Raw genomic sequence first — 143446 nt, forward strand, 5'->3', positions numbered from 1 at the left:
TGGTCTCGGGTAGTTCCATATGCGAATGTGCGCTGTTTATAACACCACCAAGGTGGTAAGTGTGAAAAATGATCACAAGTCACTTCTTTCAGTCCCGAGTCACTTTGAACGGTCACTGAAGGAGCCTGTTGTAAATGGAGGAACTGCCTGTATGTATGCGGCAGGCTCTTGTGCAAACCCGGAGAGCGCCAGCCGCTCCCTTCGCTGCTGAAGGCCCAGCTGCAGAGGCCCAGGAGGGCTGCTGCTCTCTTTCCGTCTCTTGGCAGAAGCCTGGCGTCAAGGTTAAAACGTTCCCGTCGCTTCCAGGAAGCGCTTTTGCGCTTCTTGCACCAGCAGCGCTGCGTAAAAAGCGCAAGAAAGGAGGCTCGCTCGCGCTTCGCTCCAGGCTCCACTCAGGTCCCTGTTATTATAGGGGAGTGGGGGGGGGGAATACTTTCTCCCCGGGAACGCTGATTGGGCAATACGCATAGCCTGAGAGGCGTGGTTTGGCTGCGTTGCGATGCCGGGGAGGAGCGCTAAGAAAAAAAAAAAAAAACCGGAGTCAGTGCGGGCGAGGTTTCTCCTTCCCTGCCTTCGCCTTCCCGTCGCTTCCCGGTGAGTTTCTTGCTGCACTTTTCCTCCTGGGCCGGGAAGCTTGGAGGGATATTGCCGGGATATTTAAGGAAGGACTCGGAGTAGCCTTTGGGGTGAGGCTTCTTGTGCTGGGCTGGGGATTCTGGGAGATGTAGTGGAAGCGGGCCGTGGGAAAGAAAGGAGTACTCAACGCTGCAGGGCTCCACGGCATGACTTGAGGGAAAACCCCGATCAAATCATTGCATATATTGGGGATCCAGTGATGCTTTCCAGGAAAATGGGATGCGGGAAGGGTGGTTCGGAAATGGGTATTTTCCGTCGGGTTAAAATGCCTTCTTTGGAGAGGTTAATAAAGTTAAACGTGGCATGTCCCACAGGTGCTTTTTTTCAGGAGGCACCTGGGCTTCCTTGTTTTTTCTTTTGAAGACGCTTCGCTTCTCATCCAAGCAGCTTCTTCAGCTCTGCCGGGACAGTGGGCAATGGAAGGGTTTATATTCCTTGCAGACAGCTGGTAGTCTGCCTCCTTTAAATCCTCCCATTCCCCACTGTCCTGGCAGAGCTGAAGAAGCTTCTTGGATGAGAAGAGAAGCGTCTTCAAAAGAAAGAAACAAGAAAGTCGAGTTGCCTCCTGAAAAAAAAGCACCTTTGGGACAACCATGACCTGGATGACTGAGAATCTCTACAGACTTTAATGTGGCATGAGCTTCATGGAATGAGCTTTGTGGCAAAGGATCTGGGCCTTTAGATGTATGTCAGTGGTGATTTAGAAAAGGACCGAAGGCAGAATATCAGCAGCAAAAGGAATGTTGGAATTAATCATGCACAGAGATTCTTCTCCCTTTATAGTCAAAGTGTGCTGGCTCTCTTTCTGTAATCAACTAATCCTGTTAATTCAATGAGATAAAACTAATAGCAATAGCACTTAGACTTATATACAATGCTTCACAGTCCTCTCTAAGTGGTTTACAGAGTCAGCATATCGCTCCCAACAATCTGGGTCCTAGTTTTACTGACCTTGGAAGGATGGAAGGCTGAATCAACCTTGAGCCTGGTGAGCCTGGAACTGCTGGCAGCCAGAAGTAGCCTGGATTAACCACTGCCCCATCCCGGCTCAATGGCAGTATGATACTCTGTACAGCCTGAGACAGCAATTGAAAGACCAGTATTGAATACATAAACTTGAAAAGATGGGAAATTACTGCTCTGAAAATATTTTTAAGACTGGAGCTGTATCCATGTATTCTTTGTGTGCACCTCTTAGTATTGTAGGAAGTTAGCACCCACCCCTCTCCTGGAAGAGTGAAATATTTTAGGAAATATGAAAAAGGCAGAATATTATATTTCCCTGGGATAAGCATGTTTTGAAGCAGCTCCCATCTTCCTGCCCCCAACCTTTGTCAATGGGCCATTAAGGCCTGGGCCAGTCTATTCTACATAACAAAGATCTACCTCCTTCAGGCAGAGCCATAGTAGGAATTGCCAAAGATCCAACAAGGATTAGCCCTCTACACAATAGCAGCAGAAACTCACCACATGTGACCTGGGAAGCACATGTGACCATCAGCCAGCAAGGCCCCCACCCCCTGGGAGTCTGACAACCAATCAGGGTACTCTTTTGGGGCCCCAAGAAATGCAGAGCCAGAGAGAGCATAAAAACCCGAGGATTTTCTGTATCTGCCCCTTTTCTGTTCAGGAACTCAAGCCATGTGATCCTGTCCACCATTAAACCATCTTTCCAAGCAGTCTCCATGTTTCCAGTGTCTGTTTCCCCACTTGGAGCAGAACCCAGAAGGATGTTTCTTCCAACATATACAAGGGTGCTTCTAAATTCTACATCTTAATTTTAAAAAAAAGTGCAAAGGAAAATGCAGCCGCCTATACGATCTTTATTGACAGGAATATCCCTGCATCTGACAAAAGCCCATTGGCATTCCAGCAAATAATGATGGTGAGGAAATGCAGCCTTGGACCTGGAAATTGACTTATCTGTTACCTGTCAAAGTAGAGAAAGCTACTTTGGAATGGTAGACAACATAATTAGAAGCAGGGTTAGAAGCAAGAAGTGGAGTAAACATTTATGGATTTGTTGTCTGGAAAATGAGTGTCTTATCAGCAGGCTATTTGTATCTATGCATAAAGTCTCTATAGGAGATCAGCTCACATTGAAGGAGACTTCAGCCTGTTTGATTCAATTTGATTTCTGAAGGCGACATGGAGTTCTTGGCAACCATATGGAAATAGTTTGCCACCAGCTTTTCTGGGGTATTTTTCAGTTCTAGGAGTTTAACCTATAAATTCCCCATTCAACATCCTTCCATCTAGTTACTGGCCAAGTTCCATAAAGGTCTTTTTTGACTTAACGAATGAAGGAAACATATGTGCCCCAGAATAATGTTGCAGGATCCAATCTGAGTCAGTCACTGAAACCAGAGGTTTAGTCTTCCGAGCTTTCGGACTTGTGCTGGAGCCCATCTTCAGGGAACTTCTCTTTAGCAGAGTGCATTTTTTTTGACTTCGCTCCCAAGCCCCAGACTAACTATCTGAACTATAAGAACAAGCTTTGGCTTCAAATTCTGGCATGTATGTTAAAGATGAGTAGCTGCTGTGGTTTTTCTTGTTTTTCTTGTCAATGGATTGATTCAACGATAGTATTTACAGCACAAAATGGAATGAAGATCCTAAACTGAGTTTATAATTTAAGGCGGTTAAGGAAGTTAATTCAGAATTGTTAATTAAAATTGCCAACGTTATTTCAAAAACTCCCTTCTGGGCATTTCATAACTCTTTGTTCTGCACTTTAACAACATGTCCTGGTCCTTCCCAAATCAATATCCAAGTGCCAAAATGTCTAGCTGCAATCTCTGTGCCAGATCATGTTGATCTGATTTCCATAAATCAGGGGTGTCAAACTCAAGGCCCGGGGGCTGGATCCAGCCTGCGGGGTGCTTAGATCTGGCCCGCAGGGTTGACCGCAGGGTCGCCCTGGAAACAACTAAGGACTGGCCTGTGGTGCTTCTGCCAGCAAAACTGGAGCTCGGGAGGCTGCAACGGTCTCCTGCAACCCTTTGCCAGAGAAAATGGAGCTCAGGAGCAAGGATGGGTTCTAATCACCTTTACTTCCGGTTTGCAACGGGAACGCACGTGCACATGCACAGATCATCCATGATGACATCTGGGCGGATAAGCGGAGCCTCCCGCCACTTTTACTACTGATTCGCAAGAACCGGGCCGAACTGGGAGCAACCGACCACTGCTCCGGAGGGCCACACACAAGCTCTGTTTTCGCTGGCAGAAGGTTGCAGAAGGCCGTCACAGCCTCCCAAGCTCCGTTTTCGCTGGCAGAGCACTCGGGCCATCACAGACACCCCTGACACAAGTGATGTCGAGCTGGCCATGCCCATCCTGGCCACGGCCCCCACGGCCACTGCTACACTGTGGTGTAGCAGTTACGGTGTATTAGTAGAACCGGGCAATGCAGATTCCAGTCCCCCTTAGCCATTGAAATTCCTTGGGTAACTAGGTCAATCAGCCAAACCTAGCTTATAGAGTGGTTGTAGGGAAAAATCAGAGAAGGGAGTGCTGTGTAATTTGTCTTGAGTTCCATGAGGAAAAACAAGATATAAAACGAAGAAAGAAAGCTGTTCAGTTAATGCTGTACCTTATGACCTGGATCAGGGGTCTCCAACCAATGGTGAAATTCATTTTTTTTAACTACCGGTTCTGTGGGCGTGGCTTGATGGCCATGATGTGGCTTGTTGGGCGTGGCAGGGGAAGTACAGCAAAATCTCCATTTCTACCCCAATCCAAAGGAAGGATACTGCAAAATCCCCATTCCCTCCCCACTCCAGGGGAAGGATCCTGCAAAATCCCCGTTCCCACCTGACTCTGAGGCCAGTCAGAGTGGTATTTGCCGGTTCTCCGAACTACTCAAAATTTCCACTACCGGTTTTCCAGAACCTGTCAGAACCTGCTGGATTTCACCCCTGTCTCCAACCCCCGATCCATGGACTACTTCATGCTGGAAACTGGGCCACACAAACAAGTGAAACCCCATCTGTGGGATGCAGACAGCATGGAAAACCAGGCCTCCTCCAGTCCGTGTGTTGGAAGAAACATCCTTCTGGGTTCTGCTCCAAGTGGGGAAACAGACACTGGAAACATGGAGACTGCTTGGAAAGATGGTTTAATGGTGGACAGGATCACATGGCTTGAGTTCCTGAACAGAAAAGGGGAGATACAGCGAGTTTTTCAGGTTTTATACTCTCTCTGGCTTTGAACTTCCTGGGGCCCAGAAAGAGTACTCTGATTGGTTGTCAGACTCCCAGGGGGTGGGGGTCTTGCTGGCTGATGGTCACATGTGCTTCCCAGGTCACATGTGGTGAGTCTCTGCTGCTATTGTGTAGAGCAGTGGTCCCCAACCCCCGGTCCGCGGACCGGTGCCGGGCCGTGGAGTACCTGGCACCGGGCCGCGCAGCGGCCGGGGGACATGAACGCTGCAGCGCAAAGGCTCCTGGGCCGTGCGCAATGGCCCGTGCGCAAAAGCTCCTGGGCCGTGCCCCCACCCCTGCGCGTGCTCAGCGGGCCGCGGCGATAAAAAGGTTGGTGACCACTGGTGTAGAGGGCTAATCTTATCTTTCGCAATTCCTACTATGGCTCTGCCTGAAGGAGGCAGATCTTTGTTATGTAGAATAGACTGGCCCAGGCCTTAATGGCCCATTGACAAAGGGTGGGGGGCAGGAAGGTGGGAGCTGCTTTGTCTGTAAAATATGCTTCTCATATTTCTGCCTTTTTCATATTTCCTAAAATATTTCACTCTTCCAGGAAAGAGGTGGGTGCTAACTTCCTACACGTGGAAAAACCTTTCTCCACAGAACTGGTCCCTGGCGCCCAAAAGGTTGAGGGCCTCTGGCCAAGATGAAAATTCACAGGGATTACTTCACTGTTTCTCTCTCTGTCAGAGATTAATGAGAACAATTAGCTGTATTGAAGCAATAATAAGAAAAGATTGATCAGAGGCAAAAGAAGTAATGGAAAAATCATAGTATTCTAGTTCAATGTTTTTCAATCTCAGCAACTTTAAGAGGTGTGGACTTCAATTCCTAGAATTCCACAGCCTTTAACTATAATGGAGCATATATATTTTTTTCCTGTTCTAGGCAAATACTATTTTTTTTTTTTTTGCCATAGCTCTTGAGTATCAGATGAGAATATATTAGTTTAAGCTGATTTCATCTCCTTTTTCTGTGTAGAATATGAGAGAGCTGCAGTTTCACAGTATTAATGTTGGTGTTAGAGGAGTTGATTATTACTAGTGTATTATTGTAATGTTTGTGGTGGGATAGACTTGCATTTTTGTGCTGATGAGATGACCTTTTTTTTTCCTGGTAGAGATAAGATGTGGCTGCTAATAATCGCAGTGAGCTTGTTCCAAGGCCTGGTAAATTCATCAGTACTTGAAGGAAGAAAAAGAGGCGTGGATCCAGAAGCATACATGAACGTTGTAAGTTGTTATTATTATCACTTCAATTTCAGACCGTTTCAGTTATTGGTACTGCATATTTATTTTGCGGCCAATCTTTTCATGAAGTTTGTTCTTCGCTGAAAATTTGGCCTTCAGAGGAAAAACATGACACCCTGCTCTTAAATAAATTTTCCCCAGTTGGGAGCAGTTTATAACACGTAAAGGAAAACAATACAATAAAATGCAGAATTTGTAAAGGGCATTAATGCTCAGTGCTCAGCTGAGTTCTTGTGAGATACATATCCCAAAAGGGCAAACATGGAGGAGAGGAAGAGGCAGAGCCAAATGAAACAAACAAAATGTTAAAAAGTTATGATATTTGTGTAGTTATTTACCAAACACATTTAAATTATATTAAAGTAACCAAAATATCTTTACAATCCCCCAGGCATGTCACAACTTTTGAGCGCCCGTAATGTTTGGAAGTTGAAAATTGAAATGTTTGAGCCGCCCTACTGCGAATGGTATTAAAAGGGCTATCAATCTGGAATTGTTATGTTGTCACAAACAATCCAAGTCCAGCCCTCCAGGAATTTCCTTGATTTTTCACTGTAAGCCGAAAGTCAATATGTTCACCATGGATATTATATCCACACGGAAGTCTGACCCCCTTAGAGCAGGACGATCAATCTTGACAATGTGATTGGATGCATACATGACTCCCATTATATCTGTCTTGTACAATAGATACATAGAGTGGCTTTTGGGCACTGCCCTCTCTGCAGTTGCTAAACATTAGCCAACTGTGAAGGTTGAACCATGATGATGGTTGCCAAAGCTATTGATCAAATATAGAAATGAATTGCTTCAGCTTTATTGCTTAGAGTTAGTTCAACAATCACGTGACGGTTTGTGATGGTAGCTGATTTGCATATTAATGGAACTTTTTAATGTTCCATTTAAAAAATACTTTGTGATTTCCCCCCATCCTTTTGTATATTGAACTTGCTATTTTATATGTTCTGAGATAAGTGAAATAAAATTTCTAGGCCTGTCTTTTCCAACCTCTAGGTATTTTGAGAAAGCAGAAAGAGGGAAATTAGCCCTAAAATATAAGGAAGTCAACTTCAAGCTTTCAAACAGAAAGGAAAGAATTTCTACTGGATTATATTTTATAATACATTTTTTTGAAACCAATAAAGGGTAAATCTGAAAAAAAAAACAAATCTGAAAGAAGTTCATAAGGTTCAAAAAAAAAAAATTGTTTATGTTTATCACTTGCTTTACAAAGGACAATTTTAGAAGAAAACCAAGAAAATAAATAAAGGATTATCTTCAGGGCGCAGACAGAAAGTTCAAGATGATGGGCATGATAATGTGGTTGAAGGTCCTTCCCAACATGCTCATAAAAACAGCCCAAGCTTTGTTCATTCTGTCACAGCCACCTTCTTGATCGGCAGAAACCCCTAAATTTAACTTCATGTCTTTTGCATTGACATCCTATAAATTGCCATCCTTAACCCTCCATAATCATTAAGGTTGATCACCAAAAAGTTATTTACTCCAATTGCTAAGCTTTAAAGAAAAGAAGCTTTTCAAGGAAGGAGCTAAAATCTTCCAGTACTAAAATAAGGCTGGGAGAAAGCATTAGACTCTGATACCTGGTTAGATTTTCTCCAGTTTGTGTGAAGGGTTGACTTCAGATTCCTGATTTTAATTCATATATACTTCGCCTTCCTATTCTATCAAGTATCAAAGTGGCTAACTTAAAAATTGAATTAAAATGACAGAATCTGTAGAGTTAATAATTGCTACTGAAATTAACAAAAGCCCTGCCTAAATAGTGCAGCTTTGGTCTAGTGGTTAAGACACCAATTTAGAAACCAGAAGACCGAGTTCCAGTCCTGATTTAGGCATGAAAGCTGGATGGATGACTTTGGGCCAGTCTCTTTCACTCAGCCCAACCCATTCACAGAGATGTTATTGTGGGGAAAATAGGATGAGAAGGGACTATAAAGGTACATTTGTTGCGTTGAGTTACTTATAAAAATAATAAAGGTGGGATAAAAATAAATAAAAAGCTTTTCAGGTTTCCTCAATGTTGAATGAATGAAGATCAGTGCCAGCGATTAGAGACTCACCTGCCAGAGAAACGACTATTGATACTTCTCTACATCTACATGTCTTAACATGTCTACATGTTTTGGGGGCAATATCTTAAACTGCTTGTTTAAGTCATTGTGGCGCAGTGGTTAGAATGCAGTACTACAGGCTACTTTTCCCTGCCAGATGCCTGCAATTTGGCAGTTCAAATCTCACCAGGCTCAAGGTTGACTCAACCTTCCACCATTCTGAGGTGGATAAAATGAGGAGCCAAATTGTTGGGGGCAAGATGCTGACTCTGTAAACCGCTTAGAGAGGGCTGTAAAGCACTGTAAAGCGGTATACCGTGTAAGTCTTAAGTGCTAAGTGCTATTGTAATCACTTGGCAAGCAGTCCAAATCTTTCAATATAAACATTTTTGTAGAGTAGCTATCACATTTGGCAGCAGTAGTTACTTTTGGATGCTTTTCAAGGGTGGCTCATGTTACGGTAATCCAGAAAATACGTTTGGATATATACATGGCTATCTATCATATCTGTGTTGATCAGTAACAATGGAATACTAATAGCTGTCAAGTTTGAATCACTTCTGAACCAGTTAACCACTTACTGCTATTCAACTTACCAAAGAACTAGAGGAGGAATGGGTGAGAAAGAATGCAAACGCTTCAAGAATAGACTGTGTGAACCGAGACATACCAAGGTCACTACTGCAGGTGCCAACAAAGGCAAAACAAAAGCCTTATTCATTATTACACAGTGTCATCATGATGGGTGGGAGGAAGGGAAATCCAACCATAGAGCATTGTGCTGGAAAAACCCTGAGGTTAACCCTGAATTAAACCTGGTTTTAATTCCTCAGTGCCAAAATGGTGTACTCAAAAGTTTCACCTTTGGAATTTTGAAGTTTCCAAGAGTGCCTGCTTTTTTGGGTGTCCGCTAGTTGGACCGTTGGCAATAGCACTCTATGTAAAGCACCATAATGCTTTACAGCACACTCTGGGTGGTTCACAATGGCAGTCTATTGCTCTCAACCTTCTGGGTCCTCATTTTACCGACCTTGGAAGGATGGAAGGCTGAGTCAACCTTGAGCCCTGTCAGGATCGAAACCCAGGCTTTGGGCAGAGTTGGCCTGCAATCCTGCATTCAAACCACTATACTACCAGTAGGTATATAGAGTGGCATTTGGGCCTTCTTTGGAGTTGCTAAACCATTGTTAAGCAACTGTGAACATTGAAGCAAGTGGATAGTTGCCCAAGCTACTTATCAGATACAGAGATGAGTTGCTTCAGCTTTATTGCTTTATTTTGGTTCGTTGGTCATCTGACAGTTACAGCAATAGCTGGTTTGCACATTAAGGGAACTTTTTTCATGTTTACCATAATATCTACATTGTGACTTTATTTCGTCCTTTGATATATAGAATTTGCTTTTTGAATGATTTGTGTTTAGGGAAGAGAAATAAAATATCTAGGCCAGCCTTTTTCAGCCTCTCTAGATATTTTGAGCCAACAAACTCTCCAAAATTCCTAGCTAGTGTTGCTAAAAGTTTGCAATACCAGGAATAGCAGTCCAAAACATCTTGAGAACATTAAATAGGTGAAGGCTGGCCTAGGCACTTTAGAATAACTTAATAATGAGCAGCACTATCTTTGATTTGTTTCTCTTTTAGAGTGAACTTATTTTATTCAGAGGATATCCCAGTGAGGAATATGAGGTGGTGACAGATGATGGATATTACCTAGGTATTAATAGAATTCCTTATGGGAAATTAAGTCAGAAAACCAAGGGTAAGTATATGTTTGTAAACAGATAATAGAGTATTATGAAAGTCTATAAATCATTTATAAATATTGTCTGTCCTTGTTAAAGTGATTGTTTCCTATTCCCAATATATTTTAATTTGTTTAATTACTCTGCTCAGTTCAATAAGGACATTAGTCCAAGAGACACTTGTGAACCATTGAAATGGAATGGCCAGAATTCTACTGATCTTTGTGCCTAATAGGAAAAAAAAACCCTGATAGAATGAAAAAAATTCACTCATCAAAGAGTCGGTTGCTGGAATTGGGTATGTCTAGTTTAACGAAAAGAAGGACTAGGGGTGACATGATAGCAGTGTTCCAAAAATCTCAGGGGCTGCCAGAAGGGGGAATCAAGCTATTCTCCAAAGTACCTGAGGGTAGAACAAGAAGCAATGGGTGGAAACTAATCAAGGAGAGAAGCAACCTAGAACTAAAGAGAAATTTCCTGACAACAATTAATCAGTGGAACGACTTGCCTCCAGAAGTTGTGAATGCTCCAACACTGGACGTTTTTAAGAAGAGATTGGATAGCCATTTGTCTGAAGTGGTGTAGGGCTTCCTGCCTAAGCAGGGTGTTAGACTAGAAGACCTCCAAGATCCCTTCCATCTCTGTTATTATATTCTGTTCTAGATAGTGAGATGGGTGGCCTATAAATGGGTGGCATATAAATTTAGTAAAAAAAATAATTCTACCGTACTATTGCTGCCATAATGCTTCAGATTGCAAGGTGTTTCAGCTTCTTAAAGGTATGGCAAATTAAATAAATGCAACCCAGCAGGAAATCTCAGTTCTTGTTTTTGAGGTTGGATATCTTCATCAGTGATGTCAAGCCTTGAGGCTAATTTGGCTTCTTGAGTTTTCCTGCTTCTCTGTACAATATAAAAAGGAGACCTACCCATCCCAATTCTTTTCTTTTCTATGAGATCATTTGCAACCATCTCGGCAGTTGATGGTTATCCGCTCCACTACTTTCTCTAAAAATTTAGTAACTGTAGGACATTGTAAAAACATGTGTTTTAAAGTATTGTCTTTATTACATCTCCAAGAAAATTCTGTCTCATAGGATCCTTCTTTTTTTTTTTAATTCTTCTGTAGCCCACCCTCCTCCTCCTTCCACCCTCAGGTTGACTGATTGATATGCTCAGCTGAATTATGTACCATGCTGAGCGGCTGAAGAACTGGCTCAGGTTCCCTTTAAACTTAGGTTGTTTTTGTTGGTGGTGATGTTTCCACCTGGTTTGTTATTCTGCCATCCCTACCCTCTTTTATCCTTGTCATTTTTATTATCATATTTTAAATTATTATTTAGCATATGCTGACAGCATGACAGAAGAGAAGTAAACAAATATACACAGTCCACATAATTGTATATAAAACTTCTATGGAGATTCGGCAGAGGTCTCATAACTGGATGTCCAATCCAGCTATCCAGGCATTGCTTCGTGCAGATCTTCTAGGAAACCAGAGAATACACGTTGTGTGCAGTCTTGCCTAATATGTTTAATACTTTGCATATTGGCCCCAGAATCACAAGGGGGATCTTTCCATCCCCACTGATATAGGGTAGAGCAAGGGTGTCAAACTTCCAGTGTCATGTTGCCGTCACGTGATGTTTCACGATGTTTTTTTTCCTTTGCGGAGCTGGGGTGGGCGTGGCCTGAATGTGATGCATCCAGCCCATGGGCCGCCAGTTTGACAACCCTGGGGTGCAGTCTCTTCTTCCAATATCACACCTAATTCTGTTCAGTTACAACCGGAGAGAACGAGGCAAGTCAAAATCAGGTGACTTGGTAGAGGGATCACAAATGGTCAAGCCACAAGAAGGTACCTTTGTTTTAAATTGGCAGCCCCCAACCTTTTGGGCACTGGGGACTGGTTCCTTGGATTTTCCGTGGAGCAGAGAGGACGTAGTTTCACATGCCTGCATCCCGCGAATAGCGCTTTGCGTATGTGCGTGGCCCAGTTTCTGCCATGCCGGGGACCAGTGTCATTCCACAAATCGAGGAATGGGGCCCCCTGTTTTAAATCATTTGTAAACCACCTAGAAATCCTGAGAGTCGGGCGGCATATAAATATGTGAACCTAATCACAAATTCATGAATTCTCCTCTTGGGAATCTCTTTGAAGAGATTACATTAGCATCAGTGTATTTATGCATCGAATCTGCTGTCGTTCAAAGAAAGGCATTTGTACACAAATCCACAAACGGCTGTGGAAAACTTTCTTGCCTTAGGAGAGGATGTTTTTTTTCCTGCTTCTAACTATGTGTAAAATGTTTCCCTTTCAGAACCAAGACCAGCGGTGTTTCTGCAACATGGCTTACTTGCTGATGGCAGTAACTGGGTGACTAACCTAGACTATAACAGCCTGGGCTTTGTGCTAGCTGATGCTGGTTTTGATGTTTGGTTAGGGAACAGCAGAGGAAACACTTGGTCCCGAAAACACATCAAGTATACCACAAAGGAAAAAGAATACTGGATGTTCAGGTAGACAAATTTACTAAACATTAGGACTTCTTTGGTTTTGCCCCTTTACCTATCCTTATGTGCCATGTGCCTGCTTTTTATAGCTTTATTAATGAAAGTGTATGTGTGCATATTATAGATGGTGGCAGTAAGAACTGCTAAACTGCTATTCTAAAGCAGAAGACCTAGCTAGAGCAATACACCTAGAGCAGACCTGGGCTTCTACAGCCCACCAGTCACACCTAGCCCTTTAATTGTCCCTGTCTGGCCAGTGGAGGCAGCCCTATTGGTTCTATACAGCTAGGAATAAGAGATAACACTTGATTATTGCCATTATATGATATTTATATAGTTCACGCTGTATGACAAACTGGTGCTAGTGCTGATATCTAAGGAGGACGACATATGATGGCCGATGCATATTGCTTGATTTGTATGGTGAATCACTGCTATATGGGTGAAACTTGACTATGACTTCTTCACCAAATCCATAATATGTAAACTGGCCCTTTTGCTTTCATAAAGAACATTGCCAATTACATTTTCGTCCTGGCACTTTCCCAAAGCTCACTTTGGCAATTTTAGGAGCTGAAGTGCAGAAATCTTAAAAGTTCTTGAGATTGAGAAACACTGGATTAAAAGACCTAGATTCCAGATGACTCCCAGCTATAAAAGATCAATGGATATTTTTCAGCCAGTTGCTGTTTCTTTGCGTAGATATCAAAGTTGTTGTAGTTTGGAAAAATGGGAAGAGTGAATGGCGTGTAGGCCACTTTGAGCTCCTGAAGGTGGAATATAAATCAAATAAATGAGAGTGCAAGTAAGTAAAGAGGGACACGTGCTTATATTCTTCTGGGTAGGTTGCAGGATCTTGAGAAGCAAACTATGGAATCATTGGAAGACTATACAAATAAAAATCACAGTGGCATAAAATTGGTCATGATTCTTGAAAGCTTTTTTGCAGAATGCAGAGAGGTTTCTCAGATACTCTTATTGCCGTTGCTAATCTTAGTTGCATTTTATAGTTGTTTCATCTTTAACTTAGTCTTTTAAAACAAGCCACATCTCCATTGTAAGTAAAGAAGCTAAACCAGAAGTGTCTTGATAGGTCAGTAAAGGACTCATGAACCCTAATATGACTTGAACCCTGGTATCTTTCCCTCATTGACTGGATAATATTTCAATGTATGGCAGCTTGGATAATATGGATCCTGCTTCTTTATGTTATGTGTAACTCTGATGGATTCCCCTCTCCTCTTTAGTTTTGATGAAATGGCTAAGTATGACATTCCGGCTTCAATAAACTTTGTCTTGAACAAAACTGGTCAAGAGCAACTCTTCTATGTTGGTCATTCTCAAGGCACCACCACAGGTAGGTTAACAAACTACTTTGCTAAAATTACACTGGTAATTTTAATAGCTATGTAGGTGAAGTTGAATGTCATAATGCTTATCTATAAAATAATAATTATCCCTAGTACAGGTAAATAATCTTCATCAGTATTCCTTAAATTGATGTTTTCCAGATGAGTTATGACTGCAGCTTGTGGAATGTGTAATCTGAAGGGTATTAGTTTAGGAAAGACATGTTTTAAATAATGGAAAGTATTTATGTATGAAAGCTTGAATGAAGACTTTAAATTTTGAAATGACTCTGGACTGAATTAAAGATGTCTTGGACCAAATGAATGCCCCAATTTCAGTGGAACTAAGGGATATATGCTTACAGGGGTCTCCAACCTTGGAACTTTAAGACTTGTGGACTTCAACTCCCAGAATTCCTCAGCCAGCAAAGCTGAGGTCCACAAGTCAAAGTTGCCAAGGTTGGAGACCCCAGGCATATAGTGTGTCTGCACAATATGTTAAATTCTCCTTGTGGTTTGTTGCCTGCCTTTTTTAAAAATGTCACACCCTATGTAATTAGCGGATGCCTGTGTAAAAAAAGAAATCAATTTTTTTTCATCATAGCAAAAGAGATTTTTATATCAAATTTCAGAGTGTTTAATCATTTTGAAAGCTGCTTTGGATTTATAAAGAAAAATGGATGAAAACATTCTTCAGGCACGGAGAAAGTCCCCTTTTGCTTTAATGATGCTAGCTATAAACACTAAAAATTATAAAAAATACAATTGCTTTTGTGGAATATGCAACAAATTGTTTTCCTACTGATTTTGTTCAGACGCCTAGTTTAAGATCTATTCATGTCTTTCATGTTTCTCCCTCCTCCAGGTTTCATAGCGTTTTCAACTTTTCCAGAGTTGGCAAAAAAGATAAACATATTTTTTGCATTGGCACCTGTTATGACTGCAACGTTTTCATCCGGTGCTTTGGTCAAACTTGGAGTGATTCCCGAATTGCTACTTAAAGTATGTGTTTTATTTAAAATATTTGCTTGAACCACAAAGTGCAGATGTTAGGTGATGTAGTACTACATTTCTTTTTGTACATACTTGAACAAAAGACCGACGTGCCTTTGAACAAAAGTCTTAACAAGGAACCGAGTTTTAAACAGACACCACCTGTGTGACTTGAGATGTTCTGGGGCATCATAGATGATGTCTGTCTATTCTGCTTCCTCCTCTTTTCCTTCCATAGCGGGGAAGAGGGAGGTTGACCCAAAGTCGCTTTTTAAAGATGTCCATTACCCCTTTCCCCAAAATTATTGAAAGCTGTCCAGCAGAGGTTTTGAAAGAAAAAACACCACCAAAACACCACATAGGGATTTATCAACAGATTAACAGAGTTGGAAGGGACCTTGTAGGTCATCTAATCCAACCCCCAGCCCAGGCAGGAGACCCTACACCATTTGACAAATCCAGTCTCTTTTTGAAAGCTTCCAGTGATGAAGCTCCCACAACTTCTGAAGGCAACTTCTGTTCCATTGGTTGATTGTTCTCACTGTCAGAAAATTTCTCCTTATTTCTAGGTTGAATCTCTCGATCAGTTTCCATCGGTTATTCCTTGTCTGGCCTTGGGGTGCCTTGGGAACTAGCCTGACCCCTTCCTCTCTGTGGCAGCCCCTCAAATATTGGAACACTGCTATCGTGTCTCCTCTGGTCCTTCTCTACACTAGACTAGCCATGCCCAATTCCTACAACCATTCATCATATGTTTTAGCCTCCAGTCCCCTAATCGAGTCTGAACATCTTTTTTATAATGTGGTGACTTACTTTCACCACACTATAAGAAGTTACTTTCTTGGCCTTGTTGCTTGCAGGGCCTTGTTGTGCAGAATCTTAAAATGAGTATAAAATGGGGAAAATCCTAATTTAAGAAACATGTGAACTATTATAGATTAGATTTCACTTTGGATGGATTAGTATTTGAGAAAAAAAAAAACGTTGAAAGCAGTTCTTCTGATTATCAGTCCCAGCTTACAGGTAGTCCTCAATTTACTGTCATTCTTTTACTATCTGTTTAAAGTTACAATGGCACTGAAAAAAGTGACTTATGTGTCAGGGTTCCAAATAACACCCCCAATGAAAGAAAACTCTGAGGCTTGAGTTTCCTCAAAGTTCCATTTTATTAGAGATGCCATATTGGCACATCTTGGAAAACCCAAATCTGAAAGCTTCCAGGTTTCCCCACCCAAAGGAAAGTTCAAGACCCTGCCCAACACCCACATGTCCATCACATGGTCCAATCAAAACACCGTCCCAACTGGAGATGCCTCCCAGCTCCAACTGTCCAGGTGCAGGGCAAGATGTCCTTGACTCTCTGAGAAAGGAATGTTATCATGACTATATATCACCCTGGCTCCATACAGTCCCCCCTCCCAGTTTCCCACAGTAGTAAATGTGACAGGCCTGAAGGCCCAGTGAAAAAGATGGCTTCCAGGTGTGACCATTTTTCACACTTGCCATCGTTGTAGCATCCCTCTGGTCACATGTTCAAAAATTCAGATGCTTGGCAACTGATTCATATTTATGACGGTTGCAGTGTCCTGAGGGCACTGCAACATCTAATATAACATCTGCAGGGTTTCTCTTAAAAACTGGCAAGAAAGGTTATAAAATGGGGCCAAAACTCACTTAACAACTGGTTCAATTGTGGTGGTAAGTTGTTCTTCTGGTGCAGACAAAAGCTTATAAGCCCTGCGTTAGGCTAATCAAAATCTTGCATAGATAAAATTTAAACAATGAAATGGTGTGACCTACTTTCACAGGACTTGTTCCACATTGCACACTCCGTGTTTCTGCATGTTGTTTTATTAAATACTAGTAGCTGGATACCCCTGCTTCGTTACAAAACTATGTGATTGGGCTTGATAAATTGACAGTTAACGCTTGAAAATTTATGTAGAAAGTGTAACTCCTTAGCATCAGCGCCTGTTAATATAAGGCAACTGGCAGTTGGAACAGAGTTCTTTTCAGGTGGGGAGGGGGAGTAGAACATCTAACTCCTTAGCATCAGAGCATGTTAATAATAAGAAATACTAATAATCTGATGGTCATTTCGAAAAATCCTTTCTTAGCGAGCACCTTAGATATCTATCTATCTATTCTTAGATAGATAGATGAATGGATCGATGGATGGATAGATAGATAGATAGATAGATAGATGATAGATAGATAGATAGATAGATAGATAGATAGATAGATAGATAGATAAACTTAACCTTAATCTTAACCTTAATCTAGGTTAAGTGGCATTCTCAGTAGTAACACCAGTCCTGTAATACAAAAGTTAATCTTTGCTGCCAATAGTTTAATTATTGAACATGCAAAATTTACTCTGAAGTACCATGAATTCAGTATTAAAACCATAGTGGGAAATGGACCAGAATGTATCAAATAAAGCAGAGTTTGATGATTTTGTAATTATAACATTTAGCATTTAAACAATGTCCTCCCAGTGCATTGGTTTGGCTCATTTTGCCAGTCGTAGATTGAGAACGAGAGATGTTCAGTTGCTCCAAGTTCTCTATTGAGTTGGTGCCTAGAAAATACTTGAATTGAGTGTTGTGTGTTTTACCTGTTCTTACTACTGTGAGGTTCTACTGCCAACTTTCTTGAAAAGATGAAGTACCCTCTCAGGTTGAAAAAAAATAGTAATTGCTGATCTTCTTGGCATGAGTCAAGAGCCTTGATAGCAGTTTCAGTTTCACTGAAGTAGCCACGAGGATCCTGCCCACATGGATTAATCTGCTGAAATTAATACAGAATACATTGCAGAAAATGTCCCGAGTGCCTCCGAAAGCTCTATTAAGAGTGAGCAATCATACGATCTATTGTATATTAAATCAAATGTAACATTTTCTCTGTGTCATGCTCTCAGTTCTTTTTTAGAATATGACTCCCTTCTAAGCCCTCCCCCCACCTCAAAATACAGATTGAATGTTGCAGGAAGACAACTTCTGATTAAATATTAGGAAAAACTTCCTAACTCTAGGAGCAGTTCAATCATGATATAACTGTCATAGTTATGATGCCATAGAATATATGAAATAAAAAGCATATTTTTAATTCTGGTTTTCCACATTGAAAGAAAATTAGTAGATGTCCTTAATTAACTTAAGTAGATGTACTTCTATCCCAAATGAGGGAGTTGACATTCCTTGAATCAGATATGTGGCATTTTTCTGCCTCTTAATGACTGGGTAGATTCATTGCAGGAAGATTCAGAATAGTTTATTTTGGTACAACATATTGGTACAAATGAATCCGTTCATTAAGATCTAGCAGAATATGTGAATGAAGCCATATCAGCTTACTCAACTACATTAAAATCACAATGGTAATGTGTTTAGCCTTTTAAAAAAAATTAATTGAAGTTTATCTTAATATAAAATTCAAATAGAAATAAAGATAATAGGAAAAATGAGAAGGGAAAAGGGGAAAGGTAACTGGAAAGGAAATAAAAGCAGTGACTTCCAACTTTTTTTATGTGCAGTAAAGTGCACATAAAATTAGAATGTCATTTTTTATTTCTACATAATTAGTAAATACTACCTATTTCTATAACAACAAATGAATTTAACGTTTTTTAAAAAATTAAATGTAAATTTAACAACAAACTCCAAAATCAAAATTTCATCCCCCCGACCACCACCATTTTGAACGCAAAATCCGGAAGCAGTCTCCCGAATGTAAACAAAACTGGATACGTTCTTTAATTAAAACAGTTAATTTTGTCTTCTCGGCAACTCCATCACCGTTTCCATCTATTTTTCCTTTGTAGGAATTGACACATCCTTTCATTTTTGCGCATACGGAATTTGCTGCAGTCAACATAGTTGATAAATGTTCATATTTTTTTTCAAGATTTATCCAGTAGTTCTAAAAGAAAACTTCTGGTTTCAGTTTTATGTTTGTTTTACGAATGTTCTGAATTAAAGGATAAACCTGCCTCCAATATTTCTTGCTTTATCCTAATTCTACCAAATATGATAAAAAGTACCTTCTTTCCAGCAGACATTTGAAATACCTTTATACATCTTGGTCAGATGTATAAAGATGTTGGGTACCATTGATACAGAATTAATTTCATTCTGTTCCTCCACATACAGTATTTTCTCACTGCTGTAGCATTGTGACCAAGGGTTTTTTTGGTCCACTGAATCATACAGTATGGATTTATTTTCCAAATTTAGCGTTGGTGTTTTGTAAATTTGGCAATAACATAGAACATAGAATAATAGGGTTGACAAAGACTTTAGAGCAAGGGTGTCAAACTCACGGCTCGTGGGCTGGATGCGTCACACGCTGGCCACTCCTGTTTTAGCAAAGGGGGAAAGTTGCAATACGTCACGTGACGACATGACGATGTGAGTTTGACACCCCTGCTTCAGAGGTTACTAGTCCAACCCTCTGCCCATGGCAGGAAATCTTAGATCACTCTGGATAAATGGCTGCATAGTCTCTTCTTGAACACCTTCAGTGATAGAGCATCCAAAATTTTGGGAGGCAAGCTTTTCCACTGATTAATTATTCTTACTTTCAGGAAATTTCTCCTTAGTTCTAGGGTGAATCTCTCTTGAATGATCTTCCACCCATTACTTATTGTCTAGCCCTATGATTCTATGTTAATCATATTTAGAAGCATCTTTATTTTCCAGCAAAGTGACCTATGTTATACTATTCTTATTTTGGCAGGAAATGTTTGGAACGAAGCAGTTTTTCCCCCAGAATGCTCTAATAAAATGGTTTGCTACCCACATCTGCAGCCGTATTTTACTTGATGATCTTTGTGGCAACTTTTTCTTTCTCCTGTGTGGATTTAATGAGAAAAACCTAAACATGGTAAGAGCGTGAATTAAAGAGCCTAAATGTGTAAACTCTGTTTTGAAAGGAAATGAATTAATCTGTAATTTTTTTTTTAAAAAAAATAACATTGTGCATGTTATCGGACAGGCAAATACTCTTCTCTAAGCTTATATCTCAGCTATTTGGTAATGAAAGACTGAGAATCATAGCCAGCTTAAGAATGGCAAGATGGTGTCTCTCAAATGCTAAAGATTCCCTGAAGTTGAACTGTTTTTCATTTGCCTAAATTAGTCTAGTTCAGGGGTGTCAAACTGGATTTCTTGGAGGGCCAGATCAGCATTCTAGTTATTCTCCACAGGTCGGCTGGAGGAGGGGGAGGGGGGAAGGAGATGGGACGGACGGCCTCCTGCAGCACCCTGCTGGCCAAAATGGGGTATGGGGAGGCGCAGCCCCCGCGTGCCCTGTTTTCGGCCTGGACAGCCTCCTGTAGCACCCTACCAGCCAAAACCCATTTTGGCCAGGAAGAGGCCGTCCAGGCCAAAAATTGAGGGGGGGGGGGCTGTGGCCCGTTTCTGCTAGCAGAGGCACTGTGGGCCAGTCCTTTGTTATTTCCAGGCCGGCCCCACGGCCAGATCTAAGCATTTAGCAGGCTGGATTTGGCCCGCTGGCCTTGAGTTTAACACCCCTGGTCTAGTTCATTCAAAAAATAGTCAGATCAGCCCTTCTTAGCTTTTCCGAGATTAGCCAGGGTCAATTGCATTTGGACATAATGGCCAAATGTTAAGTCCTGATGCACTTTTCCCTTTAAGATGAAATTTTTAAAAAGAAGTAATTGATATACTTGGTTATAGATTTAGCTAATCATTTCACTGTGGTTTTCAGAGCCGTGTAGAAGTATATTCAACACACTGCCCAGCTGGAACATCTGTCCAGAATATGCTTCACTGGAGTCAGGTAGAGTTGAAATCCCCAGTCTGATTGATTAATGCTTGCCACAATGGTGTCTAGGTTATTGGCTTGCATTTATGAGTCATGATTCTAATGTTAGTTTTTACTTTATTGCAATTCTGCATGTGCTGTTCTAGGAGTAAGACAGTGGTGGGTTCCTCCCGGTTAAGCCCGGTTCCGCCGAGCCGGTAGCAGTGACGATATGACATCACCGAAGCAGTACTGCCCCCCCCCCCGCATTATTCTTACCTTTTATTTGGCCCCACCCCCAATTTATTGCTGCCTCCTGAGTCCCAGCTAATCGGCTAGAGGGGAAAAAAAACTGTTTAAACTCTTGCCCCAAGGCTTCAAAGGGCCACCCTACAGCTGATCAAAAGAAGTATTAAAAGAAAACAAATGAGTAGACCGGTGCCTGCAAAAATACAGGAGTAGATCAATGCCTGCAAAAATACATGAATAGATCAGTGCCTGCAAAAATAAATGGGTAGACCAGTGCTTGCAAAAATACATGAGTAGATCAGTGCCTGCAAAAATAAATGGGTAGATCGGTACAGCTCTGCAAGCAGTTAAAAGCCTGGTAGACCAGTACCTCTGCTAAATCCTAAATAATTGTCACATGACCATCCAGTCACGCCCACAGAATATGCCATGCCCACAGAACAAGTAGTAAAAAATTTTAGAACCCACCCCTAGAGTAAGACCAGCTGAACTTTGGAAGTCTTACTTCTAAAGAAATTCCCTCAATAGAAGGTGGATGTTAAGATTACTCAGTGCCATTATTTGCACTAAATCCTTGATGTCTGCCAGTATGGGAAGACTTTGGAAAATATACACAGCTGTGTATTTCTCAATAATGGGCAGGTAAACAAGTGTTACAAAAAAATTGCTATATCTGATAGTTTGTTTTTTCTTCCAACATATAATAAATGCCACAGAGTAGAAAGGCAGTAAATTGAATGAATGGATGGATGGATGGATAGATCGATGGATGGATCGATGGAATATATATGTGTGTGTGTGTGTGTGTGTGTAAAAAGTTAAAATCTCGGGTGTTTTCCCTCATCATTAAAAGTCTGTTAATTGAAATAATTAAAATCCTGGCTAAAATCCCAGCTTAAAATCCTCCAAAATCCCAACAAAACACTTTGTAAGGTCTTTTGAGACTCTGGCTAAAATCCTAACCAACACTTTAAAAGTTTTCTTTTTGGCAACGTTTCGACAAGCTTCAACAATACTAGAACAGTGGTGAAAGAGGAACATCTTATTAAGAGAATAATTAGGAAGGCTATCGAAATTAAAAAGAGGCCGCAGAATATGAATAGATGAGATGACGCTTCTAGGTTATCAAGTATTTGGAGACCTGCACTGAGGGAAACTCGAGTTTTAACATCAGAGGATAGGCAGAGATCCCAACAGGCAATCAGTGGTGTTGTAATGCCTGCCAGAGTCCTTCCCTCTTTGCAGATGATAGCTAGCAGTAGGGAGAGAGAGAGAACCGAGCCAGAAAATAGGCTGAGATCTCAATAGGCAATCAGCGGTGTTGTGATGCCTACCAGAATCCTTCCTTCTTTGACAGTTAGTAATAGGGAACCAGAGAAAGCTGGGCCTTTAACATGCAGTCAGGCTGCAGCTAGGCTAATGAAGCAGGAGAAAAAACTGCTGCCCTCCAATCAGGACATAGAGTTGCAGGCTAACCAGCATATGTCAGCAGCAGCGAACATAGAAAAGCGACAACTCCGATCTCGCAACATACCCACAGCTAAACTGAAAGTAGGGGTCCGATGATGACAAGTTAAAGAGCTTGTCGAAACGTTGCCAAAAAGAAAACTTTTAAAGTGTTTGTTAGGATTTTAGCCAGTCTCAAAAGACCTTACAAAGTGTTTTGTTGGGATTTTGGAGGATTTTAAGATGGTATTTTAGCCAGGATTTCAATTAACAGACTTTTAATGACGCGAGAAAACACCCCAGATTTTAACTTTTTACATATACACACCTGCGAAAACTTGAGAAGACATAGATACATAGATACATAGATAGATAGATACATACATACATACATACATACATACATATTTTTGAAGGCATACACACCTTTAAAAGTAACTTTATTTTCAGGTTGTAAAGTCTGGGGAAAACAGAGCATTTGACTGGGGAAGCAAAAAAGAAAATATGGCTCATTATAACCAGGTAAGAATTTCCAAAGGGAGAGACATATTACACTGCAGTATTATCAGATAACCAGTATACAGGTCGTCCTCGACTTACGACCACAATTGAGCCCAGAATTTCTGATGTTAAACGAGACAGGTGTTAAGTGAATTTTGCCCCATTTTATGACATGTCTTGCCACTCTTGTTAAGTGAATTACCGTAGTTGTTAAATTTGTAACATGGTTGATAAGTAAATCTGGCTTCCCTATTGACTTTGCTCGTCAGAAGATCAGAAAAGGTGTCCATGTGACCCCAGGACACTGCAAATGGCATGAATATGAGTCAGCTGCAAAGTGTCTGAATTAAGATCACGTGACCATGGTGATGTTGTAACTTTGAATGGTCACTAAATGAACTCTTATAAATCGAGGACTACCTGTAATAATAATAATGATGATGATAATAATGATGATGATGATGATGCTTCCTCCTCCTCCTCCTCCTCCTCTTCCTCCTCCTCCTCTGCAAATACATAATTTTTCTTGTGAATGGCCTTATCCTAAGGCAGTGATGAGGTGTCCCCCACCTTTCCCATTTATAATTGTGCTTTCTGGGCAAAAAAAATATTCCCATTTGTATCTACTTAGAGAGTTAATCATCTGTGGAAACCTGTTTCAAATGAAGTGGCTAAAATGAGTGGCACTGATTTGTAATTGTAGAGAGAGGGGGGGAGGGGGAGGGAGAGAGAGAGAGACCCCCATGTATAGGACGCCCCCATGTTTCATGTAGAGTAAGAGTAAGTAAGCACACTACAAGCCATCACTGTGCAGAAGCCATCTTATTAGAGAGAGAGTAATATAAGAACAGGAAATGCATCACAGGAACAATAGATATGAACTCTATCATAGTTGTTTCCTGGATCACATGGCCACTCTAGGCAATGTATACAGGAAAAAACTACAATAGAGAGGAATGATAGAGCTGCATGTAAGGTAGAGAAGCTGGAGGATGGGGATGGGGCACGCCACCTCCTCTCTGCCTCCACCCTGCCTCCCCCCCTCCCCCCCGCGTATAAGATGCCCCTCCATTTTCAAGTAAATATTTTAAAGAAAAAGTAGCATATTATACACGGAAAAATACGGTAGGTTGTCCCAGATGACTTGTTGAACAGATCTACAGAACCTTGGCTTTCCAGTTGTTGCCAAACTACAACCTCAGCCAATTTGCTCAGTGGTGACATCAGGATGAGAATCTCTTTGGATTTTTTAACCATTATTTTTCCTTCTTTCTTAGCCAATACCACCTCCCTACAAAATGGAAAAGATGCTTGTCCCAACAGCTATATGGACGGGTGGCCAGGACTGGCTGGCAGACAAAAAGGACGCTGCTATATTAATGTCTATGATCCCAAACTTGATATACCACAAGGAGATCCCAGATTGGGAACATCTGGATTTCATCTGGGGCCTTGATGCCCCACAGCGCATGTTCAGAGATATGATTCAGATGATGCGGAAAGCTCAATATGCCCATTGATTACTTGAAGTTGTAGTCCCAAAACACTGATGCAGTGTGAAAAGAAGTCTTGCTTTTTACCTACGTATAGTATTATTCTGACACAAGCCTTCTAGCAATACCTTAAGAAACGGAAACTGCATTTGTCATATACTGTAAGTTTTTTTAAATTCATGCAGTTTTAATGGAAAGGCAAAAATAGGTAATGAATGATACCAAACGCCTTGCAGTGCTGCTCTTTTTAGACTATTCAGATAACTTTTGAAATGAGAGTTAGAGGAAAAAGACAATTTATTGAACCTTGCTAATGTCCATGATACCGAGGCTGTGAAAGCTATATAAAATGGCTGTCCATGTGTGATTATTTTATTTTGCTTATTTTGTTGGAACAAATCCCTTTCAAAGTGCACTTAAATAGTTTGGATAGGGAATCAATAAGGATAACTAGTAATAGTTTAAATTTTACATCTGTGAAATTTACGTTGACAGCTCATTCCAAAGTGCTCACTCCTTGTCTGCTTAAAATGTAAAAGAAGCACTTGGAAAGCAAGCACTTTGGTTCTTTAAACACAAACGATCCTGCAAAGTTTTTACAGAGTAGATTTCCTGCCTTAAAATCCTCCTGTGGATTTTGCAACACGTACTTAAAGGTGCACCTCTCCGTAATATGGAAAGAAGAAATATTTTTGTTTGTTTCAGTAGGAAAAGGCTTGCAGGGCAGGCTTCTTGAATTGTAGTCCTAGTTTTGGAAACAGATGCATGCTTTATATTTTCTGGGACATCTGGAAAACTTGGGTGTTTTCGAGGGAGTGGGCATTTTAAAGGCAATATCATGTGTAGAAGAGACTGTTCTCTTGGAAATAAATTCTTGATCTTTTATAATGAAATATGCTTCAACTGCCTTAATTGCTATCCTGAAAGTTTTGAATGTGTATTAGAATTAAATATCGAATGAAATGGGTTGCAGATCAGTGGAAGAACTTGTCTGCGGTGTTGGAAAGTGGCTTCATTGCAACAGAGCTTTTCACCAGCCTAAGAAGGCAATGCAGAACAACAAAGAGCAAAAATTGAACCCAGTGAAGATGGTTGTTTTCCTTAAACTGGTTGGAATGAGATTTCTTCTTCCCAAGAATGTTAATGTCTTGAATGCTAGAGGTATACAGACTCCATCAGATTCCATCCTCTGTCATATACATCTTACGGCTGTGTCACATGGGGCATTATGAAAATGTTAAAAGGAGGATTCAACATTAAGTCGCCTGAATATTTTGCCCTTAATTTTTCTGCTACATTTTAGAACTTTTGTCACTTTACAGGCCCATAAGGAGTGGTGAAAAGGAGAAATCAGTTTGGCAACTCTTTGCAATTTGTGTCCTAAAAATACTTCGACTTCTCTTCATTGATGGTGGGCTATAGAGAAATCGCCAGGACAATTGTTCTGATTTGTTTTTGTTTAATTCTATGAAATTCAGCAGCTAAAGAGATGAAGATTACAATTGGGAATGCTTGAAAGAAATCACATTTCCTTTGCAGTAGAGTACATCCAAAACAAGGAATTTTAATCTTATTATAGCAGATTTTATTCTACTTATAAAGTTTTTCCCAACCAGCTGTCCTTATGCGTGTCAGACTTCCATACCTTCTCTGTGGCAGCACCTGCCCTCTAGAATGACCTGCCCCCTGAGATACGCATGATATCAGACCTCTGGACTTTTCATCGGGCCCTGAAAACACACTTATTCCATCTAGCTGGGCTGGCTTGATCCCATCCTCTCAGTTTTTAATTGAATTCAGTTTTAATTGGGTTGTTTTAAACTGGGCCAAAATTATTTGTTTTTTAAATTGTTTTTTAAATTTTATATGCTATGTTTTATCTTGGCTGTACACTGCCCTGAGTCCTGCAGGAGAAGGGCGGTATAGAAATAAAATAAAATAAATATAAATAAATAAATAAATACCTACAATTCTTGGCCATATGAATTGCTAGCTGGAAGATTATGGGCACTGAACCTCAACTCATCTTCTGTAGAGGGTTCCATATGGAAAACTTGAATTGACCATACATTTGAAGACTTTTATCCGTTATGTTTAGATCTCCAGGACATGATACTGTCAAGTTTCTGACTGACGAACCCAACCAAAGTAAGCATGACCGAGACGATCCAATCTCTTAACGGAAAACTTAATATTGAGCACATCATTTCGGCACCGATGAGGGCAAAACCAGATCTGGCTATTTCCTGCGTAAACCCACCTAGTCAAAGTTCAGTTTCTGCCCCTCTACAATTAGAGCTGGTCACATTGTCCAACTTTCTGGGCTCCAGGAAGTTCAAAGCACAGAGAGTGCATAAAACCAAGGCATGCTCAGCATCTCCGCCTTTTCTGTTCAGGAACTCAAACCATGTGATCCTGTCCACCATTAAACCATCTTTCCAAGCAGTCTCCATGTTTCCAGTGTCTTTTTCCCCACTTGGAGCTGAACCCAGAAGGATATTTCTTCTAACAATTTGGTGACCCAGATGGGAATCCAAGCTAACCTAACCAATGGACCTGGCCCAGATAAGCCTCCCTTGCTAGCAGCAGACCCATTGAGTCTGTGGGTAAGTTTTTGTGGACCTTGGCCATTTGGAACTAGGTTTTAAAGGGGTTTTGAGTGTTGAGCTCAAAGGCTGCTTGGAAAGAAGGTGAGTACCTCTAAATTTTAATTTTAAAGCATGGAAAAGCATGGGAAATGTGTGTATGCTTGCATGTATGTGTGTGAGGGCCCTTCTCCCAATCACAGCTGGATCTTGCTTCCTCTGTGCATTTCCTAACCACAGAAAGACCAACAGTCTGGAGAGCATGGGGGTTTTGCCAGAGCACAGGACCTTCTGTTAGGGAAGGAGGAAGTGTGTGTGTGGATTCCAACCGGACAACAGTCTTATTTCACCTCTTTGAGCGACCTCTAGCCGCACCTCTGCCTATCGCTGGCTTCACCGAGCCGTTACCGGTAGGATAGAGAAAGTAAGGCGGGGGGGGGTCGCCGAACGTGGGACTTTGTGTTCAAAGGGAACGGAAGCAGAGCGGGTATTGAGTGAAAGTGAAAGGGTAATAAAAGGAAAAGAAAGTCTTTGGTGCCATTAAAGGGAGCAACTTTTTTTTTGATTTTTTTTTTATTTTTAAACAAAACTTAAAACAAAAAACAATTATCATCCATTACAATTACAGAAAGTGTATTGATCGGTTACAAATCTTTTGTGCTTAATCCTCTATCCAATATTTTCTTATTTAACAGTTTATTACATTATTATTTTTGTTGCAATATTTTCAGGATCAGACTCAATAAGATTAGCAAGAGTTAAAGGTTTAACTATATATTCTTTTATTTACAATAGGCATTCTATATTCACTGAATATTCACAGATAGAAGCAAGGGAAAGGATGTAGGTAGCTCCTTATATATACAATGGGTGGAGCTATATGTGGGAGTGGTGAATTATGAATACATTAAGAAGTGAAGAATAAGTTAACCCCTGATACCCTGTTTGTACACTATTTACACATTAGAGAATAAGGCATTTACATCTGACAAATCCCCCTCTAAATGCCGATTCGTTATACAGCACCAGTTACACTCAGATTCAGGACAATACAAAACATACAACTTAGAGGTTAAATATTTGTGCTGCTTAGAAGGTAAAGGCTTTGTCAATATATCAGCTAATTGTTCTGAAGTATCGCAATGCACTGCTTTAATAAATCCATCCTGAGATAATTGTCTCACATGTTTAAATTTTATATCTATATGTCTGGACCTTTGTCCAATGGCATCAGATCTAGATATTTCAATGGCTGCTTTATTGTCTTCATGCATAACAAAAGGTAAAGCAGGTTTTTTCCAAACATCTGAAATTAAATCATTAAACCATACAAGGTTATTTGCGGCTTTGGATAAACAAACATATTCCGCTTCAGTCGTTGAAGTGGCCACTAGTTCTTGTTTACCAGTGTACCAGTAAACTGGACAGTCATTTAAGAGAAATACATAACCAGATGTACTTTTTCTGCCTGAGATGTCTCCAGCCCAATCTGCATCTGCATAACACGTAAGCTTTGGTTCTTTATTATCATTAGGTTCTAACATTAAACAAAAGTCTAGTGTACTTTTTAGATATCTTAAAATTCTTTTAACAGCTTCCCAGTGATACATTGTTGGTTTGCTGACATGCCTGGATAATAAATTGAGTGGTAAAGCGATATCTGGTCTAGTCCAATTAGATATATAAAGGAGTGAACCTATGATTGATCTGTAAAATGTATTGTCCTTGAATTCGGGAGAAGATTCATCAGTATTTCTTAGAAAGTCAGTTTGCATGGGAGTATCACAAGGTTTGGCATTGTTTAAATTGCATTTATTTAAAAGTTCTATGATCTTATCTCTCTGGGTAAGTTTGAATCCCCTTTTAGTCTTATTAATTTGGACACCAAGGTATTTGTTTACCTTGCCTAAAGATTTCAACGAGAAATGCTCATTTAATTTAGTTACAAAAGTTTCTCTTCTCTCTTTATGTTTTCCTATGTATAAAATGTCATCCACATAAATCAATACAAATTCAATGTAATCATCACCCCTCTTGACAAAGAAACAATTATCAGCAGTGGTAGCGTTGAAGTCCATGGTCTTAAGTACCTTTACTAAACAATCATACCACCGTTTACCAGATTGTTTTAGCCCATATAAACTCTTGTTTAACAACCAAGTCTCATTTCTGTTTGTGTATTGACTGTGAGGTGCTCTTACGTATATTTCCTTATCTAGTTTTGCGTGTAAGTACGCAGTCTGTATGTCATATTGGAATACATCAAGATTGAGTGCTGATGCTACCACTAGAGCTGTTTTGACACTCTCTGTTCTTACAGTGGGGGAATACGTGTCAGTATAGTCCTCCGGATATTTTTGTGCATAACCCTGTGCAACTAATCTAGCTTTGTATAGAGTATTGCCTCCCTCTAAATTCTTAATTTTATATATCCACCTGGTACCAATAATTGTTTTATCTTTAGGTGCAATTGCAGGTGCAAATACATTTAATCCTTGTAAACTTTCCATCTCTTTCTTCATTGCTAATTCCCATTTTTCTTTTTCTTCGCGAGGAAGTTTTAGCACTTCCTCATATGTATTAGGTGTTGTTGGTTCACCATCCATATGCATTACATAATCCTTGTATTTATTTGGCATTTGATTTCTGGTGTTTCTAATGATTTTTTCGGGTTTACTATCGTTATCATGCATATATCTTGCTTCCTTTTTTGTTAGTGTGTCTGTCTTTATTTTGTGTTGGCTATTTGTCCAAGTCTTGGTTTTGTTTTTATATTTGTTGATATTTTGCTTTTCTATAGTCCCTTTCTCGTGAGATTTTGTATCTTTATATTTATTTGGGAATATTTCATTAAGATGTAATTTAGACCAGTTGGCTTGTTCATGGAACACAGCTGTTCTGGAGACTATAAATTTGTTATTACTATCAATGAATCTGTACCCTTTAGTGCCAGTCTCATATCCCATAAATCTGAGTCTTCTGGACACATTCTCTCCCTTTCTTCTTAATTGTTTAGGTATGTGTATGTCTGCTGTGACTCCAAATATATGCATGTGTGCTAATTTTGGTTTTCTATTATACATCACTTCATATGGTGTCTTATTTACAATGCTGGACCATGTTCTATTTTGTGTGTAATTTGAATAATGTAAGGCTTCTGACCAGAATTGTTTGCTTAAGCCAGCATCTTCCAATGTGCATCTAATCATGGTTTGTAATGTGGAATTTTTCCTCTCTGCAATCCCGTTTTGGAACGCAGAAAATGGACTAGATGTGTAATGTAACATTCCTTTGTCTTTTAACCATTGTGAGAATTCTTTAGACATGAATTCGCATCCTCTATCTGTCATAATTTGTTTTATTTTGATGTTGTGTTGTGTTTCTATGCGTTTGTAAAATTCTTTAAATTTTTGAAATGTTTCATCTTTGTGTTTTAATGTATAAACAAATCCATAGCGGCTATAATCGTCCACTATTGTCAGGAAGTAACGTTTTCTATAAGTGATTGATGGAGTTAATGGACCAACTAAGTCCATGTGTACTAAATCAAAAATTTTGTTAGTTGATCTAGTAGATTTTCTTGGCCTGGGACTAGTTTTTAGTTTTGTAGATTTACATACTGAGCATTCCAGATAATTTTCACAATTTTTTATTTTAACACCTTCTGCGTGTTCAGTCATTTTTTGTACTACAGGAAAACTGGCATGTCCTAACTTCCTATGTAAGATGTGAGCACACTCATCATGAATTGGTTTACCTATTTTTGGCTTTTTATCATTGTGTGCATCTGTGTGATCATGAGATATTTTACATTCATCATTGTCACTGTTGCTAACATTCTCATCATCTATTTCAATACAATCTTCCATATTTGAATCAATGTTATGTAACCATTTTTCTTTTGTTATCAGATAAGGTAGGCCTCCTTTAATCATCACAGTGCCTATATTTATTTTATTCTTTTCCAAAGTTGCCTTTCCTTTTGAAAAGACAATGTTAATGTCAGAATCTCTGCTTAGTTTTATGGCACTTAATATGTTATGAGGTATTTCAGGTATTAGTAATACCCCCTCTATTTTTCCTAGACCAGGCAAGGTTACATTTCCTCTACCTAATACTTGAACCTTTTCTTGGTTAGCTACCTTAATTACAAATTTATCTTCTGCAAATGAAGACAATATATTTTTGTTATTAGTGGTATGATTAGTTGCACACTTTGCTGTGTGTTAGTGTTGTCTTGTTTATTTAATCCATTCAGTGAACCAGATTTTCTATCCTTTGAATTGTCTCTGCCCCCTCTATTCTCTTTGTGATTTGGTGGGCTCCTATATCTATGCCTTTCTATGGAAGGCTGTCTATAATCGTATTTGTTTCTGTATTCTGATCTATATCTTTCTTTTAAAAATTTTGGGCAATCTCTTCTATTGTGTTCCCTGGATCCACAATTATGACATTTAAATGTTCCACTATATTTTTCTTGGAAAGCTACTTTCCTATATGGTTTGTGTTCTGTGTGATTGTTGGAACGATTCCTTCTTGAATTATCTTCTGTTATCAATTTGTTGGACAGACTTTCTATTGATAAATATCCTAGATTGATTGTGTCTAAATGTGACATAAAGTTGTCCCATGATGGATCAAGTGAGTTGATAATAACACTTTTCATTGTTTGGTCTGAAATCACCTCCCCCCTCAAATGCAGTTCAGCTCTTATTTTGTTCAAAGATATTAAATGCTCACTTATGGAAACCCCTGGTTTTATCCTAGACGAAAAGAAATCTTTAGATATTCTTGTGGTGGTAGCTACACTGTCACTGTGAAACAAATTAAACATGCATTGAATAATTTCTGAAACAGTCAAATTTGGCTTAATGCTGTGATACATTGCAGGAGACACACTAGATATTATTAAGAAAAAAGCTCTATGGTGTAAACAATCTATTTTTAGGGTCCAAGGTCTTTTTGGGGGACTAGTGATAAAAAACAGTAAGTTTTCCTTCATAAAGACAACCTGGAGCTGTTGATACCATTCTTGTAAATTAATGCCATCAACCCTTAGTTTTGGGAAGTCACTGGGTAAATTTCCGACATTGTTGGGTCCATTACTTACAACCTGAGGCAGTCCGTGGTCTCGTAAATGCAGAAAATTGCAAAACGGCGTGGGGATGCTCGCTACGAGTCTGCATGGTTTTCTCTCCAGTTCATGTCTTCCCGGACCGTCTGCGTAGTTTCGCGCATGCGCGTTGTCCATTTCTTCTTCGGTGTCGTCGTGGAAGGTTCTCCCCATTGCGGCTTGCTCGCTCTGCTCCTCTTCAGACGAGTCGGTCTCTGGTTCGACTTTGGGAGTCCTGACGACGGTGGCTGCTCTTCCTCTTCTATTGAGGGCGTTGGTGCTTGCTTCGGTCTGCGGCGTAGGGCGGTATCGGCAGGGCTCTCTGGGTTCGGGCGTCAGCGCTCTCGTAGTCAGGATGGGAGCGGGCAGGTCTTGAGGCATTGGCTTGCTCGCTCGTTTCTTCGACATCTTTTTAGTAATTCTTAGTTTTGGCCCAAATGCAGCAAAGAGCGTTTTCATTGCTGATTTTATTTGGTGTTTTGTTGAATCGTCCTCACTTTCTGGTTCTGATTCTTCTGAGGTGTTTGAATCTTCTTTTTCGTTTTCGTTGTCTGATAACGTTTTTCGCGCCAGAAATTTTGAATTGTGCTTGCTGATTGGCTCTGCTTCGCTCATCTTGGAGGCCTGTTGAAACCAAGATGGCTGCCATTCAAATTTTCGCGCGGGATCACCGTTTTTCTTCTTTGTAATGATTTTCTCCGCAATCATATCACTCACTATTTTTGGGTCTTTAGGCTTTTCATTAGTGATGTTTTTCTCTCTCGCTGCTCCGCTGTTCTTCAGCATATCTTGGAGGTTCGCGATGAGGCTTTCATCATTCTTCTGGCTTTTTAATAGTTTTAATATCTCTGACCTGAGTTCGTTATTCTCTATTTCGATTTCCTCCTGGTCATCAATTATTTCTTCGTCTTCAGTGGTGTATTCTTCGGACTCTCTCGAAATTGCGTTTGTGGATTCGTTGATTATTTCTTGTTCCGTTTCCATTTCTTTGCTGTAGGCCCTGGTGTTGGGCCTATCTTTCTTAGACATTTTTAAGTTTTTTATTGAGTCAATTAACCATCCTCTGCTACCAGCTTGTTGCAATATTTTCAGGATCAGACTCAATAAGATTAGCAAGAGTTAAAGGTTTAACTATATATTCTTTTATTTACAATAGGCATTCTATATTCACTGAATATTCACAGATAGAAGCAAGGGAAAGGATGTAGGTAGCTCCTTATATATACAATGGGTGGAGCTATATGTGGGAGTGGTGAATTATGAATACATTAAGAAGTGAAGAATAAGTTAACCCCTGATACCCTGTTTGTACACTATTTACACATTAGAGAATAAGGCATTTACATCTGACAATTTTCTTTTACCAATTATTTGACTTTAGCTTATTCTCCATAAGGGAAATAAATCCCTCTTTATATGTTTTATTATTTTATCCATTTCATGTTTCATATTTCATTTCCATGCTTTCTTGTCTAACCATTGATAAAATAAACCCCATATCAAATAATATTGTTTATTTTCTTGTTCCCTAATTTCAAATGTCAATTTACTCATTTCAGCACACTCCAAAATTTTCTTAATAACATCGTCATCCGTAGGTATCTTCTCTCCCGTTTTTAGCAAATACAATTCTAGCTGCCGTTAAAACATTCACAATTAATATCTCAATTCTCTCTTGTATGTTTCTGGTAAGATCCCTAATAAAAATATCTCTGGTTTAAAGTCAATGTGTTTCTTTGTCATTTTTTCCAGCCATGTGTGGATTTTAGTCCAATATCTTTTGGCTTCTGCACATGTCCACCACATATGGTAATATGAACCCGGAGTCTGATGACACTTCCAACATTTCTCCGATTTATTCTTGTACATTCTGGCTATTCTCGCCGGGAGTAAATGCCACCTGTAAAACATCTTATACAGGTTCTCCTTATATGCTGTTGACATTGTCATTTTATAATTCTGCAACCACAGTTTTTCCCACTTCTCTAAATCAATCCCATGACCAACATTTTTCCCCCATGCAATTATTGTTTCCTTAACTTGTTCTTCTGACAATTTTACTTCTAATAAGTAACCATAGTTTTTTAATTACATAGTCATTAGAACCTGTTAAAATTTTATCTAAATTCATCAAGTTACTATAAAAACCCTCCATTTTAGAATCTTTATCATATCTAGACTGTATTTGCATATATGAAAACCAATCCATTTCAATCTCTTGTTCTAGTTCTTGCTTCAACATAAGTTCACCCTTTTCATTTACTAATTCACCATATCTGACAATTTGTTCCTTTCTAAATGTTATTGAGTGTGAGACTGCTTCAATAGGAGATAACTAGACTGGAATTTTTAAGTAATGACATTGTTTGATCTTCTCCCAGTTTAATAACAAAGATTCTCGTATCATATGCCTTCTAAAACAACCCTGTATTTTTGTACTTTTATACCACATAAGGCGTGCCAGCCCAACAACAAATCATGTCCTTCTAAGCTCAACAATCTAATATTCCTTAATGTTATCCATTCTTTAATCCACACCAAATTACAAGCTTGATAATATAATTCCCAATCCGGCAAACCAAAACCTCCTCTTAATCTAACATCTTGCAACAGTTTTAATTTTATCCTTGCCTTTTTACCCTGCCATATATATTTTAACACAATTTTGTTTAAATCTTCAAAATATTTTTTCCCCCAACTTAATTGGAATTGTCTAAAGAGAGCAACTCTTGAGTATGTCTGTATAGACAGGGGAGGTGCTAGTACCCGTTGGAGGGGCAGCCAAGTCCTCCCGGATCTCTTTTTTTGATCTGAAAACCTAGCAGAATTCCCTAAAAGGAAGGTGGCCCGTACTTTATGAGGGAATCAAAGTCCTTCCCAGATTTTTTTTTCTGAAAACTGGATGAGGTTAGATAGCCCGGCTAAGCCAAATTGAGCCTTACATTTCAAGGATCATGGGAAGCTGTAGCTCGAGGGCAGAGGAAAATCCCCTGGAAGAGTTGATTGTGGCCTGGGATGCCAGGCAGACTCCAGTCTTAGCTGGCATGAGTAAAAGGAAAACCAGGAAATTGTGTAGAAAATGGGCACTGATAAAAGATGGCACCGGGAGACAAATTTGGCTAAATAAAGTTGCTTAAAAGAAAAGGAAAATGTATAAATAGGAATGTGGGGGTTTTTTGTTTGCTTTGTTTGTTTGTTTGTCTCTTTGTCTTCTATGCAACCATGTGGTATGTTTGTTAAGATTTGTGCCTTCCCTAATTTAACTGAGATTTATGGCGGGAATGATCAGTGTGTGTGTAAATCTCAGAGTTCTGCTTTCCTCTCTTTGTCCTCCTTGTTTTTATGTGTGTCTGTCTAAGTCTTTGTGCACCCTTGAGGTAATTGTAACTGTAAAATGTATCTGATCCCTAGAGACAAGAATTTTAAATTGTTAGGGAAAAAAAAGGTTGAAGCAATGAAAAATGGGAGAGAGAGAGAAAAAAAGAAAGAAAGAGCCTTTGCCCTGTGTTTGTCTGGCCAACAAAGACAGAGTAAGGAGACATTTTATTTGTTTTTTTTTCTCCTTCCCTCTCTGTATCTTAAAGTAACAACTCAAGTTTATGAGGAAACGTTTTAAGTTTGTTTACAAGGAAAAAAATGCAATCTTGCACTCACTGTATGTGTTTAAATGGTTTGACCTGTTCATTTCTTTCCCGAAGTATGTGAATCCAGTTTCTTTCTCATCTGTTGTGTCTCCATTTTGTTGAAACCGCCTTATCTGTTTAGTAACTGCAATACTGATGTGTTGTTCCTTTTCAAACTCTGCCTGCAAGCTATCTACCCCCCCTTATCTCTAATCCTGTTACAATGCCTTTCCTGGGAAGATTACCCACACAAGGGAGGAGGGGACCCTGTTCTAATGTCTTTCAGCCCTGCACAAATGACTCACACAAAGGGGATTTCCCACGACCCTTGAGCTACTGCTTCCCATGTTCCTTGGAATGTAAGGTTCACTTTGGCTGTAGCCGGGCGACACACTCCTACAGTTTTTTAGAAAAAAGGTTCTGGGAAGGACTTCGATTCCCTGACGAAAACGGGCCCCTTCCTATTTAGGGAATTCGTCTAGGTTTTCGGATCAAAAAAAGGATTCGGGAGGAGCTCACTGCCCCTACAGCTAGTACTAGCACTTCCCTCACTTCAATACACACATATACACTGCTTTCTTGGAATAAACCGGGGATTCCCTTTTCTACTTTTAATCCCCCTTTTACTTTTGCTTGGCTTTCACTCAGCTTCCATTCCTTTTAAACACAAATTTCTACATTTGGCAACTCCCCCTTGCTTTCTCTATCCTACAGCTCAGTGGAGCTAGCAGTAGGCAGAGGTACGGCTAGAGGTCACTCAAAGAGGTGAAATCAGACTGTTTTCCAGATGGAATCCCACACACACACTTCCTCCTTCCCTAACAGAAGGTCCTGTGCTCTGGCAAAACCCCCATGCTCTCGACTGTTGGTCTTTCTGCGGTTAGGAAATGCACAGAAGAAACAAAATCCAGCTGTGATTGGAAGAAGGGCCCTCACACACATACATGCAAGTATACACACATTTCCCATGCTTTAAAATTAAAATTTAGAGGTACTCACCTTCTTTCCAAGCAGCCTTTGAGCTCAACACTCAAAACCCCTTTAAAACCTAGTTTCAAAGACTCAATGGGTCTGCTGCTAGCAAGGGAGGCTTACCTGGGCCTGGTCCATTGGTTAGGTTAGCTTGGAGTCCCATCTGGGGTGCCAAATTGTAGGAAATATCCTTCTGGGTTCTGCTCCAAGCGGGAAAAAGACACTAGAAACATGGAGACTACTTGGAAAGATGGTTTAATGGTGGACAGGATCACATGGTTTGAGTTCCTGAACAGAAAAGTGCAAGATACAGCAATTCCCCGGGTTTTATGGTCTCTTTGGCTTTGAACTTCCTGGGGCCCAGAAAGAGTATCCTGATTGGTTGTCAGACTTCCAGGGGGTCGGGGTCTTAGTTAGCCTTGCTGGCTGATGTAATCTTCCCAGGTGCCATGTGGCGAGTCTCTGTTGCTAGATGGGTGCCATTGTGTTGCAGATGTCCTTTGACAAAGGCTTGGGTTTCTGCCTCTGGCCCCTTAACAAAGGGTGGGGGGGCAGGAAGGTGGGAGCTGCTTCGTCTTTAAAACATGCTTCTCCATTTCTCATCCAGGGAAACATAATATTCTGCCTTTTTAATATTTCCCAAAATATTTCATTCCTCTAGGAAAGGGGTGGGTGCTAACTTCCTACAGAACAAAGGTGGAGGGGGCTTCTAGAAGAAAATAGGATGCTGTGTCAAAAAGGAAAAGGGAGAAATGAACTGGCCTAAATCTTCTCCCTTTTAAAATTTTAAAATTTAAATTTTAAATACTAATTTTAATTTGTTTAATTATAGGATATTTTTAAAATTGAGCCAAATTGTTTAATCTGTTTTAATCTATTTTAAATTTTGTATTCCTGTGTTTTATCCTTTGGCTGTTCACCGCCCTGAGTCCTTCGGGAGAAGGGTGGTATAGAAATCTAATAAATAAATAAATAAATTGTGTAAGGGGATAAAAGTTCATGAATGCTTTGTTCAGTGTCCACTTTCTGAGCACCCGTTTGCAAATACGTGAACAAACCCTCTTTGCTGCTTTCAAGTTGTGGTCTCGGGTAGTTCCATATGCGAATGTGCGCTGTTTATAACACCACCGAGGTGGTAAGTGTGAAAAATGATCACAAGTCACTTCTTTCAGTCCCGAGTCACTTTGAACGGTCACTGAAGGAGTCTGTTGTAAATGGAGGAACTGCCTGTATGTATGTGGCAGGCTCTTGGAGCCCGAGAGCGCCAGTTGCTCTCTTCGCTGCTGAAGGCCCAGCTGCAGAGGCCCAGGAGGGCTGCTGCTCTCTTTCCGTCTCTTGGCAGAAGCCTGGCGTCAAGGTTAAAACGTTCCCGTCGCTTCCAGGAAGCGCTTTTGCGCTTCTTGCACCAGAAGCGCTGCGTAAAAAGCGCAAGAAAGGAGGCGAGCTATGCTCCCCGCTCCGGTCCCTGTTATTGGGGGGGGGGGGGGGGAATACTTTCTCCCCGGGAACGCTGATTGGGCAATACGCATAGCCTGAGAGGCGTGGTTTGGCTGCGTTGCGATGCCGGGGAGGAGCGCTAAGAAAAAAAAAAAAACCGGAGTCAGAGCGGGCGAGGTTTCTCCTTCCCTGCCTTCGCCTTCCCGTCGCTTCCCGGTGAGTTTCTTGCTGCACTTTTCCTCCTGGGCCGGGAAGCTTGGAGGGATATTGCCGGGATATTTAAGGAAGGACTCGGAGTAGCCTTTGGGGTGAGGCTTCTTGTGCTGGGCTGGGGATTCTGGGAGATGTAGTGGAAGCGGGCCGTGGGAAAGAAAGGAGTACTCAACGCTGCAGGGCTCCAGGGCATGACTTGAGGGAAAACCCCGAACAATCATTGCATATATTGGGGATCCAGTGATGCTTTCCAGGAAAATGGGATGCGGGAAGGGTGGTTCGGAAACGGGTATTTTCCATCGGGTTAAAATGCCTTCTTTGGAGAGGTTAATAAAGTTAAACGTGGCATGTCCCACAGGTGCTTTTTTTCAGGAGGCACCTGGGCTTTCTTGTTTTTTCTTTCGAAGAGGCTTCGCTTCTCATCCAGGCAGCTTCTTCAGCTCTGCCGGGACAGTGGGCAATGGAAGGGTTTATATTCCTTGCAGACAGCTGGTAGTCTGCCTCCTTTAAATCCTCCCATTCCCCACTGTCCTGGCAGAGCTGAAGAAGCTTCTTGGATGAGAAGAGAAGCGTCTTCAAAAGAAAGAAACAAGAAAGTCGAGTTGCCTCCTGAAAAAAGCACCTTTGGGACAACCATGACCTGGATGACTGAGAATCTCTACAGACTTTAATGTGGCATGAGCTTCATGGAATGAGCTTTGTGGCAAAGGATCTGGGCCTTTAGATGTATGTCAGTGGTGATTTAGAAAAGGACCGAAGGCAGAATATCAGCAGCAAAAGGGCCTTGATAGTACAGTGGTCTAAAGCACCCTGTTATTAACACAGCTGCTTGCAATTACTGCAGGTTCGAATCTTACCAGGCTCAAGGTTGACTCAGCCTTCCATCCTTTCTAAGGTAGGTTAAATGAGGACCCAGTTTGTGGGGGCAATAAGCTGACTTTGTATAAATATACAAAAGTATGAAGGCTATTGCTTAACGCATTGTAAGCTGCCCTGAGTTCCGGAGAAGGGCGGCATATAAATCAAATTAAAAAAAAAGGAATGTTGAAATTAATCATGACAGAGATTCTTCTCCCTTTATAGTCAAAGTGTGCTGGCTCTCTTTCTGTAATCAACTAATCAACTAATCCTGTTAATTCAATGAGATAAAAATAATAGCAATATCACTTAGACTTATATACAATGCTTCACAGTCCTCTCTAAGTGGTTTACAGAGTCAGCATATTGCTCCCAACAATCTGGGTCCTAGTTTTACTGACCTTGGAAGGATGGAAGGCTGAATCAACCTTGAGCCTGGTGAGCCTGGAACTGCTGGCAGCCAGAAGTAGCCTGGATTAACCACTGCCCCATCCCGGCTCAATGGCAGTATGATACTCTGTACAGCCTGAGACAGCAATTGAAAGACCAGTATTGAATACATAAACTTGAAAAGATGGGAAATTACTGCTCTGCAAATATTTTTAAGACCAGAGCTGTATTCTTTGTGTGCACCTCTTAGTATCTACAGAGCCCTCTGCCCAATGTGACATCTTTACAGTATTTACATACAAGGGTGCTTCTAGATTCTACATCTTAATTTTAAAAAAAAGTGCAAAGGAAAATGCAGCCGCCTATACGATCTTTATTGACAGGAATATCCCTGCATCTGGGGTATTTTTCAGTTCTAGGAGTTTAACCTATAAATTCCCCATTCAACATCCTTCCATCTAGTTACTGGCCAAGTTTCATAAAGGTCTTTTTTGACTTAACGAATGAAGGAAACATATGTGCCCCAGAATAATGTTGCAGGATCCAATCTGGGTCAGTCACTGAAACCAGAGGTTTAGTCTTCTGAGCTTTCAGATTTATGCTGGAGCCCATCTTCAGGGAACTTCTCTCTAGCAGAATGCATTTTTTTGACTTAGCTCCCAAGCCCCAGACTAACTATCTGAACTATAAGAACAAGCTTTGGCTTCAAATTCTGGCATATATGTTAAAGATGAGTAGCTGCTGTGGTTATTCTTGTTTTTCTTGTCAATGGGTTGATTCAAAGATAGTATTTACAGCACAAAATGGAATGAAGATCCTAAACTGAGTTTATAATTTAAGGCGGGGAAGTTAATTCAGAATTGTTAATTAAAGTTGCCAACGTTATTTCAAAAACTCCCTTCTGGGCATTCCATAACTCTTTGTTCTGCACTTTAACAGCATGTCCTGTCCTTCCCAAATCACTACCCAAGTGCCAAAATGTCTAGCTGCAATCTCTGTGCCAGATCATGTTGATCTGATTTCCATAAATCAGGGGTGTCAAACTCAAGGCCCGGGGGCTGGATCCAGCCTGCAGGGTGCTTAGATCTGGTCCGCAGGGTTGACCGCAGGGTCGCCCTGGAAACAACTAAGGACTGGCCTGTGGTGCTTCTGCCAGCAAAACTGGAGCTCGGGAGGCTGCAACGATGGGAACGCACGTGCACATGCACAGATCATCCATGATGACATCTGGGCGGATAGGTGGAGCCTCCCGCCACTTTTACTACTGATTCGCAAGAACCGGGCCGAACTGGGAGCAACCGACCACTGCTCCGGAGGGCCACACACAAGCTCTGTTTTCGCTGGCAGAAGGTTGCAGAAGGCCATCACAGCCTCCCAAGCTCCGTTTTCGCTGGCAGAGCACTTGGGCCATCACAGACACCCCTGACACAAGTGATGTCGAGCTGGCCATGCCCATCCTGGCCACGGCCCCCTGGCCCCCTGAGGTCAGACACAACCCTGATGAGGCCCTGCCATAGATCATAGCAGATCAAGTTATAGTAGTTCAACTTACGACAGTAGAAAAGCCTGGGAACAACGTCTTCCAGTCAGCCTAAACTTTGTGTCTGTGTGCTTCCATCCAACTCTCAGGCTGTTTCCTACCTAAAAAGCTTCTTGCATGTGGGGTCTGTACAGCCCAAGACTGCAATTGAAGACTAGTATTGAATGCATAAAATTGAAAGGATGCAAAACTACAATTTTGAAAATATTTTTAAGGTCAGGACTGTTTCGTTTGCTAACTCAGGTCTTTTGATGTTTTTATTGCAGAAGGAGAACAATGTGTCTCAATCAGAATCCTTTGCGTTCCTCTTTTTAATATATTTTCCATTTTCAGCAGTAATATGGAAGTGACTTTTATGGAGGCAGGTGAATTTTTTAGCCTGTCACGAGACTTATGAAATGCTGCCTCTCCCCCACCAAAATAAGGAACAGGCCTTCTGGAGGAAAAGTAGCTCCACCATTGAATGACATTGAATTATCCTCTTTGAATAAGAAATGAACAAGTGTTTTATCACTTGTTTCAATTTTATCTTCTGAAAAACACCACAGTCCTGGTGATTGTGCTTCATTTCAGCTCAGTTTGTACTCTTTTTTTTCTCTCTTAAAAGCGTCTTCGAGATGTGAACTTGTAATTTCTATATAGAATTAGAATTAGGAAAAAAGTACAAGGACCAGGCTGAATCAGATCAAAATTCTCTGTAGCACAGTAAAAGTGAGTAAGCAGACACTGGAAATTGTTCAATAATAGACCCCAATTCCCTAGAATTGAATTCAGTTCTTGTTGGCTGATGGAAGACTTTATAACAATGTGAAAATAGTTTGTTTTTGCTTTGCTGGGTTTTTAATTTCCCAGTTTAACTTTCATCCCTGAGGTTTCCTAATGGTCTTGTGCTGATTCTGTAAACTGCTTAGAGAGGGCTGTAAAGCACTGTGAAGTGGTATATAAATCTAAGTGCTATTGCTATGTCCATGTAGTTTGATCCAACTTTACTTATCCTTTAAAAATTCAGCCAAGCTATATACAAGTTGCTTTTTCAAACTAGATTTTCAACAGGTGGAGGCCAATTTATCTGTTCTGATATTGATCTTGTGTTCCTGGCAACTTCAGTTTTTGATACACTGAAAACCCGACATTTGCAAATGTTTAGATAAGTAACATGGATTTGTGGTGATGTTAATGTTTCTTCCCCCCATGAAACTTTTAATATCTAGTAACTGGAAACTAGTAGCAGTCATTGAGATGATATGTGAGTGTACGCGATATGTTATTGCTTTGTAATGACAGTACTGCACTGTGGTGTAGCAGTTACGGTGTATTAGTAGAACCGGGCAATGCTGATTCCAGTCCCCCTTAGCCATTGAAATTCCTTGGGTAACTAGGTCAATCAGTCAAACCTAGCTTATAGAGTGGTTGTAGGGAAAAATCAGAGAAGGGAGTGCTGTGTAATTTGTCTTGAGTTCCATGAGGAAAAACAAGATATAAAACGAAGAAAGAAAGCTGTTCAGTTAATGCTGTACCTTATGACCTGGATCAGGGGTCTCCAACCAGTGGTGAAATTCAGTTATTTTTACTACCGGTTCTGTGGGCATGGTTTGTTGTGACGTGTTGTGGCTTGGTGGGCATGGCAGGGGAAAGATACTGCAAAATCCCCATTCCCACCCCACTCTGGGGCCAGCCAGAGGTGGTATTTGCCGGTTCTCCGAACTATTCAAAATTTCCGCTACCGGTTCTCCAGAACCTGTCAGAACCTGCTGGATTTCACCCCTGTCTCCAACCCCCGGTCCATGGACTACTTCATGCTAGAAACTTTGCCACATAAACAAGTGAAACCCCATCTGTGGGATGCAGTCAGCATAGAAAACCAGGCCTCCTCCAGTCCGTGGAAAAACCTTTCTCCACAGAACCTGGTGCCCAAAAGATTGAGAGCCTCTGGCCTAAATGACAATTCACTGGGATTACTTCATTGTTTCTCTCTCTGTCAGAGATTAATGAGGACAATTAGCTGTATTGAAGCCAATGATAAGAGAAGATTCATCAGAGGCAAAAGAAGTAATGGAAAGATCATAGTGTTCTAGTTCAATGTTTTTCAGTCTCAGCTACTTTAAGCGGTGTGGACTTCAATTCCTAGAATTCCACAGCCTTTAACTATAATGGAGCATATATTTTTTTCCTGTTCTAGGCAAATACTATTTTTTTTTTTTTGCCAAGCTCTTAAGTATCAGCTGAGAATATATTAGTTTAAGCTGCTTTCATCTCCTTTTTCTGTGTAGAACATGAGAGAGCTGCAGCTTCACAGTCTTAATGTTGGTGTTGGAGGAGGTTCATTATTACTAGTGTATTACTGTAGTGTTTGTGGTGGGATAGACTTGCATATTTGTGCTGATGAGATGACCTTTTTTTTCCCCCCCTGGTAGAGATAAGATGTGGCTGCTAATAATCGCAGTGAGCTTGTTCCAAGGCCTGGTAAATTCATCCGTACTTGAAGGAAGAAAAAGAGGCGTGGATCCAGAAGCATACATGAATGTTGTAAGTTGTTATTATTATCACTTCGATTTCAGACCGTTTCAGTGATTGGTACTGCATATTTATTTTGCGGCCAATCTTTTCATGAAGTTTGTTCTTCGCTGAAAATTTGGCCTTCAGAGGAAAAGCATGACACCCTGCTCTTAAGTAAATTTTCCCCAGTTGGGAGCAGTTTATAACATGTAAAGGAAAACAATACAATAAAATGCAGAATTTGTAAAGGGCATTAATGCTCAGTGCTCAGCTGAGTTCTTGTGAGATACATATCCCAAAAGGGCAAACATGTAGGAGAGGAAGAGGCAGAGCCAAATGAAACAAACAAAATGTTAAAAAGTTATGATATTTGTGTAGTTATTTACCAAACATCTAAATTATATTAAAGTAACCAAAATATCTTTACAATCCCCCAGGCATGTCACAACTTTTGAGCACCCATAATGTTTGGAAGTTGAAAATTGAAAAGTTTGATCCGCCCTACTGGGAATGGTATTAAAAGTGCTATCAGTCTGGAATTGTTGTGTTGTCACAAACAATCCAAGTCCAGGCCTCCAGGAATTTCCTTGATTTTTCACTGTAAGCCGAAAGTCAATATGTTCACCATGGATATTATATCCACACGGAAGTCTGACCCCCTTAGAGCAGGACGATCAATCTTGACAATGTGATTGGATGCATACATGACTCCCATTATATCTGTCATGTACAATAGATACATAGAGTGGCTTTTGGGCACGGCCCTCTCTGCAGTTGCTAAACTTTAGCCAACTGTGAAGGTTGAACCATGATGATGGTTGCCAAAGCTATTGATCAAATATAGAAATGAATTGCTTCAGCTTTATTGCTTAGTGTTAGTTCAACAATCACGTGACAGTTTGTGATGGTAGCTGATTTGCATATTAATGGAACTTTTTAATGTTCCATTTAAAAAATACTTTGTGATTTCCCCCCATTCTTTTGTATATTGAACTTGCTATTTTATATGTTCTGAGATAAGTGAAATAAAGTTTCTAAGCCTGTCTTTTCCAACCTCTCTAGGTATTTTGAGAAAGCAGAAAGAGGGAAATTAGCCCTAAAATATAAGGAAGTCAACTTCAAGCTTTCAAACAGAAAGGAAAGAATTTCTACTGGATTATATTTTATAATACATTTTTTTGAAACCAATAAAGGGTAAATCTGAAAAAAAAAAACAAATCTGAAAGAAGTTCATAAGGTTCAAAAAAAAAATAATTGTTTATGTTTATCACTTGCTTTACAAAGGACAATTTTAGAAGAAAACCAAGAAAATAAATAAAGGATTATCTTCAGGGTGCAGACAGAAAGTTCAAGATGATGGGCATGATAATGTGGTTGAAGGTCCTTCCCAACATGCTCATAAAAACAGCCCAAGCTTTGTTCATTCTGTCATAGCCACCTCCTTGATCGGCAGAAAACCCTGAATTTAACTTCATGTCTTTTGCAGTGACATCCTATCAATTGCCATCCTTAACCCTCCATAACCATTAAGGTTGATCACCAAAAAGTTATTTACTCCAATTGCTAAGCTTTAAAGAAAAGAAGCTTTTCAAGGAAGGAGCTAAAATCTTCCAGTACTAAAATATGGCTGGGAGAAAGCATTGGACTCCTATATCTGGTTAGATTTTCTCTTAGTTTGTGTGAAGGGTTGACTTCAGATTCCTGATTTTAATTCCTATATACTTCGCCTTCCTATTCTATCAAGTATCAAAGTGGCTAACTTAAAAAATGAATTAAAATGACAGAATCTATAGAGTTAATAACAGACTATAAAAATTGCTACTGAAATTAACAAAAGCCCTGCCTAAATAGTGCAGCTTTGGTCTAGTGGTTAAGATACCAATTTAGAAACCAGAAGACCGAGTTCCAGTCCTGATTTAGGCATGAAAGCTGGATGGATGACTTTGGGCCAGTCTCTTTCTCTCAGCCCAACCCATTCACAGAGATGTTATTGTGGGGAAAATAGGATGAGAAGGGACTATAAAGGTACGTTTGTTGCGTTGAGTCACTTATAAAAATAATAAAAGTGGGATAAAAATAAATAAAAAGCTTTTCAGGTTTCCTCAATGTTGAATGAATGAAGATCAGTGCCAGCGATTAGAGACTCACCTGCCAGAGAAACGACTATTGGTACTTCTCTACATCTACATGTCTCAACATGTCTACATGTTTTTGGGGCAATATCTTAAACTGCTTGTTTAAGTCATTGTGGCGCAGTGGTTAGAATGCAGTACTACAGGCTACTTTTCCCTGCCAGATGCCTGCAATTTGGCAGTTCAAATCTCACCAGGCTCAAGGTTGACTCAACCTTCCACCATTCTGAGGTGGATAAAATGAGGAGCCAAATTGTTGGGGGCAAGATGCTGACTCTGTAAACCGCTTAGAGAGGGCTGTAAAGCACCGTAAAGCGGTATACCGTATAAGTCTTAAGTGCTAAGTGCTATTGTAATCACTTGGCAAGCAGTCCAAATCTTTCAATATAAACATTTTTGTAGAGTAGCTATCACATTTGGCAGCAGTAGTTACTTTTGGATGCTTTTCAAGGGTGGCTCATGTTACAGTAATCCAGAAAATATGTTTGGATATATACATGGCTATCTATCATATCTGTGTTGATCAATAACAATAGAATAGTAATAGCTGTCAAGTTTGAACCACTTGTGAACCAGTTAACCACTTACTGCTATTCAACTTACCAAAGAACTAGGAGGAGGAATGGGTGAGAAAGAATGCAAACGCTTCAAGAATAGACTGTGTGAACCGAGACACACCAAGGTCACTACTTCCGGTTCCCACAAAGGCAAAACAAAATCCTTATTCATTATTATACAGTGTCATCATGATGGGTGGGAGGAAGGGAAATCCAACCATAGAGCATTGTGCTGGAAAAACCCGGAGGTTAACCCTGAATTAAACCTGGTTTTAATTCCTCAGTGCCAAAATGGTGTACTCAAAAGTTTCACCTTTGGAATTTTGAAGTTTCCAAGAGTGCCTGCTTTTTTGGGTGTCTGCTAGTTGGACTGTTGGCAATAGTACTCTATGTAAAGCACCATAATGCTTTACAGCACACTCTGGGCGGTTCACAATGGCAGCCTATTGCTCTCAACCTTCTGGGTCCTCATTTTACTGACCTTGGAAGGATGGAAGGCTGAGTCAACCTTGAGCCCTGTCAGGATCGAAACCCAGGCTGTTGGCAGAGTTGGCCTGCAATCCTGCATTCAAACCACTATACTACCAGTAGGTATATAGAGTGGCATTTGGGCCTTCTTTGGAATTGCTAAACCATTGTTAAGCATCTGTGAACATTGAAGCAAGTGGATAGTTGCCCAAGCTACTTATCAGATACAGAGATGAGTTGTTTCAGCTTTATTTTGGTTCATCGGTCATCTGACAGTTACAGCAATAACTGGTTTGCACATTAAGGGAACTTTTTTCATGTTTACCATAATATCTACTTTGCGACTTTTTTTCGTCCTTTGATATATAGAATTTGCTTTTTGAATGATTTGTGTTTAGGAAAGAGAAATAAAATATCTAGGCCAGCCTTTTTCAGCCTCTCTAGATATTTTGAGCCAACAAACTCTCCAAAATTCCTAGCTAGTGTTGCTAAAAGTTTGCAATACCAGGAATAGCAGTCCAAAACATCTTGAGAACATTAAATAGGTGAAGGCTGGCCTAGGCGCTTTGGAATAACTTAATAATGAGCAACACTATATTTGATTTGTTTCTCTTTTAGAGTGAACTTATTTTATTCAGAGGATATCCCAGTGAGGAATATGAGGTGGTGACAGATGATGGATATTACCTAGGTATTAATAGAATTCCTTATGGGAAATTAAGTCAGAAAACCAAGGGTAAGTATATGTTTGTAAACAGATAATAGAGTATTATGAAAGTCTATAAATCATTTATAAATATTGTCTGTCCTTGTTAAAGTGATTGTTTCCTATTCCCAATATATTTTAATTTGTTTAATTACTCTGCTCAGTTCAATAAGGACATTAGTCCAAGAGACACTTGTGAACCGTTGAAATGGAATGGCCAGGATTCTACTGATCTTTGTGCCTAATAGAAAAAAAAAACACCTGATAGAATGAAAAAAATTCACTCATCAAAGAGTCGGTTGCTGGAATTGAGTATGTCTAGTTTAACGAAAAGAAGGACTAGGGGTGACATGATAGCAGTGTTCCAAAAATCTCAGGGGCTGCCAGAAGGGGGAATCAAGCTATTCTCCAAAGTACCTGAGGGTAGAACAAGAAGCAATGGGTGGAAACTAATCAAGGAGAGAAGCAACCTAGAACTAAAGAGAAATTTCCTGACAACAATTAATCAGTGGAACGACTTGCCTCCAGAAGTTGTGAATGCTCCAACACTGGACGTTTTTAAGAAGAGATTGGATAGCCATTTGTCTGAAGTGGTGTAGGGCTTCCTGCCTAAGCAGGGTGTTAGACTAGAAGACCTCCAAGATCCCTTCCATCTCTGTTATTATATTCTGTTCTAGATAGTGAGATGGGTGGCCTATAAATGGGTGGCATATAAATTTAGTAAAAAAAATAATTCTACCGTACTATTGCTGCCATAATGCTTCAGATTGCAAGGTGTTTCAGCTTCTTAAAGGTATGGCAAATTAAATAAATGCAACCCAGCAGGAAATCTCAGTTCTTGTTTTTGAGGTTGGATATCTTCATCAGTGATGTCAAGCCTTGAGGCTAATTTGGCTTCTTGAGTTTTCCTGCTTCTCTGTACAATATAAAAAGGAGACCTACCCATCCCAATTCTTTTCTTTTCTATGAGATCATTTGCAACCATCTCGGCAGTTGATGGTTATCCGCTCCACTACTTTCTCTAAAAATTTAGTAACTGTAGGACATTGTAAAAACATGTGTTTTAAAGTATTGTCTTTATTACATCTCCAACAAAATTCTGTCTCATAAGATCCTTCTTTTTTTTTAATTCTTCTGTAGCCCACCCTCCTCCTCCTTCCACCCTCAGGTTGACTGATTGATATGCTCAGCTGAATTATGTACCATGCTGAGGGGCTGAAGAACTGGCTCAGGTGCCCTTTAAACTTAGGTTGTTTTTGTTGGTGGTGATGTTTCCACCTGGTTTGTTATTCTGCCATCCCTACCCTCTTTTATCCTTGTCATTTTTATTATCATATTTTAAATTATTATTTAGCATATGCTGACAGCATGACAGAAGAGAAGTAAACAAATATACACAGTCCACATAATTGTATATAAAACTTCTATGGAGATTCGGCAGAGGTCTCATAACTGGATGTCCAATCCAGCTATCCAGGCATTGCTTCGTGCAGATCTTCTAGGAAACCAGAGAATACACGTTGTGTGCAGTCTTGCCTAATATGTTTAATACTTTGCATATTGGCCCCAGAATCACAAGGGGGATCTTTCCATCCCCACTGATATAGGGTAGAGCAAGGGTGTCAAACTTCCAGTGTCATGTTGCCGTCACGTGATGTTTCACGATGTTTTTTTTCCTTTGCGGAGCTGGGGTGGGCGTGGCCTGAATGTGATGCATCCAGCCCATGGGCCGCCAGTTTGACAACCCTGGGGTGCAGTCTCTTCTTCCAATATCACCCCTAATTCTGTTCAGTTACAACCGGAGAGAACGAGGCAAGTCAAAATCAGATGACTTGGTAGAGGGATCACAAATGGTCAAACTACAAGAAGGTACCTTTGTTTTAAATTGGCAGCCCCCAACCTTTTGGGCACCAAGGACTGGTTCCTTGGATTTTCCGTGGAGCAGAGAGGACGTAGTTTCACATGCCAGCATCCCGCGAATAGCGCTTTGCTTATGTGCGCGGCCCAGTTTCTGCCATGCCGGGGACCAGTGTCATTCCACAAATCGAGGAATGGGGCCCCCTGTTTTAAATCATTTGTAAACCACCTAGAAATCCTGAGAGTCGGGCGGCATATAAATATGTGAACCTAATCACAAATTCATGAATTCTCCTCTTGGGAATCTCTTTGAAGAGATTACATTACCATCAATGTATTTATTCATCGAATCTGCTGTCGTTCAAAGAAAGGCATTTGTACACAAATCCACAAACGGCTGTGGAAAACTTTCTTGCCTCAGGAGAGGATGTTTTTTTTCCTGCTTCTAACTATGTGTAAAATGCTTCCCTTTCAGAACCAAGACCAGTGGTGTTTCTGCAACATGGCTTACTTGCTGATGGCAGTAACTGGGTGACTAACCTAGACTATAACAGCCTGGGTTTTGTGCTAGCTGATGCTGGTTTTGATGTTTGGTTAGGGAACAGCAGAGGAAACACTTGGTCCCGAAAACACATCAAGTATACCACAAAGGAAAAAGAATACTGGATGTTCAGGTAGACAAATTTACTAAACATTAGGACTTCTTTGGTTTTGCCCCTTTACCTATCCTTTTCTTTATGTGCCATGTGCCTGCTTTTTATAGCTTTATTAATGAAAGCGTATGTGTGCATATTATAGATGGTGGCAGTAAGAACTGCTAAACTGCTATTCTAAAGCAGGAGACCTAGCTAGAGTAATAAACCTAGAGCAGACCTGGGCTTCTACAGCCCACCGGTCACATCTAGCCCTTTAATTGTCCCTGTCTGGCCAGTGGAGGCAGCCCTATTGGTTCTATACAGCTAGGAATAAGAGATAACACTTGATTATTGCCATTATATGACATTTATATAGTTCACGCTGTGTGACAAACTGGTGCTAGTGCTGATATCTAAGGAGGACGACATATGATGGTCGATGCATATTGCTTGATTTGTATGGTGAATCACTGCTATATGGGTGAAACTGACTATGACTTCTTCACCAAATCCATAATATGTAAACTGGCCGTTTTGCTTTCATAAAGAACATTGCCAATTACATTTTTGTCCTGGCACTTTCCCAAAGCTCACTTTGGCAATTTTAGGAGCTGAAGTGCAGAAATCTTAAAAGTTCTTGAGATTGAGAAACACTGGATTAAAAGACCTAGATTCCAGATGACTCCCACCTATAAAAGATCAGTGGATATTTTTTAGCCAGTTGCTGTTTCTTTGCATAGATATCAAAGTTCTTGTAGTTTGGAAAAATGGGAAGAGTGAATGGTGTGTAGGCCACATTGAGCTCCTGAAGGTGGAATATAAATCCAATAAATGAGAGTGTATGATGTATCTAATAAAAACAAGTAAGTAAAGAGGGGGACACACACACACTTCATGTGCTTATATTCTTCTGGGTAGGTTGCAGGATCTTGAGAAGCAAACTATGGAATCATTGGAAGACTATACAAATAAAAATCACAGTGGCATAAAATTGGTCATGATTCTTGAAAGCTTTTTTGCAGAATGCAGAGAGGTTTCTCAGATACTCTTATTGCCGTTGCTAATCTTAGTTGCATTTTATAGTTGTTTCATCTTTAACTTAGTCTTTTAAAACAAGCCACATCTCCATTGTAAGTAAAGAAGCTAAAAAGAAGCTAAACCAGAAGTATCTTGATAGGTCAGTAAAGGACTCATGAACCCTAATATGACTTGAACCCTGGTATCTTTCCCTCATTGACTGGATAATATTTCAACGTGTGGCAGCTTGGATAATATGGATCCTGCTTCTTTATGTTATGTGTAACTGATGGATTCACCTCTCCTCTTTAGTTTTGATGAAATGGCTAAGTATGACATTCCGGCTTCAATAAACTTTGTCTTGAACAAAACTGGTCAAGAGCAACTCTTCTATGTTGGTCATTCTCAAGGCACCACCATAGGTAGGTTAACAAACTACTTTGCTAAAATTACACTGGTAATTTTAATAGCTATGTAGGTGAAGTTGAATGTCATAATGCTTATCTATAAAATAATAATTATCCCTAATACAGGTAAATAATCTTCATCAGTATTCCTTACATTGATGTTTTCCAGATGAGTTATGACTGCAGTTTGTGGAATGTGTAATCTGAAGGGTATTAGTTTAGGAAAGACATGTTTTAAATAATGGAAAGTATTTATGTATGAAAGTTTGAATGAAGACTTTAAAGTTTTGAAATGACTCTGGACTGAATTAAAGATGTCTTGGACCAAATGAATGCCCCAATTTCAGTGGAACTCTATAAAGGGATATATGCTTACAGGGGTCTCCAACTTTGGAACTTTAAGACTTGTGGACTTCAACTCCCAGAATTCCTCAGCCAGCAAAGCTGAGGTCCACAAGACTTAAAAGTTGCCAAGGTTGGAGACCCCAGGCATATAGTGTCTCTGCACAATATGTTAAATCCTCCTTGTGGTTTGTTGCCTGCCAATTTTAAAAATGTCACACCCTATGTAATTAGCGGATGCCTGTGTAAAAAAAGAAATCATTTTTTTTCATCAAAGCAAAAGAGGTTTTTATATCAAATTTCAGAGTGTTTAATCATTTTGAAAGCTGCTTTGGATTTATAAAGAAAAATGGATGAAAACGTTCTTCAGGCACAGAGAAAGTCCCCTTTTGCTTTAATGATGCTAGCTATAAACTGAAATTTATAAAAAATACAATTGCTTTTGTGGAATATGCAACAAATTGTTTTCCTACTAATTTTGTTCAGACGCCTAGTTTAAGATCTATTCATATCTTTCATGTTTCTCCCTCCTCCAGGTTTCATAGCGTTTTCAACTTTTCCAGAGTTGGCAAAAAAGATAAACATATTTTTTGCATTGGCACCTGTTATGACTGTAACGTTTTCATCCAGTTCTTTGCTCAAACTTGGAGAGATTCCTGAATTGCTAGTTAAAGTACGTGTTTTGTTTAAAATATTTGCTTGAACCACAAAGTGCAGATGTTAGGTGATGTAGCTAAGTACTACATTTCTTTTTGTACATACTTGAACAAAAGACCGACGTGCCTTTGAACAAAAGTCTTAACAAGGAACCGAGTTTTAAACAAACACCACCTGTGTGACTTGAGATGTTCTGGGGCATCATAGATGATGGCTGTCTATTCTGCTTCCTCCTATTTTCCTTCCATAATGGGGAAGAGGGAGGTTGAGCTGACCCAAAGTCGCTTTTTAAAGATGTCCATTACCCCCTCCCCAAAATTATTGAAAGCTGTCCAGCAGAGGTTTTGAAAGAAAAAACACCACCAAAACACCACATAGGGATTAATTAACAGATTTAACAGATTAACAGAGTTGGAAGGGACCTTGTAGGTCATCTAATCCAACCCCCCGCCCAGGCAGGAGACCCTACATCATTTGTGACAAATCCAGTCTCTTTTTGAAAGCTTCCAGTGATGAAGCTCCCACAACTTCTGAAGGCAACTTCTGTTCCATTGGTTGATTGTTCTCACTGTCAGAAAATTTCTCCTTATTTCTAGGTTGAATCTCTCGTTGATCAGTTTCCATCCACTATTCCTTGTCTGGCCTTGGGGTGCCTTGGAAACTATCTTGACCCCTTCCTCTCTGTGGCAGCCCCTCAATTATTGGAACACTGCTATCGTGTCTCCTCTGGTCTTTCTCTTCACTAGACTAGCCACGCCCAGTTCCTACAACCATTCATCATATGTTTTAGCCTCCAGTCCCCTAATCAAGTCTGAATATCTTTTTTATAATGTGGTGACTTACTTTCACTATAAACTATAGTGAAACAATAAAAACTAAATTTTTATAACACTATAAAAAGTTACTTTCTTGGCCTTGTTGCTTGCAGCGCCTTGTTGTGCAGAATCTTAAAATGAGTATAAAATGGGGAAAATCCTAATTTAAGAAACATGTGAACTATTATAGATTAGATTTCACTATGGATGGATTAGTATTTGAAAAAAAAAATGTTGAAAGCAGTTCTTCTGATTATCAGTCCCAGCTTACAGGTAGTCCTCAATTTAACATCATTCTTTTACTAACTGTTTAAAGTTACAATGGCACTGAAAAAAATGATTTATGTGTCAGGGTTCCAAGTAACACCCCCAACGAAAGAAAGCTCTGAGGCTTGAGTTTCCTCAAAGTTCCATTTTATTAGAGATGCCATATTGGCACATCTGGGAAAAGCCGAATCTGAGAGCTTCCAGGTTTCCCCACCCAAAGCAAAGTTCAAGACCCTGCCCAACACCCACATGTCCATCACATGGTCCAATCAAAACACCGTCCCAACTGGAGATGCCTCCCAGCTCCAACTGTCCAGGTGCAGGGCAAGATGTCCTTGACTCTCTGAGAAAGGAATGTTGTCATGACTATATATCACCCTGGCTCCATATACTCCTCCCTCCCAGTTTCCCACAGTAGTAAATGTGACAGGCCTGAAGGCCCAGTGAAAAAGATGGCTTACAGGTTTTTTTTCACACTTGCCATCGTTGTAGCATCCCTCTGGTCACATGTTCAAAAATTCAGATGCTTGGCAACTGATCCATATTTATGACTGTTGCAGTGTCCTGAGGGCACTGCAACATCTAATATAACATCTGCAGGGTTTCTCTTAAAAACTAGCAAGAAAGGTTATAAAATGGGGCCAAAACTCACTTAACAACTGGCTCAATTGTGGTGGTAAGTTCTTCTGGTGCAGACAAAAACTTATAAGCCCTGCATTAGGGTAATCAAAATCTTGCATTGATAAAATTTAATTCACAGGACATTGCACACTTTGTGTTTCTGCATGTTGTTTTATTAAATACTAGTAGCTGGATACCCCTGCTTCGTTACAAAACTATGTGATTGGGCTTGATAAATTGACAGTTAAAGCTTGAAAATTTATGTAGAATGTAACTCCTTAGCATCAGCGCGTGTTAATATAAGGCAACTGGCAGTTGGAACAGACAGAGTTCTTTTCAGGAGGGGAGGGGGAGTAGAACATCTAACTCCTTAGCATCAGAGCATGTTAATAATAATAAGAAATACTAATAATCTGATGGTCATTTCAAAAAATCCTTTATTAGCGAGCACCTAGAAGCCAAGAGAAACATACGTGCCAGGTTTCAAGTTTGTAGGCTTTACAGTTGTGGAGATTTTGTGATGAGTGAGTGGTATTTGGCTTTTATACATAGATAGAAAGATAGATCGATCGATGATAGATAGATAGATAGATAGATAGATAGATAGATAGATAGATAGATAGATAGATAAATTTAATCTTAACTTTAATCTAGGTTAAGTGGCATTCTCAGTAGTAACACCAGTTCTGTAATACAAAAGTTAATCTTTGCTGCCAATAGCTTAATTATGCTGTCATGAGGCAAAATTTACTCTGAAGTACTATGAATTCAGTATTAAAACCATAGTGGGAAAATGGACCAGAATGTATCAAATAAAGCAGAGTTTGATGATTCTGTAATTAACATTTAGCATTTAAACAATGTCCCCCCAGTGCATTGGTTTGGCTCATTCTGCCAGTTGTAGATTGAGAACGAGAGATGTTCAGTTGCTCCAAGTTCTCTATTGAGTTAGTGCCTAGAAAATACTTGAATTGAGTGTTGTATGTTTTACCTGTTCTTACTACTGTGAGGTTCTACTGCCAACTTTCTTGAAAAGATGAAGTACCCTACTCAGGTTGAAAAAAAAATAGTAATTGCTGATCTTCTTGGCATGAGTCAAGAGACTTGATAGCAGTTTCAGTTTCACTGAAATAGCCACGAGGATCCTGCCCACGTGGATTAATCTGCTGAAATTAATACAGAATACATTGCAGAAAATGTCCTGAGTGTCTCCGAAAGCTCTATTAAGAGTGAGCAATCATACGATCTGTTGTATATTAAATCAAATGTAATATTTTCTCAGTGTCATGCTCTCAGTTCTTTTTTAGAATATGACTCCCTTCTAAGTCCAAGCCCCCCCCCCCTGCAAAATACAGATTGAATGTTACAGGAAGACAATTTCTGATTAAATATTAGGAAAAACTTCCTAACTCTAGGAGCAGTTCAATCATGATATAACTGTCATAGTTATGATGCCATAGTATATATGAAATAAAAAGCATATTTTTAATTCTGGTTTTCCACATTGAAAGAAAATTAGTAGATGTCCTTAATTAACTTAAGTAGATGTACTTCTATCCCAAATGAGGGAGTTGACATTCCTTGAATCAGATATGTGGCATTTTTCTGCCTCTTAATGACTGGGTAGATTCATCGCAGGAAGATTCAAAAATAGTTTATTTTGTACCAACATAGGTGAATCCATTCATTAAGATCTAGCAGAATATGTGAATGAAGCCATATCAGCTTACTCAGCTACATTAAAATCACAATGGTAATGTGTTTAGCATTTAAAATTTTTTAATTGAAGTTTATCTTAATATAAAATTCAAATAGAAATAAAGATTTATTTATTTATTTATTTATTTATTTAAATTTTTATACCACCCTTCTCCCGAGGGACTCAGGGCGGTGCACAGCCAACAATAAAACACATATATCCATAAAATTTAAAAAACAGTTTAAAAAACATATTATATAATTTGGCCCCAATATTATATTATTTTAATATTAATAGGAAAAATGAGAAGGGAAAAGGGGAAAGGTAACTGGGAAGGAAATAAAAGCAGTGACTTCCAACTGCTTTTAGATGAATTTAACGTTTTTTAAAAAATTAAATGTAAATTTAATGACAAACTCCAAAATCAAAATTTCATCCCCCCCCCCCCCCCCCCCACACACACCATTTTGAACGCAAAATCCGGAAGCGGTCTCCCGAATGTAAACAAAACTGCATATGTTCTTTAATTAAAACAGTTAATTTTCTCTTCTCTGCAGCTCCATCACCGTTTCCATCTATTTTTTCCTTTGTAGGAATTGACATATCCTTTCATTTTTGCGCATACGGAATTTTCGCTGCAATTAACATAGTTGATAAATGTTCATATATTTTTTCCCAAGATCTTTATTCAGTAGTTCTAAAAGAAAACTTCTGGTTTCAGTTTTATGTTTATGTTATGAATCTTCTAAATTAAAGGATAAACCTGCCTCCAATATTTCTTTGCTTTATCCTAATTCTACCAAATATGATAAAAAGTACCTTCTTTCCAGCAGACATTTGAAATAATAATATCTTTCAGGTTATTGTTCAGTGTAATTTCATTCTGTTCCTCCACATACAGTATTTTCTCACTGCTGTAGCATTGTGACCAAGGATTTTTTTTTGTCCACTGAATCATACAGTATGGATTTATTTTCCAATTCAGCGTCAGTGTTTTGTAAATTTGGCAATAACATAGAACACAGAATAATAGGGTAGAGCAAGGGTGTCAAACTCGCGGCCCGTGGGCTGGATGCGTGACACGCTGGCCACACCCACTCCTGTTTTAGCAAAGGGGGAAAGTTGCGATACATCACATGACGACATGATGATGTGAGTTTGACACCCCTGCTTCAGAGGTTACTACTACTACTACCTTCTGCCCATGGCAGGAAATCCTAGATCACACTGGATAAATGGCTGCATAGTCTCTTCTTAAACACCTTCAGTGATAGAGCATCCAAAACTTTGGGAGGCAAGCTTTTTCACTGATTAATTATTCTCACTTTCAGGAAATTTCTCCTTAGTTCTAGGGTGGATCTCTCTTGAATGATCTTCCACCCATTACTTATTGTCCAGCCCTATGATTCTATGTTAATCATATTTAGAAGCATCTTTATTTTCCAGTAAAGTGACCTATGTTATACTATTCTTATTTTGCAGGAAATATTTGGAACGAAGCAGTTTCTCCCCCAGAATGCTCTAATAAAATGGTTTGCTACCCACATCTGCGGCCGTATTTTACTTGATGATCTTTGTGGCAACTTTTTCTTTCTCCTGTGTGGATTTAATAAGAACAACCTAAACATGGTAAGAGCGTGAATTAAAGAGCCTAAATGTGTAAACTCTGTTTTGAAAGGAAATGAATTAATCTGTAAAAAATTTTTTTTAAAAATAACATTGTGCATGTTATCGGACAGGCAAATACTCTCTTCTAAGCTTATATCTCAGCTATTTGGTAATGAAAGACTGAGAATCATAGCCAGCTTAAGAATGGCAAGATGGTGTCTCTCAAATGCTAAAGATTCCCTGAAGTTGAACTGTTTTTCATTTGCCTAAATTAGTCTAGTTCAGGGGTGTCAAACTGGATTTCTTGGCGGGCCAGATCAGCATTCTAGTTATTCTCCATAGGTCGGCTGGAGGAGGGGGAGGGGGGAAGGAGATGGGACGGATGGCCCCCTGCAGCACCCTGCTGGCCAAAATGGGGTATGGGGAGGCGCAGCCCCCGCGTGCCCTGTTTTTGGCCTGGACAGCCTCCTGCAGCACCCTACAGGCTAAAACCCATTTTGGGTAGCAAGAGGCCATCCAGGCCGAAAATGGGGGGGGGAGGGGGCTGCAGCCCTTTTCTGCTAGCAGAGGCACTGTGGGCCAGTCCTATTTCCAGGCCGGCCCCGCGGGCTAGATCTAAGCACTTAGCGGACTGGATTTGGCCCGTTGGCCTTGAGTTTGAGACCCCTGGTCTAGTTCATTCAAAAAATAGTCAGATCAGCCCTTCTTAGCTTTTCCGAGATTAGCCAGGGTCAATTGCATTTGGACATAATGGCCAAATGTTAAGTCCTGATGCACTTTTCCCTTTAAGATAAAATTTTAAAAAGAAGTAATTGATATACTTGGTTATAGATTTAGCTAATCATTTCACTGTGGTTTTCAGAGCCGAATAGAAGTTTATTCAACACACTGTCCAGCTGGAACATCTGTCCAGAATATGCTTCACTGGAGACAGGTAGTTGAAATTCCCAGGCTGATTGATTAATGCTTGCCACAATGGTGTCTAGGTTATTGGCTTGCATTTATGAGTCATGATTCTAATGTTAGCTTTTACTCTGTTGCAATTCTGCATGTGCTGTTCTAGGAGTAAGACAGTGGTGGGTTCCTCCCGGTTCAGCCTGGTTCCGCCGAGCCGGTAGCGGTGACGATATGATGTCACCTAAGCAGGTCTGCCCCCCCCACCCCCCCGCGTTATTCTTACCTTTTATTTGACCCCACCCCCAATCTGTTGCTGCCTCCTGAGTCCCAACTGATGGCTAGAGGGAAAAAAACTGTTTAAACTCTTGCCCCAAGGTTTCAAATGGCTGCCCTACAGCTGATCAGTGTTAAAAGAAAACAAATGAGTAGAGCGGTACTTGCAAAAATACATGAGTAGATCAGTGCCTGCAAAAATAAATGGGTAGACCTGTGCCTGCAAAAATACATGAGCAAATCAGTGCCTGCAAAAATAAATGGGTAGACCAGTGCCTGCAAAAATACATGAGTAGATCAGTGTCTGCAAAAATAAATGGGTAGATCGGTACAGCTCTGCAAGCAGTTAAAAGCCTGCTAAATCCTAAATAATTGTCACATGACCATCAAGCCACGCCCACATAAGCCATGCCCACAGTACCCGTAGTAAAAAATTTTAGAACCCACCCCTGGAGTAAGACCAGCTGAACTTTGGAAGTCATACTTCTAAGGAAATTCCCTCAACAGGAGGTGGATGTTAAGATTACTCAGTGCCATTATTTGCACTAAGTTCTTGATGCCTGCCAGTATGGGAAGACTTTGGAAAATATACACAGCTCTGTATTTCTCAAGGAATGGGCGGATAAACAAATGTTACAAGAAAATTGCTGCACCTGATAGTTTGTTTTTTCTTCCAACATATAATAAATGCCACAGAGCAGAAAGGCAGTAAATTGAATGGATGGATGGATGGATGAAATGTGTGTGTGTGAGTGTGTATGTGTGTGTGTGTGTGTGTAAAAAGTTAAAATCTCTGGTGTTTTCCCTCATCATTAAAAGTCTGTTAATTGAAATACTTAAAATCCTGGCTAAAATCCCAGCTTAAAATCCTCCAAAATCCCAACAAAACACTTTGTAAGGTCTTTTGAGACTCTGGCTAAAATCCTAACCAACACTTTAAAAGTTTTCTTTTTGGCAACGTTTCGACAAGCTTCAACAATACTAGAACAGTGGTGAAAGAGGAACATCTTATTAAGAGAATAATTAGGGAGGCTATCGAAATTAAAAAGAGGCCGCAGAATATGAATAGATGAGATGACGCTTCTAGGTTATCAAGTATTTGGAGACTTGCACTGAGGGAAACTCAAGTTTTAACAGAGGATAGGCTGAGATCTCAACAGGCAATCAGCGGTGTTGTGATGCCTACCAGAATCCTTCGTTCTTTGACAGTTAGTAATAGTGAACCAGAGAAAGCTGGGCCTTTAACATGCAGTCAGGCTGCAGCTAGGATAATGAAGCAGGAGAAAAAACTGCTGCCCTCCAATCAGGACACAGAGTTGCAGGCTAACCAGCATATGTCAGCAGCAGCGAACATAGAAAAGCGACAACTCCGATCTCGCAACATACCCACAGCTTCTAAACTGAAAGTAGGGGCCCTATGATGACAAGTTAAAGAGCTTGTCGAAACGTTGCCGAAAAGAAAACTTTTAAAGTGTTTGTTAGGATTTTAGCCAGTCTCAAAAGACCTTACAAAGTGTTTTGTTGGGATTTTGGAGGATTTTAAGATGGTATTTTAGCCAGGATTTCAATTAACAGACTTTTAATGATGCGAGAAAACACCCGAGATTTTAACTTTTTACATATACACACCTGCGAAAACTTGAGAAGACATACATACACATAGATACATAGATACATAGATACATAGATACATACATACATATTTTTGAAGGCATACACACCTTTAAAAGTAACTTTATTTTCAGGTTGTAAAGTCTGGGGAAAACAGAGCATTTGACTGGGGAAGCAAAAAAGAAAATATGGCTCATTATAACCAGGTAAGAATTTCCAAGGGGAGAGACATATTAGACTGCAGTATTATCAGATAACCAGTATACAGGTCGTCCTCGACTTACGACCACAATTGAGCCCAGAATTTCTGATGTTAAACGAGACAGGTGTTAAGTGAATTTTGCCCCATTTTATGACATGTCTTACCACTCTTGTTAAGTGAATTACCGTAGTTGTTAAATTTGTAACATGGTTGATAAGTAAATCTGGCTTCCCTATTGACTTTGCTCGTCAGAAGATCAGAAAAGGTGACCATGTGACCCCAGGACACTGCAAATGGCATGAATATGAGTCAGTTGCAAAGTGTCTGAATTAAGATCACGTGACCATGGTGATGTTGTAACTTTGAATGGTCACTAAATGAACTGTTATAAATCGAGGACTACCTGTAATAATAATGATGATGATGATGCTTCCTTCTTCTTCTCCTCCTCTTCCTCCTCCTCCTCTGCAAATACATAATTTTTCTTGTGAATGGCCTTATCCTAAGGCAGTGATGAGGTGTCCCCCACCTTTCCCATTTATAATTGTGCTTTCTGGGCAAAAAAAATATTCCCATTTGTATCTACTTAGAGAGTTAATCATCTGTGGAAACCTGTTTCAAATGAAGTGGCTAAAATGAGTGGCACTGATTTGTAATTGTAGAGAGAGGGGGGGAGGGGGAGGGAGAGAGAGAGAGACCCCCATGTATAGGACGCCCCCATGTTTCATGTAGAGTAAGAGTAAGTAAGCACACTACAAGCCATCACTGTGCAGAAGCCATCTTATTAGAGAGTGAGTAATACAAGAACAGGAAATGCATCACAGGAACAATAGATATGAACTCTATCATAGTTGTTTCCTGTATCACCTTGCCACTCTAGGCAATTGTATACAGGAAACAACTACAATAGAGAGGAATGATAGAGCTGCATATAAGATAGAGAAGCTGGAGGATGGGGATGGGGCATGCCTTCTCCTCTACGCCTCCCTCCCGCCCCCCATTATACCCCCCCCCCCCCGCGTATAAGATGCCCCTCCATTTCCAAGTAATATTTTTAAGAAAAAGTAGCATATTATCCACGGAAAAATACGGTAGTTTGTCCCAGATGACTTGTTGAACAGATCTACAGAACCTTGGCTTTCCAGTTGTTGCCAAACTACAACCTCAGCCAGTTTGCTCAGTGGTGACATCAGGATGAGAATCTCTTTGGATTTTTTAACCATTATTTTTCTTTCTTACTTAGTCAATACCACCTCCCTACAAAATGGAAAAGATGCTTGTTCCAACAGCTATATGGACGGGTGGCCAGGACTGGCTGGCAGACAAAAAGGACGCTGCTATGTTAATGTCTATGATCCCAAACTTGATATACCACAAGGAGATCCCAGATTGGGAACATCTGGATTTCATCTGGGGCCTTGATGCCCCACAGCGCATGTTCAGAGATATGATTCAGATGATGCGGAAAGCTCAATATGCCCACTGATTACTTGAAGTTGTAGTCCCAAAACACTGATGCAGTGTGAAAAGAAGTCTTGCTTTTTACCTACGTATAGTATTATTCTGACACAAGCCTTCTAGCAATACCTTAAGAAACGGAAACTGCATTTGTCATATACTGTAAGTTTTTTTAAATTCATGCAGTTTTAATGGAAAGGCAAAAATAGGTAATGAATGATACCAAACACCTTGCAGTGCTGCTATTCTTAGACTATTCAGATAATTTTTGAAATGAGGACTAGGGGAAAAAGACAATTTATTGAACCTTGCTAATGTCCATGATACCGAGGCTGTGAAAGCTATATAAAATGGCTGTCCATGTGTGATTATTTTATTTTGCTTATTTTGTTGGAACAAATCCCTTTCAAAGTGCACTTAAATAGTTTGGATAGGGAATCAATAAGGATAACTAGTAATAGTTTAAATTTTACATCTGTGAAATTTACGTTGACAGCTCATTCCAAAGTGCTCACTCCTTGTCTGCTTAAAATGTAAAAGAAGCACTTGGAAAGCAAGCACTTTGGTTCTTTAAACACAAACGATCCTGCAAAGTTTTTACAGAGTAGATTTCCTGCCTTAAAATCCTCCTGTGGATTTTGCAACACGTACTTAAAGGTACACCTCTCCGTAATATGGAAAGAAGAAATATTTTTGTTTGTTTCAGTAGGAAAAGGCTTGCAAGGGCAGGCTTCTTGAATTGTAGTCCTAGTTTTGGAAACAGATGCATGCTTTATATTTTCTGGGACATCTGGAAGACTTGGGTGTTTTCGAGGGAGTGGGCATTTTAAAGGCAATATCATGTGTAGAAGAGACTGTTCTCTTGGAAATAAATTCTTGATCTTTTATAATGAAATATGCTTCAACTGCCTTAATTGCTATCCTGAAAGTTTTGAACGTGTATTAGAATTAAATATCGAATGAAATGGGTTGCAGATCAGTGGAAGAACTTGTCTGCGGTGTTGGAAAGTGGCTTCATTGCAACAGAGCTTTTCACCAGCCTAAGAAGGCAATGCAGAACAACAAAGAGCAAAAATTGAACCCAGTGAAGATGGTTGTTTTCCTTAAACTGGTTGGAATGAGATTTCTTCTTCCCAAGAATGTTAATGTCTTGAATGCTAGAGGTATACAGACTCCATCAGATTCCATCCTCTGTCATATACATCTTACGGCTGTGTCACATGGGGCATTATGAAAATGTTAAAAGGAGGATTCAACGTTAAGTCGCCTGAATATTTTGCCCTTAATTTTTCTGCTACATTTTAGAACTTTTGTCACTTTACAGGCCCATAAGGAGTGGTGGAAAGGAGAAATCAGTTTGGCAACTCTTTGCAATTTGTGTTCCTAAAAATACTTCGACTTCTCTTCATTGATTGTGGGGTATAGAGAAGCGGCCAGGACAATTGTTCTGATTTGTTTTTGTTTAATTCTATGAAATTCAGCAGCTAAAGAGATGAAGATTACAATTGGGAATGCTTGAAAGAAATCACGTTTCCTTCGCAGTAGAATACATCCAAAACAAGGAATCTTAATCTTATTATAGCAGATTTTATTCTACTTATAAAGTTTTTCCCAACCAGCTGTCCTTATGCATGTCAGACTTCCATACCTACAATTCTTGGCCATATGAATTGCTAGTTGGGAGATTATGTACACTGAACCTCAACTCACTTTCTGTAGAGGGTACCATATGGAAAACCTGACTTGACCATACATTTGAAGACTTTTAACTGTTATGTTTAGATCTCCAGGACATGATACTGTCAAGTTTCTGACTGACGAACTCCACCAAAGTAAGCATGACCGAGACGATCCAATCTCTTAATGGAAAACTTAATATTGAGCACATCATTTTGGCACCGATGAGGACAAAACCAGATCTGGCTATTTCCCGCGTAAACCCACCTAGTCAAAGTTCAGTTTCTGCTCCTCTACAATTAAAGCTGGTCACATTGTCCAACTGAGACTCCTGGTATTGTTGTGAGAAAGTCTTTCTGGCTCTGATAAACACTTGCCGAAATGTCCTTGATTCTCACATTTGGCATCTCGATGTCTGAAACCTACGTTCAGACCCCCTTCCTGCCCCCCGGCCCCCCAACTTTGTTGACAAGCTGAGATGTGATAATAGTTGCAACAGCAAAAAGCAGGACAGAAGCTTGACAGATACCTTCCAGTAGGCTGGGCACAAGCTGTTGTATTTTAAGAAGCAAATTTAAGGATTGGGGCTTGCTGACAGCCAGTGTGGTGTAGCAGTTAAGGTAGTGGCTTGCACTGGTGAGAAACAAGTTCTAGTCCCTCCTCAATCACAGACGTTTAATGGCCATCTCTTAGCCCAGTCATTTTTCTGTTAGTCCAACTTCCCCCACAAGGATTCTTCTGGAGAAAACAGGATGAAGCACACTCTACCCTATCTTGAGCTCCTGTACTAAAAGCAGGCTGAACATTGAACAAATTAATATGGATGATAATGGGATTAAATTGTACTGTGAAATGGAAGCATGGTTACCCAAGGTTGCATGGTTTGTTTTAACCAAGCATACAGAGAGTAGACAATGAGAACTAGTTTAGTGGTTAAGTTAACCAGGATAGAAATCAGAAATTTGAGTTCTAGTCTTGCCTCAAGTATAAAAGCCAACCGGGTGACTTTGGGTCAATTCCTGTCCAATCAATGGCTCAAACTTGGCTGATTTGGGGGAAAAAACACTTGGAGGGAAAATGCTACGAAGAAAAAAAAAAAAGAATAAAGCGGAATAAAGATCTGTAGGTCAAAAATTGATATGCTGGCTGTAAATCTCTTAGAGAATGCTATAAAGCACTATGAAGGAGTATATAGGTCTAAGTGCTATTGCTATTGACTCTGGGTGATTGTACCCATCCTGTTTCTTTGCCAGTATTATGGAAGTGATTTATTTTTTTTCCTTTTATTGAAATGTTTTCCAGTTTCCCAATTTAGTAGGGAGCCATGGAATTTCCAGGTCGGTGATTGCTCATCTGAATAGGGATAGCAAAATAGTGATTGACAGTTTCATTTCTGAGATTAGCCAACACCAGCTAGGTCCTGCCATCTGTTGAGGTAGATTTTTGGGTTTTTTTGTTTTTTCCCACGACTCAACTCTCGAGCTACTGCTTCCCATGTTCCTTGGAATGTAAGGTTCACTCTGGCTGTAGCCAGGCGACACTCGTACGGTTTTTTAGAAAAAAGGTTCTGGGAAGGACTTCGATTCCCTGACGAAATACTGGCCCCTTCCTGTTTAGGGAATTCGTCTAGGTTTTCGGATCAAAAAAGGGATTCGGGAGGACCTCACTGCTCCTACAGCTAGTACTAGCAGTTCCCTCACTTCAATACACACTGCTTTCTTGGAATACACCGGGGATTCCCTTTTCTACTTTTAATTCCCCTTTCACTTTTGCTTGGCTTTCGCTCGGTTTCCATTCCTTTTAAACACAAAGTTCCACTTTTGGCAACCCTCCTTGCTTTCTCTATCCTACCAGTCACAGCTCAGTGGAGCTAGCAGTAGGCAGAGGTACGGCTAGAGGTCACTCAAAGAGGTGAAATCAGACTGTTTTCCAGATGGAATCCCACACACACACTTCCTCCTTCCCTAACAGAAGGTCCTGTGCTCTGGCAAAGCCCCCATGCTCTCCAGACTGTTGGTCTTTCTCCGGTTAGGAAATGCACAGAGGAAGCAAGATCCAGCTGTGATTGGGAGAAGGGCCCTCACGCACATACATGCAAACATTTGCATGCTTTTCCCATGCTTTCAAATTAAAATTTAGAGGTACTCACCTTCTTTCCAAGCAGCCTTTGAGCTCAACACTCAAAACCCCTTTAAAACCTAGTTCCAAATGGCCAAGGTCCAGGAAAACATACCCACAGACTCAGGGCCGGATTTTCCTATAGGCTAACTAAGCTTCAGCCTAGGGCCTTAAGATCAAGAGGGGCCTACATTCAAATTGTTAGCAAAATTAAAATTACACTTTCACTATAGGTGAAAGGGCCTCATAAGTGGAATAGCCTCTTTTCATCTATATCCGGCCCTGCACAGACTCAATGGGTCTGCTGCTAGCAAGGGAGGCTTACCTGGGCCTGGTCCATTGGTTAGGTTAACTTGGAGTCCCATCTGGGGTGCCAAATTGTAGGAAGAAATATCCTGGGTTCTGCTCCAAGTGGGGAAAAAGACACTGGAAACATGGAGACTACTTGGAAAGATGGTTTAATGGTGGACAGGATCATATGGTTTGAGTTCCTGAACAGAAAACGCGAGATACAGCGAGTCCCCGGGTTTTATGCTCTCTCTGGCTTTGAACTTCCTGGGGCCCAAAAAGACTATCCTGATTGGTTGTCAGACTTCCAGGGGGTCGGGGTCTTAGTTAGCCTTGCTGGCTGATGTAATCTTCCCAGGTGCCATGTGGCAAGTCTCTGTTGCTAGATGGGTGCCATTGTGTTGCAGATGTCCTTTGACAAAGGCTTGGGTTTCTGCCTCTGGCCCCTTAACAAAGGGTGGGGGGGGGGGCAGGAAGGTGGGAGCTGCTTCGTCTTTAAAACATGCTTCTCCATTTCTCATCCAGGGAAACATAATATTCTGCCTTTTTAATATTTCCCAAAATATTTCATTCCTCTAGGAAAGGGGTGGGTGCTAACTTCCTACAGAACAAAGGTGGAGGGGGCTTCTAGAAGAAAATAGGATGCTGTGTCAAAAAGGAAAAGGGAGAAATGAACTGGCCTAAATCTTCTCCCTTTTAAAATTTTAAAATTTAAATTTTAAATACTAATTTTAATTTGTTTTAATTATGGGATATTTTTAAAATTGAGCCAAATTGTTTAATCTGTTTTAATCTATTTTAAATTTTGTATTCCTGTGTTTTATCCTTTGGCTGTTCACCGCCCTGAGTCCTTCGGGAGAAGGGCGGTATAGAAATCTAATAAATAAATAAATAAATAAATAAATAAATAAATTGTGTAAGAGGATAAAAGCTCATGAATGCTTTGTTCAGTGTCCACTTTCTGAGCACCGTTTGCAAATACGTGAACAAACCCTCTTTGCTGCTTTCAAGTTGTGGTCTCGGGTAGTTCCATATGCGAATGTGCACTGTTTATAACACCACCAAGGTGGTAAGCGTGAAAAATGATCACAAGTCACTTCTTTCAGTCCCGAGTCTGTAGTCACTTTGAACGGTCACTGAAGGAGCCTGTTGTAAATGGAGGAACTGCCTGTATGTATGCGGCAGGCTCTTGTGTAAACCCGGAGAGCGCCAGCCGCTCCCTTCGCTGCTGAAGGCCCAGCTGCAGAGGCCCAGGAGGGCCGCTGCTCTCTTTCCGTCTCTTGGCAGAAGCCTGGCGTCAAGGTTAAAACGTTCCCGTCGCTTCCAGGAAGCGCTTTTGCGCTTCTTGCACCGGCAGCGCTGCGTAAAAAGCGCAAGAAAGGAGGCGAGCTATGCTCCCCGCTCCGGTCCCTGTTATTGGGGGGGGGGGGATACTTTCTCCCCGGGAACGCTGATTGGGCAATACGCATAGCCTGAGAGGCGTGGTTTGGCTGCGTTGCGATGCCGGGGAGGAGCGCTAAGAAAAAAAAAAAAAACCGGAGTCAGAGCGGGCGAGGTTTCTCCTTCCCTGCCTTCGCCTTCCCGTCGCTTCCCGGTGAGTTTCTTGCTGCACTTTTCCTCCTGGGCCGGGAAGCTTGGAGGGATATTGCCGGGATATTTAAGGAAGGACTCGGAGTAGCCTTTGGGGTGAGGCTTCTTGTGCAGGGCTGGGGATTCTGGGAGATGTAGTGGAAGCGGGCCGTGGGAAAGAAAGGAGTACTCAACGCTGCAGGGCTCCACGGCATGACTTGAGGGAAAACCCCGAACAATCATTGCATATATTGGGGATCCAGTGATGCTTTCCAGGAAAATGGGATGCGGGAAGGGTGGTTCAGAAACGTGTATTTTCCATCGGGTTAAAATGCCTTCTTTGGAGAGGTTAATAAACTTAAATCTGGCATGTCCCACAGGTGCTTTTTTTCAGGAGGCACCTGGGCTTTCTTGTTTTTTCTTTTGAAGAGGCTTCGCTTCTCATCCAGGCAGCTTCTTCAGCTCTGCCGGGACAGTGGGCAATGGAAGGGTTTATATTCCTTGCAGACAGCTGGTAGTCTGCCTCCTTTAAATCCTCCCATTCCCCACTGTCCTGGCAGAGCTGAAGAAGCTTCTTGGATGAGAAGAGAAGCGTCTTCAAAAGAAAGAAACAAGAAAGTCGAGTTGCCTCCTGAAAAAAAAACACTTTTGGGACAACCATGACCTGGATGACTGAGAATCTCTACAGACTTTAATGTGGCATGAGCTTCATGGAATGAGCTTTGTGGCAAAGGATCTGGGCCTTTAGATGTATGTCAGTGGTGATTTAGAAAAGGACCGAAGGCAGAATATCAGCAGCAAAAGGGCCTTGATAGTACAGTGGTCTAAAGCACCCTGTTATTAACACAGCTGCTTGCAATTACTGCAGGTTCGAATCTTACCAGGCTCAAGGTTGACTCAGCCTTCCATCCTTTCTAAGGTAGGTTAAATGAGGACCCAGTTTGTGGGGGCAATAAGCTGACTTTGTATAAATATACAAAAGTATGAAGGCTATTGCTTAACGCATTGTAAGCTGCCCTGAGTTCCGGAGAAGGGCGGCATATAAATCAAATTAAAAAAAAAGGAATGTTGAAATTAATCATGTCAGAGATTCTTCTCCCTTTATAGTCAAAGTGTGCTGGCTCTCTTTCTGTAATCAACTAATCAACTAATCCTGTTAATTCAATGAGATAAAAATAATAGCAATATCACTTAGACTTATATACAATGCTTCACAGTCCTCTCTAAGTGGTTTACAGAGTCAGCATATTGCTCCCAACAATCTGGGTCCTAGTTTTACTGACCTTGGAAGGATGGAAGGCTGAATCAACCTTGAGCCTGGTGAGCCTGGAACTGCTGGCAGCCAGAAGTAGCCTGGATTAACCACTGCCCCATCCCGGCTCAATGGCAGTATGATACTCTGTACAGCCTGAGACAGCAATTGAAAGACCAGTATTGAATACATAAACTTGAAAAGATGGGAAATTACTGCTCTGCAAATATTTTTAAGACCAGAGCTGTATTCTTTGTGTGCACCTCTTAGTATCTACAGAGCCCTCTGCCCAATGTGACATCTTTACAGTATTTACATACAAGGGTGCTTCTAGATTCTACATCTTAATTTTAAAAAAAAGTGCAAAGGAAAATGCAGCCGCCTATACGATCTTTATTGACAGGAATATCCCTGCATCTGGGGTATTTTTCAGTTCTAGGAGTTTAACCTATAAATTCCCCATTCAACATCCTTCCATCTAGTTACTGGCCAAGTTTCATAAAGGTCTTTTTTGACTTAACGAATGAAGGAAACATATGTGCCCCAGAATAATGTTGCAGGATCCAATCTGGGTCAGTCACTGAAACCAGAGGTTTAGTCTTCTGAGCTTTCAGATTTATGCTGGAGCCCATCTTCAGGGAACTTCTCTCTAGCAGAGTGCATTTTTTTGACTTAGCTCCCAAGCCCCAGACTAACTATCTGAACTATAAGAACAAGCTTTGGCTTCAAATTCTGGCATATATGTTAAAGATGAGTAGCTGCTGTGGTTATTCTTGTTTTTCTTGTCAATGGGTTGATTCAAAGATAGTATTTACAGCACAAAATGGAATGAAGATCCTAAACTGAGTTTATAATTTAAGGCGGGGAAGTTAATTCAGAATTGTTAATTAAAGTTGCCAACGTTATTTCAAAAACTCCCTTCTGGGCATTCCATAACTCTTTGTTCTGCACTTTAACAGCATGTCCTGTCCTTCCCAAATCACTACCCAAGTGCCAAAATGTCTAGCTGCAATCTCTGTGCCAGATCATGTTGATCTGATTTCCATAAATCAGGGGTGTCAAACTCAAGGCCCGGGGGCTGGATCCAGCCTGCAGGGTGCTTAGATCTGGTCCGCAGGGTTGACCGCAGGGTCGCCCTGGAAACAACTAAGGACTGGCCTGTGGTGCTTCTGCCAGCAAAACTGGAGCTCGGGAGGCTGCAACGATGGGAACGCACGTGCACATGCACAGATCATCCATGATGACATCTGGGCGGATAGGTGGAGCCTCCCGCCACTTTTACTACTGATTCGCAAGAACCGGGCCGAACTGGGAGCAACCGACCACTGCTCCGGAGGGCCACACACAAGCTCTGTTTTCGCTGGCAGAAGGTTGCAGAAGGCCATCACAGCCTCCCAAGCTCCGTTTTCGCTGGCAGAGCACTTGGGCCATCACAGACACCCCTGACACAAGTGATGTCGAGCTGGCCATGCCCATCCTGGCCACGGCCCCCTGGCCCCCTGAGGTCAGACACAACCCTGATGAGGCCCTGCCATAGATCATAGCAGATCAAGTTATAGTAGTTCAACTTACGACAGTAGAAAAGCCTGGGAACAACGTCTTCCAGTCAGCCTAAACTTTGTGTCTGTGTGCTTCCATCCAACTCTCAGGCTGTTTCCTACCTAAAAAGCTTCTTGCATGTGGGGTCTGTACAGCCCAAGACTGCAATTGAAGACTAGTATTGAATGCATAAAATTGAAAGGATGCAAAACTACAATTTTGAAAATATTTTTAAGGTCAGGACTGTTTCGTTTGCTAACTCAGGTCTTTTGATGTTTTTATTGCAGAAGGAGAACAATGTGTCTCAATCAGAATCCTTTGCGTTCCTCTTTTTAATATATTTTCCATTTTCAGCAGTAATATGGAAGTGACTTTTATGGAGGCAGGTGAATTTTTTAGCCTGTCACGAGACTTATGAAATGCTGCCTCTCCCCCACCAAAATAAGGAACAGGCCTTCTGGAGGAAAAGTAGCTCCACCATTGAATGACATTGAATTATCCTCTTTGAATAAGAAATGAACAAGTGTTTTATCACTTGTTTCAATTTTATCTTCTGAAAAACACCACAGTCCTGGTGATTGTGCTTCATTTCAGCTAAGTTTGTACTCTTTTTTTTCTCTCTTAAAAGCGTCTTCGAGATGTGAACTTGTAATTTCTATATAGAATTAGAATTAGGAAAAAAGTACAAGGACCAGGCTGAATCAGATCAAAATTCTCTGTAGCACAGTAAAAGTGAGTAAGCAGACACTGGAAATTGTTCAATAATAGACCCCAATTCCCTAGAATTGAATTCAGTTCTTGTTGGCTGATGGAAGATTTTATAACAATGTGAAAATAGTTTGTTTTTGCTTTGCTGGGTTTTTAATTTCCCAGTTTAACTTTCATCCCTGAGGTTTCCTAATGGTCTTGTGCTGATTCTGTAAACTGCTTAGAGAGGGCTGTAAAGCACTGTGAAGTGGTATATAAATCTAAGTGCTATTGCTATGTCCATGTAGTTTGATCCAACTTTACTTATCCTTTAAAAATTCAGCCAAGCTATATACAAGTTGCTTTTTCAAACTAGATTTTCAACAGGTGGAGGCCAATTTATCTGTTCTGATATTGATCTTGTGTTCCTGGCAACTTCAGTTTTTGATACACTGAAAACCCGACATTTGCAAATGTTTAGATAAGTAACATGGATTTGTGGTGATGTTAATGTTTCTTCCCCCCATGAAACTTTTAATATCTAGTAACTGGAAACTAGTAGCAGTCATTGAGATGATATGTGAGTGTACGCGATATGTTATTGCTTTGTAATGACAGTACTGCACTGTGGTGTAGCAGTTACGGTGTATTAGTAGAACCGGGCAATGCTGATTCCAGTCCCCCTTAGCCATTGAAATTCCTTGGGTAACTAGGTCAATCAGTCAAACCTAGCTTATAGAGTGGTTGTAGGGAAAAATCAGAGAAGGGAGTGCTGTGTAATTTGTCTTGAGTTCCATGAGGAAAAACAAGATATAAAACGAAGAAAGAAAGCTGTTCAGTTAATGCTGTACCTTATGACCTGGATCAGGGGTCTCCAACCAGTGGTGAAATTCAGTTATTTTTACTACCGGTTCTGTGGGCATGGTTTGTTGTGACGTGTTGTGGCTTGGTGGGCATGGCAGGGGAAAGATACTGCAAAATCCCCATTCCCACCCCACTCTGGGGCCAGCCAGAGGTGGTATTTGCCGGTTCTCCAAACTATTCAAAATTTCCGCTACCGGTTCTCCAGAACCTGTCAGAACCTGCTGGATTTCACCCCTGTCTCCAACCCCCGGTCCATGGACTACTTCATGCTAGAAACTTTGCCACATAAACAAGTGAAACCCCATCTGTGGGATGCAGTCAGCATAGAAAACCAGGCCTCCTCCAGTCCGTGGAAAAACCTTTCTCCACAGAACCTGGTGCCCAAAAGATTGAGAGCCTCTGGCCTAAATGACAATTCACTGGGATTACTTCATTGTTTCTCTCTCTGTCAGAGATTAATGAGGACAATTAGCTGTATTGAAGCCAATGATAAGAGAAGATTCATCAGAGGCAAAAGAAGTAATGGAAAGATCATAGTGTTCTAGTTCAATGTTTTTCAGTCTCAGCTACTTTAAGCGGTCTGGACTTCAATTCCTAGAATTCCACAGCCTTTAACTATAATGGAGCATATATTTTTTTCCTGTTCTAGGCAAATACTATTTTTTTTTTTTTGCCAAGCTCTTAAGTATCAGCTGAGAATATATTAGTTTAAGCTGCTTTCATCTCCTTTTTCTGTGTAGAACATGAGAGAGCTGCAGCTTCACAGTCTTAATGTTGGTGTTGGAGGAGGTTCATTATTACTAGTGTATTACTGTAGTGTTTGTGATGGGATAGACCTGCATATTTGTGCTGATGAGATGACCTTTTTTTTTTTCCTGGTAGAGATAAGATGTGGCTGCTAATAATCGCAGTGAGCTTGTTCCAAGGCCTGGTAAATTCATCCGTACTTGAAGGAAGAAAAAGAGGCGTGGATCCAGAAGCATACATGAATGTTGTAAGTTGTTATTATTATCACTTCGATTTCAGACCGTTTCAGTGATTGGTACTGCATATTTATTTTGCGGCCAATCTTTTCATGAAGTTTGTTCTTCGCTGAAAATTTGGCCTTCAGAGGAAAAGCATGACACCCTGCTCTTAAGTAAATTTTCCCCAGTTGGGAGCAGTTTATAACATGTAAAGGAAAACAATACAATAAAATGCAGAATTTGTAAAGGGCATTAATGCTCAGTGCTCAGCTGAGTTCTTGTGAGATACATATCCCAAAAGGGCAAACATGTAGGAGAGGAAGAGGCAGAGCCAAATGAAACAACAAAATGTTAAAAAGTTATGATATTTGTGTAGTTATTTACCAAACATCTAAATTATATTAAAGTAACCAAAATATCTTTACAATCCCCCAGGCATGTCACAACTTTTGAGCACCCATAATGTTTGGAAGTTGAAAATTGAAAAGTTTGATCCGCCCTACTGGGAATGGTATTAAAAGTGCTATCAGTCTGGAATTGTTGTGTTGTCACAAACAATCCAAGTCCAGGCCTCCAGGAATTTCCTTGATTTTTCACTGTAAGCCGAAAGTCAATATGTTCACCATGGATATTATATCCACACGGAAGTCTGACCCCCTTAGAGCAGGACGATCAATCTTGACAATGTGATTGGATGCATACATGACTCCCATTATATCTGTCATGTACAATAGATACATAGAGTGGCTTTTGGGCACGGCCCTCTCTGCAGTTGCTAAACTTTAGCCAACTGTGAAGGTTGAACCATGATGATGGTTGCCAAAGCTATTGATCAAATATAGAAATGAATTGCTTCAGCTTTATTGCTTAGTGTTAGTTCAACAATCACGTGACAGTTTGTGATGGTAGCTGATTTGCATATTAATGGAACTTTTTAATGTTCCATTTAAAAAATACTTTGTGATTTCCCCCCATTCTTTTGTATATTGAACTTGCTATTTTATATGTTCTGAGATAAGTGAAATAAAATTTCTAAGCCTGTCTTTTCCAACCTCTCTAGGTATTTTGAGAAAGCAGAAAGAGGGAAATTAGCCCTAAAATATAAGGAAGTCAACTTCAAGCTTTCAAACAGAAAGGAAAGAATTTCTACTGGATTATATTTTATAATACATTTTTTTGAAACCAATAAAGGGTAAATCTGAAAAAAAAAACAAATCTGAAAGAAGTTCATAAGGTTCAAAAAAAAAATAATTGTTTATGTTTATCACTTGCTTTACAAAGGACAATTTTAGAAGAAAACCAAGAAAATAAATAAAGGATTATCTTCAGGGTGCAGACAGAAAGTTCAAGATGATGGGCATGATAATGTGGTTGAAGGTCCTTCCCAACATGCTCATAAAAACAGCCCAAGCTTTGTTCATTCTGTCATAGCCACCTCCTTGATCGGCAGAAAACCCTGAATTTAACTTCATGTCTTTTGCAGTGACATCCTATCAATTGCCATCCTTAACCCTCCATAACCATTAAGGTTGATCACCAAAAAGTTATTTACTCCAATTGCTAAGCTTTAAAGAAAAGAAGCTTTTCAAGGAAGGAGCTAAAATCTTCCAGTACTAAAATATGGCTGGGAGAAAGCATTGGACTCCTATATCTGGTTAGATTTTCTCTTAGTTTGTGTGAAGGGTTGACTTCAGATTCCTGATTTTAATTCCTATATACTTCGCCTTCCTATTCTATCAAGTATCAAAGTGGCTAACTTAAAAAATGAATTAAAATGACAGAATCTATAGAGTTAATAACAGACTATAAAAATTGCTACTGAAATTAACAAAAGCCCTGCCTAAATAGTGCAGCTTTGGTCTAGTGGTTAAGATACCAATTTAGAAACCAGAAGACCGAGTTCCAGTCCTGATTTAGGCATGAAAGCTGGATGGATGACTTTGGGCCAGTCTCTTTCTCTCAGCCCAACCCATTCACAGAGATGTTATTGTGGGGAAAATAGGATGAGAAGGGACTATAAAGGTACGTTTGTTGCGTTGAGTCACTTATAAAAATAATAAAAGTGGGATAAAAATAAATAAAAAGCTTTTCAGGTTTCCTCAATGTTGAATGAATGAAGATCAGTGCCAGCGATTAGAGACTCACCTGCCAGAGAAACGACTATTGGTACTTCTCTACATCTACATGTCTCAACATGTCTACATGTTTTTGGGGCAATATCTTAAACTGCTTGTTTAAGTCATTGTGGCGCAGTGGTTAGAATGCAGTACTACAGGCTACTTTTCCCTGCCAGATGCCTGCAATTTGGCAGTTCAAATCTCACCAGGCTCAAGGTTGACTCAACCTTCCACCATTCTGAGGTGGATAAAATGAGGAGCCAAATTGTTGGGGGCAAGATGCTGACTCTGTAAACCGCTTAGAGAGGGCTGTAAAGCACCGTAAAGCGGTATACCGTATAAGTCTTAAGTGCTAAGTGCTATTGTAATCACTTGGCAAGCAGTCCAAATCTTTCAATATAAACATTTTTGTAGAGTAGCTATCACATTTGGCAGCAGTAGTTACTTTTGGATGCTTTTCAAGGGTGGCTCATGTTACAGTAATCCAGAAAATATGTTTGGATATATACATGGCTATCTATCATATCTGTGTTGATCAATAACAATAGAATAGTAATAGCTGTCAAGTTTGAACCACTTGTGAACCAGTTAACCACTTACTGCTATTCAACTTACCAAAGAACTAGGAGGAGGAATGGGTGAGAAAGAATGCAAACGCTTCAAGAATAGACTGTGTGAACCGAGACACACCAAGGTCACTACTGCAGGTGCCAACAAAGGCAAAACAAAATCCTTATTCATTATTATACAGTGTCATCATGATGGGTGGGAGGAAGGGAAATCCAACCATAGAGCATTGTGCTGGAAAAACCCGGAGTTTAACCCTGAATTAAACCTGGTTTTAATTCCTCAGTGCCAAAATGGTGTACTCAAAAGTTTCACCTTTGGAATTTTGAAGTTTCCAAGAGTGCCTGCTTTTTTGGGTGTCTGCTAGTTGGACTGTTGGCAATAGTACTCTATGTAAAGCACCATAATGCTTTACAGCACACTCTGGGCGGTTCACAATGGCAGCCTATTGCTCTCAACCTTCTGGGTCCTCATTTTACTGACCTTGGAAGGATGGAAGGCTGAGTCAACCTTGAGCCCTGTCAGGATCGAAACCCAGGCTGTTGGCAGAGTTGGCCTGCAATCCTGCATTCAAACCACTATACTACCAGTAGGTATATAGAGTGGCATTTGGGCCTTCTTTGGAATTGCTAAACCATTGTTAAGCATCTGTGAACATTGAAGCAAGTGGATAGTTGCCCAAGCTACTTATCAGATACAGAGATGAGTTGTTTCAGCTTTATTTTGGTTCATCGGTCATCTGACAGTTACAGCAATAACTGGTTTGCACATTAAGGGAACTTTTTTCATGTTTACCATAATATCTACTTTGCGACTTTTTTTCGTCCTTTGATATATAGAATTTGCTTTTTGAATGATTTGTGTTTAGGTAAGAGAAATAAAATATCTAGGCCAGCCTTTTTCAGCCTCTCTAGATATTTTGAGCCAACAAACTCTCCAAAATTCCTAGCTAGTGTTGCTAAAAGTTTGCAATACCAGGAATAGCAGTCCAAAACATCTTGAGAACATTAAATAGGTGAAGGCTGGCCTAGGCGCTTTGGAATAACTTAATAATGAGCAACACTATATTTGATTTGTTTCTCTTTTAGAGTGAACTTATTTTATTCAGAGGATATCCCAGTGAGGAATATGAGGTGGTGACAGATGATGGATATTACCTAGGTATTAATAGAATTCCTTATGGGAAATTAAGTCAGAAAACCAAGGGTAAGTATATGTTTGTAAACAGATAATAGAGTATTATGAAAGTCTATAAATCATTTATAAATATTGTCTGTCCTTGTTAAAGTGATGGTTTCCTATTCCCAATATATTTTAATTTGTTTAATTACTCTGCTCAGTTCAATAAGGACATTAGTCCAAGAGACACTTGTGAACCGTTGAAATGGAATGGCCAGGATTCTACTGATCTTTGTGCCTAATAGAAAAAAAAAAACACCTGATAGAATGAAAAAAATTCACTCATCAAAGAGTCGGTTGCTGGAATTGAGTATGTCTAGTTTAACGAAAAGAAGGACTAGGGGTGACATGATAGCAGTGTTCCAAAAATCTCAGGGGCTGCCAGAAGGGGGAATCAAGCTATTCTCCAAAGTACCAGAGGGTAGAACAAGAAGCAATGGGTGGAAACTAATCAAGGAGAGAAGCAACCTAGAACTAAAGAGAAATTTCCTGACAACAATTAATCAGTGGAACGACTTGCCTCCAGAAGTTGTGAATGCTCCAACACTGGACGTTTTTAAGAAGAGATTGGATAGCCATTTGTCTGAAGTGGTGTAGGGCTTCCTGCCTAAGCAGGGTGTTAGACTAGAAGACCTCCAAGATCCCTTCCATCTCTGTTATTATATTCTGTTCTAGATAGTGAGATGAGTGGCCTATAAATGGGTGGCATATAAATTTAGTAAAAAAAATAATTCTACCGTACTATTGCTGCCATAATGCTTCAGATTGCAAGGTGTTTCAGCTTCTTAAAGGTATGGCAAATTAAATAAATGCAACCCAGCAGGAAATCTCAGTTCTTGTTTTTGAGGTTGGATATCTTCATCAGTGATGTCAAGCCTTGAGGCTAATTTGGCTTCTTGAGTTTTCCTGCTTCTCTGTACAATATAAAAAGGAGACCTACCCATCCCAATTCTTTTCTTTTCTATGAGATCATTTGCAACCATCTCGGCAGTTGATGGTTATCCGGTCCACTACTTTCTCTAAAAATTTAGTAACTGTAGGACATTGTAAAAACATGTGTTTTAAAGTATTGTCTTTATTACATCTCCAACAAAATTCTGTCTCATAAGATCCTTCTTTTTTTTTAATTCTTCTGTAGCCCACCCTCCTCCTCCTTCCACCCTCAGGTTGACTGATTGATATGCTCAGCTGAATTATGTACCATGCTGAGGGGCTGAAGAACTGGCTCAGGTGCCCTTTAAACTTAGGTTGTTTTTGTTGGTGGTGATGTTTCCACCTGGTTTGTTATTCTGCCATCCCTACCCTCTTTTATCCTTGTCATTTTTATTATCATATTTTAAATTATTATTTAGCATATGCTGACAGCATGACAGAAGAGAAGTAAACAAATATACACAGTCCACATAATTGTATATAAAACTTCTATGGAGATTCGGCAGAGGTCTCATAACTGGATGTCCAATCCAGCTATCCAGGCATTGCTTCGTGCAGATCTTCTAGGAAACCAGAGAATACACGTTGTGTGCAGTCTTGCCTAATATGTTTAATACTTTGCATATTGGCCCCAGAATCACAAGGGGGATCTTTCCATCCCCACTGATATAGGGTAGAGCAAGGGTGTCAAACTTCCAGTGTCATGTTGCCGTCACGTGATGTTTCACGATGTTTTTTTTCCTTTGCGGAGCTGGGGTGGGCGTGGCCTGAATGTGATGCATCCAGCCCATGGGCCGCCAGTTTGACAACCCTGGGGTGCAGTCTCTTCTTCCAATATCACCCCTAATTCTGTTCAGTTACAACCGGAGAGAACGAGGCAAGTCAAAATCAGATGACTTGGTAGAGGGATCACAAATGGTCAAACCACAAGAAGGTACCTTTGTTTTAAATTGGCAGCCCCCAACCTTTTGGGCACCAAGGACTGGTTCCTTGGATTTTCCGTGGAGCAGAGAGGACGTAGTTTCACATGCCAGCATCCCGCGAATAGCGCTTTGCTTATGTGCGCGGCCCAGTTTCTGCCATGCCGGGGACCAGTGTCATTCCACAAATCGAGGAATGGGGCCCCCTGTTTTAAATCATTTGTAAACCACCTAGAAATCCTGAGAGTCGGGCGGCATATAAATATGTGAACCTAATCACAAATTCATGAATTCTCCTCTTGGGAATCTCTTTGAAGAGATTACATTACCATCAATGTATTTATTCATCGAATCTGCTGTCGTTCAAAGAAAGGCATTTGTACACAAATCCACAAACGGCTGTGGAAAACTTTCTTGCCTCAGGAGAGGATGTTTTTTTTCCTGCTTCTAACTATGTGTAAAATGCTTCCCTTTCAGAACCAAGACCAGTGGTGTTTCTGCAACATGGCTTACTTGCTGATGGCAGTAACTGGGTGACTAACCTAGACTATAACAGCCTGGGTTTTGTGCTAGCTGATGCTGGTTTTGATGTTTGGTTAGGGAACAGCAGAGGAAACACTTGGTCCCGAAAACACATCAAGTATACCACAAAGGAAAAAGAATACTGGATGTTCAGGTAGACAAATTTACTAAACATTAGGACTTCTTTGGTTTTGCCCCTTTACCTATCCTTTTCTTTATGTGCCATGTGCCTGCTTTTTATAGCTTTATTAATGAAAGCGTATGTGTGCATATTATAGATGGTGGCAGTAAGAACTGCTAAACTGCTATTCTAAAGCAGGAGACCTAGCTAGAGTAATAAACCTAGAGCAGACCTGGGCTTCTACAGCCCACCGGTCACATCTAGCCCTTTAATTGTCCCTGTCTGGCCAGTGGAGGCAGCCCTATTGGTTCTATACAGCTAGGAATAAGAGATAACACTTGATTATTGCCATTATATGACATTTATATAGTTCACGCTGTGTGACAAACTGGTGCTAGTGCTGATATCTAAGGAGGACGACATATGATGGTCGATGCATATTGCTTGATTTGTATGGTGAATCACTGCTATATGGGTGAAACTGACTATGACTTCTTCACCAAATCCATAATATGTAAACTGGCCGTTTTGCTTTCATAAAGAACATTGCCAATTACATTTTTGTCCTGGCACTTTCCCAAAGCTCACTTTGGCAATTTTAGGAGCTGAAGTGCAGAAATCTTAAAAGTTCTTGAGATTGAGAAACACTGGATTAAAAGACCTAGATTCCAGATGACTCCCACCTATAAAAGATCAGTGGATATTTTTTAGCCAGTTGCTGTTTCTTTGCATAGATATCAAAGTTCTTGTAGTTTGGAAAAATGGGAAGAGTGAATGGTGTGTAGGCCACATTGAGCTCCTGAAGGTGGAATATAAATCCAATAAATGAGAGTGTATGATGTATCTAATAAAAACAAGTAAGTAAAGAGGGGGACACATACACACTTCATGTGCTTATATTCTTCTGGGTAGGTTGCAGGATCTTGAGAAGCAAACTATGGAATCATTGGAAGACTATACAAATAAAAATCACAGTGGCATAAAATTGGTCATGATTCTTGAAAGCTTTTTTGCAGAATGCAGAGAGGTTTCTCAGATACTCTTATTGCCGTTGCTAATCTTAGTTGCATTTTATAGTTGTTTCATCTTTAACTTAGTCTTTTAAAACAAGCCACATCTCCATTGTAAGTAAAGAAGCTAAAAAGAAGCTAAACCAGAAGTATCTTGATAGGTCAGTAAAGGACTCATGAACCCTAATATGACTTGAACCCTGGTATCTTTCCCTCATTGACTGGATAATATTTCAACGTGTGGCAGCTTGGATAATATGGATCCTGCTTCTTTATGTTATGTGTAACTGATGGATTCACCTCTCCTCTTTAGTTTTGATGAAATGGCTAAGTATGACATTCCGGCTTCAATAAACTTTGTCTTGAACAAAACTGGTCAAGAGCAACTCTTCTATGTTGGTCATTCTCAAGGCACCACCATAGGTAGGTTAACAAACTACTTTGCTAAAATTACACTGGTAATTTTAATAGCTATGTAGGTGAAGTTGAATGTCATAATGCTTATCTATAAAATAATAATTATCCCTAATACAGGTAAATAATCTTCATCAGTATTCCTTACATTGATGTTTTCCAGATGAGTTATGACTGCAGTTTGTGGAATGTGTAATCTGAAGGGTATTAGTTTAGGAAAGACATGTTTTAAATAATGGAAAGTATTTATGTATGAAAGTTTGAATGAAGACTTTAAAGTTTTGAAATGACTCTGGACTGAATTAAAGATGTCTTGGACCAAATGAATGCCCCAATTTCAGTGGAACTCTATAAAGGGATATATGCTTACAGGGGTCTCCAACTTTGGAACTTTAAGACTTGTGGACTTCAACTCCCAGAATTCCTCAGCCAGCAAAGCTGAGGTCCACAAGACTTAAAAGTTGCCAAGGTTGGAGACCCCAGGCATATAGTGTGTCTGCACAATATGTTAAATCCTCCTTGTGGTTTGTTGCCTGCCTATTTTAAAAATGTCACACCCTATGTAATTAGCGGATGCCTGTGTAAAAAAAGAAATCATTTTTTTTCATCAAAGCAAAAGAGGTTTTTATATCAAATTTCAGAGTGTTTAATCATTTTGAAAGCTGCTTTGGATTTATAAAGAAAAATGGATGAAAACGTTCTTCAGGCACAGAGAAAGTCCCCTTTTGCTTTAATGATGCTAGCTATAAACTGAAATTTATAAAAAATACAGTTGCTTTTGTGGAATATGCAACAAATTGTTTTCCTACTAATTTTGTTCAGACGCCTAGTTTAAGATCTATTCATATCTTTCATGTTTCTCCCTCCTCCAGGTTTCATAGCGTTTTCAACTTTTCCAGAGTTGGCAAAAAAGATAAACATATTTTTTGCATTGGCACCTGTTATGACTGTAACATTTTCATCCAGTTCTTTGCTCAAACTTGGAGAGATTCCTGAATTGCTAGTTAAAGTACGTGTTTTGTTTAAAATATTTGCTTGAACCACAAAGTGCAGATGTTAGGTGATGTAGCTAAGTACTACATTTCTTTTTGTACATACTTGAACAAAAGACCGACGTGCCTTTGAACAAAAGTCTTAACAAGGAACCGAGTTTTAAACAAACACCACCTGTGTGACTTGAGATGTTCTGGGGCATCATAGATGATGGCTGTCTATTCTGCTTCCTCCTATTTTCCTTCCATAATGGGGAAGAGGGAGGTTGAGCTGACCCAAAGTCGCTTTTTAAAGATGTCCATTACCCCCTCCCCAAAATTATTGAAAGCTGTCCAGCAGAGGTTTTGAAAGAAAAAACACCACCAAAACACCACATAGGGATTAATTAACAGATTTAACAGATTAACAGAGTTGGAAGGGACCTTGTAGGTCATCTAATCCAACCCCCAGCCCAGGCAGGAGACCCTACACCATTTGTGACAAATCCAGTCTCTTTTTGAAAGCTTCCAGTGATGAAGCTCCCACAACTTCTGAAGGCAACTTCTGTTCCATTGGTTGATTGTTCTCACTGTCAGAAAATTTCTCCTTATTTCTAGGTTGAAACTCTCGTTGATCAGTTTCCATCCACTATTCCTTGTCTGGCCTTGGGGTGCCTTGGAAACTATCTTGACCCTTTCCTCTCTGTGGCAGCCCCTCAATTATTGGAACACTGCTATCGTGTCTCCTCTGGTCTTTCTCTTCACTAGACTAGCCACGCCCAGTTCCTACAACCATTCATCATATGTTTTAGCCTCCAGTCCCCTAATCAAGTCTGAATATCTTTTTTATAATGTGGTGACTTACTTTCACTATAAACTATAGTGAAACAATAAAAACTAAATTTTTATAACACTATAAAAAGTTACTTTCTTGGCCTTGTTGCTTGCAGCGCCTTGTTGTGCAGAATCTTAAAATGAGTATAAAATGGGTAAAATCCTAATTTAAGAAACATGTGAACTATTATAGATTAGATGTCACTATGGATGGATTAGTATTTGAGAAAAAAAAAATGTTGAAAGCAGTTCTTCTGATTATCAGTCCCAGCTTACAGGTAGTCCTCAATTTAACATCATTCTTTTACTAACTGTTTAAAGTTACAATGGCACTGAAAAAAGTGACTTATGTGTCAGGGTTCCAAGTAACACCCCCAACGAAAGAAAACTCCGAGGCTTGAGTTTCCTCAAAGTTCCATTTTATTAGAGATGCCATATTGACACATCTGGGAAAACCCAAATCTGAGAGCTTCCAGGTTTCCCCACCCAAAGCAAAGTTCAAGACCCTGCCCAACACCCACATGTCCATCACATGGTCCAATCAAAACACCGTCCCAACTGGAGATGCCTCCCAGCTCCAACTGTCCAGGTGCAGGGCAAGATGTCCTTGACTCTCTGAGAAAGGAATGTTATCATGACTATATATCACCCTGCCTCCATACACTCCCCCCTCCCAGTTTCCCACAGTAGTAAATGTGACAGGCCTGAAGGCCCAGTGAAAAAGATGGCTTACAGGTTTTTTTTCACACTTGCCATCGTTGTAGCATCCCTCTGGTCACATGTTCAAAAATTCAGATGCTTGGCAACTGATCCATATTTATGACTGTTGCAGTGTCCTGAGGGCACTGCAACATCTAATATAACATCTGCAGGGTTTCTCTTAAAAACTAGCAAGAAAGGTTATAAAATGGGGCCAAAACTCACTTAACAACTGGCTCAATTGTGGTGGTAAGTTCTTCTGGTGCAGACAAAAGCTTATAAGCCCTGCATTAGGGTAATCAAAATCTTGCATTGATAAAATTTAAACAATGAAATGGTGTGACCTACTTTCACAGGACTTGTTCCACATTGCACACTTTGTGTTTCTGCATGTTGTTTTATTAAATACTAGTAGCTGGATACCCCTGCTTCGTTACAAAACTATGCGATTGGGCTTGATAAATTGACAGTTAAAGCTTGAAAATTTATGTAGAATGTAACTCCTTAGCATCAGCGCGTGTTAATATAAGGCAACTGGCAGTTGGAACAGACAGAGTTCTTTTCAGGAGGGGAGGGGGAGTAGAACATCTAACTCCTTAGCATCAGAGCATGTTAATAATAATAAGAAATACTAATAATCTGATGGCCATTTCAAAAAATCCTTTATTAGCGAGCACCTAGAAGCCAAGAGAAACATACGTGCCAGGTTTCAAGTTTGTAGGCTTTATAGTTGTGGAGATTTTGTGATGAGTGAGTGGTATTTGGCTTTTATACATAGATAGAAAGATAGATCGATCGATGATAGATAGATAGATAGATAGATAGATAGATAGATAGATAGATAGATAGATTAATTTAACCTTAATCTTAACTTTAATCTAGGTTAAGTGGCATTCTCAGTAGTAACACCAGTTCTGTAATACAAAAGTTAATCTTTGCTGCCAATAGCTTAATTATGCTGTCATGAGGCAAAATTTACTCTGAAGTACTATGAATTCAGTATTAAAACCATAGTGGGAAAATGGACCAGAATGTATCAAATAAAGCAGAGTTTGATGATTCTGTAATTAACATTTAGCATTTAAACAATGTCCCCCCAGTGCATTGGTTTGGCTCATTCTGCCAGTTGTAGATTGAGAACGAGAGATGTTCAGTTGCTCCAAGTTCTCTATTGAGTTGGTGCCTAGAAAATACTTGTATTGAGTGTTGTATGTTTTACCTGTTCTTACTACTGTGAGGTTCTACTGCCAACTTTCTTGAAAAGATGAAGTACCCTACTCAGGTTGAAAAAAAAATAGTAATTGCTGATCTTCTTGGCATGAGTCAAGAGACTTGATAGCAGTTTCAGTTTCACTGAAATAGCCACGAGGATCCTGCCCACGTGAATTAATCTGCTGAAATTAATACAGAATACATTGCAGAAAATGTCCTGAGTGTCTCCGAAAGCTCTATTAAGAGTGAGCAATCATACGATCTGTTGTATATTAAATCAAATGTAATATTTTCTCAGTGTCATGCTCTCAGTTCTTTTTTAGAATATGACTCCCTTCTAAGTCCAAGCCCCCCGCCCCCTGCAAAATACAGATTGAATGTTACAGGAAGACAATTTCTGATTAAATATTAGGAAAAACTTCCTAACTCTAGGAGCAGTTTAATCATGATATAACTGTCATAGTTATGATGCCATAGTATATATGAAATAAAAAGCATATTTTTAATTCTGGTTTTCCACATTGAAAGAAAATTAGTAGATGTCCTTAATTAACTTAAGTAGATGTACTTCTATCCCAAATGAGGGAGTTGACATTCCTTGAATCAGATATGTGGCATTTTTCTGCCTCTTAATGACTGGGTAGATTCATCGCAGGAAGATTCAAAAATAGTTTATTTTGTACCAACATAGGTGAATCCATTCATTAAGATCTAGCAGAATATGTGAATGAAGCCATATCAGCTTACTCAGCTACATTAAAATCACAATGGTAATGTGTTTAGCATTTAAAATTTTTTAATTGAAGTTTATCTTAATATAAAATTCAAATAGAAATAAAGATTTATTTATTTATTTATTTATTTATTTAAATTTTTATACCACCCTTCTCCCGAGGGACTCAGGGCGGTGCACAGCCAACAATAAAACACATATATCCATAAAATTTAAAAAACAGTTTAAAAAACATATTAAATAATTTGGCCCCAATATTATATTATTTTAATATTAATAGGAAAAATGAGAAGGGAAAAGGGGAAAGGTAACTGGGAAGGAAATAAAAGCAGTGACTTCCAACTGCTTTTAGGTGAATTTAACGTTTTTTTAAAAATTAAATGTAAATTTAATTACAAACTCCAAAATCAAAATTTCATCCCCCCGCCCCACGCACACCATTTTGAACGCAAAATCCGGAAGCGGTCTCCTGAATGTAAACAAAACTGCATATGTTCTTTAATTAAAACAGTTAATTTTCTCTTCTCTGCAGCTCCATCACCGTTTCCATCTATTTTTTCCTTTGTAGGAATTGACATATCCTTTCATTTTTGCGCATACGGAATTTTCGCTGCAATTAACATAGTTGATAAATGTTCATATTTTTTTCCCCAAGATCTTTATTCAGTAGTTCTAAAAGAAAACTTCTGGTTTCAGTTTTATGTTTATTTTATGAATCTTCTGAATTAAAGGATAAACCTGCCTCCAATATTTCTTTGCTTTATCCTAATTCTACCAAATATGATAAAAAGTACCTTCTTTCTAGCAGACATTTGAAACACTTTTATACATCTTGGTCAGATTATCAGGTGTTGTGTACCATTGATACAGAATTATATATATATAATTCTATTATATAATAATATCTTTCAGGTTATTGTTCAGTGTAATTTCATTCTGTTCCTCCACATACAGTATTTTCTCACTGCTGTAGCATTGTGACCAAGGGTTTTTTTTTGTCCACTGAATCATACAGTATGGATTTATTTTCCAAATTCAGCGTCAGTGTTTTGTAAATTTGGCAATAACATAGAACACAGAATAATAGGGTAGAGCAAGGGTGTCAAACTCGCGGCCCGTGGGCTGGATGCGTGACACGCTGGCCACACCCACTCCTGTTTTAGCAAAGGGGGAAAGTTGCGATACATCACGTGACGACATGACGATGTGAGTTTGACACCCCTACTTCAGAGGTTACTACTACTACTACCTTCTGCCCATGGCAGGAAATCCTAGATCACACTGGATAAATGGCTGCATAGTCTCTTCTTAAACACCTTCAGTGATAGAGCATCCAAAACTTTGGGAGGCAAGCTTTTTCACTGATTAATTATTCTCACTTTCAGGAAATTTCTCCTTAGTTCTAGGGTGGATGTCTCTTGAATGATCTTCCACCCATTACTTATTGTCCAGCCCTATGATTCTATGTTAATCATATTTAGAAGCATCTTTATTTTCCAGTAAAGTGACCTATGTTATACTATTCTTATTTTGCAGGAAATATTTGGAACGAAGCAGTTTCTCCCCCAGAATGCTCTAATAAAATGGTTTGCTACCCACATCTGCGGCCGTATTTTACTTGATGATCTTTGTGGCAACTTTTTCTTTCTCCTGTGTGGATTTAATAAGAACAACCTAAACATGGTAAGAGCGTGAATTAAAGAGCCTAAATGTGTAAACTCTGTTTTGAAAGGAAATGAATTAATCTGTAAAAAATTTTAAAAAAAAATAACATTGTGCATGTTATCGGACAGGCAAATACTCTCTTCTAAGATTATATCTCAGCTATTTGGTAATGAAAGACTGAGAATCATAGCCAGCTTAAGAATGGCAAGATGGTGTCTCTCAAATGCTAAAGATTCCCTGAAGTTGAACTGTTTTTCATTTGCCTAAATTAGTCTAGTTCAGGGGTGTCAAACTGGATTTCTTGGAGGGCCAGATCAGCATTCTAGTTATTCTCCACAGGTCGGCTGGAGGAGGGGGAGGGGGGAAGGAGATGGGACGGACGGCCCCCTGCAGCACCCTGCTGGCCAAAATGGGGTATGGGGAGGCGCAGCCCCCGCGTGCCCTGTTTTTGGCCTGGACAGCCTCCTGTAGCACCCTACTGGCTAAAACCCATTTTGGGTAGCAAGAGGCCATCCAGGCCGAAAATGGGGGGGGGGGGGAAGGGGGCTGCAGCCCTTTTCTGCTAGCAGAGGCACTGTGGGCCAGTCCTATTTCCAGGCCGGCCCCGCGGGCTAGATCTAAGCACTTAGCGGACTGAATTTGGCCCGCTGGCCTTGAGTTTGACACCCCTGGTCTAGTTCATTCAAAAAATAGTCAGATCAGCCCTTCTTAGCTTTTCCGAGATTAGCCAGGGTCAATTGCATTTGGACATAATGGCCAAATGTTAAGTCCTGATGCACTTTTCCCTTTAAGATAAAATTTTAAAAAGAAGTAATTGATATACTTGGTTATAGATTTAGCTAATCATTTCACTGTGGTTTTCAGAGCCGAATAGAAGTTTATTCAACACACTGTCCAGCTGGAACATCTGTCCAGAATATGCTTCACTGGAGACAGGTAGTTGAAATTCCCAGGCTGATTGATTAATGCTTGCCACAATGGTGTCTAGGTTATTGGCTTGCATTTATGAGTCATGATTCTAATGTTAGCTTTTACTCTGTTGCAATTCTGCATGTGCTGTTCTAGGAGTAAGACAGTGGTGGGTTCCTCCCGGTTCAGCCTGGTTCCGCCGAGCCGGTAGCGGTGACGATATGACGTCACCTAAGCAGGTCTGCCCCCCCACCCCCCCGCGTTATTCTTACCTTTTATTTGACCCCACCCCCAATCTGTTGCTGCCTCCTGAGTCCCAACTGATGGCTAGAGGGAAAAAAACTGTTTAAACTCTTGCCCCAAGGTTTCAAATGGCTGCCCTACAGCTGATCAGTGTTAAAAGAAAACAAATGAGTAGAGCGGTACTTGCAAAAATACATGAGTAGATCAGTGCCTGCAAAAATAAATGGGTAGACCTGTGCCTGCAAAAATACATGAGCAAATCAGTGCCTGCAAAAATAAATGGGTAGACCAGTGCCTGCAAAAATACATGAGTAGATCAGTGTCTGCAAAAATAAATGGGTAGATCGGTACAGCTCTGCAAGCAGTTAAAAGCCTGCTAAATCCTAAATAATTGTCACATGACCATCAAGCCACGCCCACATAATAAGCCATGCCCACAGTACCCGTAGTAAAAAATTTTAGAACCCACCCCTGGAGTAAGACCAGCTGAACTTTGGAAGTCATACTTCTAAGGAAATTCCCTCAACAGGAGGTGGATGTTAAGATTACTCAGTGCCATTATTTGCACTAAGTTCTTGATGCCTGCCAGTATGGGAAGACTTTGGAAAATATACACAGCTCTGTATTTCTCAAGGAATGGGCGGATAAACAAATGTTACAAGAAAATTGCTGCACCTGATAGTTTGTTTTTTCTTCCAACATATAATAAATGCCACAGAGCAGAAAGGCAGTAAATTGAATGGATGGATGGATGGATGGATGGATGGATGAAATGTGTGTGTGTGAGTGTGTGTGTGTGTGTGTCTGTGTGTGTGTGTGTGTAAAAAGTTAAAATCTCTGGCGTTTTCCCTCATCATTAAAAGTCTGTTAATTGAAATACTTAAAATCCTGGCTAAAATCCCAGCTTAAAATCCTCCAAAATCCCAACAAAACACTTTGTATGAGACTCTGGCTAAAATCCTAACCAACACTTTAAAAGTTTTCTTTTTGGCAACGTTTCGACAAGCTTCAACAATACTAGAACAGTGGTGAAAGAGGAACATCTTATTAAGAGAATAATTAGGGAGGCTATCGAAATTAAAAAGAGGCCGCAGAATATGAATAGATGAGATGACGCTTCTAGGTTATCAAGTATTTGGAGACTTGCACTGAGGGAAACTCAAGTTTTAACAGAGGATAGGCTGAGATCTCAACAGGCAATCAGCGGTGTTGTGATGCCTACCAGAATCCTTCGTTCTTTGACAGTTAGTAATAGTGAACCAGAGAAAGCTGGGCCTTTAACATGCAGTCAGGCTGCAGCTAGGATAATGAAGCAGGAGAAAAAACTGCTGCCCTCCAATCAGGACACAGAGTTGCAGGCTAACCAGCATATGTCAGCAGCAGCGAACATAGAAAAGCGACAACTCCGATCTCGCAACATACCCACAGCTTCTAAACTGAAAGTAGGGGCCCTATGATGACAAGTTAAAGAGCTTGTCGAAACGTTGCCGAAAAGAAAACTTTTAAAGTGTTTGTTAGGATTTTAGCCAGTCTCAAAAGACCTTACAAAGTGTTTTGTTGGGATTTTGGAGGATTTTAAGATGGTATTTTAGCCAGGATTTCAATTAACAGACTTTTAATGATGCGAGAAAACACCCGAGATTTTAACTTTTTACATATACACACCTGCGAAAACTTGAGAAGACATACATACACATAGATACATAGATACATAGATACATACATACATACATACATACATATTTTTGAAGGCATACACACCTTTAAAAGTAACTTTATTTTCAGGTTGTAAAGTCTGGGGAAAACAGAGCATTTGACTGGGGAAGCAAAAAAGAAAATATGGCTCATTATAACCAGGTAAGAATTTCCAAGGGGAGAGACATATTAGACTGCAGTATTATCAGATAACCAGTATACAGGTCGTCCTCGACTTACGACCACAATTGAGCCCAGAATTTCTGATGTTAAACGAGACAGGTGTTAAGTGAATTTTGTCCCATTTTATGACATGTCTTGCCACTCTTGTTAAGTGAATTACCGTAGTTGTTAAATTTGTAACATGGTTGATAAGTAAATCTGGCTTCCCTATTGACTTTGCTCGTCAGAAGATCAGAAAAGGTGTCCATGTGACCCCAGGACACTGCAAATGGCATGAATATGAGTCAGCTGCAAAGTGTCTGAATTAAGATCACGTGACCATGGTGATGTTGTAACTTTGAATGGTCACTAAATGAACTCTTATAAATCGAGGACTACCTGTAATAATAATAATGATGATGATAATAATGATGATGATGATGATGCTTCCTACTCCTCTTCCTCCTCCTCCTCTGCAAATACATAATTTTTCTTGTGAATGGCCTTATCCTAAGGCAGTGATGAGGTGTCCCCCCCCCTCTTCCCCATTTATAATTGTGCTTTCTGGGCAAAAAAAAATCTCCATTTGTATCTACTTAAGGAGTTAATCATCTGTGGAAACCTGTTTCAAATGAAGTGGCTAAAATGTGTGCACTGATTTGTAATTGTAGAGGGAGGGGGGAGGGGGAGGGAGAGAGAGAGAGAGAGACCCCCATGTATAGGACGCCCCCATGTTTCATGTAGAGTAAGTAAGCACACACAAGCATAAGATGTGCAGAAGCCATCTTATTAGAGAGAGAGTAATATAAGAACAGGAAATGCATCACAGGAACAATAGATATGAACTCTATCATAGTTGTTTCCTGGATCACATGGCCACTCTAGGCAATGTATACAGGAAAAAACTACAATAGAGAGGAATGATAGAGCTGCATATAAGGTAGAGAAGCTGGAGGATGGGGATGGGGCACGCCTTCTCTCCGCCTCCCTCCCGCCCCCCGCCCCCCGTATATAAGATGCCCCTCCATTTTCAAGTAAATATTTTAAAGAAAAAGTAGCATATTATTCATGGAAAAATACGGTAGTTTGTCCCAGATGACTTGTTGAACAGATCTACAGAACCTTGGCTTTCCAGTTGTTGCCAAACTACAACCTCAGCCAGTTTGCTCAGTGGTGACATCAGGATGAGAATCTCTTTGGATTTTTTAACCATTATTTTTCTTTCTTACTTAGTCAATACCACCTCCCTACAAAATGGAAAAGATGCTTGTTCCAACAGCTATATGGACGGGTGGCCAGGACTGGCTGGCAGACAAAAAGGACGCTGCTATATTAATGTCTATGATCCCAAACTTGATATACCACAAGGAGATCCCAGATTGGGAACATCTGGATTTCATCTGGGGCCTTGATGCCCCACAGCGCATGTTCAGAGATATGATTCAGATGATGCGGAAAGCTCAATATGCCCATTGATTACTTGAAGTTGTAGTCCCAAAACACTGATGCAGTGTGAAAAGGAAGTCTTGCTTTTTACCTACGTATAGTATTATTCTGACACAAGCCTTCTAGCAATACCTTAAGAAACGGAAACTGCATTTGTCATATACTGTAAGTTTTTTTAAATTCATGCAGTTTTAATGGAAAGGCAAAAATAGGTAGTGAATGATACCAAACGCCTTGCACTGCTGTTCTTGCACTATTCAGATAATTTTTGAAATGAGGGTTAGGGGAAAAAGACAATTTATTGAACCTTGCTAATGTCCATGATACCGAGGTTGTGAAAGCTATATAAAAATGGCTGTCCATGTGTGATTATTTTATTTTGCTTATTTTGTTGGAACAAATCCCTTTCAAAGTGCACTTAAATAGTTTGGATAGGGAATCAATAAGGATAACTAGTAATGGTTTAAATTTTACATCTGTGAAATTTACGTTGACAACTCATTCCAAAGCGCACACTCCTTGTCTGCTTAAAATGTAAAAGAAGCACTTGGAAAGCAAGCACCTTAGTTCTTTAAACACAAATGATCTTGGAAAGTTTTTACAGAGTAGATTTCCTGCCTTAAAATCCTCCTGTGGATTTTGCAACACGTACTTAAAGGTGCACCTCTCCGTAATATGGAAAGAAGAAATATTTTTGTTTGTTTCAGTAGGAAAAGGCTTGCAGGGCAGGCTTCTTGAATTGTAGTCCTAGTTTTGGAAACAGATGCATGCTTTATATTTTCTGGGACATCTGGAAAACTTGGGTGTTTTCGAGGGAGTGGGCATTTTAAAGGCAATATCATGTGTAGAAGAGACTGTTCTCTTGGAAATAAATTCTTGATCTTTTATAATGAAATATGCTTCAACTGCCTTAATTGCTATCCTGAAAGTTTTGAATGTGTATTAGAATTAAATATCGAATGAAATGGGTTGCAGATCAGTGGAAGAACTTGTCTGCGGTGTTGGAAAGTGGCTTCATTGCAACAGAGCTTTTCACCAGCCTAAGAAGGCAATGCAGAACAACAAAGAGCAAAAATTGAACCCAGTGAAGATGGTTGTTTTCCTTAAACTGGTTGGAATGAGATTTCTTCTTCCCAAGAATGTTAATGTCTTGAATGCTAGAGGTATACAGACTCCAGCAGATTCCATCCTCTGTCATATACATCTTACGGCTGTGTCACATGGGGCATTATGAAAATGTTAAAAGGAGGATTCAACATTAAGTCGCCTGAATATTTTGCCCTTAATTTTTCTGCTACATTTTAGAACTTTTGTCACTTTACAGGCCCATAAGGAGTGGTGGAAAGGAGAAATCAGTTTGGCAACTCTTTGCAATTTGTGTTCCTAAAAATACTTCGACTTCTCTTCATTGAGGGTGGGCTATAGAGAAACGGCCAGGACAATTGTTCTGATTTGTTTTTGTTTAATTCTATGAAATTCAGCAGCTAAAGAGATGAAGATTACAATTGGGAATGCTTGAAAGAAATCATGTTTCCTTCGTAGTAGAGTACATCCAAAACAAGGAATCTTAATCTTATTATAGCAGATTTTATTCTATTTATAAAGTTTTTCCCTTTCTTCCATACCTACAATTCTTGGCCATATGAATTGCTAGTCGGGAGATTATGGGCACTGAACCTCAAGTCACCTTCTGTAGAGGGTACCATATGGAAAACTTGACTTGACCATACATTTGAAGACTTTTATCTGTTATGTTTAGATCTCCAGGACATGATACTGTCAAGTTTCTGACTGACGAACCCAACCAAAGTAAGCATGACCGAGAGGATTCAATCTCTTAATGGAAAACTTAATATTGAGCACATCATTTCGGCACCGATGAGGGCAAAACCAGATCTGGCTATTTCTCGCGTAAACCCACCTAATCAAAGTTCAGTTTCTGCCCCTCTACAATTAAAGCTGGTCACATTGTCCAACTGAGACTCCTGGTATTGTTGTGAGAAAGTCTTTCTGGCTCTGATAAACACCTGCCGAAATGTCCTTGGTTCTCACATTTGGCATCTCGATATCTGAAACCTACGTTCAGACCCCCTTCCTGCCCCTCCGCCCCCCATAGTTTGTTGACAAGCTGAGATGCGATAATAGTTGCAACAGCAAAAAGCGGGCTTTGAAGCTTGACAGATACCTTCCAGTAGGGTGAGCACAAGCTGTTGTATTTTAAGAAGCAAATTTAAGGATTGGGGCTTGCTGACAGCCAGTGTGGTGTAGCAGTTAAGGTAGTGGCTTGCACTGGTGAGAAACAAGTTCTAGTCCCTCCTCAATCACAGACGTTTAATGGTCATCTCTTAGCCCAGTCATTTTTCTGTTAAGGTGGAGGGGGCTTCTAGAAGAAAATAGGAGGCTGTGTCAAAAAGGAAAAGGGGGAATGGATAGATTATGTGCAGAATAAATATCAAACTAGGAAGTACCAGATAGCTTTTAGCTGAATGTTGTGTAGAAATGTATAGTATATAGGGGGTAAAATAGTTTATTGTTATGTAGAAATGTATAGTACACAGGGGGGAGAATAGAAGGGTGGTAAAGTATGATATAATATAATGTCACCTTGGGGAAGTCATGGGAGGAGGGGAGGGTTAGGGGTTAGGGAGGGAAGTGGGGGGAAATGGGAAAATTTGTGTTTGTAAAACTGTTTCAATAAAAAAAAAAAAGGAAAAGGGGGAAATGAACTTGTGTAAGGGGATAAAAGCTCATGAATGCTTTGTTCAGTGTCCACTTTCTGAGCACCCGTTTGCAAATACGTGAATAAACCTCTTTGCTGCTTTCAAGTTGTGGTCTCGGGTAGTTCCATATGCGAATGTGCGCTGTTTATAACACCACCAAGGTGGTAAGCGTGAAAAATGATCACAAGTCACTTCTTTCAGTCCCGAGTCTGTAGTCACTTTGAACGGTCACTGAAGGAGCCTGTTGTAAATGGAGGAACTGCCTGTATGTATGTGGCAGGCTCTTGGAGCCCGAGAGCGCCAGTTGCTCTCTTCGCTGCTGAAGGAGACCGCTGCCCTCTTTCCGTCTCTTCGCAGAAGCCTGGCGTCAAGGTTAAAACGTTCCCGTCGCTTCCAGGAAGCGCTTTTGCGCTTCTTGCACCAGCAGCGCTGCGTAAAAAGCGCAAGAAAGGAGGCGACGCGCGAAGAGACGGCAGGCGAGCGATGCTCCCCGCTCCGGTCCCTGTTATTTGGGGGGGGGGGATACTTTCTCCCCGGGAACGCTGATTGGGCAATACGCATAGCCTGAGAGGCGTGGTTTCCCTGTATTGCGATGCCGGGGAGGAGCGCTAAGAAAAAAAAAAAAAAAAACCGGAGTCAGAGCGGGCGAGGTTTCTCCTTCCCTGCCTTCGCCTTCCCGTCGCTTCCCGGTGAGTTTCTTGCTGCACTTTTCCTCCTGGGCCGGGAAGCTTGGAGGGATATTGCCGGGATATTTAAGGAAGGACTCGGAGTAGCCTTTGGGGTGAGGCTTCTTGTGCTGGGCTGGGGATTCTGGGAGATGTAGTGGAAGCGGGCCGTGGGAAAGAAAGGAGTACTCAACGCTGCAGGGCTCCAGGGCATGACTTGAGGGAAAACCCCGATCAAATCATTGCATATATTGGGGATCCAGTGATGCTTTCCAGGAAAATGGGATGCGGGAAGGGTGGTTCGGAAACGGGTATTTTCCGTCGGGTTAAAATGCCTTCTTTGGAGAGGTTAATAAACTTAAATCTGGCATGTCCCACAGGTGCTTTTTTTTCAGGAGGCACCTGGGCTTTCTTGTTTTTTCTTTTGAAGACGCTTCGCTTCTCATCCAGGCAGCTTCTTCAGCTCTGCCGGGACAGGGGGCAATGGAAGGGCTTATATTCCTTGCAGACAGCTGGTAGTCTGCCTCCTTTAAATCCTCCCATTCCCCACTGTCCTGGCAGAGCTGAAGAAGCTTCTTGGATGAGAAGAGAAGCGTCTTCAAAAGAAAAACAAAGTCAAGTTGCCTCCTGAAAAAAAAACACTTTTGGGACAACCATGACCTGAATGACTGAGAATCTCTACAGACTTTAATGTGGCATGAGCTTCATGGAATGAGCTTTGTGGCAAAGGATCTGGGCCTTTAGATGTATGTCAGTGGTGATTTAGAAAAGGACCGAAGGCAAATATCAGCAGCAAAAGGAATGTTGGAATTAATCATGCACAGAGATTCTTCTCCCTTTATAGTCGAAGTGGCTCTCTTTCTGTAATCAACTAATCAACTAATCCTGTTAATTCAATGAGATAAAAATAATAGCAATATCACTTAGACTTATATACAATGCTTCAAAGTCCTCTCTAAGTGGTTTACAGAGTCAGCATATCGCTCCCAACAATCTGGGTCCTAGTTTTACTGAGCTCGGAAGGGTGGAAGGCTGAATCAACCTTGAGCCTGGTGAGCCTGGAACTGCTGGTAGCCAGAAGTAGCCTGGATTAACCACTGCCCCATCCCGGCTCAATGGCAGTATGATACTCTGTACAGCCTGAGACAGCAATTGAAAGACCAGTATTGAATACATAAACTTGAAAAGATGGGAAATTACTGCTCTGCAAATATTTTTAAGACCAGAGCTGCATTCTTTGTGTGCACCTCTTAGTATCTACGGAGACTGGTTCGTTTTCTAACTTGGGTCTTTTGGCGTTTTTATTGCAGAAGGAGAACAGTGTGTCTCAATCAGAATCCTTTGGGTTCCTCTTTTTAATATATTTTCCATTTTCAGCAGTAATATGGAAGTGACTTTTATGGGGGCAGGTGACTTAAGCCTGTCATGAGACTTATGAAATGCTGCCTCTCCCCCACCAAAATAAGGAACAGGCGTTCTGGAGGAAAGGTAGCTCCACCATTGAATGACATCCTCTTTGAATAAGAAATGAACAAGTGTTTTATCACTTGTTTCAATTTTATCTTCTGAAAAACACCACAGTCCTGGTGATTGTGCTTCATTTCAGCTCAGTTTGTACTCTTTTTTTTCTCTCTTAAAAGCGTCTTCTTGAGACTTTTCGCACTCACTATGTCTTGAGCTATTTTTGGAGTTTTACACTGCTCCATACTCTAATTACCCCCTTTTGGGTAGGTGGGTGTTGCTTTTACAAATGTAGAGATTTTCCTGAGCAGTCTTGTCTTCCCCCACCACCCACTGCATAAATGGTGCTGTATGTGATTATTACAATTCAAGATGTGAACTTGCAATTTCTATATAGAATTAGAATTAGGAAAAAAGTACAAGGACCAGGCTGGATCAGACCAAAATTCTCTGTAGCACAGTAAAAGTGAGACACTGGAAATTGTGCAATAATAGACCCCAATTCCCTAGAATTGAATTCAGTTCTTGTTGACTGATGGAAGACTTTATAACAATGTGAAAATAGTTTGTTTTTGCTTTTTGCTTTGCTGGGTTTTTAACTTCCCAGTTTAACTTTCATTCCTGAGGTTTCCTAATGGTCTGGTGCTGAATCTGTAAACTGCTTAGAGAGGGCTGTAAAGCACTGTGAAGTGGTATATAAGTCTAAGTGCTATTGCTATTGCTATGTCCATGTAGTTGGATCCAACTTTACTTATCTTTTAAAAATTCAGCCAAGCTATATACAAGTTGCTTTTTTAAATTAGATTTTCAACAGGTGGAGGCCAATTTATCTGTTCTGATATTGATCTTGTGTTCCTGGCAACTTCAGTTTTTGATACATACACTGAAAACCCTACATACACTGCAAATGTTTAGATAAGTAACATGGATTTGTGGTGATGTTAATGTTTCTTCCCCCCACCCCCCGAAACTTTTAATATCTAGTAACTGGAAACTGGTAGCAGTCATTGAGATGATATGTGAGTGTACGCGATATGTTATTGCTTTGTAATGACAGTACTGCACTGTGGTGTAGCAGTTACGGTGTATTAGTAGAACCAGGCAGTGCAGATTCTAGTCCCCCTTAGCCATTGAAATCTTGGGTAACTAGGTCAATCAGCCAAACCTAGCTTATAGGGTTGTTGTAGGGAAAAATCAGAGAAGGGAGTGCTGTGTAATTTGTCTTGAGTTCCATGAGGAAAAACAAGATATAAAACGAAGAAAGAAAGCTGTTCAGTTAATGCTGTACCTTATGACCTGGGTCAGGGGTCTCCAACCAGTGGTGAAATTCAGTTATTTTTACTACCGGTTCTGTGGGCGTGGTTTGTTGTGACGTGTTGTGGCTTGGTGGGCATGTTGTGGCTTGGTGGGCATGGCAGGGGAAAGATACTGCAAAATCCCCATTCCCTCCCCACTCTGGGACCAGCCAGAGGTGGTATTTGCCGGTTCTCCGAACTATTCAAAATTTCCGCTACCGGTTCTCCAGAACTTGTCAGAACCTGCTGGATTTCACCCCTGTCTCCAACCCCCGTTCCATGGACTACTTCATGCTAGAAACTTTGCCACATAAACAAGTGAAACCCCATCTGTGGGATACAGACAGCTCGGGAAACCAGGCCTCCTCCAGTCCGTGGAAAAACCTTTCTCCACAGAACCTGGTGCCCAAAAGATTGAGAGCCTCTGGCCTAAATGACAATTCACTGGGATTACTTCACTGTTTCTCTCTCTGTCAGAGATTAATGAGGACAATTAGCTGTATTGAAGCCAATGATAAGAGAAGATTGATCAGAGGCAAAAGAAGTAATGGAAAGATCATAGTGTTCTAGTTCAATGTTTTTCAGTCTCAGCTACTTTAAGCGGTCTGGACTTCAATTCCTAGAATTCCACAGCCTTTAACTATAATGGAGCATATATTTTTTTTCTGTTCTAGGCAAATACTATTTATTTATTTTTTTGCCACAGCTCTGAGTATCAGCTGAGTATAAATTAGTTTAAGCTGCTTTCATCTCCTTTTTCTGTGTAGAACATGAGAGAGCTGCAGCTTCACAGTCTTAATGTTGGTGTTGGAGGAGGTTCATTATTACTAGTGTATTACTGTAGTGTTTGTGATGGGATAGACCTGCATATTTGTGCTGATGAGATGACCTTTTTTTTTTTCCTGGTAGAGATAAGATGTGGCTGCTAATAATCGCAGTGAGCTTGTTCCAAGGCCTGGTAAATTCATCAGTACTTGAAGGAAGAAAAAGAGGCGTGGATCCAGAAGCATACATGAACGTTGTAAGTTGTTATTATTATCACTTCGATTTCAGACCGTTTCAGTGATTGGTACTGCATATTTATTTTGCGGCCAATCTTTTCATGAAGTTTGTTCTTCGCTGAAAATTTGGCCTTCAGAGGAAAAACATGACACCCTGCTCTTAAGTAAATTTTCCCCAGTTGGGAGCAGTTTATAACACGTAAAGTAAAACAATACAATAAAATGCAGAATTTGTAAAGGGCATTAATGCTCAGTGCTCAGCTGAGTTCTTGTGAGATACATATCCCAAAAGGGCAAACATGTAGGAGAGGAAGAGGCAGAGCCAAATGAAACAAACAAAATGTTAAAAAGTTATGATATTTGTGTAGTTACTTACCAAACACATCTAAATTATATTAAAGTAACCAAAATATCTTTACAATCCCCCAGGCATGTCACAACTTTTGAGCACCCGTAATGTTTGGAAGTTGAAAATTGAAATGTTTGATCCACCCTACTGGGAATGGTATTAAAAGGGCTATCAGTCTGGAATTGTTGTGTTGTCACAAACAATCCAAGTCCAGGCCTCCAGGAATTTCCTTGATTTTTCACTGTAAGCCGAAAGTCAATATGTTCACCATGGATATTATATCCACACGTAAGTCTGACCCCCTTAGAGCAGGACGATCAATCTTGACAATGTGATTGGATGCGTACATGACTCCCATTATATCTGTCTTGTACAATAGATACATAGAGTGGCTTTGGGCACTGCCCTCTCTACAGTTGATAAACATTAGCCAACTGTGAAGGTTGAATCGAGATGATGGTTGCCAAAGCTATTGATTAAATACAGAAATGAATTGCTTCAGCTTTATTGCTTAGTGTTAGTTCAACAATCACATGACGTTTGTAATGGTACGCTGATTTACGTATTAATAGAACTTTTTAATGTTCCATTTAAAAAATACTTTGTGATTTCCCCCCATTCTTTTGTATATTGAACTTGCTATTTTATATGTTCTGAGATAAGTGAAATAAAATTTCTAGGCCTGTCTTTTCCAACCTCTCTAGGTATTTTGAGAAAGCAGAAAGAGGGAAATTAGCCCTAAAATATAAGGAAGTCAATTTACAAGCTTTCAAACAGAAAGGAAAGAATTTCTACTGGATTATATTTTATAATATATTTTTTTGAAACCAATAAAGGGTAAATCTGAAAAAACAAATCTGAAAGAAGTTCATAAGGTTCAAAAACCAAAAATAATTGTTTATGTTTATCACTTGCTTTACAGCAAGTGTAAAGGACAATTTTAGAAGAAAACCAAGAAAATAAATAAAGGATTATCTTCAGGGCGCAGACAGAAAGTTCAAGATGATGGGCATGATAATGTGGTTGAAGGTCCTTCCCAACATGCTCATAAAAACAGCCCAAGCTTTGTTTATTTTGTCACAGCCACCTTCTTCTTGATCGGCAGAAACCCCTAAATTTAACTTCATGTCTTTTGCATTGACATCCTATCAATTGCCATCCTTAACCCTCCATAATCATTAAGGTTGATCACCAAAAAGTTATTTACTCCAATTGCTAAGCTTTAAAGAAAAGAAGCTTTTCAAGGAAGGAGCTAAAATCTTCCAGTACTAAAATAAGACTGGGAGAAAGCATTAGACTCTGATACCTGGTTAGATTTTCTCTAGTTTGTGTGAAGGGTTGACTTCAGATTCCTGATTTTAATTCATATATACTTCGCCTTCCTATTCTATCAAGTATCAAAGTGGCTAACTTAAAAAATGAATTAAAATGACAGAATCTATAGAGTTAATAACAGACTATAAAAATTGCTACTGAAATTAACAAAAGCCCTGCCTAAATAGTGCAGCTTTGGTCTAGTGGTTAAGATACCAATTTAGAAACCAGAAGACCGAGTTCCAGTCCTGATTTAGGCATGAAAGCTGGATGGATGACTTTGGGCCAGTCTCTTTCTCTCAGCCCAACCCATTCACAGAGATGTTATTGTGGGGAAAATAGGATGAGAAGGGACTATAAAGGTACGTTTGTTGCGTTGAGTCACTTATAAAAATAATAAAGGTGGGATAAAAATAAATAAAAAGCTTTTCAGGTTTCCTCAATGTTGAATGAATGAAGATCAGTGCCAGTGATTAGAGACTCACCTGCCAGAGAAACAATTATTGGTACTTCTCTACATCTACATGTCTCAACATGTCTACATGTTTTTGGGGCAATATCTTAAACTGCTTGTTTAAGCCACGGTGGCGCAGTGGTTAGAATGCAATACTACAGGCTACTTTTCCCTGCCAGATGCCTGCAATTTGGCAGTTCAAATCTCACCAGGCTCAAGGTTGACTCAACCTTCCACCATTCTGAGGTGGATAAAATGAGGAGCCAAATTGTTGGGGGCAAGATGCTGACTCTGTAAACCGCTTAGAGAGGGCTGTAAAGCACTGTAAAGCGGTATACCGTATAAGTCTTAAGTGCTAAGTGCTATTGTAATCACTTGGCAAGCAGTCCAAATCTTTCAATATAAACATTTTTGTAGAGTAGCTATCACATTTGGCAGCAGTAGTTACTTTTGGATGCTTTTCAAGGGTGGCTCATGTTACGGTAATCCAGAAAATATGTTTGGATATATACATGGCTATCTATCATATCTGTGTTGATCAGTAACAATAGAATAGTAATAGCTGTCAAGTTTGAATCACTTCTGAACCAGTTAACCACTTACTGCTATTCAACTTACCAAAGAATTAGGAGGAGGAATGGGTGAGAAAGAATGCAAACGCTTCAAGAATAGACTGTGTGAACCGAGACACACCAAGGTCACTACTGCAGGTGCCAACAAAGGCAAAACAAAATTATTACACTGGTAATGAATTACCTTATTCATTATTACACAGTGTCATCATGATGGGTGGGAAGAAGGGAAAATCCAACCATAGAGTATTGTGCTGGAAAAACCCTGAGGTTAACCCTGAATTAAACCTGGTTTTAATTCCTCAGTGCCAAAATGGTGTACTCAAAAGTTTCACCTTTGGAATTTTGAAGTTTCCAAGAGTGCCTGCTTTTTTGGGTGTCTGCTAGTTGGACTGTTGGCAATAGTACTCTATGTAAAGCACCATAATGCTTTACAGCACACTCTGGGCGGTTCACAATGGCAGCCTATTGCTCTCAACATTCTGGGTCCTCATTTTACCGACCTTGGAAGGATGGAAGGCTGAGTCAATCTTGAGCCCTGTCAGGATCGAAACCCAGGCTGTGGGCAGAGTTGGCCTGCAATCCTGCATTCAAACCACATTACTACCAGTAGGTATATAGAGTGGCATTTGGGCCTTCTTTGGAGTTGCTAAACCATTGTTAAGCAATTGTGAACATTGAAGCAAGTGGATAGTTACCCAAGCTACTTATCAGATACAGAGATGAATTGCTTCAGCTTTATTGCTTTATTTTGGTTCGTTGGTCATCTGACAGTTACAGCAATAGCTGGTTTGCACATTAAGGGAACTTTTTTCATGTTTACCATAAAATCTACATTGTGACTTTTTTTCGTCCTTTGATATTTAGAATTTGCTTTTTGAATGATTTGTGTTTAGGGAAGAGAAATAAAATATCTAGGCCAGCCTTTTTCAGCCTCTCTAGATATTTTGAGCCAACAAACTCACCAAAATTCCTAGCTAGTGTTGCTAAAAGTTTGCAATACCAGGAATAGCAGTCCAAAACATCTTGAGAACATTAAATAGGTGAAGGCTGGCCTAGGAGCTTTAGAATAACTTAATAATCAACTATCTTTGATTTGTTTCTCTTTTAGAGTGAACTTATTTTATTCAGAGGATATCCCAGTGAGGAATATGAGGTGGTGACAGATGATGGATATTACCTAGATATTAATAGAATTCCTTATGGGAAATTAAGTCAGAAAACCAAGGGTAAGTATATGTTTGTAAACAGATAATAGAGTATTATGAAAGTCTATAAATCATTTATAAATATTGTCTGTCCTTGTTAAAGTGTTGTTTCCTATTCCCAATATATTTTAATTTGTTTAATTACTCTGTTCAGTTCAATAAGAACATTAGTCCAAGAGACACTTGTGAACTGTTGAAATGGAATGGCCAGAATTCTACTTAGTGCTGATCTTTGTGCCAAATAAGAAAAAAAAAACCTGATAGAATGAAAAAAATTCACTCATCAAAGAGTTGGTTGCTGGAATTGGGTATGTCTAATTTAACGAAAAGAAGGACTAGGGGTGACATGATAGCAGTGTTCTGATATCTCAGGGGCTGCCAGAAGAGGGACTCAAGCTAATTCATGAATTTGTGATTAGGTTCACATATTTATATGCCGCCCAACTCTCAGGATTTCTGGGTGGTTTACAAATGATTTAAAACAGGGGGCCCCATTCCTTGATTTGTGGAATGACACTGGTCCCCGGCATGGCAGAAGCTGGGCCACGCACATAAGCAAAGCACTATCTGTGGGATGCAGGCATGTGAAACTATGTCCTCTCTGCCCCACGGAAAATCCTCTCTCCAAGGAACCAGTCCCTGGTACCCAAAAGGTTGGGGGCTGCCAATTTAAAACAAAGGTACCTTCTTGTGGCTTGACCATTCGTAATCCCTCTACCAAGTCATCTGATTTTGACTTGCCTCGCTCTCTCCGGTTGTAACTGAAGAGAATTAGGGGTGATATTGGAAGAAGAGACTGCACCCCAGGGTTGTCAAACTGGCGGCCCATGGGCCGGATGCATCACATTCAGGCCACGCCCACCCCAGCTCCGCAAAGGAAAAAAACATCGTGAAACATCACGTGACGGCAATGTGACACTGGATGTTTGACACCCTTGCTCTACCCTATATCAGTGGGGATGGAAAGATCCCCCTTGTTGTGATTCTGGGGCCAATATGCAAAGTATTAAACATATTAGGCAAGATTGCACACAACGTGTATTCTCTGGTTTCCTAGAAGATCTGCACGAAGCAATGCCTGGATAGCTGGATTGGACATCCAGTTATGAGACCTCTGCCGAATCTCCATAGAAGTTTTATATACAATTATGTGGACTGTGTATATTTGTTTACTTCTCTTCTGTTATGCTGTCAGCATATGCTAAATAATAATTTAAAATATGATAATAAAAATGAAAAGGATAAAAGAGGGTAGGGATGGCAGAATAACAAACCAGGTGGAAACATCACCACCAACAAAAACAACCTAAGTTTAAAGGGCACCTGAGCCAGTTCTTCAGCCCCTCAGCATGGTACATAATTCAGCTGAGCATATCAATCAATCAACCTGAGGGTGGAAGGAGGAGGAGGGTGGGCTACAGAAGAATTTTAAAAAAGAGAAGGATTGTATGAGACAGAATTTTGTTGGAGATGTAATAAAGACAATACTTTAAAACACATGTTTTTACAATGTCCTAGAGTTACTAAATTTTTAGAGAAAGTAGTGGACCGGATAACCATCAACTGCCGAGATGGTTGCAAATGATCTCATAGAAAAGAATTGGGATGGGTAGGTCTCCTTTTTATATTGTACAGAGAAGCAGGAAAACTCAAGAAGCCAAATTAGCCTCAAGGCTTGACATCACTGATGAAGATATCCAACCTCAAAAACAAGAACTGAGATTTCCTGCTGGGTTGCATTTATTTAATTTGCCATACCTTTAAGAAGCTGAAAGATCTTGCAATCTGAAGCATTATGGCAGCAATAGTACGGTAGAATTATTTTTTTTTACTAAATTTATATGCCACCCATTTATAGGCCACCCATCTCACTATCTAGAACAGAATAGAATAACAGAGATGGAAGGGATCTTGGAGGTCTCCTAGTCTAACACCCTGCTAGGCAGGAAGCCCTACACCACTTCAGACAAATGGTTATCCAATCTCTTCTTAAAAACGTCCAGTGTTGGAGCATTCACAACTTCTGGAGGCAAGTCGTTCCACTGATTAATTGTTCTGTCAGGAAATTTCTCTTTAGTTCTAGGTTGCTTCTCTCCTTGATTAGTTTCCACCCATTGCTTCTTGTTCTACCCTCAGGTACTTTGGAGAATCTCCTTTTGGGAATCTCTTTGAAGAGATTACATTAGCATCAATGTATTTATGCATCGAATCTGCTGTCGTTCAAAGAAAGGCATTTGTACACAAATCCACAAACAGCTGTGGAAAACTTTCTTGCCTTAGGAGAGGATGTTTTTGTTCTGCTTCTAACTATTTGTAAAATGCTTCCCTTTCAGAACCAAGACCAGCGGTGTTTCTGCAACATGGCTTACTTGCTGATGGCAGTAACTGGGTGACTAACCTAGACTATAACAGCCTGGGTTTTGTGCTAGCTGATGCTGGTTTTGATGTTTGGTTAGGGAACAGCAGAGGAAACACTTGGTCCCGAAAACACGTCAATTATACCACAAAGCAAAAAGAATACTGGATGTTCAGGTAGACAAATTTACTAAACATTAGGACTTCTTTGGTTTTGCCCCTTTACCTATCCTTTTATGTGCCATGTGCCTGCTTTTTATAACTTTATTAATGAAAGTGTATGTGTGTGCGTGTGCATATGTAAGTATAATATTATAGATGGTGTCAGTGAGAACTGCTAAACTGCTAATCTAAAGCAGGAGACCTAGCTAGAGTAATACACCTAGAGCAGACCTGGGCTTCTACAGCCCACTAGTCACATCTAGCCCTTTAATTGTCCCTGTCTGGCCAGTGGAGGCAGCCCTATTGGTTCTGCCCTCTCCCACAGTCCCAGTTTCACATGTGGCCTCTTGGGAAAATTAATTTCCCACTTCTGACTTAGAGAATTTCTTGAGGAGGAGGTTTAAGAATACCAAGAATTCACTCTGTACAGAAGGCTCAGCACTGCAGCTGTACTACACAGCTAGGAATAAGAGATAACACTTGATTATTGCCATTATATGAAATCTATATAGTTCACACGGTGTGACAAACTGGTGCTAGTGCTGATATCTAAGGAGGACGACATATGATGGCCGATGCATATTGCTTGATTCGTATGGCGAATCACTGCTATGTGGGTGAAACTAACTATGACTTCTTCACCAAATCCATAATATGTAAACCAGCCCTTTTGCTTTCATAAAGAGCTTTGCCAATTACATTTTCGTCCTGGCACTTTCCCAAAGCTCACTTTGGGCAATGCTAGGAGCTGAAGTGCAGAAATCTTAAAAGTTCTTGAGATTGAGAAACACTGGATTAAAAAAACCTAGATTCCAGATTATTCCCAGCTATAAAAGATCAATGGATATTTTTCAGCCAGTTGCTGTTTCTTTGCATAGATATCAAAGTTCTTGTAGTTTGGAAAAATGGGAAGAGTGAATGGTGTGTAGGCCACTTTGAGCTCCTGAAGGTGGAATATAAATCAAATAAATGAGAGTTCATGATGTATCTAATAAAAATAAGTAAGTAAAGAGGAACACCTGTGCTTATATACTTCTGGGTAGGTTGCAGGATCTTGAGAAGCAAACTATGGAATCATTGGAAGACTATACAAATAAAAATCACAGGGGTATAAAATTGGTCATGATTCTTGCAGAATGCAGAGAGGTTTCTCAACTATTAAACTCCAAATTTATACTTTTTATTTTTATTATTAAACCTACCTTATTCATCTTATCTTAACTATCACTTTCAACATACATCTCCTCATTTTAATTATCCCACCTCATTTTATATCTTCCTAAAGAAACCCAGCGTTATTATCTTTATCTTTGTTGTTAAACCAATCATTTTTATTTCTTGACTGTTAAACACAGCATAAACATTTGTTTTACCTGTTGAACACAGCATATCCTTTTGTTATTTTTTGACTGTTACACAGCATGCCCTTCCTTATTTGGCTGTTAAACACAGCATATTCATTTTTGTTTGGCTGCTCAATACAGCATATTGTGGCTTTTTGGCTGCTAAACACAGCATATTCATTTTTTTGCCGTTACACAGCATATTCAGTTTTGTTTTGGCTGTTACACAGCATATTCATTTTGTTTGGCTGTTCAACTCAGCATATTGTAACTTTTTGGCCGCATATTCATAGTTGGTTTAACTATCAGTCTCTACTTAAATCTTTCTTTGTTATTTCCATCCATCTATGCATTGCTTTTTCACATAATCTTATTTTTCTGTATCCTTTTTCATGACATTCATGACATTTTAACATTGAGACATGGTTTTTACTTAAAACATATCTTTAACTATATTTATAAATTCCTTTTAACATTTTCAATTAATCATATTTATCTTTTTCCTTAACATTTTAACATTAAAACATAGTTCTTGCATCTATCATAACTTTACATGTAGTAATTAATTTCTTTTAACATTCTTAATTTCTATAAAAACCTCCTTTCTATTAATACAATCCATCTTTACTTTATTTTATTTTTAATCACTTTATCTTCATTTCCTCGTCTGCAAACATATATTTCCTTCAATTTTCCAAATTATTAATTTTGTTCTTCATAAATCAAATTAATTCTCTTTTCTTATTTTGGTTCCGGACATGATATATCAAATCTTTTTCTTTTAAGGCTGCACTTAATCTTTCTTCTGTTCCTGCGCCAGTACTTAAGTTATTATTATTTCAACTGTAGGAGTTCCATTGTAGATTTCTTTTCTTTTCACAATAATCAAACCGCCTGCAAACGGGGAAAAAAAAATCCTCCTCCACAGAGTTCAGTAATGTTTATCTATAGAATTCAAAGTTTCCCATAACCAAAGGAGGTTACAAAGTTCCTCTTTACGCCAGGTGTGTCTCTCTGTAATCCACATTTTACATTAGTTATGCAAGACTCCATTTTATTTATTATTATATAACTGTCCAGTCCATTTCTTCTTCTTTTAACTTAAAAAACAAAAATTATCAAGTCTTCTTTTTCTTTTTTAAAATCCAATTCAAATTTTTAAAGTGTTTAGACTTTTAACCATATTTCCAGATTAGTTCTCTTAGTTTTGTTCCATTAATTGTTACTCGGGTCTTTGTCTCTTTAAAGTTGTAGTTTTTAAAAAATTTTCCAAAACCCCTTTGTTGCATAGCCGCTGTTTTAGGCTAGGGGTCTTCTAATTGTTAATAATGCTCCGAACGTTGTTACAAGCCTGGGCTGTTGTCACTCACCCGGCTTCAAAGAACTCCGTCTTTCTCCACTTTCCTCCAGCACTTTTCTTGCCCGGTTGTCACAGCTGCCGCCCCCCACCGCCAATTCACAGAGGGTTCCCTCTGACCTCCGAGAAACTTGCCTGTTCCTCTCCCCCGTCGCTGCAAGACGGATTCGGTCCGAAGACCGTTCGGTGGTTCGGCAGCTGGGGTTTTCGCGGGACTCATCAAAGCCCGCTATTTCCCTGACTGTCTCGCCGCGACATCAAACCGGAAGTCATCATAGTTGTTTCATCTTTGACTTAGTCTTTTAAAACAAGCCACATCTCCATTGTAAGTAAAGAAGCTAAACCAGAAGTATCTTGATAGGTCAGTAAAGGACTCGTGAACCCTAATATGACTTGAACCCTGGTATCTTTCCCTCACATTGACTGGATAATATTTCAATGTGTGGCAGCTTGGATAGTATGGATCCTGCTTCTTTATGTTATGTGTAACTCTGATGGATTCCCTCTCCTCTTTAGTTTTGATGAAATGGCTAAGTATGACATTCCGGCTTCAATAAACTTTGTCTTGAATAAAACTGGTCAAGAGCAACTGTTCTACGTTGGTCATTCTCAAGGCACCACCATAGGTAGGTTAACAAACTACTTTGCTAAAATTACACTGGTAATTTTAATAGCTATGTAGGTGAAGTTGAATGTCATAATGCTTATCTATAAAATAATAATTATCCCTAATACAGGTAAATAATCTTCATCAGTATTCCTTACATTGATGTTTTCCAGATGAGTTATGATTGCATCTTGTGGAATGTGTAATCTGAAGGGTATTAGTTTAGGAAAGACATGTTTTAAATAATGGAAAGTATTTATGTATGAAAGCTTGAATGACGACTAAAGTTTTGAAATGACTCTGGACTGAATTAAAGATGTCTTGGACCAAACGAATGCCCCAATTTCAGTGGAACTCTATAAAGGGATATATGCTTACAGGGGTCTCCAACCTTGAAACTTTAAGACTTGTGGACTTCCAACTCCCAGAATTCCTCAGCCAGCAAAGCTGAGGTCCACAAGTCAAAGTTGCCAAGGTTGGAGACCCCAGGCATATAGTGTGTCTGCACAATATGTTAAATTCTCCTTGTGGTTTGTTGCCTGCCTATTTTAAAAATGTCACACCCTATGAAATTAGTGGAAGCCTGTGGGAAAAAAGAAATCAATTTTTTTCAGCATAGCAAAAGAGGTTTTTATATCAAATTTCAGAGTGTTTAATCATTTTGAAAGCTGCTTTGGATTTATAAAGAAAAATGGATGAAAACATTCTTCAGGCACGGAGAAAGTCCCCTTTTGCTTTAATGATGCTAGCTATAAACACTGAAAATTATAAAAAATACAATTGCTTTTGTGGAATATGCAACAAATTGTTTTCCTACTGATTTTGTTCAGACGCCTAGTTTAAGATCTATTCATGTCTTTCATGTTTCTCCCTCCTCCAGGTTTCATAGCATTTTCAACTTTTCCAGAGTTGGCAAAAAAGATAAACATATTTTTTGCATTGGCACCTGTTATGACTGCAATGTTTTCATCCGGTGCTTTGGTTAAACTTGGAGAGATTCCCGAATTGCTACTTAAAGTACGTGTTTTGTTTAAAATATTTGCTTGAACCACAAAGTGCAGATGTTAGGTGATGTAGCTAAGTACTACATTTCTTTTTGTACATACTTGAACAAAAGACCGACGTGCCTTTGAACAAAAGTCTTAACAAGGATCCCAGTTTTAAACAGACACCACCTGTGTGACTTGAGATGTTCTGGGGCATCATAGATGATGGCTGTCTAGTCTGCGTCCTCCTCTTTTCCTTCCATAGCGGGGAAGAGGGAGGTTGACCCAAAATCGCTTTTTAAAGATGTCCATTACCCCCTCCCCAAAATTATTGAAAGCTGTCCAGCAGAGGTTTTGAAAGAAAAAACACCACCAAAACACCACCTAGGGATTAATTAACAGATTTAACAGATTAACAGAGTTGGAAGGGACCTTGTAGGTCATCTAATCCAACCCCCTGCCCAGGCAGGAGACCCTACACCATTTGTGACAAATGGCAGTCCATTCTCTTTAAAGCTTCCAGAGATGAAGCTCCCACAACTTCTGAAGGCAACTTCTGTTCCATTAGTTGATTGTTCTCACTGTCAGAAAATTTCTCCTTATTTGTAGGTTGAATCTCTCATTGATTTGTTTCCATCCACTATTCCTTGTCTGGCATTAGGGTGCCTTGGAAAATAGCTTGATCCCTTCCTCTCCGTGGCAAATATTGGAACACTGCTATCGTGTCTCCCCTGGTCCTTCTCTTCACTACACTAGCCTTGTCCAGTTCCTACAACCATTCATTGTATGTTTTAACCTCCAGTCCCCTAATCAAGCCTGAATATCTTTTTTATAATGTGGTGACTTACTTTCACCGCACTATAAAAAGTTACTTACTTGGCCTTGTTGCTTGCAGGGGCCTTGTTGTGCAGAAATGAGTATAAAATGGGGGAAATCCTAATTTAAGAAACGTGAACTACTATAGATTAGATTTCATTTTGGATGGATTAGTATTTGAAAAAACAACAACGTTGAAAGCAGTTCTTCTGATTATCAGTCCCAGCTTGCAGGTAGTTCTCAATTTACCATCATTCTTTTACTAACTGTTTAAAGTTACAATGGCACTGAAAAAAGTGACTTATGTGTCAGGGTTCCAAGTAACACCCCCAATGAAAGAAAACTCCGAGGCTTGAGTTTCCTCAAAGTTCCATTTTATTAGAGATGCCATATTGACACATCTGGGAAAACCCAAATCTGAAAGTTTCCAGGTTTCCCCACCCAAAGGAAAGTTCAAGACCCTGCCCAACACCCACATGTCCATCACATGGTCCAATCAAAACACTGTCCTAACTGGAGATGCCTCCCAGCTCCAACTGTCCAGGTGCAGGGCAAGATGTCCTTGACTCTCTGAGAAAGGAATGTTATCACCCTGGCTCCATACACTCCCCCCTCCCAGTTTCCCAAAGTAGTAAATTTGACAGGCCTGAAGGTCCAGTGAAAAAGATGGCTTCCAGGTATGACCATTTTTCACACTTGCCATCGTTGCAGCATCCCTCTGGTCACATGTTCAAAAATTCAGATGCTTGGCAACTGATCCATATTTATGACAGTTGCAGTGTCCTGAGGGCATGTGACCTTCTGACAAGTAAAGTCAACTGGGGAAACCAGATTCACTTAACAACACTGTTACTAATGTAACATCTGCAGGGTTTCTCTTAAAAACTGGCAAGAAAGGTTGTAAAATGGGGCCAAAACTAACTTAACCACTGGCTCAAATGTGGTGGTAAGTGTGTTCTTCTGGTGCAGACAAAAGCTTATAAGCCCTGCATTAGGCTAATCAAAATCTTGTATAGATAAAATTTAAACAATGAAATGGTGTGATCTACTTTCACAGGACTTGTTCCACATTGCACACTCCGTGTTTCTGCATGTTGTTTTATTAAATACTAGTAGCTGGATAGCCCTGCTTCGTTACAAAACTGTGTGATTGGGCTTGATAAATTGACAGTTAAAGCTTGAAAATTTATGTAGAATGTGTAATTCCTTAGCATCAATGCGCGTTAATATAAGGCAATTGGCAGTTGGAACAGAGTTCTTTTCAGGTGGGGAGGGGGAGTAGAACATCTAACTCCTAAGCATCAGAGCGTGTTAATAATAATAAGAAATACTACTAATCTGATGGTCATTTCGAAAAATCCTTAGCGAGCACCTAGAAGCCAAGAGAAACATACGTGCCAGGTTTCAAATTTGTACGCTTTACAGTTGTGGAGATTTTGTGATGAGTGAGTGGTATTTGGCTTTTATACATAGATAGATAGATAGATAGATAGATAGATAGATAGATAGATAGATAGATAGATAGATAGATAGATAGATAGATAGAGGTTAAGTGGCATTCTCAGTAGTAACACCAGTCCTGTAATACAAAAGTTAATCTTTGCTGCCAATAGCTTAATTATGCTGTCATGGGGCAAAATTTACTCTGAAGTACCATGAATTCAGTATTAAAACCATAGTGGGAAAATGGACCAGAATGTATCAAATAAAGCAGAGTTTGATGATTCTGTAATTATAACATTTAGCATTTAAACAGTGTCCCCCAGTGCATTGGTTTGGTTCATTCTGCCAGTCGTAGATTGAGAACGAGAGATGTTCAGTTGCTCCAAGTTCTCTATTGAGTTAGTGCCTAGAAAATACTTGAATTGAGTGTTGTATGTTTTACCTGTTCTTACTACTGTGAGGTTCTACTGCCAACTTTCTTGAAAAGATGAAGTACCCTACTCAGGTTGAAAAAAAAATAGTAATTGCTGATCTTCTTGGCATGAGTCAAGAGACTTGATAGCAGTTTCAGTTTCACTGAAGTAGCCACGAGGATCTTGCCCACGTGGATTAATCTGCTGAAATTAATACAGAATACATTGCAGAAAATGTCCCGAGTGCCTCCGAAAGCTCTATTAAGAGTAAGCAATCATACGATCTATTGTATATTAAATCAAATGTAATATTTTCTCTGTCATGCTGTCAGTTCTTTTTTAGAATGACTCCCTTCTAAGCCCCCCCTCCCCCCCCGCCCAAAATACAGATTGAATGTTACAGGAAGACAACTTCTGATTAAATATTAGGAAAAACTTCCTAACTCTAGGAGCAGTTCAATCATGATATAACAGTCATAGTTATGATGCCATAGTATATATGAAATAAAAAGAATATTTTTAATTCTGGTTTTCCACATTGAAAGAAAATTAGTAGATGTCCTTAATTAACTTAAGTAGATGTACTTCTATCCCAAATGAGAGAATTGACATTCCTTGAATCAGATATGTGGCCTCTTAATGACTGGGTAGATTCATCGCAGTAAGATTCAAAATAGTTTATTTTGTACCAACATAGGTGAATCCATTCATTAAGATCTAGCAGAATATGTGAATGAAGCCATATCATCTTACTCAGCTACATTAAAATCACAATGGTAATATGTTTAGCATTTAAAAAATTTTAATTGAAGTTTATCTTAATATAAAATTCAAATAGAAATAAAGATTTATTCATTTATTTATTTAAATTTTTATACCACCCTTCTCCCGAGGGACTCGGGGCGATGCACAGCCAACAATAAAACACATATATCCATAAAATTTTAAAAAAAGTTTAAAAAACATATTAAATAATTTGGCCCCAATATTATATTATTTTAATATTATATTAATAGGAAAAATGAGAAGGGAAAAGGGGAAAGGTAACTGGGAAGGAAATAAAAGCAATGACTTCCAACTTTTTTTAGGTGCAGTAAAGTGCACATAAAATTAGAATCTCATTTTTTATTTCTACATAATTAGTAAATACTACCTATTTCTATAACAACAAATGAATTTAACGTTTTTTAAAAAATTAAATGTAAATTTAACAACAAACTCCAAAATCAAAATTTCATCCCCCACCCCTCACCGTTTTGAACGCAAAATCCGGAAGCAGTCTCCCGAATGTAAACAAAACTGGATATTAAAACAGTTAATTTTCTCTTCTCTGCAGCTCTATCACCGTTTCCATCTATTTTTCCTTTGTAGGAATTGACATATCCTTTCATTTTTGCGCATATGGAATTTTTGCTGCAGTTAACATAGTTGATAAATGTTCATATTTTTTTTCCCAAGATCTTTATTCAGTAGTTCTAAAAGAAAACATCTGGTTTCAGTTTTATGTTTGTTTTACGAATCTTCTGAATTAAAGGATAAACCTGCCTCCAATATTTCTTTGCTTTCCTAATTCTACCAAATATGATAAAAAGTACCTTCTTTCCAGCAGACATTTGAAACACTTTTATACTTCTTGGTCAGATTATCAGGTGTTGGGTACCATTGATACAGAATATATAGTCGTCTTAAGTTTTCGCGGGTGTGTATATGCAAAAAATTAAAATCTCGGGTGTTTTCCTGCGTCATGTTAAATAAGTTAGTTAAAATGTTTAAAATTCTGATTAAAATCCTAGCTTAAAATCATCTAAAAATCCTTACAGAGCACTCTGCAAGGTCCTTTAAAACTTTAGCTAAAATCCTACCAGTACCTTAAAAGTTTTTCTTATAGCAACGTTTCGACAGGCTCACAACCCTGTCATCTTCAGGCTCTTATCTAGTTTAGAAGCTGTGGGTGTGTTGCGAGGTTGGAGGTGTCGCTTTTCTATGTTTGCTGCTGCTGACGTATGCTGGTTAGCCTGTAACTCTATGTTGTGATTGGAGGACAGCAGTTTTTCTTCCTCTTTAAGGTTATTGTTCAGTGTAATTTCATTCTGTTCCTCCACATACAGTATTTTCTCACTGCTTTAGCATTGTGACCAAGGGTTTTTTTTGTCCACTGAATCATACAGTATGGATTTATTTTCCAAATTCAGGGTCAGTGTTTTGTAAATTTGGCAATAACATAGAATAATAGGGTAGAGCAAGGGTGTCAAACTCACGGCCCGTGGGCTGGATGTGTCACACGCTGGCCACACCCACTCCTGTTTTAGCAAAGGGGGAAAGTTGCGATACATCACGTGACGACATGATGATGTGAGTTTGACACCCCTGCTTCAGAGGTTACTACTACTACTACCTTCTGCCCATGGCAGGAAATCCTAGATCACTCTGGATAAATGGCTGCATAGTCTCTTCTTGAACACCTTCAGTGATAGAGCATCCAAAACTTTGGGAGGCAAGCTTTTCCACTGATTAATTATTCTCACTTTCAGGAAATTTCTCCTTAGTTCTAGGGTGGATGTCTCTTGAATGATCTTCCACCCATTACTTATTGTCCAGCCCTATGATTCTATGTTAATCATATTTAGAAGCATCTTTATTTTTCAGTAAAGTGACCTATGTTATACTATTCTTATTTTGGCAGGAAATGTTTGGAACGAAGCAATTTTTCCCCCAGAATGCTCTAATAAAATGGTTTGCTACCCACATCTGCAGCCGTATTTTACTTGATGATCTTTGTGGCAACTTTTTCTTTCTCATGTGTGGATTTAATGAGAAAAACCTAAACATGGTAAGAGCGTGAATTAAAGAGCCTAAATGTGTAAACTCTGTTTTGAAATGAAATGAATTAATCTGTAAATTTTTTTAAAAAAAATAACATTGTGCATGTTATTGGACAGGCAAATACTCTTCTCTAAGCTTATATCTCAGCTATTTGGTAATGAAAGACTGAGAATCATAGCCAGCTTAAGAATGGCAAGATGGTGTATCTCAAATGCTAAAGATTCCCTGAAGTTGAACTGTTTTTCACTTGCCTAAATAAGTCTAGTTCAGGGGTGTCAAACTGGATTTCTTGGCGGGCTGGATCAGCATTCTAGTTATTCTCCACAGGTCGGCTGGAGGAGGGGGAGGGGGGAAGGAGATGGGACGGACGGCCCCCTGCAGCACCCTGCTGGCCAAAATGGGGTATGGGGAGGCGCAGCCCCCGCATGCCCTGTTTTTGGCCTGGACAGCCTCCTGCAGCACCCTACTGGCCAAAACCCATTTTGGGTAGCAAGAGGCCATCCAGGCCGAAAATGGGGGGGGGGGCTGCAGCTCTTTTCTGCTAGCAGAGGCACTGTGGGCCAGTCCTATTTCCAGGCCGGCCCCGTGGGCTAGATCTAAGCACTTAGCGGGCTGGATTTGGCCCGCTGGCCTTGAGTTTGACACCCCTGGTCTAGTTCATTCAAAAAATAGTCAGATCAGCCCTTCTTAGCTTTTCCGAGATTAGCCAGGGTCAATTGCATTTGGACATAATGGCCAAATGTTAAGTCCTGATGCACTTTTCCCTTTAAGATGAAATTTTTAAAAAGAAGTAATTGATATACTTGGTTATAGATTTAGCTAATCATTTCACTGTGGTTTTCAGAGCCGTGTAGAAGTATATTCAACACACTGCCCAGCTGGAACATCTGTCCAGAATATGCTTCACTGGAGTCAGGTAGAGTTGAAATTCCCAGGCTGATTGATTAATGCTTGCCACAATGGTGTCTAGGTTATTGGCTTGCATTTATGAGTCATGATTCTAATGTTAGCTTTTACTCTGTTGCAATTCTGCACGTGCTGTTCTAGGAGTAAGACCAACTGAACTTTGGAAGTCTTACTTCAAAGGAAATTCCCTCAACAGGAGGTGGATGTTAAGATTACTCAGTGCCATTATTTGCACTAAGCCCTTGATACCTGCCAGTATGGGAAGACTTTGGAAAATATACACAGCTGTGTATTTCTCAAGGAATGGGCGGGTAAACAAGTGTTACAAGAAAATTGCTGCACCTGAGAGTTTGTTTTTTCTTCCAACATATAATAAATGCCTCAGAGCAGAAAGGCAGTAAATTGAACAAATGAATGAATGAATAAATAAATAAATATTCTTGAAGGCATACACACCTTTAAAAGTAACTTTATTTTCAGGTTGTAAAGTCTGGGGAAATCAGAGCATTTGACTGGGGAAGCAGAAAAGAAAATATGGCTCATTATAACCAGGTAAGAATTTCCAAAGGGAGAGACATATTAGACTGCAGTATTATCAGATCACCAATATACAGGTTGTCCTCGACTTACAACCACAATTGAGCCCAGAATTTCTGATGTTAAACGAGACAGGTGTTAAGTTTTTGGTTTTTTTTGCTTTAATTTATATGCCACCCTTCTCCAGAGACTCAGGGCGGCTTACAATGCGTTAAGTAATAGCCTTCATACTTTTGTATATATATACAAAGTCAGGTTATTGCCCCCACAAACTGGGTCCTCATTTTACCTACCTTAGAAAGGATGGAAGGCTGAGTCAACCTTGAGAATTGTTGCCCCATTTTATGACATGTCTTTCCACTCGTTAAGTGAATTACCGTAGTTGTTAAATTCGTAACATGGTTGATAAGTAAATCTGGCTTCCCTATTGACTTTGCTCGTCAGAAGGTCAGAAAAGATGACCATGTGACATTGCAAATGTCATGAATATGAGTCAGTTGCATAGAGTCTGAATTGAGATGACATGACCATGGTGATGTTGTAACTTTAAATGGTCACCAAATGAACTGTTATAAATCGAGGACTACCAATAATAATAATAATAATAATAATAATAATAATAATAATAATTCTAAATTTGCCGGACTTGAACATTTTGACTCTACAAAAAACCACCTTACTCGGAACAGCTTACATCCTCCGACGATACCTTAACAGTTCCTAGGTCCTTGGTTAGGACTCGAGCTGCTGAGCTATTAACCAGCCTCAAAGGCTGTGAATCTCACTAAAGATTAACCAATAAATAATAATAATAATAATAATAATAATAATAATAATAATAATAATAATAATAACAACAACAACAATAATAATAATAATAATGCTTCTTCTTCCTCCTCCTCCTCTTCTTCTTCTTCTCCGCCTTCTCCTTCACCACCTCCTCCTCCTCTACCTCCTCGTCTACAATTACATAATTTTTCTTGTGAATGGCCTTATCCTAAGGCAATGATGAGGTGTCCCCCACCTTTCCCATTTATAATTGTGCTTTCTGGGCAAAAAAAATATTCCCATTTGTATCTACTTAGAGAGTTAATCATCTGTGGAAACCTGTTTCAAATGAAGTGGCTAAAATGTGTGGCACTGATTTGTAATTGTAGAGAGAGAGGGAGGGAGAGAGAGAGAGAGAGACCCCCATGTATAGGACGCCCCCATTTTTCATGTAAGTAAGAGTAAGTAAGCACACTACAAGCCATCACTGTGCAGAAGCCATCTTACTAGAGAGTGAGTAATACAAGAACAGGAAATGCATCACAGGAACAATAGATATGAACTCTATCATAGTTGTTTCCTGTATCACATGGCCACTCTAGGCAATGTATACAGGAAACAACTACAATAGAGAGGAATGATAGAGCTGCATATAAAGTAGAGGCTCGTCTGGCATATGCGGTGGAGCTGGAGGATGGGGATGGGGCATGCCTCCTCCTCCTCCTCCTCCTCCTCCTCCTCCTCCCCACCCCCGTGTACAAGATGCCCCTCCATTTTCAAGTAAATATTTTAAAGAAAAAGTAGCATATTATTCATGGAAAAATACGGTAGTTTATCCCAGATGACTTGTTGAACAGATCTATAGAACCTTGGCTTTCCAGTTGTTGCCAAACTACAACCTCAGCCAGTTTGCTCAGTGGTGACATCAGGATGAGAATCTCTTTGGATTTTTTAACCATTATTTTTCCTTCTTTCTTAGCCAATACCACCTCCCTACAAAATGGAAAAGATGCTTGTTCCAACAGCTATATGGACGGGTGGCCAGGACTGGCTGGCAGACAAAAAGGACGCTGCTATGTTAATATCTATGATCCCAAACTTGATATACCACAAGGAGATCCCAGATTGGGAACATCTGGATTTCATCTGGGGCCTTGATGCCCCACAGCGCATGTTCAGAGATATGATTCAGATGATGCGGAAAGCTCAATATGCCCATTGATTACTTGAAGTTGTAGTCCCAAAACACTGATGCACTGTGAAAAGGAAGTCTTGCTTTTTACCTACGTATAGTATTATTCTGACACAAGCCTTCTAGCAATACCTTAAGAAACGGAAACTGCATTTGTCATATAATTTTTTTTAAATTCATGCAGTTTTAATGGAAAGGCAAAAATAGGTAGTGAATGATACCAAACGCCTTGCAGTACTGCTGTTCTTGCACTATTCAGATAATTTTTGAAATGAGGGTTAGGGGAAAAAGACAATTTATTGAACCTTGCTAATGTCCATGATACCGAGGTTGTGAAAGCTATATAAAAATGGCTGTCTGTGTGTGATTATTTTATTTTGCTTATTTTGTTGGAACAAATCCCTTTGAAAATGCACTTAGATAGTTTGGCTAGGGAATCAATAAGGATAACTAGTAATGGTTTAAATTTTACATCTGTGAAATTTACGTTGACAGCTCATTCCAAAGCACACACTCCTTGTCTGCTTAAAATGTAAAAGAAGCACTTGGAAAGCAAGCACCTTAGTTCTTTAAACACAAATGATCTTGGAAAGTTTTTACGGAGTAGATTTCCTGCCTTAAAATCCTCCTGTGGATTTTGCAACACGTACTTAAAGGTGCACCTCTCCGTAATATGGAAAGAAGAAATATTTTTGTTTGTTTCAGTAGGAAAAGGCTTGCAGGGCAGGCTTCTTGAATTGTAGTCCTAGTTTTGGAAACAGATGCATGCTTTACATTTTCTGGGACATCTGGAAGACTTGGGTGTTTTCGAGGGAGTGGGCATTTTAAAGGCAATATCATGTGTAGAAGAGACTGTTCTCTTGGAAATAAACTCTTGATCTTTTATAATGAAATATGCTTCAACTGCCTTAATTGCTATCCTGAAAGTTTTCAACGTGTATTAGAATTAAATATCGAATAAAATGGGTTGCAGATCAGTGGAAGAACTTGTCTGCGGTGTTGGAAAGTGGCTTCATTGCAACAGAGCTTTTCACCAGCCTAAGAAGGCAATGCAGAACAACAAAGAGCAAAAATTGAACCCAGTGAAGATGGTTGTTTTCCTTAAACTGGTTGGAATGAGATTTCTTCTTCCCAAGAATGTTAATGTCTTGAATGCTAGAGGTATACAGACTCTATCAAATTCCATCCTCTGTCATATACATCTTACGGCTGTGTCACATGGGGCTTTATGAAAATGTTAAAAGGAGGATTCAACATTAAGTCGCCTGAATATTTTGCCCTTAAATTTTCTGCTACATTTTAGAACTTTTGTCACTTTACAGGCCCATAAGGAGTGATGAAAAGGAGAAATCAGTTTGGCAATTTGTGTTCCTAAAGATACTTCAACTTCTCTTCATTGATGGTGGGTTATAGAGAAACGGCCAGGACAATTGTTCTGATTTGTTTTTGTTTAATTCTATGAAATTCAGCAGCTAAAGGGATGAAGATTACAATTGGGAATGCTTGAAAGAAATCATGTTTCCTTCGCAGTAGAGCAGGGTGAAATACTCCCAGTTCGGACTGGCTCGGGCGAGTAGGCAGCGATGATGGCCAGTGGTTCGGAGAACCGGTAGCAATGGCAACTCGAGGCTCCGCCCACCCACCCAGTCGTCGTTACTTCCTGCTTTTACTTCCAGAGAACCAGTAGTAAAAAAATGCTTAAAAAGTTAAAAAAAAAGTTCCGACGATCAGCTGAGTGATGCACAATCGTGAGAATTTTTTTTTTTTTTTTTTTTACTTTTTAAGCATTTTTTTCTATTAGTTCTGGAGAAACAAAGTACTTGGCTGCTCCCCCTTTTCATTCACCCTGAGCTTCCTGCTGCGGATTTTCATGCCTTGCTTCACACGCCCAGGATTGTTGCCCTCGTCGTCTTCCTCCTCCTCCTCTCCAAGTGGAAAAACGCCAGGAGCAAGTGCAAAAAGAAGCGCTTACTTGCTCCTGCCGTTTCTCCATTTGTAGGAAACTTTTGTACCTATGAAGGCAAGTCTGGCTTCCTGCGCTGCTCGCTAAAAACCTCACCAGTACCGATGTGTGTGTGTTTGCTTCTGGTCTTTCGTAGCAGCCTGTGTCTGATGTCTCATCCCCAGCTGGCTGAACCGGAGTTCGGGAATTCACCCCTTCTGGCCTTTCCTGGGCTGGGCTGGCTGAAGCTGCCCCCAGATCGCGCTCCTTGGGCGGTGGGTCTGCTTGGGGGGGCTGCCTGGGGGGTCGTGCGACGTGACAGCTGATTTCTGCTGCTTTTAAAGGCCCCGGAGCAGATCTGGGCGCTGCCATTTCAAACCTGCCGGGGGCAACCACTGCCTCACCTGTTGCGCCTCCTGGGCAGGCCAGTCAGGGGTCTCTGGGGCAGCTAGAACCTCCAAGGTGCCCACTCCCCTTCCCGGGGCAGCGGGGGCAGAGCGAAGTTCCTTTAAGCCACATGTTTATTGGATCCATGTCCCTCCTGGTTGGTGCTGGCCTCCTGGGAGGTTACACGAGGCTGGCTCCAGGGGATTATTAACGCTTCTTTTGAGTGAGGGCTACTTCCCCCCTCTTTGAAAGAGGCGGTGGTGAGGCCTCTCCTCAAGAAGCCTTCCCTGGACCCGGCTGTACTAGCTAATTATCGCCCTGTCTCCAGCCTTCGCTTTGTGGCGAAGGTTGTTGAGAGTGGTGGCGCGACAACTTCCCCAATACCTGGATGAAGCTGATTATCTAGATCCGTTCCAGTCGGGCTTCAGGCCTGGGCACAGCACAGAAATGACATTGGTCACATTGGTTGATGATCTCTGGAGGGCTCGGGACAGGGGTTGCTCCTCTGTCCTGGTCCTATTAGATCTCTCAACAGCTTTTGATACCATCGACCATGGTATCATGCTGCGACGATTGGAGGGGTTAGGAGTGGGGGGCACCATGTTGCGGTGGTTCTCCTTCCTCTCCGACCGTATGCAGTTTGTCTTGGCAGGGGGGCAGAGGGCGACCTCAAGGCACCTTGTATGTGGGGTGCCGCAAGGGTCAGTCCTCTCGCCCCTTTTGTTCAATATTTATGTGAAGCCAATGGGTGAGATCATCTGTGGTTTTGGGGTGAGGTTCCATCAGTACGCTGATGTTACTCAGCTGTACATCTCCATCCCGAACCACCCCATTGATGCCCTTGACATGATGTCCCAGTGCCTGGAGGCCGTGCGGATCTGGATGGGGAGAAACAAGCTCAAGCTCAACCCTTCCAAGACCAAGTGGCTGTGGCTTCCGGCGTCCCAGTATAGTCAGATGGCTCCATTGCTGACTATTGGTGAGATCCTGGCTCCCACAGAGAGGGCTCACAACTTGGGTGTTCTCCTGAATGCATGGCTGTCTTTGGAAGATCATATGACGGCCATGGCCAGGGGAGTTTTCTATCAGGTTCGCCTGATGTACCAGTTGAGTCCCTTTCTGGACCGGGATGCCGTGTGCACAGTCACTCATGCCCTCGTGACGTCCCGTCTGGACTACTGCAATGCTCTCTACATGGGGCTCCCCTTGAAGAGCACTTGGAGGCTCCAACTGGTCCAGAATGCGCCCACGTGGGTGGTTATGGGTGCGACTTGGCGCATCCACATAACAACCCTCCTGCGCGAGCTGCACTGGCTCACGGTGGTCTTCCGGCTGCGATTCAAGGTGTTGGTTACCACCTTTAGAGAGCTCTATGGCTTAGGACCGGGGTATCTACGAGACCGCCTTCTGCCATCAACAACCTCCCACGGCCAATACGCTCCCACAGAGAGGGACTCCTTAGGGTGCCATCGGCCAAACAATGCCAACTGGCGACACCCAGGGGGAGAGTCTTCTCTGTGGGGGCACCAGCCCTCTGGAATGAGTTGCCCCTGGAGCTCCATCTTAGCCCCGACCTGCGTACTTTTCGCCGCGCACTTAAGACCCTCCTATTCCAGCAAGCTGGACTGGCCTAATACGATTTTTTATTATGGGTGTATGTATGTTTTAACTTGCAGGGCAATTTTATATATTGATTTTAATTGGTTTAAATTTTATAAATCTATGTATTTTAATATGGCTGTAATGAGTCCTTCAGGAGAAGGGCGGTATAGAAATCGAATAAACTCTTAAACTCACTCTTTAAGATGGGCAGCCAGGGACGGGACATCGTGCATGGGCTGCTGCGAAAGACCAGGAGCAAAGACACACACAGAGAGGCTTGGAATGGCAGCGCCTGGATCTGCTCTGTGGCAGTGGATCCACTCAGGAGCTCTTAAAGGCCCCGGAAGGTATCTGGGTGCTGCCATTCCAAGCCTCTGTGTGTTTCTCCCACCACAAAACGAAAGGAAACGGTGGCGGGTTACTTTGGGAGGTTGCTTCTGGCAGGCAGAAATCTGCAGTCAGGTGGGCACGGAGGGTGGTGAGAGCAGCGGCAGCAGCTGCCCTTTCCATGCTCAGCACATGGACGTGGGGAAGGCGGGCAAGGCGGCACTGGCGCACCTCTTGCTGCATATGCCTGTCCCCCGCACCATGCTCCGCTCCGGCCAGCCACATGACTACAAGTGCAGCCAGGCCGAAGGGAAAGCGTCCCGGGCTCTGTGGTGGCGTGGCTGGGCCTGGCCCTCTCCCTGCATGGGGGGGGTTGTGCCCCACCGGCGGCTTCCGCCCCTCTCACTCTGCTTCTTCGCTGCCGGGAAGCACCACCGTGGCTGTGCCTCCTTCCCCTGGAGTGCTGGACTCCGCGGGCCAAGTTCCCAGACTGGCGCTGGAGGCAGGTGGCTGAGTGGGAATCCAGTGGGCTGCTTTGGAGCCCCAACCCCTGCAGAGCTGGCACGGATGGAAGGCGGCCTTTTCTGCAGCATCCCCCTCCCCTCTTTGGATTGCCCTGCAGGGGAGGGGGCTCTGCCTTTGCAGAAACGGGGTGGGCGGTTTGTATGGAGGATTGGCGGAAGGAGTGGGAGGGAATGTGCTCCTGGCTCTAACAGTGAGTGGTGTCAATTTGGCCATGCCCACCCGGTCACATGACCACCAAGCCATGCCCATCAAGCCACGCCCACAGAACCGGTAGCAAAAATTTTTACATTTCACCCCTGTAGTAGAGTACATCCAAAACAAGGAATCTTAATCTTATTATAGCAGATTTTATTCTACTTACAAAATTTTTCCCAACCAGCTGTCCTTATGCGTGTCAGACTTCCAAACCTACAATTCTTGGCCATATGAAATGCTAGTTGGGAGATTATGGGCACTGAACCTCAACTCACCTTCTGTAGAGGGTACCATATGGAAAACCTGACTTGACCATACATTTGAAGACTTTTATCTGTTATGTTTAGATCTCCAGGACATGATATTGTCAAGTTTCTGACTGACAAACCCAACCAAAGTAAGCGTGACCCAGACAATCCAATCTGTTAATGGAAAACTTAATATTGAGCACATCAAGTTCTAGTCTTGCCTCAAGTATAAAAGCCAACCGGGTGATTTTGGGTCAGTCTCTTTCAGGCCATGACTTCAGGCTCAGGTGACAAGGTGGTCAGTCAATTCTTGTACAACCAATGGCTCAAACTTGGCTGATCTGGGGGAAAAAACACTTGGAGGGGGTGGGAAATGCTACGACAAAAATAGAGTATAAAGAGGAACAAAGATCTGTAGGTCAAAGTTTGATATGCTAACTGTAAATCGCTTAGAGAGTGCTATGAAGCACTATGCACTAGTGCTTCATAGCACTATGAAGGAGTGTATAGGTCTAAGTGCTATTGCTATTGACTCTGGGTGATTGTACCTATCCTATTTCTTTGCCAGTATTATGGAAGTGATTTATTCTTTCCTTTCATTGAAATGTTTTCCGGTTTCCCAATTGAGTAGGAGCCATGGAATTTCCAGGTAGGTGATTGCTCATTTAATTTAATTTAATGTAATGTAATTTAATTTAATTAATTAAATTTATATGCTGCCCCTCTCCGAAGACTCAGGGCCGCTCATCTGAATAGGGATAGCAAAATAGTTATTGGCAGTTTCATTTCTGAGATTAGCCAAGACCAGTTGGTCCTGCCATCTGTTGAGGTAGATCTTTGAATAGAAAAGACCTGGTGTGTCTTTGTCTTATAACAATTATAAATCCAATTCTTTTGAAAGCTGAAGTCAATGATCCTGATCATGTAAATAAAGCAGAGAAAGGCAGGACATATTGTCTAAATAATACTTCCAAGATGGTAGATGGGGAGAAAAAGAGATTGCTCATAGAAGTATAATTATGGCTGTGAGGAATGTGTGGAGGAATTCGCAGAGCAACCCTTGAGTAGCAAGGGTGTGCGCATGAAAGCGATTGAGAGTAGTTAGGAAATAACAGCCAACACACAGATACATTGAGTTGTGTTTACTTTCAGGAAATAGTAATAAGGCATAGTCCAATAAACAGTCCAGGTCATACACAGATAAAGTAGTAGATAGTAAAACAATAGTCCAGGGATAACCCAATAACAAAGTATTCTTACCAGTCGTTGTAGTCATATAAACAGTTGCAAACAGTAGCAAACACAGAGGTAATACCAAACAGCAAAGAGCATCAAAGAGCAGTAAAGAGAAACAAGCCATGTTTCTACTTCCCTCTCAAGGACATTGGCTACAGAGCTAACCAATCAGGACACAGTATGATACAATACAGCAGTCTTAAAGCTATATTGATGGTTTATATATTGCCAACCCAACAAGTTAGGTAAAATCATTTCCTAACAGAATGTTTTATAAAGCTAGGTTAAAATTAATGCTAAGTACTCCACGGGGGATATTCGGCATGGTAGAAGTTCCTTCAAATTTATGACCAAGATTTTGATGTGTGCTTGGAAACGATATAAGATTAATGACATATGGTATCCTCAAGATATTCTAAACTAGTATTTAAGACCAAAATAACTCAAGATATTTTAGACCAACAGAATTCCCCAGCAGAGCTGGCTGGGGAATTCTGAAAGCTGAAATCCACACATTGTAAAGTTTTGAGAAATACTATTTTAGACTTTCAACTGCCAACATTCTGGGTGGAAATGTTGAGTGTCAGTAAATGGGGAAGGTTAGTGAAAACATAGTTACTTTCTTGCTATTTAATTTAACAGACTACATACACTAGCAATATATCCAACAGGCTCTACAAAGAATTAATTCCAATTTTAACAGTGGTGGCTAATTTAGGTTATGTCCACACTAGAATTTGAAGAAATATTGTTCATGATCATAATTGGGAAGTGAATTAATAATTTAGATAAATGTTACACTTGTAGGGTAGGCAGGTGTTCTTAGAGTTAGCATTTTCTTACAGTGGCAATTCACAAATATGACTATAATCTCTGATTTTTAGCCTGATGTTAAAGCAAGACAACCCAATTAAATTAAGTTCTCTCACACACAGATGTCACCCATATACTCCCATACTGATTATATTTTCACAGATCCAAGATTTCACATATTCACATACCCTGGTTAGTTCCTTGGTGAGAAATTGTGCTTGCACAGGTACTGTATATACAGAGAATAAGAAAGTCAACACACTATAGCAGTGTATACCAAACATGGATATATTACCCAAAATTGGTTAAAAGTAGTTCTTAGGGTAGCACAGAACAAATCCATTACCCAATCATAACAGGGCCTTTTAAGTTGACTTAAATAAAGTGTATTATCTACATCGGGTAAAAAGGGCTTTCCGATAAGCAATTTTGGTTAATGAAAAAAAAAAAGTTTGAGAAACACTCCATTATGGTTTCCTGATCTTAGACTTAGAATACTTGATTGCCACTTTGAATGTACACTAATCGGCATATATTAAAATGAAATTACGTTGCATACAGCTCTCAAAGGGTCTCCACCTCTAATATAAACATAAACATGGCAAGATAAATAAATAAATACAAAATTATGCGTATACCCACATATATGACACAGAGAAACAACACAGTCTAGTTCGGATGTACATGGCGAGAAAAACAAATCTTGCGAGTTTACCAGAAGGATGGCATAGGGAACAAAGCTATTACAGAATCTGGTAGTCCTGCTAGAAATACTTCGGAACCTCCTCCCAGAGGGGAGCAACAGAGACAGACCGTGAAGTGGGTGTGTGGGGTCTTTAACAATGCTTTGAGCTCTAAGCACATAAGTGCTTATAAGCAGTATCCTGAATGACATACTTGTTTTCTCAAGCTTTGGGCACAATGCTAAAGAAGCACTTGACTGCAATTAGCCTCCATTTTTTTTTCTCTAGGGCCCAAAGCAGTGATGGGATTCAGCCTGTTCGCACCACTTCGGGAGAACCGGTTGTTAACTTTCTGAGCAGTTTGGTGAACTGGGTGTTGGAAGAAATCATTAGGGCAGAGAACCGGTTGTTAAATTATTTGAATCCCACCACTGGTCCAAAGGCATTCTTGCTGCTAGAAGTTGGTGGCTTGTTTAACACCATGCCAAGTTCCTGTTTAAAATAGTATTACGACATAAAATCAGGCGGGTTGACAGAACATGGCAGGGGCCCAGGGAAGTGTCCAACAGCAATCTGTTTCTTGCCCCATTCCATGATACAGAAAAAAAAAACCAGATCTAAGGCTGAGATGGTACAAGATGGCTTTAATCCATGGTCATCTTTTTCCCCCCATTCCATTCTGTTCCTTGAGTTATGACTGTAATGGGGTCTGCCGGAACTCGTGATGGTCAGAAAGCAGATTGGACACATGACTAACCCAATTTTATGACCTTTTTTTGCAGTGGTCATTGAGCAAAAAGCACATCCGTGAAGCAATTGCCATAGTCATTAAGTGAACGCTGTGGTTGTTAAGCAAACCCATGGTTTGCTATGGGCAGGGTTTGCTGAAAACTGGAAGTAAATATCAGGTTTTGGCACGAACATTGTAAAACGCCATCATGCGAGCACAGAATGCTGTGAATGGCTGCAAATGCAGCCTGATTGCCAAGAGCCCGAAATGTGGTCACATGATTGGGGGGGGGTGTCGACCTTCAGATCTTCAAATCCAGGTCATAAACACACACACACACACCAGGTAGGTCCATTGGAATTTCAAATGGTTGCTGACCAACCAGTCATACATCAGGGGCTGCCTTTATATAAGAAAAGGTAAATTGTGTGTTCAGAGAATGTAGCACAAATGGGTATTTCCTATTAGCTGCAATTCCCACATTGCAATTCTTGCACATTCTTGCTTCCTGACAGCCACTATTTTACTGTGTTAAAAAAAAAAAATCAAAATGAAACTTTAAATCTCCCTTGTGAAAAAGAAGCTGAAATTGGGGCAATTAAAACTGTTTAGTCAGCAGGAATGACAATACAATGTTCACTGGTACCCACCCAGCTGTGATTACAGTGCTAGACAATGTTCTCTGCTGAGTTGGAAGGAATACAGTACAAAGGTAAAGTGAGATGTCAGGAAACTCTGGACGCGAGAAGGGTGGGAGAGGGAAAAATCTCATCCCTCCATCTCATGTGACTTTGGATAAATGGCTCTCTTGCTTTTGACTGGGTGTCGTTTGTCAAGCTCCACCTCCCTAGGAAACATTTTGTGTCACGGATTCAGCCCAGGGGTGAAATCTACTTACCTTTTCTACCAGTTCGGAAGTGCATGCACAGAGGGTAAAAAACAGGTTACTTCCTGGTTAAAACCAGGAAGTAACAATGACTGAGCTGGTGGGCGGAACCTCAAGCTGCCGTCGCTACCAGTTCTCTGAACCACCCACCGCCATCACTACCGGTTCAGTTGAACCGGTCCGAACCGGTAGCATTTCACCCCTGATTCAGCCTGAAGAAATAGCAGAACATTGAGGAGAAGATCCATGTTTACTGCAACGATCATTGGGTGCCTGCTTCACAAGAAAGAGGGACCCCGAACAATGGAAAAAATAAAGGGTTTTATAGACATGGAAGGTTGCAATGTGGGAAATCCTAGCGATCCAATTCGCTGGCCAGTTTGAAGATGCTGGGCAGATCCTTGTCAATGTACCAGGGGTTAGTTCTATTTTTAGGCAAAATGAATCTTTCAGGAGACACCGGGGGAAGTTCATTGTGAAAGAGATGGAATGCGGAGTTCATCAGCTGATAGAAGGTTTGGAGTTTCACTAGATTGCAACCTCCTTTTTAAGTGTTGCCTTGCATTGTGCTGTGAGCTGAAGAGGAGGCTAGTGTTTTGGGGGGATTTAGATGGAATTGCAGCCATGCTCTGTCTGGAACAGAGAGCAGTTATGATCTGATCTGATCCCATGTTTTCCCCAAAATAAGACCTCCCTGGATAATAAGCCCTCCCCCGAAAAAACCCTCTCCCAAAAATAAGCCCTCCCTGAAAATATTTAAATGCACGCGCAGCCGGTCCCCGCCATTTCCTCTGGTTATGGTTAGCGAGACAGAGCTGGAAATGAGGTAAGACAGCAAGAGGATCCCCGTCTTGCTCCATGCCCCCCAAAATAATAAGACCCCCGCCCCCAAAATAAGGCCAAACGCTTATTTCAGGATTCAAAAAAATATGAGACAGGGTCTTATTTTGGGGAAACACGGTAGAAGCAGGAAAAGACATGAACTGGATTTGACCCTGATCATATCCAAAAAAGAAGGAGGAAAGTCTCCAAGTCCATTTTCTCTACCACGCTGGTCCAAAATTCCCTAGTGTACCACATGGGAATATGCTTTTTAAAAAGCGGATGAGAAATTGTACTCCAACCTGCTGATCTGATTCTTTGTAATGCTATTTTTAAAACATGCTTTTCATGATTTTATCCTTTCATATTGGTGACTTTTAACTGTTTCTTACTAGCCGGGAGTGGATCTATAGTGCTTATTACTATGGGGTCAGTGGGAGAGTAGAAAAAAACCCAGACTATTGCAATATACATCCTGTTACAAAAAAAATTAATGATAGCGAACAAAGTAAAATTGCAATGTGCAATAGTGTGTTCATTTGCAATACTGTATGTAAAAAATGATCTGAAGTGGTAGCAAGGAAAAATGGTACATTTCTGAGAACATATTTTGCATTATTTTTCCACAAAGCAATGTAGATTACGGAACTGGCAATCAAATAAACCAATACACATCTTTCTGGTTTTTAATCCTAATTAGCCATGTTGTGCTGCCACCTTCCTTATTTTGGGCAAAATTCAAGAACAGCTTGATTAAATTATAGTCAAATATTTATTTTGTCACAAGAGGGTGCTGCAATACATGGCCAGAGCATTTTATACTTACTTTTTTTTTAGTTTTGAGAATTCTCATCCTTAAAAACAGTTTTCTCCCCAATTCATCAAACAGAGTGGATTCCTGCCTGCCTGCCTAGACACTATTTTTCTTTTTAAAGAAGTTATTTTTCCACGGTCATCCTTGATCAGATGAGGCTAATTATATTTTTGGCCATTTGGAGGGATAAGATTTGAAGAGAAATGTAAAAAAAAAAAAGCTAATAGGCCAACATTTCCAACCCATTTCTGTAGAGTGAGATTTTGGGAAAGGTTTACGGGTGAAATTAAAATGTTCAAAGGACAGAGCTGTGTGGAGTTCTCCAGTCGCCTTCCAAATTATAGATTTGGTGACTTTGGTGCACCTTATACCTTCAGGCCAGATTAACCAAAGTTTAGTCCTAAATCATGACTCTTCTTTTCTAAATTTAAATTGAAAATGATGCAACCATTTTCATAATTATTGAACACATGAAATTCTACTGTATGTTCGAATGTAAATTTAATGAGAGCCGCGATGGCACAGTAGTTAGAGTGCAGTACTGCAGGCTACTTCTGCTGATCACCGGCTGTCAGCAGTTTGGCAGATCGAATCTCACCAGGCTCAAGGTTGACTCAGCCTTCCATCTTTCTGAGGTGGGTAAAATGAGGACCCAGATTGTTGGGGGCAAGAGGCTGACTCTGTAAACCGCTTAGAGGGGGCTGTAAGGCACTATGAAGCGGTACATAAGTCTAAGTGCTATTGCTATTGCTAATGAAAACACAACAGGGACATGAACAACTGACAAGTCATGTTGATATACTATCTCTGGTAAACAGTTATGAGGGTTTGAATGGGTCATTTTTTTCTAGAGTTCTATTTGCACAATTGATAAACCAGATATTTCTGTAACATTTATAAGTGGGGCAGAAAAGAAATAAACCAATCACAACCTTTGGAGTATTTGATAAAGTCAGCAACCTAATGACATTGGAAACATATGACCTCTAAATTATTTTTTGCGTTACCCAGAGTCCTTTCCAACTACAGCTGCTGAAAACTAATGGCAGCCTTGCAACCATTATTAAATAGGAGAAGCACAAAATCTGTAGCAGGGTTATGTAGTTAAAGAAGGGGTAAAATGCTCCAGGTTCGGACCGGATCAGGCAATCCGGTAGCAATGGCAGTTGGTAGTTCAGAGAACCGGTAGCAAAAATCCCTGCCCCCCCGCCCATGCCCACCCAATCGCCCGGTCCCCACTTGCCCACTTGGCAGCTTGCTACTTCTTTCAGGCTCGCTCACTTTTCCTGCCTTGCTTCGGTGCTGCAATCAATTGCATCCGCTAGCAACTCAATCTGCCTGCCTGCAATCAATCCAATCGGGGAGCAACTCAATCTGCCTGCCTGCCTGCCTTGTGCCTTCAATTTGGTAAGTAACTGTATGTGGCATTTTGTGTGGAAAAAGTGTGAAAGTTGGTTTTTGAGCTTTTTGTGGCTGTGTGAGGTTCCTGCTTGTTGCAGGGGCCATTTTGGGTCAAGTGCAGCTGCTTTTGGATTGTGTGTGAGTCAGTTGTGTTGTGTTGTGTTGTGTTGTATGTGCGTAAAGTGTAAAAGTTGGTTTTTGGTACCTCTTATTGTTTTGTTTATTTTGTTTATTATTTTTATTATTTATTATTATTGGCCACGCCCACCGGGTCACCTGACCACCAAGCCACGCCCACCAGGTCACCTGACCACCAAGCCACACCCACAGAACCGGTAGGGAAAATTTTTAGATTTCACCCCTGGGTTAAAGAGAACAGAATGTTAAATAATTTGTTTTTATTGTCTTTCTCACAGAACAGAGAAAATTAACAAGATATCTGCATTCAGGACAGGCAAACCAGAATATCTTTTTTTTTTTTTTTTTTTTAAAGCATTGGGTTCTGGAAATGTCGGTGTCCTCTGAGCTCTTGCACTAATGGTCTTACCTAATTGGCTAATGAAATCTCTGTAGGCATACAATCAATCTTAAAGAGCGCCAAGAACTCCTCGATTCAATGCTGAATAATAGTCTCTTCAACTGAAAGCAAAATGCCCCTTATTTATTGCCCCTTAAGCTTAGTTCACAGAACAACAAATGAGAATGATCAAAAATTTAAAAATGAAATATTTTCAAGAGAGATGGAAGAAGCTGTCATGGCAAATTCGAAAGAAGACTTGCTCACACTTTTCAAGTACCCCAGGAGGGCGACATAGAATTGCCTGTCCCGTTACTCCAAAAGTTAGTCCATGAAATCATAACATTAAATTATAGGAAGACGGCTTCAGCTGTTAAGGAAATAACCTTGTCATCGGACAAGGCTGGGCAATCCACCAGTCAAGGAACAGCTTTAATTGGGATGCCTGCACTAAGCAGAACTGTGTGGACTTGATGGTCCTTTCCATATCTATGATTGTTGAATTCCAAGGGCAAGAATTAAAATCTGAAGTCTTGCATCTGTATCTGTAGCCAGTAGATGGAGCAAATAGCTAATTTTTTTCCTCCATGACATGAATGATGCAGTGTGATTTCCTGCACCTAGTAATTTACCTACCCTTTTACATGTACCTGTAGCTGTGGAGTATGGCAACAGATTGATTTTGTCAGAATTTATGCCCTTGAGTCATTGATAAGTGTAAAAAAATTATGGCGAGGCTGAAATTAGAAGTCAAATCTTTAAAATCAGCGGGCAGAGTGATATTTGTTTGATATTGCTGTTGTGCGTTTCATTTTCCAAAAAACATTAACAGACAGAGAAAATAAGCGTTGGGGTGGTTCTTTATGTACTTGATGATAATGATCCTTCAAGTTGGTGTTGACTCCTGGCAATTGCTTGGACAAGACCCTGAAATTGCTTGGCAAGATTTCATTTCAAGAGGTGTTTGCCATTGCCTGCTTCTTAGTGCTGGGAGAGAGTGACTGGCCCAAGGTCACCCAGTTGGCTTCATGCCTAAGGCAGGACTAGAATTGATGGTCACCCAGCCTGATGCCTTAACCATTAGATCATTCTGGCTCTCTTATATTTCCTTCCTTCCTTCCTTCCTTCCTTCCTTCCTTCCTTCCTTCCTTCCTTCCTTCCTTCCTTCCTTCCCTCCCTCCCTCCCTCCCTCCCTCCCTCCCTCCCTCCATCCCTTTTTATTTCCTTCCTTCCCTCCCTTTTTCCTCCCTCCTTCCCTCCCTTTTTATTCCTTCCTTCCCACCCTTTTTCCTCCCTCCCTCCCTTTTTATTCCTTCCTTCCCTCCCTTTTTCCTCCCTCCCTCCCTTTTTTCTTTCCTTCCTTCCTTTCTTCCTCCTCCCTCTCCCCCTTCCTTCCTTCCTTCCTTCCCTCCCTCCCATTTATTTCCTTCCTTCCCTCCCTTTTTCCTCCCTCCCTTTTTTCTTTCCTTTCTTCTTTCCTTCCTTCCTTCCTTTCTTCCTTCCCTCCCTCCCTTTTTATTTCCTTCCGTCCCTCCCTTTTTCCTCTCTCCCTCCCTTCCTCCCTTTATTCTTTCCTTCTTTCCTTCCTTTTTCCTTTCTTCCTTCCTTTCCTCCTCCTCCCTCTCCCCCTTCCTTCCTTCCTTCCTTCCTTCCTTCCTTCCTTCCTTCCTTCCTTCCTTCCTATAATAAAGGGAAGAGGAAAAATACCCTGCCATAAATATAAAATATAATACATGCAATTAATGTTCATATCTACAAGGATTCTTCCTCCTATCCCAAGCCAAGACATTCTACTGTTTTGTCCTTTGCTATCTTGTCTTCTTTAGGCCAAACAGAAGAGCAATGTTGATGCTTCTTGAGGGTGACTGTTTTGCCTTCTTCCTCTGTCACATGAAGCGGACATGATAACATGAAGATCAGGAATGGGTGAAATGTTGGTTGCTTCCAGAATTGGACCATCCCTCCTCGAGTGGCCCCCAAGTGGGTTGCTGGCCAGCTCAAGGAAACAGATCTTATGGATGTTCTTGTGGTTGTGCAACATCATGTTGTGAGATTAAGTGACAAACCTAACGTGATGGATTTGAAAGATAGATTGCAAAACCAATGTAACCGTGTCTCATCAGGATATTCAATTATTTCCTGTGACTTGAACAAAATTGCGTGCCTCCTCAAGTCACGTTGGACATGTTAATCAGTTCGTGACTGATAAACGCGTTTCTAACATTACCAAAGAACAACTTTAAAGGCTAGGTTTAATTAAGTAATTATTACTGCTTGCCCCTTTTATGTATCATTTTCCTTCGATCTTGCAGTTTCCAAACCCACCCTCTCACCCACATTTGGTATTTATTTATGCTTGCGTATAATATTTTATGAACTGGAAACAAGTCCACAGATTATTGAGTCATAATAAAAGTGCTAAGTGCTTAATGTTCCAGAATAGATAATAATCAGCCAAGATATGATTAATAACCCCAATGCAGAGATTGATAGATAAAGAGACAGAATAATAGTTCTGTTATTCTGTTAGACCAGGGGTGTCAAACTCGATTTCATTGAGGACTGCATCAGGGTTGTGTTTGACCTCGTTTGTGTGTGTGTGGCCTGCTCGACATCACTCGTGTTGGGGGCGCCTATGGTGGCCCAAGTGCTCTGCCAGGGAAAACGGGTTCCTGAGCTCCATTTCCGGCTCTGACAGCCTCCTGAAACCCTCTGCCAGCAAAAACGGAGCCCAGGAGGGCCTTGTGGTGGTCCTTTGCTATTTCCAGGGTGGCCCCTTAGGCCTGATCTAAGCACCCCATGGGCCGTATCTGGCCCAAGGGCCCTGAGTTTGACACCCCTGTGTTAGACAGACAGATATTAACATGGCTCAGTATTGAAACAATATTAGGGATGTTAAATGAATGTTATTTGCCCCCTGAAAATAAAAATGGCATTTTGCTGAAATTATGTATGGCTGATCCTCAGCCCATCTTTTAGGGCAGGGGTCACCAACCTTTCGGACCTCAGGGACCACCAAATTCATAATTTTAAATCCCGCAGACCACTAATATGGATTTTTAAAAAGATAAATAGTATTTAGTGCAATATAAAAAATGCAAATAATTTTTCTGCGGATCACTAAAATTTTCTTACGGACCACCAGTAGTCCACAGACCACCAGTTGGTGACCACTGTTTTAGGGAAAGAACAATGTGAGCCCTAAGGATCTTTTCATTCTTAAAGGGATCCTGAGAATCAAACCACCATGGCATGAAGACTGCCTGAAGTGCTAGCAGTGGCATCTTCTCTTTCCAGATGACCAGGAAAGCTTCAGTTTTGATGTTCAGGGTGAGACATCTGAGTTGGGGGTGTTCACTGTTCTGTTCTGTTCTGTTCTGTTTTTATTCTGTTTTCCAGAATAAGTTGTCCTAATGTCTCATTGTGATGAGTCCCAGTTGAGAAGAACTTCATTGCAATCTGCTTTTCTCCACATTTCAACCACAAGGTTTGTTGTTGTCCTTGTGGAAAGTAATGTGAGTTACTTTCAAGATAGTAACTGCTCTCAGTTCGGAGTGCCTGTATCACTATCACCACTGACAACCAACCTCAAACCAAGTTCAGCTATTAGAACAACCCATTACTTTTACTGTCAGTGGAAACCTCATGGATTTTTAAGATGTTTTGCCATAGGAATGTTGCCCTTTGAATGTTCCTAGATAAGAAACTGGAAAAATAAAAAGATGTGGTTTTCAGAGCATGGAAAGTACTGCAATCAAATAATGATTGATGGGGACGTGTGGGAGTTCCACAAGCTTCCCACCATGATCAACCTCTCCTTCCATGAGATCAAGATCCTCAGGCCCAAACAATAACAAACCACATGAAACCATATCAGTGAGGTGTCCAGCCCCATTGCAACCCCAACCAAAATGGCCGTTCTCTCTCCAGGAATGGGGCAGTCTTGTATTCTACATTCTAACACGTGCACCTTCTGATAGAGGATGGAAAATATGGGTTAGCCTTAGTCTGACTTCAGCCTGCCTCAGAGTGCTCTGATGACAAGGTAGAGACTCCAATGTGAGCACATACTTTGCCAAATCATTGATAACTCATACTGTGGTAACCAAGATGAATGGTTGAACCTTGAAAGCTACCTGAAATTCAAGGTCAGAATGATAACCCCACTCCATCTCGTTGTTGTTAGCCTGCAATACTTTCATTCATTTTATACAATAACAAAAACATAGGCTGGAACCCTGAAGGTGGCATCCTATCTAATCTATAAGAATTTTCCAGTGAATCTTCCCCCCCCTTCTCCCATGTCATGTTTTCAAAACTTCTGAAATGACACATTACAAGATGAGAATTAAAGTGTGATCTCCATTGGCAGTGCTCATCAAACCCGGCCGCTTATTAAATTGACAGTTGAAAAATGCCTATAAATTTGTTTTGACTCTGCTTCCAGAATGCCACACTTTCTGCTTTAAATGCCTTTGCTTCTCAGCCTTTTAACACCATGTAATCCTCCTCAGCGGGACACGCTGACTCAGTGGCTAAGACACTGACCTTGTCGATCAAAAGGTCGGCAGGGAGCTAACGGGTGAACTCCCGTTACTTGTCCCAGCTTCTGCCAACCTAGCAGTTCGAAAGCACGTAAAAAATGCAAGTAGAAAAATAGGGATCACCTTTGGTGGGAAGATAACAGCATTCTGTGTGCCTTTGGCATTTAGTCATGCTGGCCATATGACTATGGAGACGTCTTCGGATAGCGCTGAGTCTTTGGCTTTGAAATGGAGATGAGCACCGCCCCCTAGAGTTAGGAACAACTAACACATATGTGTGAGGTGAACTTTTACCTTTACCTTTAATCCTCCTCAGAAACCAAAGCAGAAGTATTCGGATGGTTTATTTATTTATTTATTTTATTTATTTGTCAAGCATATATAAGATAACAGGTAAAAGTATAAACATAATTTAAATATATGAAAAGAGTAAGAGTAAAAAGAAATATTAGGACAGGGACGGTAGGCACGCTGGTGCACTTTTGCACACCCCTTACAGACCTCTTAGGAATGGGATGAGGTCAACAGTAGACAGTTTAAGGTTAAAGTTTTGGGGTTTGGGGGAAGAAACACAGAGTCAGGTAGTGCATTCCAGGCATTGACCACTCTGTTACTGAAGTCATATTTTCTGCAGTTGAGTTTGGAGCGGTTTACCTTGAGTTTGTATCTATTATTTGCTCGTGTATTGTTGTGGTTGAAGCTGAATTAGTCATTGACAGGTAGGAATGTATTACACTTAGGTCAAACCGAAGTTGGCGTAGTTCTAAGTTGTCTAAGTCCAAAATTTGAAGTCTGGTGGCATAAGGTATTTTATTGCGGTTAGAGGAATGGAGGACTCTTCTCAAAGTATTTTAAAGAATAAAAGTATTCTTTAAAAAAAAGAAAAAGAAAATACACATAATTATCATAAAGCTAGATTGTGATCTTTAACTCCCCATTTCTCTTCTGGACTAAATGCCATTAACATAATTCTTTTCAGTGCCATTCCTATGCCATCCTTTCTCTGCCTGCTTTCCAGCTCCGAAATCCAATCTGTTGTAACAAAAAAAAAAAAAAAAAAAAGTGTCAGGGCGAAGGACAGCTCATCCAAGGATAAACATTTGGAAGAAGAGAAGGGAATTTCCTCACCCGCGTCCCTCCCGATACGTTTTCTTCAAGAGGAAAAAGGAACTGAACTGATTACTTGCGGGAAGTTTTCTTTTCGTTACGTCACCCGCGGGAGTAGAATAAAAAGGGCTCCGGGCATAAGAACAGCTCCAGTATACAAACAGGCACAGCGACGGCTCCGGCTGCAATGGAAATCAGCACACACCACAACGGAAGCACGCTGCTTTTTTGTAACCAGCCGGATGACTTGCCGAACGTGCCGGCTCTACAGCCACTCTGGGACTTTGTCCGAAGGCGGGAGGACTTGATCAAGTCTCCGTTCTTCCCGGTGCTGTTCAATTTTGCAATCTATACCGCTTTCTGCTTGCCTTTCATCGCTCTGGATCTGTTAAGCCCTTGGATCTCCGTCTTGAGGAAGTATAAAATCCAACCGCAGGCCTCGCCTACACCGCAGATGGTGAGTCTTTGCCTGGCTCAGAGCATCTATCACCACATCGTGTGCATCTTCCCAGTGACTGTTGCGCATTGGTACTGGAGACCGGTGAGCCTGCCCAGCATCGCTCCCGAGGTACCAGCGCTTCTTCTGCAGGTCGCTGTTTGCCTGCTGCTGTTCGACTTCTTGTCCTTTTTGTGGCATTTGCTCCACCACAAGGTGCCATGGCTCTACAAAAACTTCCACAAGATCCACCACAAACACATCTCTACTTTTGCTCTGACCACACAGTACGCCAGCGTTTGGGAGCTGCTCTGGCTGGGTTTCTTTGCTGTCGTTGGTCCAATGCTGTTGAGGTGTCATCCGTTGACGGAAATGACATTCTTCACGGCCAACATCTGGTTGTCAGTAGAAGATCATTCTGGCTATGACCTGCCTTGGTCAACCCACCGACTGGTGCCTTTTGGCCTGTATGGAGGAGCTCCTCACCATGATCTCCACCACCTGAAGTTCAAGTTCAACTATGCACCTTACTTTACGCACTGGGACCGCTTATTTGGAACTCTTAGTCACGCTGTGAAGCCAAACCAAGTCAAAGGCATCCAAGATTAATTTCGATCCTCATCTTTCACCTTATCCTTCCCGGAGTCAATATTGGGAAACTCTGACGTGAAAACAAAGGGAGAAAATTTGCACTGAACTTATTTATGCAAATATATTTATAAGATGTTAATATTTATACTTTGGGATTTGAGTGTAATGACACAAACGGTGTGAAAGAGAGAAAAACTGTGGGGGGTTTTTGTGGGGATATCTATGCTTTTATAAAGCTGCTAAGAAAAATTGCCTAATATATATATATATATATATATGTTTGCTGGCTGAAGATACATATTTATATAATTATATATTACATATATAATTCCTATGGAATTTGTCTCATCTTCACATTGAAGAGAAAAGGCATAAAATTATAAAAAAATGTTTTATAAACATTTCTATTCATTTGCTAACCTGAAAGTAGCACTGATCTTTGTCCTGTGAAATTTAAGTTATTTATGTATTATTTTTATATGGGTGAAATAAACCAGAATTTGATATTATTCTATTTCTGTTGTCCTATGCACTTTGTGAAAACACTAGGATGGGTTAAAGTGGGTAATCAGTCTGTTAATTGGCTAAGAACATGATGCCATATGTGTATGTGTGTGAGTTTATGAGGAAAAAAAAAACTTTTGCAGATAACTACGATATTGGAGAAGGAAAAGACTTGAGTCTTTGCATTTTGGGATTTCTATTTTGCATTTTTTTTTCTGCTCAGGAAAGCAGAATTATAGTATCCCTCCTGCTGCTTCTGACAGTCTATCCCTCTAGAATTCTTATCACCTTATTTTGCAATAGTTCCCCTCTCTTTTATTTTAGACATAATGCATTCAAAAATGCTAAACAGAAGTACCAAATACAACATATTTCTATGGCAAAATATGGATAGTGTTTTCTGGGAAGGGGTTAAATGGAGGATCAGATCCCTAAATCCTTCTTCCTAATTATCTGTGCCTACATAATGATGTGTTACCACAAGTAGAAAGGTAGTCCTTGACTTACAACAATTCATTTAGTTACAATGGCCCTGAAAAAAGTGACTTATGACCGTTTTTCACACTACTATTGCAGCATCCCCACGGTCACAGGATCAAAATTCAGATGCTTGGCAACTGACTTGTATTTATGACAGTTGCAGTATCTTCGGGTCATGTGATCCCCTTTTACGAACTTCTGACAAGCAAAATCAATGGGGAAGCCAGATTCACTTAACAACCATATTACTAACTTAACTACTGCAATGATTCACTTAACAACTGTGGCAAGAAAGGTCGTAAAATAGGGCAAAATTCACTTAGCAAATGTTTCATACATTTTGGGCTCAATTGTGGTCATAACTCAAGGACTATCTGTATATACAGTACAACCATCCCAAAGTTTTCTCAGCAAGATTTAGCATTTCACTGTTCCAGAACAAATTAAATTCCAAATTCTATATTGTGGTTATTCACTACCTGTTAAAAACCACAATATTGTAGAAAAACAAGTCCTACATTAACAGAACATGAGAAAATACTGGGAATTTCCCTGAATCACAATTTTCAAAAGTGATTAATTTCGTTTTACATATACACACACCAGAAGGTAATAAATGTAATTTAAATTTACACTGTGCTACATTAAAAAAAAAAAAGATTCTGGAGCAATTTTTTCATATAATGGTCTCTAGAACAGAGAACAATGTTACAATTTGGGTTCTGGATTTCTGTCTTGGTTTGAGTTTAGGAAAGAAACTTCTACAGCCATCGAATTATAGGCTTTACTTATATTCCTTTGGCCCGCCACATAGATGGCTATTATCTATAGCAAGGATAGTAAACAGCTACAAACACACATATGCACATATACGTATAGACATCATTTCATTTTGGAGGGCTGAAGGAGCATGGGGAGTGCTGTGGTATATATCATCAAGACAGAGGGTGTCAAACTCAATTTCATTGAGGGCCACAACAGGCACAAGTTTGTGTTTGACCTCGGGGACTGGGGTGAGCATGGCCAGGGTGGGCATGGGCAGCTTGACGTCACTCGTGTCGGGGCTGTCTGTGGGGGCCCGAGCACTCTGCCAGTGAAAACAGGCTCCTGAGCTCCATTTTTGGCGGCAACAGCCTCCTGCCGCCCTCTGCCAGCAAAAATGGAGCTCGGGGGAGGGAGGGGGCAGTGCACGGCCCCCCCAGGCTCCTTTTTTGGCTGCAATGGCCTCCTGCCACCCTCTGCCAGCAAAAATGGAGCTGGGGGGGGAACACATGTGAGCCTCACGAGCTCCATTTTATCTGGCAGAGGCACCGCTGGCCGATCCTTTGCTGTTTCCAAGGTGGCCCTGTAGGCCAGATCTAAGTACCCTGCAGGTCAGATCCAGCCTGCGGGCCTTGACACCCCTGGAGTAGAGCAATATTTCAGTTGTGCTAGAGAATCTGGGGCTGCTTGATAAACCTACCAAAAAAAAAAAAATTATGCCATCTAAAAATGGCAAATTTGACAAATTCCATGCTGTGCGTTTAGAAGGCTTTAGTGACTATGAAATGGGGCGGGGTCTGCATGGATGTCCTTACATTGTCCATTCCTGCTGTAATGGGCTGAGCTGTAGAATACACATTTTTCCCCAGAATCTCTTAATTCCTAAAATTTCCAGTTCGAAAGATATGATTACAGAAGATGGACAATGTACAGTGTCTGCCTGTGAAGTTAGGGATTTTTTTACAGTTAGAATGGAACATATTCTATGCTCTCTCTAGGAAGCCTAATCTAATGGGTGCGGGGACTCTTAACTTTCTAAACAAAGTACAACCAAAACATACATACTATGACATTATTATAACATCTGCAAACCAAAGCAATTCAATTTAGAGAAGTTTAAATATGTTTTGCCTGCTTTGCATGTCATTAAGCTATTTCACACAAATCAATATAATTAGCACATGCGGAATTTCAAGATTACATCATTACTGATGCTAGGAGTTGGGGAGGTGAGGGATCATTCAACCTGTGCCTCAAGCTTAAAAAGAATCAGAAATTTAGACAATATTTTTGTGTTTTACTTCAAATATTTCAGTTATGCCTGGCCTCCAAAAGTGGACGTTTCCCAGCCTGTCTGGATCTGTACAATCATATAATTATAAGTGAAGAAATGCATAACTGAGCTGATCATATATGACTTTTGACCCCGCATTTCCTGTCAGAAGCCAGACTTATGGATATTTCCAGCAACCTCGGGAGGAAAGTTAGGGCTGAGAAAGAATGACTAGCCCATAGTTGTAATGGTGAAATGACACGAGATCTAGATCTTATTACGGATAAGCGTGGCTGAAAAATCACCGCCATGTCTTGACGTTTTGTAACATTGCAACTTCCTTCTTCATTACAGCTAGTCCTCGACTTAGGACCACAGTTTGAGCTCGAAATTTCTGTTGCTAAGTGAGACAGATGCTAAATGAGTTTTATCTCTTTTTACAGCCTTTCCTGCCACCGTTGTTAAGTGAATCACTGCAGTTCTTAAGTTAGCAATACGGTTGTTCAGTGAATCTGACTGCCCCATTGATTTTGCTTGTCAGAAGGTCGCAAAAGGGGATCAGGTGACCTCGGAATACAACAACTGTTATAAATAGGAGTCAGTTGCCAAGCGTCCAAATTTTGATCACATGACCATGGGGATGCTGCAATGATTGTAAGTGTGAAAAACCACCATAAGTCCATTTTTTTCAGTGCCATTGTAACTTTGGTTACTAAATGAAGTGTTGTAAGTCAAGTAGTTCTTGACTTACAACATCGAGGACCATGATGGCGAACCTATGGCACGTGTGCCACAGGTGGCACGCGTAGCTATATCAGTGGGCACACCAGCTCAGCTCTGGCGTGCATGCGAGTGCCGGCCAGCTGATTTTCAGGCCTTCTGGGCCCACTAGAAGTAGTGAAACAGTGATGTTTTTTGCTGTCCCCAGCCTTCAGAGACTCCTAGAGAGGCTCTGGAGGCTGGGGACAGCAAAAAACGTCATTTCCTGTCCCACCAGGAGTTGGGAAATGGGCCGTTTCAGGTCTCTGGAGGGCCTCTGAGGGAGTGGGAAAGGCTGTTTTCGCCCTTCCCAGATACATAGAGAGGATCTGGAGCCAGGTGAGAAAGAAAAACAGGCCTACTGGGCCATCGCAGGTCAGGAGCGGGGGGGGGGGAGCGAGATTACGCGTGGATGCGCAGGGCAGGGCGCATAGAATTATGGGTGTGGGCACACGTGTGCGCGAACCTCTCCTGGCATGCGATGGCAAAAAGGTTAGCCATCACTGATCTAGGACTATCTCGCTTCGCTCGCGTCCACGTGCACTCTTCTGCGCATGCGCAGAAGCATTCTGATGACGTTGGGGTTGGTGGGTGGAGCGTCCCGCTGGTTTTACTACTGGTTCTATAGAACCGGTCTGAACCGGGGGCAACCCACCATTGCTACATCTCCATGGCCCTCTGAAACACTGATAGGGCTGGGTTGTCGTTATTCCTTGGACTCAGCCAGTGTTTCTTAACCTTGGCCACTTTAAGCTGTATGAACTTCCACTCCCAGAATGATTGGCTGGGGAATTCTGGGAGTTGAAGTCCACACAGCTTAAAGTGGTCAAGGTTGAGAAACACTGGGCTAAGCAATTCCAGAGAAGCAGGGATACCAACATGAAGGCTCATTCTTTTGAGTTACAGTGTACAATTTCATTTTTGCCACTTCTAAGGACAGAAAGCCAAAGGGAGTGGGAAGAGGTGGGTGGAGTTTTGGTTTTCATCAATCAACAGGAGATCGTAATTAACTTTATACCATACGGAAGCTTATGTATCCCAGGCTCAGGGAAAATAGCATTATCAATCAAGGAAGAGAACATGGGTGGAATTTAATATTCAAACTGTTTATTTACATTGGAGTATAGTCATAACACAATTGACAGCAAACAGTTCCTTACTAGCACTGATGATGGTAGCTAGTTTGGGTAATGAACCATCTGCAAGAAAACAAGCAAGCTCAGAGAGTACCAGGGATCCCTCAGTAATAATACATGCTTGAATTAGTTAAGAGGAAATGTATTTTTATTTATTTTTTTATTTTATTTCGAATTTATATACCGCACCTTCTCCCGAGGGACTCAGGGCGGTGTAGAGCCAGATAAAAACATACAATAAAAACATTAAAAACAATTAAAAGGATATATATTAATTTGGCCCCAATTTAAGATAACAAACCAATTAAAAATTAAAAGTACGTTAAAAAATACGTTAAGCCATCCCGGCTTGCTGAAAAAGAAAGTTTTAAGGGCACGGCGGAAAGCACCGAGGTCTTGAACCATGGAAATCTCATGCCTATGTGGTTTGGTCTGCTTCACATTTTCACTGCACAGCACAAACTGTCCTTTCTCCAATTCAAGGGAAAAATCCAATTCAAGGGGAGATGAAAGATGCACCTTGACTTTGCTTTCCGTTCTATTTGAACCATTGTGACTTGTTTTTGCTCCCTACCCTGCTGGGAAAGTCCCTATCTGTTTTAAACTTTTAAAAAAAAAATCTCTGCAGGTTAACCTTTCCACACAATATATATATAGTCACGGATTTTGGACGTTGATTTTGATTGTTGCTGTTTCCTGCACTTATTCAAGCTTTCACTTTCCCACGAAGAAAGTGAAAACAGCAAAAACTGTGCCACTCCTTGTTTCCTTTTCGTATTTTTAAAGACAGCTTGTTTGAGCTTGTCTCCCTCCTTTGGAGAGTTTCATTTCATTTCCCAAACCATATACGGAACAAGGCTTATCAGATAAAAGGGGAAATAATTAGAAACCTTCCAGAGAAAATACACTCTTCCTACTCGTGGGTTTAGAAAAAGAAGAGTATCAGTAAAGGAGAATATTTGTTGCTCAGGTTTGAAATGAAGGGGTCCTTG

The 143446-nt window shown here is 40.5% G+C and overlaps 5 protein-coding genes and 1 long non-coding RNA gene across 12 annotated transcripts; all 6 read left to right on the forward strand.

Moving 5' to 3' along the window:
- The first annotated feature begins 389 nt into the window (after nucleotides 1–389).
- LOC148113149 (putative lysosomal acid lipase/cholesteryl ester hydrolase) lies at nucleotides 390–25113 on the forward strand. 2 transcript variants are annotated; one of them, XM_087871738.1, is made up of 10 exons: nucleotides 390–594; nucleotides 5962–6073; nucleotides 9810–9927; nucleotides 12231–12429; nucleotides 13671–13780; nucleotides 14638–14774; nucleotides 19503–19649; nucleotides 20496–20567; nucleotides 22677–22748; nucleotides 24005–25113. In XM_087871738.1, the coding sequence occupies exons 1-10, from the start codon at nucleotides 500–502 to the stop codon at nucleotides 24245–24247; spliced, it is 1305 nt and encodes a 434-aa protein (XP_087727864.1). In that variant the 5' UTR covers nucleotides 390–499; the 3' UTR covers nucleotides 24248–25113. The 2 variants fall into 2 exon arrangements, with proteins under 2 accessions (XP_087727864.1, XP_087727865.1); XM_087871739.1 differs by having other exon boundaries at nucleotides 527–686.
- A 12820-nt stretch (nucleotides 25114–37933) lies between these two features.
- On the forward strand, nucleotides 37934–62571 carry LOC148113150 (putative lysosomal acid lipase/cholesteryl ester hydrolase). 3 transcript variants are annotated; one of them, XM_087871742.1, is made up of 11 exons: nucleotides 38121–38166; nucleotides 41218–41312; nucleotides 43366–43477; nucleotides 47223–47340; nucleotides 49643–49841; nucleotides 51132–51241; nucleotides 52105–52241; nucleotides 57110–57256; nucleotides 58098–58169; nucleotides 60151–60222; nucleotides 61462–62571. In XM_087871742.1, the coding sequence occupies exons 3-11, from the start codon at nucleotides 43373–43375 to the stop codon at nucleotides 61702–61704; spliced, it is 1203 nt and encodes a 400-aa protein (XP_087727868.1). In that variant the 5' UTR covers nucleotides 38121–38166; nucleotides 41218–41312; nucleotides 43366–43372; the 3' UTR covers nucleotides 61705–62571. The 3 variants fall into 3 exon arrangements, with proteins under 3 accessions (XP_087727866.1, XP_087727867.1, XP_087727868.1); XM_087871740.1 differs by lacking the exon at nucleotides 41218–41312 and having other exon boundaries at nucleotides 37934–38166; XM_087871741.1 differs by lacking the exon at nucleotides 41218–41312 and having other exon boundaries at nucleotides 38110–38258.
- A 4558-nt stretch (nucleotides 62572–67129) lies between these two features.
- LOC132711964 (putative lysosomal acid lipase/cholesteryl ester hydrolase) lies at nucleotides 67130–91882 on the forward strand. 3 transcript variants are annotated; one of them, XM_087871746.1, is made up of 11 exons: nucleotides 67308–67353; nucleotides 70407–70501; nucleotides 72553–72664; nucleotides 76408–76525; nucleotides 78829–79027; nucleotides 80318–80427; nucleotides 81291–81427; nucleotides 86404–86550; nucleotides 87397–87468; nucleotides 89470–89541; nucleotides 90775–91882. In XM_087871746.1, exons 3-11 carry the CDS (start codon nucleotides 72560–72562, stop codon nucleotides 91015–91017), a joined length of 1203 nt encoding a protein of 400 aa, XP_087727872.1. In that variant the 5' UTR covers nucleotides 67308–67353; nucleotides 70407–70501; nucleotides 72553–72559; the 3' UTR covers nucleotides 91018–91882. The 3 variants fall into 3 exon arrangements, with proteins under 3 accessions (XP_087727870.1, XP_087727871.1, XP_087727872.1); XM_087871744.1 differs by lacking the exon at nucleotides 70407–70501 and having other exon boundaries at nucleotides 67130–67353; XM_087871745.1 differs by lacking the exon at nucleotides 70407–70501 and having other exon boundaries at nucleotides 67303–67445.
- A 2267-nt stretch (nucleotides 91883–94149) lies between these two features.
- Nucleotides 94150–118627, forward strand: LOC117660047 (putative lysosomal acid lipase/cholesteryl ester hydrolase). 2 transcript variants are annotated; one of them, XM_060692079.2, is made up of 10 exons: nucleotides 94150–94396; nucleotides 98038–98149; nucleotides 101930–102047; nucleotides 104360–104558; nucleotides 107760–107869; nucleotides 108731–108867; nucleotides 114192–114338; nucleotides 115176–115247; nucleotides 115718–115789; nucleotides 117522–118627. In XM_060692079.2, exons 2-10 carry the CDS (start codon nucleotides 98045–98047, stop codon nucleotides 117762–117764), a joined length of 1203 nt encoding a protein of 400 aa, XP_060548062.2. In that variant the 5' UTR covers nucleotides 94150–94396; nucleotides 98038–98044; the 3' UTR covers nucleotides 117765–118627. The 2 variants fall into 2 exon arrangements, with proteins under 2 accessions (XP_060548062.2, XP_060548069.2); XM_060692086.2 differs by having other exon boundaries at nucleotides 94358–94488.
- An 11588-nt stretch (nucleotides 118628–130215) lies between these two features.
- On the forward strand, nucleotides 130216–133122 carry LOC117673145 (uncharacterized). The gene is made up of 2 exons (XR_015728523.1): nucleotides 130216–130351; nucleotides 132689–133122. It is a non-coding gene; the product is annotated as an uncharacterized LOC117673145 (long non-coding RNA).
- A 3446-nt stretch (nucleotides 133123–136568) lies between these two features.
- CH25H (cholesterol 25-hydroxylase) lies at nucleotides 136569–138012 on the forward strand. Its single transcript, XM_034430337.3, has one exon. It carries the CDS (start codon nucleotides 136701–136703, stop codon nucleotides 137556–137558), a length of 858 nt encoding a protein of 285 aa, XP_034286228.1. The 5' UTR covers nucleotides 136569–136700; the 3' UTR covers nucleotides 137559–138012.
- The last annotated feature ends 5434 nt before the right edge of the window (nucleotides 138013–143446 follow it).

Source organism: Pantherophis guttatus, chromosome 6, assembly GCF_059756535.1.
Source record: "Pantherophis guttatus breed Tessera chromosome 6, ASM5975653v1, whole genome shotgun sequence".
Taxonomy (NCBI): Eukaryota; Metazoa; Chordata; class Lepidosauria; order Squamata; family Colubridae; genus Pantherophis; species Pantherophis guttatus.

Excerpts from the sequence above, each read along its gene's own strand:
- LOC148113150 (XM_087871740.1), top strand. The coding sequence starts at position 43,373 with ATGTGGCTGCTAATAATCGCAGTGAGCTTGTTCCAAGGCCTGGTAAAT. Across the intron at positions 49,842-51,131 it reads AAAGAATACTGGATGTTCAG|TTTTGATGAAATGGCTAAGT; the intron begins GTAGACAAATTT and ends TCTCCTCTTTAG. Across the intron at positions 57,257-58,097 it reads ATAAGAACAACCTAAACATG|AGCCGAATAGAAGTTTATTC; the intron begins GTAAGAGCGTGA and ends TGTGGTTTTCAG.
- LOC132711964 (XM_087871744.1), top strand. The coding sequence starts at position 72,560 with ATGTGGCTGCTAATAATCGCAGTGAGCTTGTTCCAAGGCCTGGTAAAT. Across the intron at positions 79,028-80,317 it reads AAAGAATACTGGATGTTCAG|TTTTGATGAAATGGCTAAGT; the intron begins GTAGACAAATTT and ends TCTCCTCTTTAG. Across the intron at positions 89,542-90,774 it reads ATATGGCTCATTATAACCAG|TCAATACCACCTCCCTACAA; the intron begins GTAAGAATTTCC and ends TTTCTTACTTAG.
- CH25H (XM_034430337.3), top strand. The coding sequence starts at position 136,701 with ATGGAAATCAGCACACACCACAACGGAAGCACGCTGCTTTTTTGTAAC.
- LOC148113149 (XM_087871738.1), top strand. The coding sequence starts at position 500 with ATGCCGGGGAGGAGCGCTAAGAAAAAAAAAAAAAAACCGGAGTCAGTG. Across the intron at positions 6,074-9,809 it reads CAGAAGCATACATGAACGTT|AGTGAACTTATTTTATTCAG; the intron begins GTAAGTTGTTAT and ends TTTCTCTTTTAG. Across the intron at positions 12,430-13,670 it reads AAAGAATACTGGATGTTCAG|TTTTGATGAAATGGCTAAGT; the intron begins GTAGACAAATTT and ends TCTCCTCTTTAG.
- LOC117660047 (XM_060692079.2), top strand. The coding sequence starts at position 98,045 with ATGTGGCTGCTAATAATCGCAGTGAGCTTGTTCCAAGGCCTGGTAAAT. Across the intron at positions 108,868-114,191 it reads TTCCCGAATTGCTACTTAAA|GAAATGTTTGGAACGAAGCA; the intron begins GTACGTGTTTTG and ends TTATTTTGGCAG. Across the intron at positions 115,248-115,717 it reads ATATGCTTCACTGGAGTCAG|GTTGTAAAGTCTGGGGAAAT; the intron begins GTAGAGTTGAAA and ends CTTTATTTTCAG.